This window comes from Pinus tabuliformis, chromosome X, assembly GCF_031772625.1.
Source record: "Pinus tabuliformis cultivar Carrire ecotype Pingquan chromosome X, CPIR1, whole genome shotgun sequence".
Taxonomy (NCBI): domain Eukaryota; kingdom Viridiplantae; phylum Streptophyta; class Pinopsida; order Pinales; family Pinaceae; genus Pinus; species Pinus tabuliformis.
In genome coordinates, this window is record NC_142308.1 from 104,914,859 (window position 1) to 105,059,037 (window position 144,179).

General features: G+C 38.6%; 1 protein-coding gene across 1 annotated transcript; it reads right to left on the minus strand.

Annotated features, from left to right (window-relative positions):
• Window positions 1-12,498: 12,498 nt before the first annotated feature.
• LOC149138623 (uncharacterized) lies at window positions 12,499-101,725 on the minus strand. The gene is made up of 4 exons (XM_089447188.1): window positions 101,380-101,725; window positions 95,018-95,104; window positions 94,680-94,838; window positions 12,499-12,744 (listed from the first exon to the last, which is right to left on the minus strand). Exons 1-4 carry the CDS (start codon window positions 101,614-101,616, stop codon window positions 12,637-12,639), a joined length of 591 nt encoding a protein of 196 aa, XP_089303314.1. The 5' UTR covers window positions 101,617-101,725; the 3' UTR covers window positions 12,499-12,636.
• Window positions 101,726-144,179: the final 42,454 nt, after the last annotated feature.

Sequence of the window (144,179 nt, forward strand, 5' to 3'; positions counted from 1 at the left end):
ATCCCTGTCACCTCTGACTCACATCGTTTGGTGCCCCATAATAAGCAGACCTCTGGTGCTATAGACTAGATGTGTCAACTGACATGGTCCTCAATGGACTTCCTACAACTTGATACAAATTGCCAATCCTGAACCCATGAGTAAAAGCATCTTTGAAAATTCCATTTTCAAACATGTACCTTTCCATTGATGAATACCACCCTGAAACCTTTGATTTCCATCGCCGAAATGGACACCAAGTTCTTCTTGAGATCATGTACAAAAAGAACTTTGTAAATGAATTGTGTTACCCTTATTCAATTGAGGGGTAACATTCCCTACAACCTTTCTGGGATAGGTGGCATTGACTCCAAGTATAATCCCACGATTGTTTCCATCTCTACCAAATTAGAGAGGGCACCCTTCTATTTGATGAAGTGCCTTGAAGCACTACAATCAATAAGCCAAATTCCCAAAGAGTCTGGAGGAGAGGGCCAATATAAGATAATACTTCTTTATATAACCAAAAACAACATTTGATTCTTCATACCTGGGGTTCCTTGCTATCTTTGAAGAGTCAGCCATTTCCTTGATTACCTGTCATTCCTTCGATCATTGAAGATGACCTTGGAGTGATTGTTATCATCATCGAGTGATGTGTCCTTACCATTCGGACACTCCTTCGCATAATGGCCAACCTTATTGCAAGCAAGGCATCTACCTTTCCTTCCACCCTTAGATCCAGACTTCCCATTGAAGTGATCTTTAGGTAGGCCATCAGAAGCTTTTGCTGCGCCACTCGAATAATATTCTCTGCTTTGACTTAACCCTTGGTGAATTTGACGAGGGATGGGGAACCCATTGAGCCTTTTTTCCTTTCCAACTGTCTTCTGTGATTTCTCTTTCACTCTTGCTTGGACTTTGTCCTCAACTCAGCTCTGACACCATGTTAAATTTTAGGTATGTTCTATGCTTAGAGCAATTTATTTCAATTTTCACAGTTAGCTCAATATATTTTCCAGATTAGCAATCACATCAGCATAATAGTAAATTGCAAATAGAACATAAACATAAATCGCAGAAGACAAGCAAAGATAAGAGGACACAAGATGTGGCGCTAAGCAGGGACAAACTCCAATGTGGGGAAACCCTTGATCAATTCTTCTTATATGTTCTTCAATAGTTCAGCAGAGAGAGAGATAGTACATATACAACTGAAGTCAACACTTTGACTTATCTAAATAAGAGCATATATAATCTCTAAGAAAATGATACATGAGGTAACTGAACTCAACTGAAAACATGTTGCTTCAATTGATTCCCCAAGGTGACTTCATCACCATGCTACACCTATCATTGTGTTGCACCTCATCATCATGTTGCACCTCATCACCATGTTGCACCTCACTGTGTTGCACCATGCTACACCCATCATCACTATGTTGTATCTCATCATACTTCACTAATCATGATTGTACCCATCAGTGTACTGCATCTCCTCATGCTGCACTATGTTGCACCCAAATGCATGCTACAATACCTCATCATCCTGCTGTTGCAATACATTCTTGTTGCGGCTATATGTCCATTATCACCATGTTGTACCATTGTTGCACCATATTGTACCATGTTGCCTTCATCATGCTGCCACTTATCACATCATTATGTTGTTGTACTTACTGTGCAATGTGTTGCACCATTATTATGTTGCATATACCAACCTTAGCTGCTTGTTATGGCTTGCAACCTAGTAGAGCAACTAGGCTATAGTTCAAGTTTAAACATACAGCTTCTCCCTCAATATAGAGACGACTTCTACCATACATAATCCAACAGCGTTTTGACATTGTTGCTAGGTTTCCATTACAGTGACTTAGGGCAGCATACAAGTAGCATATAGAACGCAGCATATGCATCTTCCTTGACTGCGGCCATAGTGCTAAGGACAGCGATTGGGTGACTGAGTATTTCCTATCATTAGGCCAGCGTATAGATCTCACTGCAGTGGATATTATGACAACGGAGGAGGAACCTAGAAGATTGTGGATTAGGCTGCTCTCTTCATGACCTGTGGCCAGCGTAATGGGGACAGCGTATTTGCTATGTTGAGGAGCTTTAAGGACATAGAAAGAATCTATATCTACGGTGAAAGACCTGCGGCTAAGGCATGAGGGACCTGCGGCTAGGGCAGGATAGGACTGTGCATTAGGGAAGCGTGTATAGGTCTTAGATCTCCCTGCTTGGACTGCGGCTAGGCATCCTTTAGACAGCCATGTTAGGGCAGCGTATGGGAGCCTCTTTACTGCGGTTAGGGTATCCCTTTTGCTGCGTCTAAGGGTTGTCTCAAACCCTTCCAAAACAACGTATAGATTAGGGCATCTAGGGTATGATAAGATTGTGTTTAAGGTCAGTTGTTAGGCCTCCTTCACCATGCTATATCTCCCTTTGAACTGCGGCCAAACCTTCACAAGACCTGCAGTTAGGCTTCATTATGACAGCGGCTAGGGCATCCTTCTTTTGCTGCATATAGGGTCTCCTTCTAGACCTGCGTTTTTCCCTTAGAGATTCTTCTTTCCACTAAAACCCAAAACAAGTGGAGAAGAAGAAATCTCAAGAGAGTTGTGTGTGCTAATGACTTGCAAGGCACTTGTATTTACACTAAAACGTGGAGCACAAGTGGGAGCAGTTTAGTTGCTGGCCGACCTTGACGAATTGTCCCATAACACAAATAAATTCATATCTCCATGAATACTTATCAGAATCAGATGATCTTTAGATCAATCCTACGCCTCTCGATGAGAGGAATCCAAGAAAAATATCAACTTCCATAAATAGGATGACCCACATGGAGTTTGGCCCTAGGTTCCAATTTTAACACTCCCAAACACCTTGAGGTGTTTAACTGATGCAGGTCTTCCCTTCCACAACTCATGGGGAATTTTATTACTATTAAGACTGAGTTGAGTTTTGTTTGATAGATAGAATGTTTCCTATTTTGCTTCTCCCTAGAAGATGTGAAACACATCTGCTTCATCCAAAATTGCTCTGGTCATTTCCTAGATTGTTCTGTTCTTTCTCTCCACTACATTTTGTGTTGGAGTTCTAACCACTAGATACTGCCTCTTGATGTCGTGTTCTTCACAAAATTCTTAAAACTCTTTTGAAGTGTATTATCCTCCTATGTCTGATATTAAGCATTTGATCTTTAGATCTTTCTCATTTTCAAATTATGCTTTAAATTTTTTAAAATGTTTAAATGCTTCTAATTTTTCTCTTAAGAGTGCAATCCATGTGGCCCTCGTAAAATCATCAATGAGCAACATAAAGTACATTTGTCCTATTAGGATTTTTGCTCTAGTTGGGCCACATATATCTATGTGAATTAGCTTTAGTGGTCTAGACAAAGAGAACTCTTTTGACTTGAAGTGAGTCCTAGTCTACTTACCAAATTGACATGACTTGCAAATTGAGTTCTCGAGTCTTGGCAGTCTCGGCAAACCTCTCACAACTCCAAATTTGTTGACTGTTATCAAACTATCAAAATTCATATGGCCAAGCCTCTTGTGCCATAACCAGGCTTCATTTGTCTTGCTTAAATGGCAGCTTAATTTGGAGTCATCAAATACATATACATTATTGTGAGTTCTGATTTCTTTTCCTACTAGCTTTCCATCCTTCATATTGTGGATCTCACATTCCTTGAATCGAAAGGTCACATCTTAGCCATTATCACACATCTGGCTCACACTAAGCAAGTTGTGCTTGAGAGCTTCCACATACAGCACAGTTTGTGCCTTTGCGTTTTGATCAAGACTGACTATGTCTTTACCATTAATTCTTGTTGGAGCATTGTTTCCGAAGGTGACATTATTTCCTTTGTCCTTTTCTTTTAGCAACATAAATTTGCTTTTATCCCCAGTGATATGCTTGGAACAACCATTATCCACACACCATATGTTCTCTTGATGATGGGTTTAGAGAGTGATTCCACACTGCATGTTATTTTCAGTCTTTCATTTCCAACTCCCCTTATCCTTTTGGACAGTTGACTGTCTAATATTTTGGAACTTAGATAGGTATTCAAACCTGCTTCTGCACTCGCTTTGTGCCCAAAATTATTACATTTGAAGCATTCTACTTCGCTTAACAAGGGAGAGAAGACATTTTGATCTTTGAGAGGAGAGTTTTGAGATCTAAAATTCTGATACTTATTATATCTAGGATTTTCATCTCTTTCAACTTTGATCCTTCTACAATCAACAGCTTTATGTCCAAAGATATGACATTTATAACAATGACCATAAAATAAATAGGCATGCCTATTGTTGGAAGTCTTATGAGTTTGTGCATGAAGGTACCTTGGTTGTATGGATGATTGATTTGTTCTCCATTAATGATCTCTTCTTTTGCCCTGTTGATCTTTTGTCTTCATTGATTCTTTCATGATGCTTCTTTGCATAGATTTGTGGTTCTTCAAATCCAGCGGACTTGAAGTTTATCTTCCCCATAGAAGATTCTTATGTCTTTGAGTATCTCAGACCTGTTTCAATTCCTTAGGGCCTTTGGCTATTTAAAATCTGATCTAATTTCCTTGTGCCTTTCTGCAAATGTTTCATTTAAACCTTTCTTGGTCTTTATTCCCTCAAGCTCCATTCTTAGAGAGACAACCTCTGCCTCAAGACTCTAACAATTATTTTCCCATTCATGGATCAAATCTTGAAGAACCTCTTCCTTTCATTTAGCTTCTTCTAGTTTAACTTTCAAGGATGGAATTTCATCTTTGCATGTTTTTTAGATCGTTTCCTTTCTTATCTTGAGCAACTCGTGTTTTAATTGTTTGTTCTCTTCTGCTAGTTTCTCACATGTTCCTTGTTTTTTTTCTAGTAGAAGCACTAAACTATCTTTGCTCTTAATAGCTTCTTCAATTTTTTATTTTTTATAAACAAACTCCTCATTATCAGAGTTATACATACCTTCTTCAGCACGTTGTATTTGTTCCTTCAGCTGCTTATTATTTTTTCCTTGCTTTCTTTAACTCATCAAGAGCACTAATGAGTTCCTCTTCAAGCTCCACTACTCATCCTTCTTCTTCCTCTTTAGAGTCAATAATACTTTGTTTCTTGGAGTCTGTTCCAAAAGCCACAAGTAAATACTTATCTGAATCGTCCTCCGAAGAGTTTTGTTGTCTGACTTTGGCATTGAGCTATCCTCTTTGGAGTAGAACCCATTTTTCTTATAGAACTTTTTCTTCCGATGTTTCTGAGATTTGTTTCCAATTTTCTGATCATCTTATTTTTCATCCCTTTCTTTGTAAGGGACTTTGGACGAAAATTGTCCAACTCTTCCACAAGCAAAACATTTAAAGGGAAACTTCCCTTCATATTTTCTTGAGCCACGCTTCAGTTTCCTGGCCAATTGAGCCAACTCCTGATCAGACTCACAGTTGGAGCAGTCTTGATGATCTTTGTGCTCCTTGGCCTTTTTGGATACTTTGAACGTTGCTTCCTTAGGTTCAGACTTATCTCTTCCTACTCTAATCTCATAGGTTGTGAGGGTACCAAGCCATTGGTCCATCTTGAGATCCTTTAAATTAGCCATTGCTTCAATAACTGATACTTTCGCATTAAATCTCATGGGCAGAGATCTTAAGATTTTCTAAACAATCATCTCTTCCTTGACTTCATCACCAAGTCCTCTAATCATATTCGTTACTTCATCAACTTTGAGGAAGTATTATGCTATGCTTTCATCTTCACTCATTCTTAAGCTCTCAAACCTCATTCTGAAGGTTGGAAGTTCCGTCTGCTTAACTTTTCCATCTCCTTCATGACTCTGATTAAGCTTTACCCACACATCCTTAGCAGACTTACAGTGCATAACCTTTATAAGTTCTAATTGACTAAGACCAAAGAGAATGGAATTCTTGGCTTTAACATTATTTCCATACAAATTTTTACCATCTACATTAGTGGGAGGAATATCAGGGACATTGTAGTCTACTAGCACTGAAGTCCAAACATCTACTCCCAGGGACATAGAATAAGATTCCATCCTTACTTTCCAAAAGGCATAGTTTGTCGCATTAAAGACTGGTATTCTGCTTGAGTAAGCCTCTTGACTTTCTTGCCTATACATAATTCCTTATATATTTATCTTCCAATGGTTAGATTGTTCCTGAAGGTACTTGGCTCTGATACCAATTGTTGGAATAAGGAATTATTGAGAGGGGGTGAATCAGTAATTGTGAGATTCTTAAAACTTTTTCCTGAATATGTTTTTAGATCTTTCCCCTATTGTCTGATACGTATGAACGCATTCATTCATAAATAAAGTGAGCAGCAAGATTAAGCATTCATATGTTCATACAATCTATCATATGAGAAGCACACACACATATTGACACCGATGTTTTCACGTGGAAACCCAAAGGGAAGAAACCACCAATTTGTTGTTGTCTATGATGTAAATTAAGCACCTACTTAATCACATCAATTTGTTTGTGAGCACCCACTCACAAGAGGCACCAACCCCCTTAGGCTAGCAACCACCTACTTGCCAAGAGGCACCAACCTCTTATGAATGCAGGGTACAATCCGCTCTTGCCATTGTTCTACTTTTGATACAATTTTCAAACTAAAAATACAGGCACATACAAATACGGAAAAATATCAATCTGCTTGGTTGCAGAACCAACTTCTGCTCTTTTTCCTCTATTGCTCCACAGACTCCCTTGGTCTCATACAGTAGCACTCTATCCTCTACTCAAAACCGCATATCCTCGGCTTTCCGCCTTCTCTCACACAGTATCTCTGCTACACTCCTTTCAATTCTGCTCTTGCGCTCTTTTCCCAACACTCCCTGCTTTCGCTACTCATCGCTTCAACAATCCACTCTTCCCTTCTTTTCTCAATGGAAATCAATGGTTTTGATCCTCTGCTGCACATTATTGTCTCTGCTACCTATTTCTACATTGCCCGAGTGTATCTTTGTATGGCTCCTCTTGTTGTTGTTGCGTCTGATGGACGAACTCTGTCATGGCATTAAACATAAGAATGGGCTTTCAAGTTCTTCACTGAGTCCCTGTGTAATCCTCCATACTAAGAATTTAATCTCAGTCAGCCCACACACTCTACCGTGACTTCCCATGCTTATCATTACTTCGCAGAGCTTGACAGTGCTCAAGAATAGCCACTTTGTTCCTTATTTAAATCTACAAGAAGTGCACGGGAAGTAAAAGATGGCTTTCTTCATCTCATGAATTCTTCTTTGTGGATCATTGTCCTTGTTTCCTTCTCTTAGTGTTTTATGCAAATCCCACTGACTCCATAAACCATCTCCGTTGATTTGCATCTAATCTCTAGTTGTCGACCCATTCATCCTTTTAATTCTTGTACTGTTACATCGGAGCCACAACAGTAACTTATATAAAAGGAACATTACAAAATCACACAATTCTGATACCGTTAGCCCCTTTGCGCTTAGCCCTTAGTTCCTTTGATCTCCAAACGACCATGTGCCAGTTAATATCAGAGCCATTTTTTATCGGAACATGTTTCAAATGCCATTTGCATAGGAGTTAAGGTCCTCAACCTCCGATATGCTGACCTTCGAGATGACGTCATGGTTTTGTCATCTCTCCACGTGGTGCCTCCTGAGTGGTGACACGTGCCACCTTGATTCGTCCTGTTAGGCCACTGAAAATGCCAAAACAAGCTACCACATGTCCACCGTACTGCCACACCATGCTGACGTCATTTTCCACTTCATCTCTTAAGGACCAATCGGTTGAGATCATGTGTTTATTAGGAGGAGAGAGAAAGAGCCTCCTCAGTCCTTGGTCCTGCACTGAATTCCTTTGTATTTCTTTTCCTTTGCAAACCTCGTCACTTCCAAAAAGATTACAATCTGTAAGGACTTATGAGGTTCCGAGATTCCGATGGCCTCGTCCTCCAATATATCCTACTCCAAGGTTCTTATCTGACCTTTGCTTCAAGCTTTCGATCAATCATTTGCTTCGAGCTTCCGATCAATCATTTTCTCTACGGTTTCGATCAGTCTCCTCCTCCGAGATTCCAATCCAACCTTTGCTCTGAGGTTCTGATGTGTGTCGACCTCTGACATACCCTACTCCGGTGCTTTGATCAGTCCTCTACCCCGAGGTTCCGATATTTGGTCTCCTCTTAAGGACTTCAAGCTCCTTTCTTCGGTGATCAAGAACTTTTGATTCCGATGGCCATTTCTGAATTTCCATATACTGTTGGAAAGCTTATTCATAGCACTTTATGTTGGAGACACTCTGATGCAACCTGAAAGATGATGCCAAGAACTTGGACCCCCAATTCACCATAGTCACCATTTTATGGCTTTTCCAATAAGTCTGCTATTGTGGTGATTCTCTACCAGAAGTCTGCAGCTACCATAGGATTCCTCTTGAGTCTGGACTACCAATCACTATAGCCATCATTTTATGGCTTTTTAATAAGCCTATTACTATGGTGATTCTCTACCAGAAGCCTACGGCTACCATAGGAATCCTCTTGGACTCTCAATCACCATGTTAATCTGGTTGACATCAATGTGAACACACTCACAGCCACTAGCCATCCAGATAATGCCAACTATCCAACAGGCACACAGTTCTCCTCATCCTCGCCCTTGGATGAAATCTCGTCTCTGGTATTCCGCCTTATTTCCTCCTGTACCAAATCGGACCATAGGCATTCCCAATTTGGTAGTTTCTCCCTCCCATTCATCGACTCTTAGTAGTTGTGCCAACTCTTGGGAATCCCTGGAAGGGCTAGGCTCACCAAATCATCCTCTGCTACAGTAACACCAACTTGACCAAGTTCATCAGGACATTGTGTGAACTTGCTCAAGTATTGTGGAATAATATCGTTCCTCTGCATCTTGATATTTCGAAACTTGTCCTTGAGTTCCAGCGTCCTGTCGTCACTACTATTCTGGAACAAATATGTCAATGCCTGCCACATTGCATACGGAGTCTCTTTCTCATGGAGATTTGAGACAATATTGTCTCGTACTCCCTCCAATATGATCCTCCTCGCCTTGGCTACACACTTCTTCCATTTTGCTAGATCCTTGGCATCAGACCCTGCTGGTTTCGAAATATCATTATCAATGAATTCCTTCAACCCATTATCCTTCAGTGTTGCCTGCACGCGGTCCTTCCATGCAACATAATTCGAGCTTCCCTCAAGGGCATACTCGAGCCTTAGTCCATCGAAAGCCATCTTCTTAGTCCTGAAGAAAACCTGCAACATTGATCTACAAATTCGAACCTCCTACAATCACAACTTCGAAATCTCTGCTCTACAGTGATTCTAGCTCTGATACTATGTAGAAATTAATGTGTAGATTCAATACTGCTCATGAAATTTGCTAAATCACAAGACTTGAAGCTACTCCACTGATCTCTAGAAGTTAATTCATCATCTAGAACACAAATCATAGATATGCAAAAGGAAACGTCACACATGCACAAAGACTAACCTAGGGGAAAGAAGTTGCTCAAAACCCCTTACTATCTATATTACATTAATCAAAGAATAGAGAAAAAACACATGTTTGCTCAAGTCTGAGCACACCCTGCAAGTATATAGTTTATCCCTCTGCTTGACTAACTAACTCTAGCCAACACTTAGCCAATTTCAAGCCTTCCAAGCTCCTATTTCCTTGCATTGTTCTTCTGAGAAATTGGCCCCTATTATTTAGGAATTTCCCACTCTGGAATTGCACAATTGCCTTAGGTCCCTTCCTCTGACTGCATGCGCCACCTATACCACTGGAATATGCTACCACTGATAGTATGTTGCCTTGGAATCTCCATCTCAACTGAGTAACTCAAATTCTCTGCGTGCAACAATTATTTTGGGTTGATTGATCAGTTAACTGGTTGATCGCTAAGTGTTGTTGGAGTTCCACTTCCACAACTTGACCTCCACTAGTTCTTCTGACAGTTAAAACTAGTTAAACTAACAATAACTAAAATTAACTAAAATATATTGATACAAATTAGCAATCAAACATATTGAACTGAATTCAAGCTTCCCCAACTCGAATTAACTTAGTTAACTGAGTGACAAGTGTCATGTCACCTCAGTTAACTACCTCCAAGATTTTTGCTGAAATAGAAATTCAAATTTTCTCTAGTTTGACCAAGGCAAATTCAAACTGAGATTTTCTTGTTGCATTTTCAACAATGGTTGCTCTATGATTACCAAAATAAAACATTGTTTATCCATGGGATTTTACTAATTAAACTTACCCGGTTTATTATTGAAATAAGAAGTTTACATGAATGTTTTATACTACTTAGCCTTCAATGAAAAGTATTTGCCCAAACAAAATTGTTTGAATTAAGGATAGCTTTACTCAAACAAAAGCAACATGTCATTTATATTCATCTTTTTGTAACCCAATAATCCTACACAAGCTAATATATGTGAAATTGCACTATTTATCAAAAATAGATATTTTACAAATATAACAGCTGGGCATATAGAAAGTTGTAATGGGAACACGATTAGTAATAATTTCAAATATATAGAAATAACAATATCACATTACTGCAAAGCAATATATAGGTTAGATAATATCAACACTTTATTTGCCTGAGTGAGCTAACAAGCATAGCGAAGGTAGGACAAGACCTTGCCTACGTGACCAAAGCTAAGGACTATAAGTATCAGGAGAAGTTAATGGACCATCTAATGAAGGTAAACCAATATAGATCAATCTTAAACACAGATCTAGGAAGAGCCGAGAGGTATAAAATCTCTAGAGGTGCAAATACTTTTTATATTGCAAAGCTTAAAAAATTGCACCTCCAAAGATTGCATCCCTCTAGGGACCTAATAGATAATAGTATGGATCTATCTCTATTTTTCTTTATATATATATATATATATATATATATATTCATTTTTTAAATTGTATTTTTGAATACATAAATGGAAACCTCTTGAAAATTCCTTGAATACATGAAATAAAATAGCTTGGACAAGCAATTCCAACAAATATTTGCTCCATTCAAAATTAACTGGGTCAAAATGTAAAATAATGATACTTGAAAGGGACACAACACTCTTATTAGCACCAGTTTTTCCTGGACTTTGGATGATATGTGTATTTCATGTCTTTTCACTGATGTTTTTTGGAATTTTGGACATATCCTATCACGGTGTAGTGTATATATATATAGTTTGCATAGTAGCAGGTACTACTCGGGTCATATGTTTAGACTAGGCATTTTGTTTTCTTCCATAACTACTTGACATACTTATCTCTCTGTGATTGTTTTGGGTTGGAGATTTAATTTCTTTAAAGCCCAGTTTTGATTTATGTTCTATGTGTTGCCAAATGGTGGAATGCTTCACACATGTACTCATTTAATTTTTTATAAATCTTAATAAAAAGTTATGATTTTCCTGCGGTAAAAATATATATATATATATATATATGTTCACATTGAAATAATTTAGTTGACATGAACATTGAGATATTTTATTTATGGATTACGTTGTCCAGACTCCACACTAAATATTTGCTTTTCTATTAATACATTTTTAAACACATTTCAGTATTACTTTCAATTACTTTTTCTCTTTGCACATTGAAATATTTTATTGCAAATTGATACAAAAATATTGTATTTATAATTAAGAGTGAGTGAAATATTTTTACAATCTCCTTTGTATTGGGTTGTAATACCAACAACCAATAAATAAAGCACAGTGAGACTAGGTTTTATTATACTTTTAAATAAAACTAACCAAATATGAATATTTGTTTTTATTTTGATTATAGCCTACATTATTTTCTAATTTAAAGAATATTTTATTTTTATTTTAAACACGTGGCAACTCCACATTGAGCACAGACAAAATTACATATCGCTCTCATTCTGGGCTATAGAATAAACCTCTCAACTCAATGATCACACAAAAGCTCATACCAGACTCAAGCCTTGCCCGTGTCAAACCATGAAATAACAAATTTCTACTATTAACATTCCCACTACAACAATATCAATGCATCAAAGTTGCCATTTACACCTTGAACCCAATGAAGAGATCAATGTGCACTAGGTGGTAATCCATTACATTATGCCATCATTCACATTGGCAATGCAATGTTTTTTACCGCTGTAATTTGAAGCTTTTGATGTTAACCTGACCTTTACATCAATATTCAATTCTTTCAACTGCCGCTGTAATTTGAAGCTTTTGATGTTAACCTGACCTTTACATCAATATTCAATTCTTTCAACTGCCGGGGCGGTGACAACATTACTTTTATTAGTTCTTATCTATCTTCTTTTTTAATTTATAATTCTTTCATGGATGTTATGGCTTCTAATAATAAGTTTTTTAACTTTGTTACTGACCTGCCAAATATCACGCACACTATCAAAGCACAATGCAACTTACAAGATCGCAAGAATGGTAAATTCAGCAGCCATCCTGATCCTCCTAATCTCCTTTTCAAGAGCACATGTTACCCTTAAAGTGTTCTGTAGTAGATAATTTTTTTAATAAAAAAAGTGAGAAAATACAATAAATTGAGAATACTATGGACATCTTATTAACAAAAGTATTACAAGTAATTGACTGGTAATATTACATTTTCAAAGACTTTCTAGAAATTATAATCATTGCGCTTTGTGTTCTGCAACCGTTGTTTTTCCTCCTCGACTTGAGCTAGCAATACTTCAAGTTCAGCCTCTGGCAATTCCTCTAATCGCTTCTGCAGTAAATGCGGAATACATGAGATGACGGATTGAAACAACTGTCGTTAATAAGAATCGCAAAACTCACAAAACGACATGTTACAAATCATACTGCATAGTCTCTGAAGCAATAGTCTAAAGTACAAACTGAACAATAAGTAGACTGTACAAGTGTGTACGACACACACGAAAAACTTACCCTATATCCAGTCCTATTTGACCACCATACAAAACGAATATGAATTGCAGAGTCAAAACTTGAGTGACGTAAAACAGAAATGAAAGGCATATGGTTATTACAAAACCAATAAAGACGGATCATTATATGTTTGTTCCCATCTGCATATAATCAGGTATAATCTTTTTAAGTTTTCTCTATTTTTTCATCCTTTAAAAACTGTTCCTAGACTCCAGCAGATCTCAAGTCTAAATATCAGATGAATCAATTTGTTCATCGTTGAGGCTCCACTAACTCAAACTAAGAAATTGAACCAGTGAGCTCTGCAAATCCATTCATCTTGGGCTAGCCACAGAATATAGTGCAGGAAGAGCTCTCTCAGACATATCATGTAAGCCTCTATAAAACCATGGCTTGCTGAGAACAAAAATCTTAATCTACTCAGCTTGTAAGAAAAATTCAGCAATCAAATAAGCACACCACCTTATTGTTGGATCAGATATCAAATGCTTGGCGTTGGAAAAAAAAGAAGCAAATTGTGGTAGGTAACAAAATCCCAAAAGTAGAGAAGAAGATTTACTCAAATGATTTCAGAAATTTGAAGTCTTTGAATACCCTAGAGCAATCCCAATTCCTTAGGACTGGCCCTATTACAGAACCCAGGAGAAGGCAACAGGATTTCCTCTACTGCACTTTCACTTTTAACAGACATGTTTGATGTAAATGATAGAAAGCAGGTTAAAGCTGCAATTAAGAGGTTGTTTCATGGTTGTGGCAGGCCCCGTAATATTGCCAAGCACCCCTATGTAAAAGAAAGGTTGTTTCATATTTGTGGCAGGCCCTGAAATATTGCCAAGCACCCCTATGTAAAAGAGGCAATTAGGATGGTGAATAACAAACTCCAATGGTACCTGCACCCAACTTTTAGAAAATCTAGTGTCTTTTGAGTGAGGAGAAAACTCACATTGAAATGAGGCTACAGAATATCCAAAATGGTCAGAAAGGCTTTGGGTGCCACGATCCTTTCTATTGCTTTTAGTGGTTGGGCTGACATCACCCAAAGACCTCTTATTAACTAACATTCATGTCTCCCCCAAAGGGCTGGTTGTGATTCATAAATTGCATAATACTTTAGAGAGTATTACACATATTGCATATTTGACAAAGCCTGTTTAAAGAGGCAACTCGGCATCTTAATAGTAAGAAAATAGTGCAAATCGTCACTGAATGCAGCTGATTTCACGATCCCTCTTGCTCAGACTATCCATACTCAGACAGTTCTCTCATTTTTCTCCTTCATATAGATCATCAAGCTAGCTCAGCTGTGGCATAAGAGATACCCCACCCTCATTTCTCAGATTTACAGATGCACTTATGGATGTTATTCTTGCTTGGAGGTGGTGCTATAAATTCTTGGTCTTGCTGTGAAAGTGGTAAACTCTAATGAAATTTGATAACATTATAGTGTTATTCTTTGACTCATCATACCATGGGGGGCATGGTTTTCTTTTAGAAGTACTGCCATTCCTTGGGTCAGCTTGTACTACTGGGAAACTAGGTAAGAGAGCGTCTTACACATCCCCCATAATACTCTACATTTATACTCTACATTTTTTGCTGTACTCATTGTCTCCATCCCATCCATAAAAATACTCTCCTTTTCATGTTTGACTTGTCAAAGATGACAAAAAAGTCTACATGAAGAAAATCTTAAGCTATTAAATGCCCAAAAGACTAAGAAGTGGAGAGCAAATAAAATAAAATCCAGAAATGTAAAGCTTGGGTGAATGCCACCTCACTATGAGGCCATTGCCCCTAGTCCCATGTGTTGATTTTTTTGTGTAGCATCGGGAGGTATTCCTGCATGCCAAGAGGTCTCCTAAGTCGGCCTAGGAGAATTGTAAAAATTAAAATTAATTAATTTTTTGGGGCACCAAGTCGGCCCAGCCATGAAGGGACATGTCCCTTGGGGAAATTTGCCCCATTCGACTACTATATATTGATGATGTGACATCTCATTTTACACCAAGCAAGTAAGCTTCATTTTTCTGAGGCCTCTTGGACAGCCAAATGAAGAGCAATAAGGACAATTTTTCATGTGGAAGAGGGCTGCAAGGAGCTGAGCATGAAGAACGCTGCAGGGCCTGATTTCTGACAGAGTTGACCAAGGTTGACTAGTATGAATTTGACCAGGTTTGACTGATATTCGGACTTGGATTTTGGCACTGATTTCTAGACAATTTGGAATTGTAAACCTTGCTGAAGAATAATTTCTCCTAGAAGAAAAGTTGCTGTGTTTTCTCCCAAGTTATGGTTTCCCAGGGTAAATTTGTCGTCTCTATTGTGCATGGCTCTCTCTCTATGATCTTTACTATTTCTGTTGTATTTACTATTGAAATCTTCTGTGTCTAATTGCTCAATGATATCAGTGGCAAAAGATAAATTGTTTAAAGTTCATTAGGTAGTAATTATCAGATCAGAGGATTGGTTTCTACTATGCATCTTGTAGAAAACTCAACATTGTATCAGAGTTTTTTGAAAAGCAGCCATTGAAGACAGTCAAGAGAATGAGGAGGAGCAGCTTTCCTGTTCTAATAGGCTGAGTTAGCTGTCCTAGAGAAGGCAGAATAGGAATTCTACGCATGATATATGTTCTAGTGTTGCCAGTCTGTGAGAAGGTCTGGTCAGGAGAAAAGGGGGAAGCTGAGGTGGAGAAGGCTGACCGCAGGTCCAGGAAGGTCTATTAGTAAGGCCACAGCCAGTCTAGGGTTGGCCGAAGAGATTTAGAAGGTTGTCTCAACTCTAGTTGCTAGACCACAGGCTAGACAGTTAGGGCCTCAAGCAGGCCAAAGTTGTGAAGTGTTGAACAAAGGGCTGGGAGCCGGAGGAAGGCCGAGGGTCTCAGAAATCCTTGAAATGGCAAATTGACTAAGGACAGGAGTGACTGCAAGCATGGAGGACAGGTCCTAGCCCTAGTTGTGGGCTGAACTATAGCAGAAAGGTAGGCCAAAGCCTACAGTAGAGGGCAACAGGAGAAGAAAGGTTGAGTAAAGGCTTTCAGTAGGACATCCAAGGCTGGAAGAGGCCTAGAACAGCTAGCTGAGGTCCGCCAAACCTAGAAGAGGAGGGTTGTGAGACTGTAAGTCAAGACCTAGGGCAGATAAAAGGCTAGACAAAGGTCTGTGTGGTGGCCAAGGGTTGGACAGCAGGGAAAGGACTCTGACAACAGATAGCAAGGCCACGGAAACAGTTCTTGCTGAGAATGGCCTTGATTGGAATGTTCTTAGACCATCAAGTCTTGTGATAGCCAATGGATCCCTTTCGACAGATCTGAGTTCACAATCTTTAAAACCTGGAAACGAAAGTAGGTTGTCAGTGGATAAGGGGAATGCTGATGTGTTTAAAGATAAAGAAGCACCTGGAAGATCGGCAGCAATCGAGACAGGGAGCTGAGTAGTCTTCATTAATGTATTCATCTTGGAGTCTTTATGCCTATTGAAAGTCCTAGGGTTTGTGTGATGAAACCCTAGAGCAAGACTTGGAATGATAGATGCAACTCGATAAATCAACAAGATGAAAAAACCCCAGTCCTTATAGTTCACGCAAGAAAAAGGAAAGAAAGTAGCATGCATCAGCAGTTGATGTTGAGGACGAGGATGAGCATCCACCTCAGAAAAAGACAAAGGAATCCAAGATTGATCAGATTGCAGATGGACTTCATTAATTTCTGCAATGATGCAAGGATCAAGAGGGAGTTGACAATTCTATACAACCCTTGGCAGTTTCTTTCTTAATCAAAAGACAAGTACTTCATATTTTTTTTTCCCTTGATTACTATTATTTTTATTCCTTGGTCAGCCTCTTGTCTTTTTGTATATTTTGCTCGGTTATAATTGTTTCTTCCATGGCCTCCTGAATGAGGTTTGCAGGTACATTGTGAAAGCTGCCACGGCAATGATTCCTGCAGCAAATGGCAGCATTGAGAAGAACAAAGCAAAGTTTGTGGCAAGAGGGTTCTCCCAATCAGAGGGAGTGGACTACAAGGATATTTTTGCTCTAGAATCCAATGGACAGGTTCTTGTATGGCCTAAGGGCTCGGGCATAGACTCAACAAGAATGATTAGTGTTCGAGAGGGAGAAATTGTACAAACATCCAAGACCGTGCCTAATGACAGGAAGAGCTTCCAGTTTTGAAGCAGCAGACCGTCGGGAAGAGTAGAAGGACCAACTATCCTAGAGGATTTCATGGGTTGACATTTTCAAGATGCTCAGAGGCAAAAGGTCTCTAGGAGCAGTATGCCTTTCTTTGAGGAGACCATGTCAGATAGCAGAAGGGCTTGCTTACATGATAGTGGGAGCAGCAATAACAAAAGGAATTACTTACGTGATAGTGGAAGCAGCAATAACAAAAGGACTTGCTTATCTGACAAAAGGAGCAACAGTGGCAAAAGGATTTGCTTTTGTGACAAAGGGAGCAGCCAGGACTACCACAAGAAGACCCGCTTCAATGTCAAAGGGAGTTGGCCTCAGAGTTTGAAATAAAGGATATTGGCCCAATACACTATTTCTTGGGATTGGAGGTGTGCATAGAGCTGATGAGATCTTCTTTGGACAAGGGAAGTTCATTGTTCAGATTTTGAGGAGATTCAATATGATGGGCTACAAGTCCATGGCTACACCTATGGTGACCAATTTGAAGAAGCTAAGTGATTTTGCTTCATATTCAAATTTGGTGGATCCCATGATGTACAAGAAGTTGATTGGATCCTTCATATACCTAGTTAACACCATGCCGAATATTTGCTTTATAGTGAGCACCCTAAGTCAATCTATGGTTGAGTCGAGACATGTACATTGGGTTGCAGCAAAGCATGTGTTGAGATACATGTGTGGTACACTTTGATATGGTTTGAGATATGTCTCAGGTGGTGAAGTAAGTTGCATTGATATACATATTCGGATTGGGTTGGGAATGCAGAGGACAAAAAGAGCACATCAGGGTCTTGCTTCAGCTTGGGATAAGCTATGATATCCTAATTTAGCAAGAAGCATACTTTTGTCGCATTCAATTTAGCAAAGGCAGAGTATATAGCAGCTTGTGTAACAAGTTCTGAATCAATATGACTTCGGAAGCTTCTTACAGGACTCTTTGATCACGTCACTTCATCCGAGACATGGTGCAGAAAGGAATAGTGGAGCTTCAATACATATCCACAGATGAGCAGATTGCAAACATTCTCACCAAGCCTCTATCTAGAGTGAAGTTTGTCTACTTCAGAGACAAGCTTGCCGTGATACAGAATGTCTCCCTCATTTAGAGGGAGGGTTGACTGTTGATGTCTTTGCAGGATCAAGTTAGACCATCTCCTAAAGCCATAAAGGACTTTGGTTGGGCCATAAAGGACTTTGACATATTGAAAAATCTAAAGGGCAGTGCTCGGATGATTTATGTTTCTATTATAACTGCTTGTGATGTCTTTTTACTTTTTCTTCTTTATTAGCTTCTTCTCTTATTATTATGTTCGTTCTTATCATCAAACAGCTACCAAAACAAGAAGAACAATAGTACACAAGCACACAGGATATAGGTTGCAAGCCAGGGCTAAAACCTCTCCACTTGAGAGGAAAACTCGTAAATCTCCTCTTCTTATAGATTCTTCATTTGACGAACTCCAAGACCTTTAGACCAAGACTAACACCCTTCCAAGACCAAGTCCAGCCTTCTTGATGATGTGCTTTCCTTGTCGAAGTCAAACCCAGTCAAATCTCTTCCAACAACACAACTTCGAGCCCCAGCAACAGAATTTCGGCCTCTACTGCAACTCTGAAATTTTTGGCCCTCCCAGTAGTAATTGCTTCCACACGTGTGAGCTTATTTCAGCGTTCCAAGACTTCTTCAGACCTTTGCTTGACTTTCTTTCTCTTCTAGGGCTTGAGGATGACCTAATGAGCCCTCCTTCGATCTTCTTTTTGCACTTCTTCCAAGTTCAATCCTACAGCAACAAAACCCTAACCCAACAGTAGAAACCCTAGCTTCCTTCCTTCGCACATGTGAGGAGAGAGAGAGAAAATAGCCCAAACACTTGATCTTCGTCCTCCTTCTTCCTTCGCTAGCCTTTTTCTTCTTCTTCTTCGTTCACTTGATGAGAGAATGAATTGTGCCTCTAGGAGGTCGAGTTTCCTCGTATATATAGGCTTCCAAGGCAGACGAAGTTCCTCAAATTAGGCTAACTTCTTTGATGGCAGTCCGACTTGGCCTTGGAGGGTTTCTTGACACTTTAAAATACAAAAATAATTCTTCTTACAGGTTACAATGTGCCCGAAGGGGTCTTCAACATATGACAATGAATCTTTTGGCTTCTTGACCTAGGACAAACCCTAGAAGCACTCAATGGGTGTTTGGCCTCTAAAAAAAAGACCTTGGGAATGAAACCCATGCTCCAAAATAAGAATAATAATTTTTCTTTCATTTTACAATATACAAGAATCAAAAGTACATTTCATATTTATGACGATCGAACCTAGTTACACATTTTTCAACATAACCAAGGGATATAGACACATTCACCTAAGAGGCCAGAAGGACTTGGTTGGGTCACAAAGGACTTTGTCCAGAGGTGAATCGCCCAGGGCAAATTACAAGATTGGACAAATCTTATCCTGAGAAGCCAAAAGGACTTGTTGGGTCATAAAGTACTTTGACCAGAGGAGATAGATGTAATTCACCTGAGAAGACATAAAGGACTTTGGTTGGCCCAGTTGGCCAAGGATGAATGGTTCCAGGATTAACTCTCTCCTAAGAAGCTAGAAGGACTTAGTTGGGTCAACCTTTCTCCAGTAGTTTCTTCTGCAATTTCGACCAAGCAATTTCTTCTGCAACTTCAACCCAGCAATTTCTTCTGCAACTTCGACCTCGCAGTTTCTTCTGCAACTTCATCCTAGTAATTTCTTCTGCAAATTTGATGCCAACAACTATTCAGCACTTCGACTTGCCCAGCAACTTTCCAGCACTTCGACTTGCCCAACAATTTTCTAGCACTTCGACTTGCCCAGCAACTTTCCAACACTTTGACTTGCCCAACAACTTCCAACACTTCGACTTGCCCAGTAACTTTAGAAACCCTAACACAAGAAAGAGAAAGAGAAACCTAAAACTTCGATCTTGCTTTTCTTCTTCTTTTTCGTCCTTTTCCAACTTCTTCCTTGAGGAGATCGAGCTTGATTGTTGTGTATACAAATGAGGTCGAGTTCCTTCTTATTTATAGACTTTCTAGGGGTACGAATTGCTTCCTTCAGGTCGACTTGATCTTTCATGTAGGTCGACTTGCTTGAGGCACCATGACAATGTCTTGGAGGGCCTTTGACTCTAATTTGACTCAAATCAATTTTTCTTTACAATATGTAACATGCCCAAAAGTGTCTTTCATACATGAAAATGACTCTTATGACTTGTTGACTCAAAGAAAAGCCCTAGAAGCACTCAATGGGTGCTTGACCTGAAAATAAATTTCCCTTGAGCATGAAACGAATGCCTCAAAATGACAATAATAAATTTATTTGTCTTTACAATAAATAAATAAAATCATGATTACATATGTCATTATGAAGACCAAACTTAGTTACATATTTCCACACTCCCTCTTAACTAGGGAGGTATTCATAATCCATACAAGGTACTTGGACATTCTCAAACTGAAGATTTCTCATAAGAAGAGTCAGATTGGTAAGCCATCTCATAAGCTATCTTATCAGCTTATACCAGAGCATCTTATCATACAAACCAGTATTGTCACATAGCAAGGCCTTGACTAACAGCTCTATCTCTCCACAAGATCAGAGCACAATGCTGGCGAGAGACCAACGACTGACAGACACCATCATCTTTGTCTCTTACAGCACATACCCACTAGGGCGTTCACAGGGTATGTCCTTTTAGGACAATTCCTATCTTGGAATAACACATACTCAAGGAATTTCCTCTTCGACTACTCTTACATCTTGGATGCCCTACCACATCCTCAAAGAGTATCAGAATCAATCTCAAATGCTTACCCAATCCTACATTCTTTCTTCACAATATGAGGACAAGAATGGTGTGTCTATCTCTCCTCGTGGCCTTCACTAAGACTTATGGTTGTTAGTCTTGGTCTAATGCATGACACATGAAGTAGAGAACCATATTTGTCACTCCCTCTTGACCAAGGAGAACCAACTCATTCCTATTAAAAGAATATACCCAACCACCCTCTTAACAAGGGACTTGTTCAACAACAACTCTTTGGAGGAGATCATGGTACTCTCAGTTGCTAGTAGAGTTCCTCCTTTCGATGCCACGAACTCCATCTTCTTCATTAGGCAACCTTCATCTTCTAGTTCTTCTTCATAAGGCATCAACCATCCATCACTTTCCTTCAACAAACTATAGGATTGAACCAATAGTCATGTCATCCTTCCTTTCATCAGAAATTGATCTTTCAGTCCACATCTGGCTTTTCTTCATATAGCTACCTCTTCCAAGTCATGCTTCCTTCAGGATCTTCCATCCAACCACATGAGTGCTAGTTGTAGGTGACATCTCCAACTCTCTTTCAGTAGCCTTATATCAACCCATCCAAATGTTGTTCAAAAATCAATAATGAACATCAAATCAAAGTTACTTTTTATGATGGCCTTTTATCATGACATTTGCTTGCTTGCAACATCAACATCTTGCACATTCATAAACATATCTCCAAGACTTTCAATGTCAAGGGTCTCTTTTCTTTATAGACTTTATCAAAGTCTTCATATCCTTTCTTTGAAGATATTATAGCCAATCCTTTTATTCATTGGATGTTGATCAGTTATCTTATCTTACGTGACCATAGTTGCATCTTTCACGGACTCTCCTTCCTTTCTTCACATATTGTTCCTGAGGAACTTCCATACATAGTTCCTTCATCTTATCAACTACCTCATATTCCATATGAGGACATATAGTTCCTTCATCTTGTTAGAAAATCAACAAGGCAGAAAGATTTTCTTATTCTTGATAATTACTTGTGATGTTTCTTGTTATTATGATTCTTTATATCTTCTTTCTTTTAATTCATCAAGCAATTGCCAAAGCAGCAACACATAAAACAATAAACACCAAATGTAGGCACTATGCCAGAGCAAAAACCCCTAAAGGGGAAAACCCAGTGAATAAATTCTTCCTTTCAATAGTATTCTTTGAGACTCTTCACCCTAGACAAAGACCAAACCTTCCCTCCACACCAAGTCAGCTTCCAAAAATTTTGACCCCTTTCCAGCAACTTGAACTAGGCAACAGCGTCCGACAACAATGAAACTTGGAAGGCTTCGAAACAGAGTGAGAGAAAGAGGCACCAAAATTTCAATTTTCCTTTTCTCCTTAGACTCCACGCAACACGCACTTCTTTTGGCTTCCCGGCTTCAGACTTTGCACTTCCCAACTTCTTTAGAGATATTGAACTTGCTTGAGTTGATGTGTTTCAAATGAATTTGACTTGCTTCTATTTATAGGCTTCAAGGGAGGTCAAATTGATGTCCTTAGGCCGTCTTGATGTGGAGGATACATAAATTACATTTGACTCAATACTTAACCTTTTTACATGATTCAAAAGCCCAAGAAGGGTCTTTTTAAAAGTACAATGACTCTATTGACTCAGAATAAATCCTAGAAGTCCTCAATGGGTACTTCGACCTAAAACATGGTGACCCAAGCATTAAACCCATGCTTTAATAAGTCACAATAATAATAATAATAATTCTTTTCTTTATTGTTTTGACAAGTACATTTCATGATGACTCAAATACATTAAATGAAGACCGAACCTAGTTACATTTTCCAACACTCCCTCTTAACTAGGGAGATATTCATCATATACAAGTACAAGGAAAATCTCAAACTATATGAACAATGAAGAACTTTAGGCACCGCAATGCCATGGACTAGATTCCTGACCAGGGCAATCTATCCATTGGTCTCTCAACAATTTAGGCACCGCAATGCCATGGACTAGATTCCTGACCAGGGCAATCTATCCAAGTGGGAATAAGATGGACTCAAGCTTTCAGCCCCTCTAGGTACCATCAGGCTTACTTGCTAACCACCAACCCAAAGATCCAGGTGTGTATCCAAAACAGAGCTCTATGATCAACACCACCTTTCCAACTTTGGGACCTAGACATCAACACAAAGTGTCGGCCAGATGTCCTCCCATGCAATGCTTCACTCACAAAGCCTCAACACTCCTTGATCCAGCAGATCAAAGATGATCAATCTCTCCCAATCAAACTGATTGGTAACTAGCATGTTATCAAATCCTTCGAGAGATTCACCTATATAAACACAACCCCAATAAAATAATATACTTTCACATGTACATAAACAAATACAAACATTCGGGGTCTTTCAAACAACTTGATGTTGCTTCTCAACTTTTTATAGTAGGACTATCAACGAATCTCTTGACAAAAGATTCCTCAATCATACACTTTCCTTTCCTACTTCCCATGTAGCAACATATCCTCCGAAATTCATTCTTCAATTAAAACCAAGTTATGCCCTCCCTCTCAACCAAGGAGCATCTTTATCCAGACTCCCTCTTAATCTTAGGCAAATCTCTTCTATTCAAGCTTCCTCAGGGAGATCAGCTTCTTCTTTTCGGCGTCAGAGAATCTTTCGTGGCTTTCAACCATTTCATCAGAATCATTATCATCCTCATCATGCTTATCACATCAACAAGCATCTTCCCCATATTGAAGATTGTGTACCTGCACAACTTAGATAGCAAGTGAAACCAAATCTATAGAAGCATGAAGTTAGCCATATCAAAATCACTGAAGCATTTCAACTTTATACATATCAGATACCAAAACTTATTTACAAAGAAGAGACATATACTCTTCAACATCTTTCTAGGGATTTTGTCATAAACCATAGACTACTTCATAACAACTTTCATTCCATCTAGGGTTTCAATGTTTCTATTAAAGGTGTAACGTACCCTACTACAACATATAGTAAACCCTAGAAACAATTCAAACAAATATAGATCTACAAGGTATCTAACAACTTTCAAAGTTCATATGTTAGATTTTCCACTAGGATTTCGTACAAATCCTAGATTTCATACAAAGGAGTCAATCGAAACCAATCATGGCTTAGTCATTAACATGACCAGCTTCCACTAGGGTTAGTTGCAAACCCTAGATTTTTCAATCAAAAATCAATCCCAACTAAAACTCAGATTTCAACAATCTTACACAACTCTCAAATTATCATATTATCATCATACATCATAGATTTTTTTACTTCTACTAAGGTTTAACTTCAGAACCCTAGAATTTCATTTTCATAGTCTCAATAATCATTATATAAATAGCTCTCAAATTGTTATATCACACATACTAGAGATTTTAACTGTTACTAGGGTTTGGTTGCAAAACCCTAGATTTCCAAAGATCATCCTAGAATCTCAGACAAGGACTTAATATCAAATCCTAAGACTTATGACCATCAATAACTAGGTCAACACACATATCTAGGAATTATTAATCATACATAAGCATAACATATGTCCGACAACATTAATATATTAGACATACACTGACCTAGACCAAGCTAGGGTTTCAACCAAATTGTTAAAATTGGCAACCAGGGCAAAACTTCATGTGGGTCATCTTATTCATGGCTGATAATACTTTTATTAGATTCCTCTCGTCGAGAGGTGTAGGATTGATATAAAGATCATCCGATTCCGATAAATATTCATGGAGATATGAATTTATTTTGATTATGGAATTATTATCAAGCCGACCTACAACTCATGTAGGCTCAGAAGCCCAACAGTCGCATCTATTCACCCACCAACGTTGTGTATAAATATAAGAGGACTTTTCCTCATTTAGACTCGCTCATCTCATCACATCTCTCTCTCTCTACTGCGCAGATATGAGTCTCTTCTCTACTGCGCTGAAATGGGTCTCTCTCTCTCACACATGTGAAGCCGGAAGCTGTTGAATTTGAAGCTGCAACTGCAAAAGTAAAGATTGACTTGCGTGGCCTAGAAGATCTCCTCATCTGAACTGCGCTGTAGGTTCATCTGAACCTCCTCTGAAAGCCGCAACTTTTGGTGGTGGAATGAAGTCAATCCGACGAACTGTTTGCAAGATATCGATTGCCCTAGTTTGAAGCCGGAAACTGCTGAAACTGAAGCTGCAACTGCAGAAGTAAAGATTGACTTGCGTGGCCTGGAAGATCTCCTCATCTGAACTGCGCTGTAGGTTCATCTGAACCTCCTCTGGAAGCCGAAACTTTTGGTGGTGGAATGAAGTCAATCCGACGGTCGGTTTGTGAGATATCGTCTGCCCTAGTTTGATAATGAAGCCGCTAATACTGATGCTGCTGATCTAGGGTTTGCTACTGCTGATATGAATCAGATTTATTGTACTATTTCTCTCTGCTGAATTATTGAAGATAAAAGAAGATTTGATCAAAGGGTTTCCCCACACATTGTGGGGTTTGTCCCTGGCTAGCCGCCACATCTTGTGTCTCTTGTCTTGGCTTGTTTTCTGTCGATCGTTTAATGTTCTATCTGCACTTTACTTTATGTACATGTGATTGCTAATCGGTGGAATATAATAAGAAAAAGAAGTAAACTGTTATAAGCATAGAACATACCATAACTTAACATGGTATCAGAGTTGAGGTGAAGACAAAGCCCGAGCAAGAGCAAGAGCAAGAGCAATCATTGAAGAGAAGATTGGCAAGGCTATCCTAAAAGAACTATGGGGTCCTCAACACTCTTTCCTGCCGAAGACAAGCTCCATGAGAAAGCTGACTATCACGGATGGAAGATGTCTATCGATCTAACCCTTGAAGATCAAGGAGTGTTGGACCATGTAAGAGGCAATATTGTTGAGCCTTCATCAAATGCATCTGCTGCTGCCTGGAACAAATGGAAAAATGGAGAAGTCAAAACAAAGAAGATCATCCGGGACTCTATCGACAAGTGCTTGGTGGCCTACATCTCTGATCTAGACACCTCCAAGGAAATCTACGACAGACTGTGAGTTTATTTAAAGTTAATGATGCAAATCAAGTTTTGTTTCTTAGACATAAGTTGAGGGAAATCAAGAAGGGTAAAGATGAAAGTATGCAAGCATACTTCTTAAGAATCACCGAGATCAAGAACGATCTCCTATCTATTGGGAAAACCATTACTGACAGAGAAATGGCACTCACAACTCTCGGAGGATTACCATCTGAATGGTATGTGTTCAGGACTACTCTTCTGAACTATAATGTAATTCCTGGTTTCGAGGAATTTATGGCTAGATGCATTCAAGAAGAAACAAGGGAAGAAGTGTAAGAAATGCCCATGCCTAAAGGTCCTCCTGCTGCCTTTTCTTTTCATGCAAAGAAAAGAAATAATTCCGGGACTAAATCAAAAGGAAAGGCTGGACCTAAGGCTAGAAGAAAATGACGATGTTACATTTGCGATAAAGCAAGTCACTATGCAAGGGAGTGCCCTGATAGAAAGGACTCACTCTAGGACGATGATCAAAATCCCTCTGATGGCAATCAAAGGAATGACAAATTCAACAGCAAAGGTAAGAGGAGAGCTGGGAATCAAGGTAGAGGACAAGCATTCAAGAAGGCCAGAAATTCCAGGATGTATTAAATGCACCTGACCTCAAAAAGAACCTAGTGTCCATCTCGGGAACGGAAGACAAAGGCTACAAGGTAACCTTCAACGATGGCAAGGTATGTATATGGAAAAATAATGTTAAAGATGCCTTTACTTTTGGGTTTAGTGATTCATTATATCAGGTCGATGGAAGTCTGCTAGGTGTCATGTCTTATGACACATCTCTTCAGTCCGAACTTTGGCATTAGAAGTTTTCCCCCCTTCATTATAAAGCTATACTCGGTGTAAGACAAATGGTGATAGGGATGCCCGAATTCTGAATAGAGAATGAAGGTGTATGTCCAGGATGTGCTGAAGGAAAGCTCAAAAGGGGACCATTCCCCTCAAGCCAAAGCAAGACCTCTGATATATTACAATTGGTTCACTCAGGCATACCTGAGGTTGGCATTAAGAGGGAGACTACTACACCACATACTCCTGAGCAGAATGGTGTGGTGGGAAGGAAGAACCGCACGATGATGGAAGCTGTCTGGGCCATGCTACATGATCAAAGACTTCTGATGTTTCTATGGGCTGAAACTACAATCACTGCCGTATATGTACAAAATCGATGCCCTCATCAAGCATTGGGTTCCAAGACTCCTAAAGAAAAATTCACCGGTAAGAAACCTGATGTTTCTCATTTTAAAATTTTTGGAAGCCTTGTATACTTTCATGTGCCGAAAGAGAAAAGAAATAAATTGGGAGCATCTGGAAGTCATAATTAGTCATGATGTCACCTTTGACGAAGATATGGCTCTCAGCAAGGTGATCAATCTTCCGATTTTGAGGAGCTCTCAAGAAGCCGACACCAGGGAACCGAAAGAAAAGGATGATGAATCAATGCCTGATGTAGAAGAACCCATGGATCCGATTGATCGTCCTCCATATGAGTCTTCCTCTTCTAGGAAGAGGCCTTCATGGCTTAAGGGGTTACTTGATGATGCTGAAGGACATGCTGCACCCCGAGGAACCTTTCGTGAAAGTAAGAAACCTAATAGGTATCAAGGATACCTGACCATCATGAGCACGATCATACAAAATGAGCCTTCGTCATTCTCAGATGCCGTCAAGCATCAAGTATGGAAGGATGCTATGACCGAAGAATATGAGTCTATCATAAAGAATGATGTTTGGGAAGTAGTTCCCAGACCCCAGGACAACACTGTTGTTACTTCCAAATGGCTTTACAAGATAAAGCATGCAGCAGATGGAAGCACGGAAAAGTATAAGGCTCGTTTTGTTGCTCGAGGTTTCTCCCAAAAGGAAGGTATAGACTATGATGAGATATTTGCACCTGTTGCCAGATATATGACCATCCGCTCGATCATAGCCCTTGCCGCTTCACAAAGATGGAACCTACATCAGATGGATGTCAAGACTGCGTTCTTGCATGGCTCGATCAAAGAAGAGGTCTACGTGGAGCAACCCGAAGGATTTGAGATTTATGATCGAAAATCTCATGTATGCAGGTTGAAGAAAGCTCTCTATGGGCTGAAGCAAGCACCCCGAGCATGGTATGAGAGGATCGATAGCTACTTGATGAAGCTGGGATTCACTAGGAGTGAAGCCGATCCTAACCTTTACTTTAAGGTTGAAGATGACAAGCCTCTCATACTAGTGTTGTATGTGGATGACCTCTTTCTAACAGGTGCAGACCCTTTCATTCACAAATGTAAGAGGGAGCTGGCCTCTGAATTTGAAGTGAAAGATCTAGGACTGATGCACTACTTCTTAGGACTTGAAGTGTGGCAAAAGCCAGGAGAAATTTTCCTATCTCAAGGAAAATATGTGGTGAAGATATTGGAAAGATTCAGAATAGTGGACTGCAAGCCTGTAACTACTCCGATGGAGCTTGACTTCAAGAAGTTAAGCGGTAGTGCTGCTGGACCTGTTTTACGAAATGCTACCGAGTATCAGCAACTCGTCGGAGCATTAATGTTCTTAGTGAACTCCCGTCCAGATATATGCTTTGCAGTCAACACGTTGAGCCAGCATATGGTTGAACCCCACCACATACACTGGATTGGTGCCAAGAATCTGCTGAGATATCTTCGTGGCACTATCACTTATAGGTTAAGATACATTGCCAGAGATGTGAGACTATTTGGATACACAGATGCTGACTGGGCAGGCAATGTGGAGGACCGTAAGAGCACTTCCGAGTGTTGTTTCTCCTTGGGATCTGCTTCAATATCCTGGATGAGCAGGAAGCAGAAGTCGGTGGCTTTGAGCACCGCCGAAGCAGGATATATTGTTGCTAGCATAACCTCGTGTGAGGTAGTCTGGTTGCGAAAGCTCTTCAGTGAGCTGTTTGGATTTACATTGGATACCACTGTGATTCTCTATAACAACCAGAGGTGGGATTCGATTATTGAGGAATCCCGTATTCGTCGATTGCTCCAACAGATAGACATCATCTTGGATATGGTAAGTTGATGAGCAAGGAGGCTCCATCGCATTAAGATGATGTACAGGTTGATACACCTTGTCAAAGCCCCGAGGAAAGATCTAATCTGTGATTTTCCCAAACGACTTGGAGTCGGTAAGAAACCCTTGTACAAGGGTCCTGCATGTTGCATACATTGAGCTCTGGGAGCTCTGAGGGCTTGCGGTTATTACTGGAGCAACATACGACCACAGGGTGACTCACCCTCCCCTGGTGGTGCACACTGGAACAAGATGATTCGCTCTCTTGTGGAACAGGATGATTCGCTCTCCTGTGTAGCAGGATGATTAGTTCTCCTGTGAGGCCTGCATTGATGTGTTCTCCATGGCGATTGTAACAGGATTGATGTGTTCTCCTGTGAGGCCTGGATTGATGTGTTCTCCATGGCGATTGTAGCAGGATTGATGTGTTCTCCTGTGAGGCCTGGATTGATGTGTTCTCCATGGCGATTGTAGCAGGATTGATGTGTTCTCCTGTGAGGCCTGGATTTATGTGTTCTCCATGGCGGCCTGGATTTATGTGTTCTCCATGGCAATTGTAGCAGGATTGATGTGTTCTCCTGTGAGGACAGGATTGATTAGTTCTCCTGTCGAGGCATCCTACCCATGCAGTCTGGGACTCATGGGAAGTACCTCTCATCTGATCAATGAGCAAGGAAATGAAGTTAGGGACCATAGTAGTACCGATGGACGCATCGTTGTAACTACCGTACTCCCTACGCTAGGATGACCTCCATTGATCTGGGATCAATGATACTGGTGTGGGACCAGTGGTAGGAGTTGTACCATACTATGACGCTGACTTCGGGTCGGTTGAGACTGGTCTGGGATCAGTGGTACATACTCTGAGACTGACTTTGAGTCAGTGGAGGATGGTATTGGTCTGGGACCATTGGAGTTGTACTCACTATGACGCTGATTTTGGGTTGGTTGAGACTGGTCTGGGACCAGTGGTACATACTCTGAGACTGACTTTGAGTCAGTATGATACATCCTCGATCATTTCTTCTTCATAATTCGGACAAAAGCAGAGTAGAACAGAACAATGCAAGAGCAGAGCAAAACAGAACAAAACAGTACAGATCAGTGCAGGGCAGAACAAGACAAAGCAGAAAAGGCAAAATAGAGCAGAGCAGGGCAAGGGTCAGGCTGTACAAGGCAGTGCATTTAATGGATGAATAGTAACGACCGATAGACAGATTGCAGATGAAGTTCTCCATGGTTGAGAGGGAGTGTTAAAATTGGCAACCAGGGCAAAACTTCATGTGGGTCATCTTATTCATGGCTGATAATATTTTTATTAGATTCCTCTCGTCGAGAGGTGTAGGATTGATATAAAGATCATCCGACTCCAATAAGTATTCATGGAGATATGAATTTATTTTGATTATGGAATTATTATCAAGCCGACCTACAACTCATGTAGACTCAGAAGCCCAACAGTCGCATCTATTCACCCACCAACGTTGTGTATAAATATAAGAGGACTTTTCCTCATTTAGACTCACTCATCTCATCACATCTCTCTCTCTCTACTGCGCAGATATGAGTCTCTTCTCTACTGCGTTGAAATGGGTCTCTCTCTCTCACACATGTGAAGCCGGAAGCTATTGAATTTGAAGCTACAACTGCAGAAGTAAAGATTGACTTGCGTGGCCTAGAAGATCTCCTCATCTAAACTGCGTTGTAGGTTCATCTAAACCTCCTCTGAAAGCCGCAACTTTTGGTGGTGGAATGAAGTCAATCCGACGAACGGTTTGCAAGATATCAACTGCCCTAGTTTGAAGCTGGAAACTGTTGAAACTGAAGCTGCAACTGCAGAAGTAAAGATTGACTTGCGTGGCCTAGAAGATCTCCTCATCTGAACTGCATTGTAGGTTCATCTGAACCTCCTCTGGAAGCCGAAACTTTTGGTGGTGGAATGAAGTCAATCCGACAGTCGGTTTGTGAGATATCGTCTGCCCTAGTTTGATAATGAAACCGCTAATACTGATGCTGCTGATCTAGGGTTTGCTACTGCTGATATGAATCAGATTTATTGTACTATTTCTCTCTGCTGAATTATTGAAGATAAAAGAAGATTTGATCAAAGGGTTTCCCCACACATTGTGGGGTTTGTCCCTGGCTAGCTGCCACATCTTGTGTCTCTTGTCTTGGCTTGTTTTCTGTCGATCATTTAATGTTCTATCTGCACTTTACTTTATGTACATGTGATTGCTAATCGGTGGAATATAATAAGAAAAAGAAGTAAACTGTTATAAGCATAGAACATACCTAGGGTTTAATCATCATGCAAAGACATTTCATCTATTTATACCTAGGGTTTAATCATCATGCAAAGGCATTTCATATCATGTGTTAGTCAAATCCAACTTCACAAATATCAATAGAAGTTAGACATATAACAAACTTGATTAGACTAGGGTTTGATCACACACATACCAAGGAAATCATTTCTAAGACATTATAAGGGTCTCTCTTACACATTCCACCAAACCCTAATGAGTTAGGGTTTCAACATAGGAACATAACAAACCCAAAAATTACCAAAACTTCAAAGGTTCGAGATTTTAGACCTTATCATTCAACCCTAACAAGTTAGGTTTTCCTTATCATACCAAAATCCCAAACACAAAATGATCAATAAAACTTCAAATAGCATTTCACAATATCCCTAAGCAGTTTAGGGTTTCAGACATTCACATTAGCATACCCTTAGGTTAGGGTTTTCCGAGAAATTGTCTATGGTTCTATAAAATCAATTAAGAGCAAGAGTGGGGTAGATTTATCAAGTGATGAATCACCCAAAATAAGGATCAATATGATTCAATATGGCTAGACACAACAATGTTAGTAATAGATTTTTCAAATGAATAAACATTTATTATAAAGAAATCAATGTTTTAATAGTTTAAGGCATACCTTTATTTCTTGACAAACCTTTTCTTGTGTGGCTTTCTTCAATACTCCTTGAGGGTATAACAGATGTCTTCTTTAGTCATCTTTGTGGTCCTTAGCTCATTCTTCAAACTTGCTACTTGACCAATGTTCTTAATAGTAAATAACTTTGATAAGGCTTCATACATTTCCTGAGCATGATCGATGTTAGCTATGAATGGGACAAGGTTGTCCTTTATTCCTTCTACCATTAGAGTCATGGCCACCAATTCTAGTTCCTTGAATTTCACTTTGTCAGCATCACTGGAATCCTTTGTAGGCTTCTTTACTTTTCCTTTGACCAAGTCTAGTACCTTGTTCTTTTCAAGGATGAGGTCAATCCTCTTCTTCCAGGACCTGTAGTTTGAGGCCCCTTCAAGTTTGTTCTCTCCCTTGATTGTGTTAGACATCTTCCTTGAATATAGTAGATTTCTTCCCTGAGATAATCCTTTGAATGGTTCCTTGATCAGTTGCTTGAGACTACCTTTTTCTTCTTCCTTCACCAAAGCTTCGATACCATGTTAGAAAATCAAAAAGGCAGAAAGATTTTCTTATTCTTGATAATTACTTGTGATGTTTCTTGTTATTATGATTCTTTATATCTTCTTTCTTTTAGTTCATCAAGCAATTGCCAAAGCAATAGCACATAAAACAATAGACACCATATGTAGACACTATGCTAGGGCAAAACCCCCCTCGAGGGGAAAACCCAGTCAATAAATTCTTCCTTTCAATAGTATTCTTTGAGACTCTTCACCCTAGACAAAGACTAGACTTTCCCTCCACCCCAAGTCAGTGTCCCAGAATTTCGACCCCTTTCCAGCAACTTCGACTAGGAAGTAGCTTCTAACAACAGGGAGCTTCCGGCAACAGTGAAACTTGTAAGACTTCGATCTCCCAATCTAGGACACGAAACAAAGAGAGAGAGAGACATCAAAATTTTGATTTTCCTTTTCTCCTTAGACTCCATCCAACTCGCACTTCTTTTGGCTTCCCGGCTTCAGACTTCGCACTTCCCAGCTTCCTTAGAGATATCGAACTTACTTGAGTTGATGTGTTTCAAATGAATTAGACTTGCTTCTATTTATAGGCTTCAAGGGAGGTTGAATTGATGTCCATAGGCCGACTTGATCTCTTCTAGGCCGACTTGATGTGGAGGATACATAAATTACATTTGACACAATACTTAACATTTTTACATGATTCAAAAGCCCAAGAAAGGTCTCTTTAAAAGTACAATGACTCTATTGACTTAGAATAAATCCTAGAATTCCTCAACGGGGACTTTGACCTAAAACATGTTGACCCAAGCATGAAACCCATGCTTTAATAAGTCACAATAATAATAATAATAATAATAATTTTCTTTATTGTTTTGACAAGTACATTTCATGATGACTCAAATACATTAAATGAAAACCGAACTTAGTTACATTTTCCAACACATCTTGTCAACTACCTCATATTCCATATGAGGACATATTATGTTGACTTCATTTTATCAATTTGTGAACTAGTTCAAGGTATATGCCTTCATGCATTCGTTTAAAGGAAGAGATCCTTCTTTTTCGATCATGCTCATGAGATAGAGTATTTACCCATCCTATCTGCAACTATATGATGATATGACTTAATCTATCAAATATATGCATACATACCTCTTTTCTCTTTTTGGTCATATAGACTTCCTTCAACAGCTTCCTTTCCTCACTTGAAAGTTCTTCAACCATTTTGATAAGCTGCATTCCTTGGTCATCATACCATCATCTTTCTAAACCATAGAGCCCACACAAGGTGGAATGATCAATGAGACACTTTCTTCTTCCAGGTCGAGGTGAACCTTCTAATGAAGATTTCAACAAAGGATCTTGATTATCCTCATCTTGCAAATGCTCCTTTCTAATGATGATGATGTATGATGAATTATTTTTATCTTCTATCATGCAAGATGACTTTCTTTCAACCATATATACTACTCATGCTTTCAACGAGGTTACCAAGAGCTACTTCCTTCTTATGATGATTGCTACATTCATGTAGACTTCTACTGCAGCTATCCTTCCATGCCTTCTAGGAGGAAGTCATCTCAATTTCAATTCTAATGCATCCTATTATTCCTGTGATGCTTCCTACCATGATAGCTATATTTTTCAAAATTGAAAAGAACTAAGTGAAGGAGATTATCTCAGTCATACTAGAGATCTTTCACTTCCTCCTCCTTTGATTTGCTCTTTTCAGGTTCTTCCACTTCTTCGGTGATATGGGCTTCATTCTTTTATTTTATTTTCTCTTAGTCATGGCAGCAAATGCTTGAACTAGCTCGTTTGATCCTACATCATTTTTTGCCTTCAACCTGGTTTCTTCAATCTTACACAATGACCAAAGTTCACTGAATGAGGTAGCTTCCTTCTTTCCATAGATGTTTGACTCAAAGTTGCCCCATTCCCCTAGTAGTGCATTGAGCACAACTGTGGTCATCTCTCTATTGGAGATTATTTCCCCCAACTCTTGCAGTTGATCCCTTATTTCTGACACCCTCATAAGATATGAGGCTATTCCTTCTTCTTTTGATAACGTCATCTTATATAGCTCAGCTATCAAAGATATTACTTCTCCTACAGTGCTTACGAAGAATAATTCTACCAGTTTGTCATAGATGTATTTTGACTTCTCTAATTTTGCCACATAAGGGTTGAGGGAATCCCTAATTGATTCTATAAGGATTCTTTGAGCCCTTATTTCCCCTTTCATATATTTTGCTAGAGCTTCAGCTTCTTCTTTTGGTGGTTCAACAATTGAACCCTTAACATGTCCAATAACTTCATTTTCTATGAGCATCAAATCTGTCCACTTCTTCCATGTAAGGAAATTTGATGACCCAACCAAATCATTGCTTTCCTTGCAAAATGAAGTCATTTTGGTAGTAGATTCAGTGATAGATATAAGAATACTTACTTGTCAAGTGAAGATAATCCTTTGATGGTGATATCTTCAACTTGATGCCTTCTTGATTTTGATGATGATATTTGCTTCCTTGAAGATGACAATGCTTCTTCTAGAGATGACCTTCTTCAAATATGCTTGTGATGAGATTCTTGATTCAAATAGAGGGAGCACACCTTGATTCCTTTGATGATGATGACAATGCTTCCTTGAAATGGAGATTTCAAGACGCTTCAAATGTGTAGTCCTTCTTTGAGTGTAGGTAGGGTCCTTGAGGTCTTTCTCTTCCTTGTGATGATGATTGAACTATGTGTGAGCTTCCCAAAAATGTTTCAATTGTGGAACCCTTCTTTGGATGAGCTAGGTTTTTAGGTCTTCTATGATATTCCTTAGTTTGTTCGGCCCTTATGAATCCCTTCTTGATGGTTCGATGTTCTCTTTGATGTCTTGACCTTTCTTGATACTCCATTTGATGGTCCTTCTTCAAGTTGCCCTTCCTTATCTTGTCACCTTAGCTCTGATACTATGTTGAGAAATCTAGGGCAACTAGATTAGGTGATTTCTCTTACTTTGATAACTGCTTGTGATGTATTTTTACTTAGCTTAATTAGCTTTTTCTTTCTCTTAATTATATTTAGTGTTTTTATCATCAAACAACTACCAAATCATAAAGAACATTGAGACAAGAGGACACAAGATGTAGGCGATTAGCCAGGACCAAAACCTCTCCTCTTGAGAGGAAAGCCCACAAGAATTCTTCTCTTCTTATAGAATCTTCAAATGACGAATTCCAAGACCTGGGACCCTTGACAAAGGCCCCTCTAAGACCAAGTCAACCTTTCTCATTGATGAGCTTTCTCTCAGACAATTTCGAGCCCAGCGATTTCTCCAGTAGTTTCTTCTGCAATTTCGACCCCAACAGTTTCTTCTGCAACTTTGACCCAACAGTTTCTTTTCCAAATTCGACCCAATAGTTTCTTCTACAACTTCGACCCAGTAATTTCTTCTGCAACTTCGATCCCAACAACTTTCCAGCACTTCGCCTTACGCAGCAACTTTCCAACAGTTTGACTTGCCCAGCAACTTCCAGCACTTCGACTTGCCAAGCAACTTTAGAAACCCCAACACAAGTAAGAGAGAGAGAAACCCAAAACTTTGATCTTGCTTTTCTTCTTCTTTTTCGTCCTTTTCCAGCTTCTTCCTTGAGGGGATCGAGCTTGATTGTTGTGTGTCCAACTGAGGTTGAGTTTCTTCTTATTTATAGGTTTTCTAGGGGTATGAATTGCTTCCTTTGTTGATTTGGGGTAGCATCGGGTGTGCTCTAGCCACAAATTTTGGTGGAGGGGTTGGGGCACATGAGATCTCCAATACCCAGAAAAGGTTTGAGCAAATTCGAAACAGTTCAGGAGATATTAAAATAATTAATATTTTTAATGGAGTCCCTAAGTCTAAACTTAGGGAAAATAAAATATTAATGTGTATTAATATGAAACTGTGTTAGAATAGTCCAAAAGACATGGATCAAGCCAGATCTAATCTTAGCCGTTGATTAGGGATTTAATCTCGGTCGTTGATTTGTCAACGAGAAAAGTATAAGAGGAGGCTTGAGGGTCACTTGGAGAATACACTGAGGGAGACCAGCCAGTTCAATTTATGGAGCGGGGTTTGCTGAGAAATTGAACCAGTGGTCTGGAGCAATCAAGAGGCAGCAAGTACGGAACAGAGAGACGAAAGATCAGCGCAGGGGCAGAAAAGGCAGGCGTAGGGCCAGAGGCAGCAGAGACTACGCAGAGCCAGCAAAGGTCTGCGTCATCCACGCAGAGGCTGCAGGAGTGACGCAGAAGGCCAGAGAGGTTGCGCAGAGCCTCAGTAGGTTGACGCAGAGGGTTTCAGGCCGACACAGAGGTCAGTGGGGCCTATGCCGGGTTCAGAAGAAGTGCTGGAAAATTTGTCTATCTGCGGGTAAGCCGGTTTGGCACCCTGTTGTACTAGCAAATTGTTGAATAATAAAATCCTCCTTTGCTGCATCGGTTTTCCCACATTGGGTTTTTTCGGGAACATTAGTCCAAAATAACTGTGTCAATGTGTGCATATGTTTGTTTCTGTATTACGGCATGATATCTGCAACAGTATTTATTTTAATGTTTGTTGAAGTAATTTCATGAATAACTTCTGATGAAATAAGTAGGAAAAGTAAATCAGTTGTTGCAGTGATAGAATTTTCACATGGTATCAGAGAAAGTAATCAGAGACAGAAAGGGAAAATCAATTATGGGTCAAGACCATGATGCAGAGGCATCCACCTCAGGGGACTCACGCAGATTTTCAGAAGATTGCACAAGAGAAGGAGATTTCGATTTCTCTATGTTGGCTTCCAGGTTGGAAGAAGAAGTGGCGTGCATGACTAGTGTTGCATCATCAAAAGTATGGTATATAAACAGTGGAGCCTCATGGCATATGATGGGAATCAGGGAGTGTTTCTGTGTTTCTCAGAATATCGAGAAGAGAAGATGAACATTCAGATCACCATGGGGAACAAGGCAAAGTGTGCTCCAGTAGGAAAGGGTACCATAGTTTTTCAGACAGAATCGGGAGAGCAGTTTTGTGCCACAAATGTGTTGCATGTACCAGGATTGGGGATGAACTTACTTTCCGTGTCACAACTACAAGGCAAGGGCTATGACGTCTACTTCATCAAGGAAAAGGTATGCGTCAAACACCAGAGCTGGAAAAAGAAAGTGCAGATCGGGATCAAAGGTAATCGGTCATATAGATTACAACTAGAATCTCCAATGGCACTAATAGGCAGTCATGGGGACAAGGACTTGAACAAACTATGGCACAGAAGGATGGGTCACTTGCACCATGGAGCTCTGAGAATTCTCAGGAGCACTGTAACAGGAGTTCCGGATCTGAGTATGGAACGTGATGATGTATGCAAGGGATGCGCTCTAGGAAAGTATGTCAAGGCGGCATTTCCTAGGAGCAAACACAAGGCCAAGAGTGTACTAGGATTGATACACTCAGATATCTACGGACCTATGTCCGTCAAAGCTCTCGGTTGTGCCAAGTATTTCCTTACCTTCATTGATGACCACTCGAGGAAAACTTGGATTTATTTTCTGAAAACCAAGGATGAGGTTTTTGTCGATTCAAGGAGTTCAAGGCTCTAGTGGAGAATCTGACTGATAAGAAAATAAAAGTGTTGTGCTCAGATAATGGTGGAGAGTATGTCGATAAGGACTTTACTGATTATTGTGCTAAGGAGGGCATCAAAAGAGAGTGGATAGCTCCCTACAATCTGGAGCAGAATGGGGTGGCAGAAAGGAAAAACAGGACGATTGTAGAAGCAGCTAGGGCCATGTTGTATGATCAGGATATGCCAAAATTCCTGTGGGCAGAAGCATGCAACAAAGTTGTCTACGTTCAGAACAAGACTCCTCATCGGGCATTGGGCAAGATTACTCCAGAGAAATTCTTCACTGGGAAGACGCCTGAAGTCAGTCATTTCAGGATATTTGGGAGTTTAGCATATTGCCGCATACCCGAAGAAAAGAGGAAGAAGTTGGATCAAACTGCAGAAAAGGGGTATCTGGTGGGATATAGCGAGAACGCTAAGGCATACAGAATCTATCTTCCAGGAAGCAGGAAGGTAGTAGTACGACGAGATGTAAAGTTCATGGAGGACAAAGCTTTCAGAAGATCTCGCGAAATGCCTTCCGAAGAGCAGTCGAAAGAGGATCTGTTGGTCATGCTTCTTCAACCAACGGAAGTGAAGAATTCTTCCTCAGGTTAGGAAGATTCTCAGGATGAGGAGGAGGAGTGAACAGAAGCACCTGCTGGCAGAGGAAGAACCAGCAAGGAACTTCGTCAAATTCTGCGTGATGCAGAGAACTTCATCGGAGAGCCAAGGAACAGTAAAAGGGAGCGAAAACAGCCAGACAGGTATCAGGCGTTAGTAGCTTAGGATGGGGAGCCTGCCAGTTTCAAGGAGGCAGCTCAGCATCAGGTCTGGCTAGATGCGATGGTGGAGGAGTATAACTCCATAATGGTGAACGATGTCTGGGAGGTGGTGTCAAGGCCTCAAGACAGATTTGTGGTAGGTTCAAGATGGATCTACAAGATCAAATATGCTACAGACGGCAGTGTTGAAAAATACAAGGTCAGGTTTGTGGCTAAGGGGTATGCTCAAAAGGAAGGGATTGACTATGAGGAAACCTTCGACCCGGTAGCCAGGTATACATCTATTAGAACCGTGATATCTCTTGCAGCCCAAATGGGATGGGAGATTCATCAGATGGATGTCAAGACGGCATTTCTGGACGGGGTAATAGAAGAAGAGGTATACATTGAACAACCAGAGGGCTTTGAAACTCATGAGAATAAGTCTCATGTATGCAGACTGAAGAAAGCCTTGTATGGGTTGAAGCAGGCATTGAGAGCGTGGTATGGTCGAATAGATGGCTACTTGCAGAAGATGGGGTTTGTCAAGAGTGACGCGGATCCGAATCTCTACTATTTGGTCGTAGAGAATGAGCCACTTATCTTAGTATTATATGTGGATGATCTCTTCCTGACAAGATCACCCAGACTCATTGAGGACTGCAAGAACAATCTAGCCATAGAGTTTGATATGAAGGATCTGGGACAAATGCACTACTTCCTAGGGTTGGAAGTTTGGCAGCATAAAGGAGAAATCTTCCTTGGGCAAGAGAGGTATGCTACAGAAATCCTGAAAAGGTTCGGGATGGGAGACTGTAGACCTATGGCTACGCCAATCATCACCAACTGGAAGAAGATTGATGCATCAGAAGACAAGGATGTTGATCCCACCCTATATCGACAATTCATAGGGTCCCTGATGTATCTGGTCAATACCAGGCCAGATATTTGCTACGTTGTCAACACTCTCAGTCAGTTCATGGTGGAACCAAAGAGCGCACACTTGGCAGCAGCCAAACACGTTCTCGGCTATTTACAGGGAACAGTTGATTATGGGATCCTATACACCAAGGGGAAGGATATCAGTTTGAGTAGATTTACTGATGCAGATTGGGCAGGAAGTTCAGTGGATTGGAAAAGTACCACTGGGTACTGTTTCAACATTGGATCAGAAATGACCCCTTGGTGCAGTAGGAAATAGAAGTCCATGGCTTTGAGCTCGTCTGAGGCAGAATATATGGCAGCAAGCACAACTTCGTGTGAGGCCATATGGCTTAGAAAACTACTAGTAAACCTATTCAGAAGAAATATGGAGGCGACCAAGATCATGTGTGATAATCAGAGTTGCATCAAACTCTCTGAGAATCCAATATTCCATGATAGGTCGAAGCATATTGATATCCGGTGTCACTTTGTCAGAGACTGTGTCCAACAAGGAGCTGTACAATTGAGCTACACTCCTACGGGAGAACAAGTGGCAAATATACTCACCAAGGCCCTTGGAAAATCAAAATTTGACTACTTCAGGGACAAGATGGGGATGGTAAAGAACCCCTTTCAAAAGTAGTATGTTAGCAACACGAATGAAGAGGGAGTTGCAGTGCAGATGCAGTGTTGGGAGAAAGGACCAGCAGCAGCATAGATGCAAAGGGAGTTGCAGTGCGGATGCAGTGTTGGGAGAAAGGACCATCAGCAGCACGGATGCAGAGGGAATTGTCATACAAATGCAGCATTGGCAGTAGCATAGTCATGGGTAGCAGTACAGGATGCAGCAGTGCAGAGGATGTTGGGCAAGGAGGCTTAACATCAACACAGGGACTGATGTCGGATGATCAGGGTGATACTCAATGAGGAGTATTACTAGAGCACAATCATCACTAAGAGGGAGTGTCGATTTAGGGTAGCATCGGACATGCTCTAGCCACGAAATTTGGTGGAGAGGTTGGGGCACATGAGATCTTCAATACCCAGAAAGGGTTTGGGCAGATTCTAAACAGTTCAGGAGATATTAAAATAATTAATATTTTTAATACAGTCCCAAAATTAATGTGTATTAATATGAAACTGTGTTAGAATAGTCCAAAAGACGTGGATCAAGCCAGATCTAATCTTAGCCGTTGATTAGGGATTTAATCTCGGTCGTTGATTTGTCAACGAGAAAAGTATAAGAAGAGGCTTGAGGATCACTTGGAGAATATACTGAGGGAGACTAGTCAGTTCAATTTATGGAGCGAAGTTTGCTAAGAAATTGAACCAGTGGTCTGGAGAGCAGTCAAGAGGCAGCAAGTATGGAACAGATAGACGGAGATCAGCGCAAGGGCAAAAGAGGCAAACGTAGGGCCAGAGGAAGCCACGCAGATGCAGCAGACACTGCGCAGAGCCAGCAAGGCCTGCGTCATCTACGCAAAGGCTGCAAGAGTGATCCAAAAGGACAGAGAGGTTGCGCAGAGCCTCAGTAGGTTGATGCAAAGGGTTTCAAGCTGACGCAGAGGTCAGTAGGGCCTACGTCGAGTTCAGAAGAAGTGCTGGAAAATTTTTCAATCTGTGGGTAAGCCAATTTGACACCCTGTTGTACTAGAAAATTGTTGAATAATAAAATCCTCCCTTGCTGCACCGATTTTCCCACAATGGATTTTTCGGGGGACATTCGTCCAAAATAACTGTGTCAATGTGTGCATATGTTTGTCTCTATATTACGGTGTGATATCTACAGCAGTATTTAATTTAATGTTTGTTGAAGTAATTTCATGAATAACTTATGATGAAATAAGTAGGAAAAGTAAATCAGTTGCTGCAATGATAGAATTTTCACATCCTTGAGGCCGACTTGATCTTCCATGTAGGCCGACTTGCTTGAGGCACCATGACAAGGTCTTGGAGGGTCTTTGACTCTAATTTGACTCAAAAAAAAAATTATAAAATATGTAACATCCCCAAAAGGGTCTTTCATAAATGGCAATGACTCTTATGACTTGTTGACTCAAAGACAAGGCCTAAAAGCACTCAATGGGTGTTTGACCTAAAAATAAATTTCCCTTGAGCATGAAACCCATGCCTCAAGAATGACAATAATAAATTTATTTTTTTACAATAAATACATAAAATCATGATTACATGTGTCATTATGAAGACCGAACCTAGTTACATATTTCAACATGAGTTGCAAGGTCGCGGGGGCCGCAAGCCTAATTTCTGACAAAGTTGACCTGTAGAAATTATGGTGTAGATTTACAACTGCTCGTGAAATTTTAATCAAAAGCACAAGACACAAACTTACTCTATTGCTCTGTGGAACTCAATTCAAAATTTAGAACATCAATCACAAACATGCAACGAGAAATAACGCACATGCACACTGTATTTTTCTAGGGGGAAGCAATCTGCTAAAAACCCCTTTCCCTGCTTGTGTTAATCTGATGAATAGAGATGTATTACAATTGCTTTGCTCAACCGAGCACAACCTACAAGTGAATAACCTATCTCTCTGCTCACTGAGAAGCTCTGACACAGACTTAGTCAATTTCTACCTATGCTTCAACCCTTATTTCCTTGCACAATTCCTAAGGAAATTAGGCGCTTATTAGTTAGGAATTTCCTCCAAAATGATTGCGCAATTCCCAAGGTTGATCATCTGACTGCATGCAACGTCTGTACGCTCAAGACTAGTCTACTACTTATGTTACATTGCCTTGGAAGCTTCACCACAGTTGGGGAACTCAAATTCTCAACATGCACTAGCTATTTTGGGTTGATTGATCAGTTAACTGGATGATCACTAAGTTAGACTGAAGTCCCACTGCACAACTGACCTTCCACTAGTTCCTCCTGTTGGCCGCTACCGGTCAACTACCTATGCAGTACCCCTCCCTTTTCTTTGCAAAAAGGGGCAGCACTTGATCGACGTGTCCATGCCAGCCTGCAGTCATCAGCAGCTTCATCATTTTAATTGTAAACCCAGTCTGCATGTATGAATTGTAAATAATCTTAGCAGATATGAGTCGTTTATGTAAAATTGCCTAGGTGGACCTAACTTTCTAATGATAATCTACGTCCCGGAAGGTTTTTCGTCTCACCGATCTACGATCGGCAGAGTTTTCCTTCAGCCTGACCCCAAAGCCGGGATGCATTTTGTTATTAGAACTTTAGGAGAATCCTAGTGTGTTAATCTGCTAGATTATAGTTGTGTCGCAGAACTGGGTGGTTTATGAGGGTCTATGATAAAGGGGTTTTCCCCCTTAAGATGTAAATTGTAAAAGTCATGATGTAATGTGTCTTGAGGGTTGGAAAATGTTTTAATTCCCCTCATGAGTCCTAAGTCCTAGGTCCTAGGTGATGTTTCCAAAGGCTTAGTTCGATGATCCATTTAATAAAATAATTAAAAAATTAAAAAATGAAATAAAAAAAAAAAAAAAAATAATAACAATAATAAATTATAAAATAAAGCAAAAACCCTAAATAATAAAATAATAATATTTTGAGTGAATGCATGCAAAATATTATTTTTAATAATAAGTTAACAAATTTCGACGGATGAGATTAAGAGATGTCTTGATCCTCATCGACGGTCGAGATCATTTTGACATGGATCACTCGAACTAGCCGTTGGGATCATTTCCTTTAAATAGGGTGCTAGGGGTCATTTCAGATCATTGGATCTGTGAGTCTTGTACTGAAGAAGCTCTCTTGTAATCTGTTTCTGGTTAATAAAAGAAGACTTTGGGGTCCAAATCTTGCTGGTGTTACTCTCTGGAAGTGCTGTGAGCTAATTTAGTTTCTGCATATTTTATGTTTCAGCCATTAATAATAGCTTATTGTAGAGTATTGTGAGCACAGGTATCTTGTTCACTTGCTAGGGTTTGAGTGGTGTTACGGTTTCTGAAGTAATGGCAGGTATCTCCATTACTTTTTGAGATCTAGTAGCATTTTTGCCCTCTTTACTGATGGTTGAAGTGAGTTGTGCAGGAAAATTCTTACTGAAGAAGATTGTCGGGCGTTAGGAGAAGTTCTCGGCTGAACCAGCCAACTCCCGCAAGCATTTTTTGCTGAGCCCAGTTTCGATTTGATCCTGGGTCTATCATTCAGTTTATTTTTTTTAATTTGCATGAGAGATTTTCTGAAGTTCTTCACAGTGAAATCTGAAGTTGTTTTCGATAACATTCCTGTGCTTATTGCTGAATCTGGCTGTTAAAGGGGCCAAAATCTGTAAATTAATCAGCTTTTGGGGTTTCAAATTTTGTTGTATGCATGTTAGGGTTTTTCTTTTCTTCTTGCAGATAACAGGTACATGTGATTGAGAAATTTTTCGAAGTTTCATCAGCCGCTTTCATTTCTCCTTGCACATACGCGTACTCACCACGAAAAATTTGATCTACTTTAATACGCTAAAGGGAAAGCATTCTAAATCGTTCCATCTGGCTACACTGCGTAACACCTCCGCTCTTCACACAGACAGCATAGTTTACTTCCTTACGCGCTGCACATCTTTGCATAAAGTCGATTCCCCTCTTCTGTTGACCCGCAGTTCCATCTCCACTTGCCGACAGGTTAACCAGTACATTAAAAGCTGCACGCGTGGGTGATATATTTGGCGTATGAAGCATCTAAAACTCTGTTACGCCTTTCACTACCTGCAAACCCTCAGGAACTTTCTATGTTTGTTGTCTAAGTATTCAAAGGAGGGAAAGTGTTTATTTTACCTACGCAGGCCAGGCATATCATTGTGTCCAGCGTAGAGAGTTCCTGTGCTGCATGTGGGCGTCAGTACTCTGCGAGATCACTCAGACCAACCCGCAAGCATTTGGATAGCAAGCAACTTAAAAAAAAAAAAAAAAAAAACTGAAAAATTTCCCAAGCATTCAGTTAATCATCATCTCTTGGTCGCTGAACGCTGCACGCCTCAAGCATTCATGTAAGGTGAATTTTAAATGAGCACGCAGATATAAGGCGTGAAAGCGCCAGAGGGCAGACGATTTGGATGAAACCGCATTTTCTCAACACACCGGCCATCAAACTGAAGACGCCCACGCAATTTTCTTGAATCACTGCTGCCTGATTAGTTGGAAGTTGCAGGCTCTTAAGTAATCTTCATCCGCCATCGAAGCGCCAGGCTGCTTGAAAACTTCAGGCGTGAAACTATTCTGCTCCAGGTAAGAGAACCAGTTTCAAACGACTCATTCCAACATCTGACCGCCATCTTCACCCTCGGGCCAGGTAACATCTCTCATAAGCCTGTGTTTTTTTGTTTTCAGCTGTATTCTCCCATTACGATCGTATTTCCATAGTCTATTTCATGATTTTGGTTGTTTCTCATCAAGTCGTTTAGAAGCAATATGCGTGTAGCGTAAGGGATTTTGATATGCGTTTGATTTACATTAGGTTTGATTTCTTTCCTTTTAGCTAGCTTTTGTTATTTAAATTTTTAGGAATCAATTTTGTTTTGATTTTAGAATAAATTTTAACTTAGATTCAATCTTACTTTAGTCTTGTTCGGTTTTATTTTTACTTAGAATTTAATTTAGTTTTGCTTTAGTTTAGGAATTAAATTTTCTTTAGTTTAATAATTTTAATTTTAATTTTTTTTTTAATTTGGTTTTATTTTAATTAGTTTTAGCTTTTAGGATTTTATTAATTGAAAATCATAAATAAAATCAATCAAAAAAAATAATAATAATAATTTTGAAAAAGTATAAAAACATCGTGGAAATTTTTGCCAGATTCAGTTGTTTTCCTCAGGGAATTATCATCTTTTATGCTGAGATTCAAATTTTCAAGTCTAAATACGAATATGATATCTGGTTAATGATTCATGATTTTCATGGTGGTTTAAAGCATTCATCTCTTTAAAATTCTCAGTTGCTGGATATCGTTTTGGTCATTCTAAGAGCATTGTGAGTTTAACTGATATCTTGCGATGACAAATGATTGATGTTCACGGTTTATGTTTCTATCATCTAACAAGTAATCGTTTTAACAACAATCTCTTAAGGCACTGGTCTGCTAAATTAATCAAATCCTTTTAGTGCTTTTCATATCGTGTCTCCCAACCAACTGGTCGACAGTTGGTCTTCGTCATATCATAGGGTCTACCCCCCTTAGCCGCGGGAGACAGGCTTAAACGGAGAGATCGGGGATCAGAGTGACAGCCCCCGGTCTAAGCGTTGTCGTGTCAATCTGCGCGACAACATTTTTTGGCGCCGTTGTCGGGGACATTTTATTCTCGGCGTTTCAACGACAATCATCCTTCTCATTTCTTATCTTTTCATCTGGCCCGGCAACGCCAACATTTTTTGGCGCCGTTGCCAGGGACACTTTGTTCTCGGTGTTTCAACGACAATCATCCTCTCATCTTTCTCATCTCTCATTTGAGCTGGCAGATTCGACCTTTGGGGTTATCATTTGGATCTTTTATTGCCTTATTTTTCGTCATATCATCAGCATCTCTTCGGTGTGTTTCTTGTTTGGGTGGCGACTCCATTTTCTCATTTTTCCCAGACAAGAAGCCTTCCTCATATCTGCTTGTGATTCCTTTTTGGATCTTAGAATCAGATTCATTGTTCAAGTGTCGACTCCACTGCTTTCATCTATTGATTTTCTTGAGCAGATATCTAGTCCTATCATCCTTTTAATCCCTTATCATTCATCATGGATTATTCATTTAAGCCATGTCGTTTTACTGAACGTCTCCATGATTTTCCGGAAGAGGCCATTTCTAAATTACCTATTTTCTCGGGTGGTGATTCAATCGTTGTTAGAAGGCATCTAGGCTTGTTTACTCGCATAATGATCATATATTGTAGACCCCCTCAGTTTAATCATGAAGATATCAAAATGCGTCTATTTCTCCTTTCTTTAGAGGATGATGCTTTGAATTGGTTTAACAATTTTCCCAATGATTCTTTCACTTCTTTACAAGACATTGTCAATGCTTTTAAAGATAGATATGGTTATCCAAACAGCGTGCCTTCTGCCCCTAAAATTGTGCAACAGAAAGAAAGTAATCTTATAAAAGGTCTAGCTGTTGAAGAAAGTTTTCAAGATCAGAATGTGTCATCCACCGGAACTATCGCAGACCAAGTTCATGATAGTGGAAAATCAGGGACAAATGACAATGAAAAGGAAGAGCAAAAGCAAATTATACAAGATCTAACGACGCTGGTGAAAAATATGGAGAGCAATCAAAATAATTACGTCAATGATGTCAAAACTTTATGCACCCACCTGGAAAAACGTAATAAGGAGATGGAGATTGTGCAAAATCAGCATGCTAAAGAAATTGAGGCCATGAAGACTAATCATGACACAGAAATTAGTTTCATGCAAAGCAAAATGTCAAACTTAGAGGAAAATATGGCAACCATGAAAGCGGATCATGATAGGGAAATTGATTCTATGCAAAACAAGTTATTAACTATGGATGAAGAAATGACTATCATGACGTTCGATCATAATAATCAGTTGGCCACCATGCAAGCAGATCATAAGGAAGAAATAAACTCCATGCAGCATTGCTTGATGGACATAAAGGAAAAGAACGATAAAGTAATAAAAGATATGGAAGAACACCATGCCAGGCAAATCAGTGCTATAAAGGTTGAACATGCTAGTCAGATGGATGCCATTAAAATACAAGCTCAAAAGTTTCAACAATGGTCAAAGGATAAGAGAAACCAGGGGACATCAACAGAGCATTTGTTGCAACAAGTTCCATCTTATTATGAGGAGGTCATTGGTTCGATTGAAAGATGGTTAATTGAAGGTGATCCAGATAGACTTAAAAATGATAAAGATCAGATGCAGGATAAAGAAAGACATGTCACGCATATCACGCATACTTTATCTGATAGTTTTGAAACAGAAAGTTACATGTCATCAGTGATACAGCCTGCCACAAAGAAAAAACGCAAGAGAAAGAAAATGAGAAAAAGATTTGATGCATCAGACGGCCGCGAGCAGCTTGATTTTCGGATAGGAAAAAGTCCTACCATATGCAGAATTGGACATGGCACATCCGACAAGCAGCCGACAGATTTGCCTGAAAGCAGGCAAATGCTCAATATACACTATATTGAACACATCTGATGCCATGGGGCATCCTTTGTATTGTATTTCTAACCCTACTTCTTGTTTTTTCGCATTTTTCATTTCTGTTTTAGGATTAGATTTGCTTTTCTAGATTAGTTAATAAATGAAGAGCTTATATCTTTCCTGTGTTTAATGTTATATGATGATTTTTGGACGGACGCTACTTATATTTTGTTGTGTGTTGCATGGATGCAGATTCTGGATTCTCACATTCCTACAGAGCAGCAACGTGTCCCCAAGTAGAGCCAGATGTTGGCCGCTACCAGTCAACTACCTATGCAGTACCCCTCCCTTTTCTTTGCAAAAAGGGGCAGCACTTGATCGACGTGTCCGTGCCAGCCTGCAGTCATCAGCAGCTTCATCATTTTAATTGTAAACCCAGTCTACATGTATGAATTGTAAATAATCTTAGCAAATATGAGTCGTTTATGTAAAATTGCCTAGGTGGACCTAACTTTCTAATGATAATCTACGTCCCGGAAGGTTTTTCGTCTCACCAATCTACGATCGGCAGAGTTTTCCTTCAGCCTGACCCCAAAGCCGGGATGCATTTTGTTATTAGAACTTTAGGAGAATCCTAGTGTGTTAATCTGCTAGATTATAGTTGTGTCGCAGAACTGGGTGGTTTATGAGGGTCTATGATAAAGGGGTTTTCCCCCTTAAGATGTAAATTGTAAAAAAGTCATGATGTAATGTGTCTTGAGGGTTGGAAAATGTTTTAATTCCCCTCATGAGTCCTAAGTCCTAGGTCCTAGTTGATGTTTCCAAAGGCTTAGTTCGATGATCCATTTAATAAAATAAATAAAATAATTAAATAATTAAAAAATTAAAAAATGAAATAAAAAAAATAAAAATAAAAAAATAATAATAATAAATTATAAAATAAAGCAAAAACCCTAAATAATAAAATAATAATATTTTGAGTGAATGCATGCAAAATATTATTTTTAATAATAAGTTAACAAATTTCGACGGATGAGATTAAGGATGTCTTGATCCTCATCGACGGTCGAGATCATTTTGACATGGATCACTCGAATTAGCCGTTGGGATCATTTCCTTTAAATAGGGTGCTAGGGGTCATTTCAGATCATTGGATCTGTGAGTCTTGTACTGAAAAAGCTCTCTTGTAATCTGTTTCTGGTTAATAAAAGAAGACTTTGGGATCCAAATCTTGCTGGTGTTACTCTCTGGAAGTGCTGTGAGCTAATTTAGTTTCTGCATATTTTATGTTTTAGCCATTAATAATAGCTTATTGTAGAGTATTGTGAGCACAGGTATCTTGTTCACTTGCTAGGGTTTGAGTGGTGTTACGGTTTCTAAAGTAATGGCAAGTATCTCCATTACTTTTTGAGATCTAGCAGCATTTTTGCCCTCTTTACTGATGGTTGAAGTGAGTTGTGCAGGAAAACTCGTACTGAAGAAGATTGTCGGGCGTTAGGGGAAGTTCTCAGCTGAACCAGCCAACTCCCGCAAGCATTTTTTGCTGAGCCCAGTTTCGATTTGATCCTGGGTCTATCATTCAGTTTATTTTTTTTATTTTGCATGAGAGATTTTCTGAAGTTCTTCACAGTGAAATCTGAAGTTGTTTTCGATAACATTCCTGTGCTTATTGCTGAATCTGGCTGTTAAAGGGGCCAAAATCTGTAAATTAATCAGCTTTTGGGGTTTCAAATTTTGTTGTATGCATGTTAGGGTTTTTCTTTTCTTCTTGCCGATAACAGGTACATGTGATTGAGAAATTTTTCGAAGTTTCATCAGCCGCTTTCATTTCTCCCTGCACATACGCGTACTCACCACGAAAAATTTGATCTGCTTTAATACGCTAAAGGGAAAGCATTCTAAATCGTTCCATCTGGCTACACTGCGTAACACCTCCGCTCTTCACACAGACAGCATAGTTTACTTCCTTACGCGCTGCACATCTTTGCATAAAGTCGATTCCCCTCTTCTGTTGACCCGCAGTTCCATCTCCACCTGCCGACAGGTTAATCAGTACATTAAAAGCTGCACGCGTGGGTGATATATCTGGCGTATGAAGCATCTAAAACTCTGTTACGCCTTTCACTACCTGCAAACCCTCAGGAACTTTCTCTGTTTGCTGTCTAAGTATTCAAAGGAGGGAAAGTGTTTATTTTACCTACGCAGGCCAGGCATATCATTGTGTCCAGCGTAGAGAGTTCCTGCGCTGCATGTGGGCGTCAGTACTCTGCGAGATCACTCAGACCAACCCGCAAGCATTTGGATAGCAAGCAACTTTAAAAAAAAAAAAAAAAAAACTGAAAAATTTCCCAAGCATTCAGTTAATCATCATCTCTTGGTCGCTGAACGCTGCACGCCTCAAGCATTCATGTAAGGTGAATTTTAAATGAGCACGCAGATATAAGGCGTGAAAGCGCCAGAGGGCAGACGATTTGGATGAAACCGCATTTTCTCAACACACCGGCCATCAAACTGAAGACGCCCACGCAATTTTCTTGAATCACTGCTGCCTGATTGGCTGGAAGTTGCAGGCTCTTAAGTAATCTTCATCCGCCATCGAAGCGCCAGGCTGCTTGAAAACTTCAGGCGTGAAACTATTCTGCTCCAGGTAAGAGAACCGGTTTCAAACGACTCATTCCAACATCTGACCGCCATCTTCACCCTCGAGCCAGGTAACATCTCTCATAAGCTTGTGTTTTTTTGTTTTCAGTTGTATTCTCCCATTACGATCGTATTTCCATAGTCTATTTCATGATTTTGGTCGTTTCTCATCAAGTCGTTTAGAAGCAATATGCGTGTAGCGTAAGGGAATTTGATATGCGTTTGATTTACATTAGGTTTGATTTCTTTCCTTCTAGCTAGCTTTTGTTATTTAAATTTTTAGGAATCAATTTTGTTTTGATTTTAGAATAAATTTTAACTTAGATTCAATCTTAGTTTAGTCTTGTTAGGTTTTATTTTTACTTAGAATTTAATTTAGTTTTGCTTTAGTTTAGGAATTAAATTTTCTTTAGTTTAATAATTTTAATTTTAATTTTTTTTTAATTTGGTTTTATTTTAATTAGTTTTAGCTTTTAGGATTTTATTAATTGAAAATCATAAATAAAATCAATCAAAAAAAAATAATAGTAATAATAATAATAATTTTGAAAAATTATAAAAAACATCGTGGAAATTTTTGCCAGATTCAGTTGTTTTCCTCAGGGAATTATCATCTTTTATGCTGAGATTCAAATTTTCAAGTCTAAATACGAATATGATATCTGGTTAATTATTCATGATTTTCATGGTGGTTTAAAGCATTCATCTCTTTAAAATTCTCAGTTGCTGGATATCGTTTTGGTCATTCTAAGAGCATTGTGAGTTTAACTGATATCTTGCGATGACAAATGATTGATGTTCACGGTTTATGTTTCTATCATCTAACAAGTAATCGTTTTAACAACAATCTCTTAAGGCACTGGTCTGCTAAATTAATCAAATCCTTTTAGTGCTTTTCATATCGTGTCTCCCAACCAACTGGTCGACAGTTGGTCTTCATCATAACATAGGGTCTACCCCCCTTAGCCGCGGGAGACAGGCTTAAACGGAGAGATCGGGGATCAGAGTGACAGCCCCCGGTCTGAGCGTTGTCGTGTCAATCTGCGCGACAACACCTCCAATAGTTAGAACTAGTTTAACTGAAAACAACTTGAAATAACTAACCTTGATTGCTATAAATTAGCAATCACACATACTTAACTGAACTCCAACTCCTTTAACTCGAATTTACTAAGTAAAGTGAGTGACACAAGCCATGTCACACAAGTTAATTGCACCCAAGTTGTCTACTGATGTGCAAATTCGAATTTTCTCAATTTGACCAAGACAATATCAAATTGAGACTTTCTTGCTGCATTTTTCAACATGACCAAGGCTGATTACTATGAATTTGACCAGGTTTGCCTGATATTTGGACTTGGATTTTGGCACTAATTTCTAGACAATTTGGAATTGTAAACCTAGTTGAAGAATACTTTCTCCTAGAAGAAAAGTTGTTGGGTTTTCTACTAAGTTTGGGTTTCCCAAGGTAAAATTGTTGTCCCTATTGTGCATGGTTGTCTCTATATGATCTTTACTATTTTCGTTGCATTTACTGTTGAAATCTTCTATGTATAATTTCTCAATGATATATCAGTGGCAAAATATAAATCGTTTGAAGTTCATTAGGTGGTAATTATCAAATCAGAAGATTGGTTTCTATTATGCATCTTGTAGAAAACTCAACACAATGGTTGCCTATGAATATCTAAAGAAAAATGGACTTGTTCAATGAAACAAACACTTAAAGAAAAAGCAAAAGGAGTAGTAAGAATCAATGCCAAGGAAAGGAAGCTCAATGTTAAGCTCCCTTTTTAAGGGCTTCTATACACACAATGTTTGGCTCTTGAAAACTAGATGATCAAAAATATATGAGTTTTGCATCATTGTTGGACTTCGAGGGTCATCGCATCAAGTTTTTCCCTTCCCCTTTCATGATTTTCCATTCTCTTTTACTTAGGGAACTAGAAAACACACTTTGTCCTAGGGCTTGACACATGTATAAGGGTTAATTGATGTTCTCCCCTGGTAAAACTTAGACAAATTATAAAACTAACCTTTGTTATGTTGTGTTTGAAGAAATCACTAAGGGTAAGCCATGTTGAAATTGTAACTAGGTTCAGTCTTCCTAATTACAATCTTGTAAAAAGTCAAAAAGAATGTGTTTTGAGTCAAAATAAAAATTATTTTTATCATGTCCCATTTGGACATTCAAAAGAAAGAAAATTGAATTTTTGAAAGTACGTGTTGTGTCTCAAAGTTTGCCCTCCAGAAGTCAAGTCAACTCAGCCAGTATGCACACCTATTCGACCTCATGAAGTGACTATGAATAAAAGTCATTCATCCTCCTCCAAGAACATATTGTCTAAGCATACAAAAACGAAGGTTCTAAGGCTCTTGATGTCTATGATATAAAAAGGATCTAAGGCTCTTTGTCTCTCTAATCTATGCAAGATATGAAGATTACTCATCTCATTAATATATGTGAAGTTTATGGTTTCTTTATGTGAAGTTTATGGCTCCTATAATGTGAATTTTATGACTCCTATAATACGAGGTATATAGCTCCTCTAATGCAAAATCTAAGGCTCTTTGTCTAAGCGAAATTTAAGGCTAACAATATCTTTGTTGATGCGCAGTCTGAAGCTCATACATCAAGCATATTCTTTGTGGGTGAGAGAAGTTTCTAAAGCACTTTATTTCAGATGTATATGGCATCCTAAGTATAGATTTGTGGATAGTCTTGTGAACAGTATTATGGCCAAATGGAGGGTTGCCTTGCCACTTGGGTTACTGGTTAGCTTGACTTGGATTTCTCTGTTATTGACAAAGATTCTATAAGGAAAGGATTGTTGGGCTTTTCCCTGACCGCTGGCCTAATTTTTGGTGTCTCTTGTCTCTTGTGCACCATGATCTCTATTTTCTTGCATAATTGAATGTATAATTGCTTGAAGACCTAACTAAATGAAGTGAATACTAAAAAGTATATATATATATATATATATATATATCAGTCACAACTAATTATCATGATCAAAAATCCTAGATTGCACTCGAATTTCAACATGGTATTAGAGCTAAGGAAAAGAGCAACCCTCATTAGGGGAATTTTGAAGTCTAAAATGGGCCTCCTAAGGAAATTATACAATAATAGTGAAAATAATAAAATAAATTATATTACATCATCAAATTTTAGAGGGGAAAAAGAAAAACTATTTTTTAACTTGTATTTTCAACTTATCTCCCTATGGGTTTACTCAAATTTCGAGCGGGAACACTCGTTGGATGCGGAATTTGATTCCTCATCCAAAGAGTACCCATGTTGCATACTTTTGATGGACCCTGCTACACGAAAAATGAGAAATATATGAATAAACATGATTGCAATCACGTTTATTCATATATTTCTCATTTTTCGTGTAGCAGGGTCCATCGAAAGTATGCAACATGGGTACTCTTCGGATGAGGAATTAAATTTTGCATCCAACGAGTACTCCCGCTTAAAATTTGAGTAAAACATTAGGGAGATAAGTTAAAAATACGAGTTGAAAAAGTAGTTTTATTATTTTATATTTTTTAACCTTTTTACTTTTTCACTCCAAAAATGGTAAATCGTCCCCCATGGTTGACATCATCTTTTTGAATCCTATTGGTTCTTATAAAGTTTATTTTGGTTGTACATTTCTCTTAGGAGGCCCATTTTAGACCTCAAAATTCCTCTAATGAAAAGAAAGGTCGAAAGGATTACCTGGTTCTTGCTAAGGTCGAAGAAACCTCAAAAACTTCAGTGAGAAGGAAGCAGATCCAGAGATTTCTTTGTTCTAGACAGAGAAATCCTACAAAGTCTACAAAGACTAGAGGAACTTGTCCTTATAATTGTATGTACTGTACAAAATATCTATGACTAAGGGTGTAATAGATATTTTGTACAGTACATACAATTATAAGGACGAGTTCCTCTAAAAAACGTCAACATACAATAATTTCTTAAGTTAATTCGCAGAAATTACATAAGGCCAATCTCAAATCCTCAGGCAAGAGTTTTCTCAGAAATTCAAAGGTTCGAGAGCATCAATAAATTGACAAGGCAGTCGCATCCATTATTTCAAAGGCCTAGGTCACCCAGTTCTTATTGCAAGTAGATCAAAAAGTTCAAGCTTAAAATGGTTTGGTGCTATAGGTCAAAAATATATTAATGTCATGGATCTCTCATAAGGTTGATTATATCAACAGACCTAAGATTGTGTAAAGTCAAGAGCCATCTCAAGCAAGATTTCAAACACATTATATTGAAATTGTCATAGCAAAGATCGAAACATTAGTGATAAGAACCTCAGGAAGGCTAGAAAAATTTCGGAAGCCTAACCTCTGTTGTGCAAGCTACCAAATCATATTCAGAAGTAAAGAAGTTGAATCCTTAAATCACTTGAGAAATTTATCTGATGTTACCTTGAAAGGATCTTTGAAGGCACTAAGATCTGTGGTACATTGCAAGGACCTGGTCTGGGATGTTGAGAAATCTAGATGCTTGTAGACTAGGTTAGATTTCTCTTGATAATTACTATGAATGTTGTTGGCTTATTATTAAATTTTATATTCTCTTCTTCAACAAGCAATTACCAAAAATACAAAACATGAAAATCACAAGAGATAAAGAACACAAAGATATAGGTTCCAAGCCAGGGCAAAAATCCCACAAGAAGGGAAACCTAAGAAAAACCTCTTCTTATAGAATCAGATCAAAGTGAGATATCCAAGGCCCAAGACCAAGACCAATACTGCCACAAAGACCCAAGTCAACTCTCTTTCAATCCATCTCCAACAAATCATAGTCAACAAAATTCAATGCTAGTCAAATCGCAAAAATTCGGTCATCTCCTAAAATTTCAGCCTCTAAAATTTTGGGCTAGCAATACCACAGAAATTGCCTCAGAAAACTCGCATGTGTGAAGAGAACTAGGGCATAAAATAGCTTGTCTTCTCTCTCCTTTGATTGTCCTCTCTCTCCTTTGACTTCCACTAGTTATCTTCTTCTTCTTGGCACAGAAATTGATATGATGATTGAGTGTCTAAATGAAGTCGAACTGCCTTCTATTTATACATGTCCAGGAGGTTGAATAGTTGCCGCTTCTAAGCTGACTTGTCCAGGCAAGGCCGACTTGGTCTTATGGATGAAAATTTGACTTTTTGGCTCAATACAGAAATATATTTCATTTTCTTACAAGAAGTCCAAATTGGACTGACTCAATTACATTTCTTTGACTCATACTAAATTTTATTTTGACTCAATAAACCCTATAAGCATGAAGAACATGTTTTAACTATGAAAATAAACATAATAATAATTTCTTTTTCTTCTTTTGTTTTTACATGAAATACATATTCATATAAGTACAGCGATAATTATGAAGACCGAACCTAGTTACATTTCCAACACTCCCTCTTAACTAGGGAGGTATTCATAATGACACAACATAATACTCTCAAATTGAAATATTCTCATAAGGGATTTGGATTGATAAGCATCATCATAACCAGCATTGTTAAACATAGCAAGGCCTTGACTAATAAGCTCTATCTCTCCACTAGATCATAGCACAATGTTGGGAGGCATAAATTTGGACACCACCACCGCCACTCAAGGCATATACCCCATCCGAATGTTCACCAAGTATGTCCTTACAGGACTATTCTTATCTTGGATATCACCCATCCTCAAAGAATATCGGTCCATGGGACTATTCTTATCTTGGAAACAGACCCTCAGAAATTCAATCCCAGATGTTTATCCAATCCACCATTCTTCCTATCAATGTCCTCACTAGGCTTAAAATTGTTAGTCATGGCCATAGTGCATGACACATGGAGAATACGATGTCCATTCTCACTCTCGCTTAACCAGGGAGGAAATCCGCACTCCCTCTCAAACAGGGAGGAACAACCACAAGCTTAAGCTTGTCTAAAAAAATACTCATCAAAGCATCAACTACATGTTCTTTCGTGGAGATTTGTTGTAGTTGCTTGGCTCCTATCTGCATCACATCATGACGACCTTCAACCTTGCTAGTTCTTTGTCAATTCTCAGGTAGCTTCAACATGTCATCAAGTAGTTCTTCAAACACCTTATGGAGCCAAACTTCTTCACAGTTGATTGCACAAGCCTTCACGTCTTCTACCTTCGTAATAGAATTTTTCTCACATTTTTCCAAGAAATTATATCAGCTTCCAATCATCATTAGTACTCTCAATCAATGTGTTCCTGGATCAAACCGATCAGTTGTTGGTACAATGATATCAGAACTCTTCAACTTCTTGCCAAAGGGTCTTGTCATTGATTTCTCATCTTCTCTTTTGATCATAAACTTCTTTGGATTTTCTTCCAAACTTCAAGTAGTATTGTATCTATTCAGGATCTAACAACTTCCTCTTTCTAGCTGAGACAAGTAAACTTCTTCCCTTTTAAATCTTGCTTTCATGCTGCCATCTAATTGACTTCCTTTTGATGCATACTCTCTTCTTGTCTTCATGCTTTGCTATGTTCTTCCAAATCTTCCATCTGTTAGTCAAGCTTAGATAGATCTTGTCTTGATCTTGTCTTGGAGGTGACAGAAAATGGTTTTGGGGGCTGCATTTTGTTGTTGTTTGGCGCTGCTTTTACTGCTGTTTGGAGTTGCTATTGTTTTCAATTTTTGGAAGGCTTATCCACGTATGTTAAGGCACTTAATCTTCTTCTCTTTTTCGATTAAAAATTGTTGTTTATTTCATTATAAATTAAAAAAATCTAGGGCTTATCATGCAAATCTTTTTTTTTACCCTAGAAAGTAAGAATTGATAGGGCTTTATATGCAGAGTTCTATTCATTGCTTGTAGAGGTTACCATGGGTCCTAGAACCAAGAATGATCCAGCATGGTTACATTGGTATTTGAATGAAGCTGGAAAAAAAGTTTGCAACTATTGTGGGAAGGTTGTTAAAGGTGGGGGGATTCATAGGATTAAGGAACACTTAGCTCATTGAATAGGCCAAGTAGAACCTTGTGAAAAAGTTTCTGATGACCTAAACATGATGGGTTTAATTGAAGCCTTCTATGAAGAAAAAATAAATAATAGTAAAATTAAAAAGGACATAGGCAAAAGTTCAAAAGATGATCCCCCTTTCATGGACCCTGATCTTGAAGCCCATATCCCAAGTTTTGAAGATGCCTCTAGTTTCCCTATTAGACTTGGAGATGAGCATGCTTCTGGCCCTAGTTCATCCAATTTGAAAAGGGCACGTGTAAGGAATCTTGACTCTTTCTTTGTGCCTCGCACCACCCCTAGTGCTCAACCCACTATTGATGCCAAATGGAAGAAGATTGAGAGGGAAGTTGCTTGGGAATGCATTGCTAGATCATGGTGTGATGTGGACATATCTTTCAATGCTGCTAATTCTCCATAGTATCAGTTTATGATTGATGTTATAGATGCATGTGCTTCAGGCTTCAAAGGCCCTAGTTTTCATGACATTAGGGGGGCACTTTTACAAAATGAGATCCAAAGAATAGAAGAGTACCTTACAGAGTTCAAGCACTCAAGGACCAAAACAAGGTGGACAATTATGTTGGATGGATGGACTGATGGGGAATCCCGCACCATATTAAATTTCTTAATTGCTCGCCAAAAAGGCACCATGTTTTTGAAATCTGTCGATGCATCTGATCAGGTAAAGGATGCACAATTTCTATTTTGCCTTTTGCATAGAGTGGTTATGCAAATAGGGGTTGAGAACGTTGTGCAAATGATCACAGATAATGCCTCCAACTATCTTGCAACTGGAAGGTTGTTGGAGGAAAAACACCCCACCATTTGGTAGACTCCATGTGCAGCCAAATTGTTTGGACCTCATGCTTGAGGACATTGGTAAAATTGAGTGGGTGAAGAAGTGTGTGGAAGAAGCAAAATCCATCACTAGATACATCTACAAACACTCATGGGTTTTGAGCCTTATGAGGAAACATACTGAGGGTATAGAGCTTGTTCGGTCAACCATCACACAATTTGCAACAAACTTTCTTTCATTGCAATCCCTTGTTCAGCAACAAGGAAACTCGAAAAAGATGTTTGTTTTTTATGAATGAAATGTCTCTCAGTGGAGCAAAAAGGCAGAAGGGAAAGAGGTGGCTAGCAAAGTGTTTGAAAAATCTTTTTGGAGAAAGGCAGAAGAGATATTGCTATTTAGCGAGCCTCTTGTGAAAGTGTTGCGAATGGTGGATGGTGATAAACCCGCCATGGGTTTTGTTTATGAGGCCATGGATCAGGCCAAAGAGGCAATAAAGGAAGCATATGGGAGTAAAAGACAAAAATATCTTCCTCTATGGAGAATCATCAATGAAAGATGGAACAAACAACTCCATAGACCATTAAATGCAGCTGGCCATTACCTAAACCCAAGCTACGGAATTTAAAATTTTCAAAGTTTATAAGTTCTATTATTCAATGGTTCATTAGAATTTACAAAAGCTTGCCAAACATTCAAAATCAGTTAATAAACGTTTTTTGTCTTTTAAACTTTGAAGGTAACATTACAATAAAGACTTTCAAGCAGATGGGGATTGTACAAATCCATTATGTGCATGATCCAAGATCCAGAGACTCAAGACTAGATACATAGCCATCTCTTCCATTTCCATGAGAGTATTGGTACCTTTGGGATGTCTATGGTTGTAAGAAGAAGAGAAAAGGATCCACTAGGTAAGAATTTAGAAATTTCGAAGTTTTGAAATTATCTTACTCATTAAAAGGCTTTGGAAAATTAGAGTTAGAAGTTCAATGCAAGTTTCAAACTTTCAAAATCATTTGCTAATACTTATTTTCTTTCAACTCTTATTGCAGCCTATTGGTGGCAACAGTTTGGTAGTCAATGCCCTAAATTGCAAAAATTTGCAATTCGGATATTGAGCCAAACATGTAGTGCTTCGGGGTGTGAATGGACTTGGAGTGTTTTTGAGAAAATACACACCAAGAAGAGGAACCGTTTGGAGCAAAAACGGTTGAATGACATGGTTTATGTTTACTACAACCTTAGGTTGAGGCGAAACCAGTTGTTGAACAAGAAACTTGAATCAAGCAACATAACTTAGGATGACTTTGACCCATCATCAAAGTGGGTTGTGGACCCAAGAACCATGACAATGAAGATCTTTCTTGGATGGACTTGGACCCACTTCCAGCTCCACCTTCAGGGCCAAGGGAATCAAGTCAAAATTCCAATATAGATCCTGAGTCTACTACTGCTAATTCTAAGGATGAAGATGAGGGGGAGGTTGAGATTTTGTTTCAGACATGTATTGCACTAAGCGTTATTTTGGTATTATCATATTATGCACTCTTGCTTGCTTTATAAATGAGAACTTTTTTCATATTTTTGTATAAATGGTTTGACTTTATATGGATGCACATGAATATATATGTTTTTCTTTTTGAATATTTTATGTATTCTTGCTCAACCGGTTTTTTGGTCCAATTTTGTCACTGATTTCCGCCCGTTTTAGACTGGTTCCCAATCCAAAGGGTCTACCAATTCAATGATTGGTCTAGTGCTAATAACTATGTTCTAGTTTGTGTTAGAATTCCTTAAAACCTAGTAATTGATTCGCAATTTTCTAAGTGTAAAACTAGAAATACAAATAACTACTACACTGAAAACTTAAATTGCAAAAACACTAAGCTTTCTAACTTAGAATGCACAACGGAAAATAAATAATCATTCAAAAGACAAACACAATCAACACATAGAACACAAGATATACCCATGAAACCCCAACTCCAGGGAAAACCTGCAACTGAGTGTGTTTTCTATTAGCTCAATAAATAATAAATTTTCCAGAGATTTATACAGCAAGGGAATGCTTCCCTTCTACAACAAACTCCACTCAATAATTGATTTGAATCAAAATCAAGACAACCCCTACGCAATGCTTGCATATATCTGCTCCTTTGTGCACCAATGTGCATTGTACGACCGCACAGATCGATTTCTCCTTGTGCACTGCAACTTGTTGTACAATCGTGTTGGTTCTGAGTTGGGTTAAGGCTATTTGGCCTCTTCCTTCCTACCTCCTGATCCCTGATTTGCTCTCTAATTGTTGAAAACCATTCTCTTGTTGAGCCAATTACACACTCTTTGTGCTCATCGATCTGGCCACTTACTCACTCTATCTCCTCTTATAATTTCGACCTCAACCCTAACATCACTCTCAACGACTGAGATTAAATCGTGATGAAGGGCTAAGATTAAATCATAAGTTAACTTAGGATTTTTAAATTTTTCCTAAGTCCAACTTTAGGAAATAGTTAAATAAATTAATATTCTACTAAAGTGGTTGTCTTGTGGGTCCCTCTGCTAGCCTTAGCACCTAGGCAAGCAGAACCCTTACTGCTCTACTCCAATCAACACTCCCTCTTAGAGAGGAAGGTGTTCTACACTACACCCAACTTCTCTTTGAGGTAAACAAATTTGGTCCTTGGCAAAGCCTTGGTCAAAATGTTTGTTGTCTACTCCTCTATTGGTACGTACTAGAGTGTAACTATACCTCTTTGAACAATATCCCTGATGTGATGATAATGTATGTCGATGTGCTTTGAGCGATCGTGAAACATTGGATTCTCAGAGAGCTTGATGCAGCTCTGGTTGTCACAGTGGATCACAGTGGGCTCCAACTCTATCCCAAACAAGCCCAAGAGAGGCCACCTCAACCAAATAGCTCCGCACCCTGCCAAACTAGCAACCATGTACTTGGCCTCGACTAAGCTCAATGTAATGATATCTGCTTCTAGTCGAACCAAGAAACAGTTGTTGATTCAACACTGAATGTGCTCTTCTTGTCTATAGAGCTCCCTACCCAATTTGCATCAGTGAAGCCCTCAAGCCCCATCTCATAAACCTATCTATACCACAATCTGAACTCTATTGTTCCCCTAAGATATCTCAATGCGTGCTTAGCAGCAACCCAATGCGCTTTAGTAGGCTCGACCATAAACTGGCTCAAGGAGTTAACTACAAAACATATGTCTAGCCATGTGATTACCAAATACATCAACGACCCAATCAACTGTCGATAAAGTGAGGGATCCACTCGCTACGATCTGGATGTATCCACCTTCCTCCAGTTTATGACTAGAGTCGTGGTCATGGGACTGCAATCCTACATGTGAAATCTCCTCAGAATCTTTAAGGCGTACTTGCCCTGCCCCAAGAAGATCTCTCTATCACCCTACCAAACCTCCAACCCAAGGAAATAGTGTATCAACCCCATATCCTTCATTTAAAACTCGCATGCAAGATCTCTCTTGCACTCCCGGATGAGCTTATCTACGCCTGTCAAAATAAATTTGTCTACATATAACACCAGAATAAGTGGCTCACCTCCAACAACAATGTAGTATAGGTTGGGGTCCACTTCACTCTTGGTGAAGCCCAATCCCTGAAGGTAATTGTCTATCTAAGCATAACATGCCCGTGGATTTTGTTTTTGTCCATACAAGGCTCTCTTGAGTTTGCAAACGTGAGTATCCCTGCTACATGTCTCAAATCCCTTCAACTGCTCAATACAAATCTTCTCCTCAACAACACCATTGAGGAACGTTGTTTTAACGTCCATCTAGTGGATCCTCCGCCCCATCTGTGTTGCAATAACCCTAATAGACAAATATCAAGCCACTGGGGTAAAGGTCTCATCATAATCGATCCCCTCTACCTGTGAGAACCTCTTTGCCACGAATCTTGCCTTATATTTCTCGATGCTCCCATTAGCCCTATGCTTGATCTTGAAGACCCAGTGAGAGCACACCACAAATTTTCCCTTAGGCCTTAGCACCACTTCCCAGACATCATTCTTCATGATGGAGGCATATTCCTCCACCATGGCATCTCTCCACACCTGCTGAGTGGCTACCCCTTGGTAACTGGAAGGCTCGACATCCAACAACTCGGTCATAAGTTCCATATATCCCGTGCACCTATTGTGAAAAATCGGTTACCTGATTGTTACTGCAGCAAACTAATTATATTTCACCTACTTGTTAAATTAATTGAACAAGTTACTTGCAGTTTTCTACGGCAAATACTGAAATACATACACAGCAGCCTACACCAAAATAAAACTGCGGAAACTAAATACAGCACAGGAGAGAAATAAACATCACACACATCTACACAATTATTTTTGGCCTCCATTAAAAATAATTAATTATTTTAATAAAACTGATACTAGGTGGAATTTTCCAAAACGATTTCTGGGTATTGTGGAATTTTGAGGCTTAGAGCACATCCGATGCTACCAAAAATCAACACTCCCTTTTGGCAAGGAATGTGCTCTAGTAATGCAACCTGTTGAAGCATCACCCTTCTTTGTAACATCTCCCTCTGCGTTGCTGATGTCTGACATTGTTGCCCATCAACTATTGCACAAATGTTGCATTTGTACTGTTGTTGACCCTGCCACTGCCAACACTGCAACTCCCTCTCAAATTATGCATCCATGTTGTTGCTGGCACTGCCACTGCCAACACTGCATCTGCACTACAACCTTCTCCAACTACTGCTGATACTACATCAGCAACGAAAAAGCATCCAAAGTTACTGAATAGGTGTTCAGCATGATGCATCTGTTGTTGGAGTTCTGATTGTTGCTAGTCTCTGCGCTGACCCTATGAAGCCTTTGCGTTGCTGCTGACTCTGCTCAGTGCCAACTGCACCGCTACCAATTCTAGCTCTGTGTTGCTCACTCTCTGGCGCTCCTAACTACTACAATTGTCACTCCAACACTCCTCTGTATCAACTGAAACTGGTTCATCTTGCTACTTCTGAGTTGGGCTCCCGTAGCAAGGTATTGATCCAAGAGGTGGACTCCTCAAGGATCCTGCCCATTTGCAGTTCTTTCAAACTACAATTCTATATCAACCCATCTCTGGGCAATCATGGCAAACTCCTCCTCCTCGATCTGTGCGGATGCAGCCTCTGGATCATGCTTCTCATCTTTGTCCTTCTTGAGAGGACATTGTGTAGCGTAGTGACCAATTTCACCACACGGGAAGCCCTTGATCTTCGAAACATCTTTCTTTTTCTTTTGTTGCTCCTGTTGCCCCTTAGATGCGAGGGATGCATTCTCATCCTCCTCCTCGGGCTTCAACCCACTGTTGCTGTTGCTGCTACTGTCAAGCTTACACTTGACTAAGTCTCTCCTCATCTCTTCCTACTGAAGAGCGGCCCACATTCTTCCCAGTCTGGCAATTTCTCCTTGCCCAGGATGCTCTGGACAAATACTTGCAACTCTTCTGAAATTGAATTTAGAGCCAGCGTCACCATCTCGATATGCTGAGGTGTTGACCCCACAGCTGATAACCCGTCACGGGTCTCTTGAAGCTTTGCAAGGAACAGATCAATGTGTTCCCCCTTCTACATCTGCGTGGATCTCATCTTCTGCTCCAAGTACATCTTTCGTTGCTCGGAAGATCCCTAATATAGCGTGGACAAGGCATCCCACATCTCCTTGGCAGTCCCTTTGCCTGAGATGTGACATACTACATGATCCTTTACTCCGTCGAGGATCATTCGCTTGGCCTTCGCCATCTCTCCCTTGTACTTTTTGAGCGGATCTGGATCCACAGGCTCAGCTACCACACTGTCGACGTAGATCTTGAGAAAATGTTCATCCAGAAGGCATGACATCCTCGCCTTCCAGATCACATAGTTGGATGCACCATCCAACCGATCCTGATCTCTCAACCCACTGGCTGCCATCTCTGCCAATCGAAAAATTCGAATGACCTCCTCTCTCCTTTGCGTTGTTATTGGGCTATCCTACGCACTCCCTGCTGGAGTATATCTGATGCCCCTTGTTGTTGCTTAGCAAATGAGAATCTAAATTCCCTGGCTAGGAATTCTCTTAGGAAGAAATTCCCTCAAGTGTCTCTCTCTCTCCCACTGACGCTATTCTACTAGCAACTGCTGCAAAATATTTGCGTCCAAGCTGAAGATTTGCTATGCAAGGAAAATAAGTTGCTCCCTTCTTGCTTTGAAAATTTTCGAACTGGAGATCGAATTTCTCTGTCGACTCACTCAGAGAAATTAAATTCTCCTCGGAACCTCATCCTCCTAGGCCTTTGAACTGCGCTACCTCAGGGGTTTCGAATTGTTGTCTTTGCAGTGAATTTGAACTCCTCTTCCTTTCTACTTTTGAGCTCTTCTGCTCACAATCTCTGCTCTAATACCATGTGAAAGGTCGATTACCCGATTCCTATTGCAGCAAACTAATTATATTTCACCTACTTGTTAAATTAATTGAACAAGTTATTTGCAGTTTTCTACGGCAAATACTGAAATGCATACAATGCAGCCTACAACAAAATAAAATTGCGGAAACTAAATACAACACAGGAGAGAAATAAACATCACACACATCTACACAGATAAATTTGGACAAATGTCCCCGGTGTTGACCCTACCGCCTACACCTACCTACAAGTCAGTGAGAAAAGCCTTCAACCCCACAAGGCGTGGTTGGTGGCAGGGAACTCAGAGAAGGGGTTGTCACACTAATCCCGACTCTCTGTTTGAGCTATCTCCTAGGTTAGCTAAGGGGGGTGGTCCCTAATGAAAAGTTCGGTTAGCTAAGGGGGGTGGTCCCTAATGAAAAGTTAAGTTTAAAAGATGTGAGTTTCTAGGAGAGTGTTATAGTGAAAATGGATTACTTTTAAGGATTTATGAGCAAATATGAAGTGAACAACTTGAAATAACAATGTCAATCATTAATTGATTAAAAAACCATAAAACCAGTGTCTTATAAGGAATTTGCTCAACAATTTAAAGATATATTTGCTCAAAATAAAATAAAATGCTCTCAAAAGAGAAAACAAAGTCACCCTGAAATGTAAATAATAATTGTTGGCACAAGATATATAAGATACAAAATGCTTTTGAGATAATCAACTTTACAAATCAAAACATGTGAAACATATCTTGCCAAAACCCAAAAATTAGTAATTAACTTGGAAATGTAAAAGAAAGGAAATGCTAAACCAAGACATCAATATGCAATTAGACTTGAAACATGAAAAGAAAACACTTGTTTGAAATGATTACAATACTTGTTTTTGGAATAGACTTTGCATATGAAAACTCAAACCATCAAGAGATAAGTATAGTAAATGTAATGGAAAGTGCTCTTGGTTAATTTTATTAATTAGCTCTACAACAAAATTACAATTTAACTCTTCAATCCTTAGGCCTCATCCTCGCCCAATGATATGGATCTCACAGTGAGGAGTCAATAGAGGAGTAGAGGATCCCTAAGATGTCTACTTCAACCAACTTATGTTGGAGGTAAAATTTTAATGAGGCTTGAAGCCTTCTTACATTAAAATGCCTAAATGAAATGCAAATTGTGTTAATTCCCCAAATTAAAATAATGATACATGCAAATGTTTCAAAGAGATTGATTTGCAATGCTTGAAAATGAAATAGTGTTCAACATAAGTTGCAATTATAACTTCAATTGGAGGAATAAAATTAGCTTACAAGTGTTGCATGTGTTTCATCAATGAATTAAAATGATACAAGTAATTTGCTTGAAAGTAAAATTTGTTTGAAATAGACAATGACAATAAATTGCTCCAATGTTAAAGATAACAATGTAGCATAAAATTGAAACAATTTACTAAGGTAAATGGAAACGAATCAAAGTTTGTTAAGAATATAAAATGCTTGCATGTAAAATTGTAAATGATGAATTGCCCAAAGTGTAAGCTTGTAGCTCCAAGCAACAATGAGAAAGAAAATGCAAAGCTCAAATGAAATTGTAACAAACTTTAACTTAATGAAATGTGATAGTGACGTTGTGTTAATTCCCAATTAAAGCATGCATGTAAGTGAATGAAGTATGAAAGCTTGAACCATGCAAATGTCAATCCACCCAAGAGAAGCCTTCCCCTAAATGGGGAGATAGGATACCATGGGAGAAATCCCAAACTCCCACAAGCAAGTTAAATCTTTTATTAATATTACAATGAGAAGAGGGCCCTTCAAAGTTCTCAACTATACTTCAAGGAGAGTCCTCACAATAATTGCTTGAAACTTGGACACTAGACCTCCGTTCCTAAAAAAGTAGTGACAAGATTTCACAAAACTTATGCAAGGGAAAAAAAGGTGTGAGTTTCCTCCAAATGCCCAGGCTTAGAGAGGAAAATGGACAGCCCTCTAGTGAACTCGACTTGGCCAAAATAAGCCTCAAAAGGGCTCACGACATCCTTGGAAATCGAACCCACAACACTTGCCAAAGGTCTTGCAAACACCTGTTAGATGTTGCGGGAAGTTGCTCTTCAAAATCTGCCACACAAGAGTTAGCAAACAATCCAAACAATGGTTGTAAAATAAGTTAAGTATTAATGGAAAAGTCAGCAAGATAAAATGTATATGTACAATTATAATTTACAAAAGGCTAAGCTAAAGAGTGAGAGTAAACTCTCGTCTTTGCTTAGCCATCTTTAAGCTCTTAGATAGCAAATGATAGAAATGAAGTACAATGTTTTTTTTTTTTAAGAGATTTAAATTTAGAAGTTCTCAGCTTGTGTACAAGCTACGTGCCGAAATCCCTACAAAACCACTTTGTAAGATAAGACTATGAAGGTTCAAAGAACAAATGAGAGCTCCTTTAAGAATGTATCAAGAGTGGGTTGGTTTCTCCAAAGACTTCCCCTCACGCTTGATTCTGTAATCCCAACAAGATGTTCCCTCTACAAAACTTCAATCAAGAATTAGTTCCATATAGATTTAGCAATAAACAATGATAAGAAACTCTAGAGGTTTATTTAAAACCAACTAGAGCATTCTATACCTAGAGCATACTTCTAAATCAAATGTCAATGCAAGATAGCTCTACATTAACAAATCTACAAGAGCATATGGAAGCAAATTAGATCAAAGCATGAGTAAAAGGAATTATACCAATGCTCCACAATTCATCACTCTAAAAGGAGGAACACCTCATGAATGAAACCCTAGAGTCTTTATTGATATTTCTGAAAGTGTACAAGGCAGCAGCGCTTCCGCAAACACAATAGCTAATAACAAATATTATCAATGTGAGAGCCCATGCCTCTATTATATAGAGAGTTGGGAGCAAATCCCAATGAAAAATGACAATGACAAATGGCATTGGGTGACAATCTCAAAGAAAAATTCGAATTTGTTAAATGAAGCTCCAATGCCAAGTGTAAAAATCGAATTCTGGCAAGTGGACATCATTTTCTTCTTCTCTTTTGTGCCAAATTCGAATTTTATGGTGGAATGACAAGTGTATATGGGTGGTAACCCATGTGGGGACAATTTCCCACAAAAATCTCCACCAAATATTCTCCCAAATCCTCCCAAATGTGTATTAACTTCACAAATTCGAATTTCCAAGCAGCTTTTTCATTTAATGCCAGAGATTTGATTTTATTTGAGCACATGTCCTTTCCTTGATTTTAGGAGTCCACATCACCTTAAGACTTCACTTTAATTCCCCCATAATTTTCCACCTCATTTCCACAACATTTAGCATGTGTGGATATTTATTTTTCTCCATTTATTTAATTTCTGACTTAATTAATTGCCAGATTTCCCACTAAACTTAAGAATATTTATTTATTTCCATTTATTTAATTTCTGGCTTAATTAATTGCCAGATTTCCCACTAAACTTAAGAAAAGTGGGTTTTGAGGGTCCAAAACACATTATTAACCCCTCAAAGTGTGTCATAGGAAAAAGTTGAAGGTGAGAAGTGTAATTTTGATTACTCATACCCCATACAACTTTTCTAGACTACAGTTATTACAATTTAAATACAATTTTATTTGCAATTTTTGACTTGTGGAAAATCTAAAAAATTAAAAAATGACTATCTAGACTTAATCAAATTCCACGAAATTTTTTGTGTGATCTAGTATGGTAATATACATCGACTCTAGACACTAGAATGTGTCAGGGGCTCGACCTTCAAACTGTCAACCTGGCTTTGGGGTAAAACGTGAGTGAAAAAACCTAAAAAATTATCCGCCTCTGAAAAAAAAGGGATAATTAAACAGATAAAAAACACTCCAAGGTGTACTCGTTTGTTGATCGAGTCCCAACATCCTAGGCCTGTTACAGACTCAAAATTCATCATTACTAGTATCATTTATTACAATTCCTCGTAGGGTGTGGAATCTGGGTACAAGAAAGATGATGAGAAGATAGAAGTAGAGTTAAAAAAACTATGTTGACTGACAATATCTGATGGTACAAGTGTCCTCTAGATCATCCTTGGGCATGGAGTCTTCATATAATCATCAGGTGCCACTCCAGTGGTCAACACCCGAAAAAACCCAATGCGGGAAAACCGGTGTAGCAATTGAAGGTTTTATTATTATGCAGTAGTAAATCTGAGTACAATCCGTTGGATGCCTAACTGGCTATCTGATACAGAGAGAAACTGGACAAAACGAAATAGTCAAATGATCTCACCCTGTCACTGGAAGATCCAGCTCTAATTTGCTGGAAGTGAGCCTCTGCGTCCCTTCTGTGTCAGCGTCTGCACAGAACTGCGTCAACCCCATGCAGTCTCTGCGTCACCTATGTTGGGGACTACGCTACTCTTCCTTCTGACCCTCTATTGGCTGGAAACTTCAGCTCTCAACCTCCTGGTCTCACACCCCGGCTCCCGGCTTTTGAAACTCGATTTCCTCAGCAGGAATTCGATCTCCTTTCAGGGTTTGCGCTGCCACTGCGTCAGCTCTCTGTGGCCCAGCGTCAACCTCTCTGGACGTCGTTTTGCCCTCTCTACCTTGTACTCTCCGGCCCAGGAAAAACTTCCCTCCGGATACTATCTCTGCCCCTCACTGCAAAAAATCACTTCGAATTCCTTTTCCGGCAACTGTTGTGCTTCAGAAATTCGATCTTCTGATCTCTACTCGATGTGTTTTCCAAAATCCCCTCAAGCCTCCTCTTATAATCTTTTTGTTAAGAACCAACGGCCCAGATTAGATCCTAATCAATACCCTTCTTCTAGAAGTTTCACCCACAGTTAGATTAATACCCTTTTATTATTTTAATTTCCCAAGTTTAGACTTAGGCCTCCATTAAAAATAATTAATTATTTTAATAAAACTGATTATGGGTGGAATTTCCCAAAACGATTTCTGGGTATTGTGGAATACATGTGTCCAAGCCTCCTTGCAAATTTTGAGGCTTGGAGCACATCCGATGCTACCAAAAATCAACACCTATGTGGTTCTCTGCTTTGTCTAATTGATGTACTAGGAGAACCAACTTGCTCTTGTGCCTTCTGGATCAATTGATTTTCCCATCTCACTCTCCTTTTCCAAGTGTTGGGAGTCATTGCCTGAGTGGGCTCTTCTCTCTCCTCCAACTGCGTGTCCCCCTTCTTATGGTTCTCGGCTTATCCATCACCATGTACAACTATAGTCTGAGGTGTTTCCTAAGCCTCCTACTTGAGAGCCTGTTATTACTTCTACACTTTAGTCAGCTCACGATCTAAGGACTTGCTCAAAGCCCTTCCCTCCTCAAACATTACATCTCTCCTGATGACTGACTTCCTAAGTGCTAGTATATATATCCTATACACTTTGGATGTTCCGTTGTAGCCCACGAAGATGCCCTTCTTTATTGTGGGATCCAACTTTTTCCTTTTCTTTGTTGGTACATGGCAGTACACCAATCTACCATATATCTGGAAATGCAATACATCTGGTTTCTTCCTTGTAAACGCTCCTCTAGTGTAACTCACCCCAACACTCTATGTGGGCTCTAGTTCTACAAGAAAATCGTTGTGTTGCACGCCTTAGCTCAAAGAAACTTGGGCAACCCCTTGTCATGCAACATGGCTTTGGCCGATCCAACTATGGTTATGTTCTTGCACTCTGCCACCCCGTTTTGCTGAGGATTATATGGTGTACTCAGCTCCCTCCTAATGCCCTCCTTGGCACACAACTCCTTGAATGCATTTGAGGTGTACTTCCCACCATTATTAGACCTCAGCACCTTGATTTTCTTGCCAGTCTCGTTCTCAACCAAGGAATTATACTCCAAAAACTTCGAGAAGACCTCATCCTTCTTTTTCATGAAAAATATCCAGGTCTTCCTTGAGTGATCATTTATGAAGGTGACATAATACTTGTACCCACTAAGGGATATTATAGAGAAAGGACCACAAACATCTGAATGAATAAGGTCCAAGATACCCTTGGCCCTATTATCTTTGCTAGGAAAAGAGGTTTTTGCATACTTGCCAAGTGTGCAGCGTTTGCACATCTCATGTTGATCCACGTTGCACTGTGGCGGCCCTATCACTATCTCCTTGAGAATCTTCAGCGCACTATGGTGCAGATGCCCCATGCACCTATGCCACAATTCCCCAAGCTCATTGCCTGAGTCACAGCCCCCTTTGTTGGTCATGTTGCAGGTGTCTCAAACTACAATCCATACAAGCTCTTATGCCTAACCCCAATCTACTTAGCCATCTTAGAGTCTAAAGGTTTTGTAGAAACCCTACCCTATCTGAAGGTCACCTCGTACCCCTTATCCTCCAATAATGAAACTGAAATGAGGTTCTTCTTGAGCCCAAGTACGTAAAAAACATCTATGAGATACAGAGGGTTTACAGATTCCCTCTCAAATCAAACTGTACCAGTACCCTCGACCCAATATTTCCCATCATCTCCCATCTCAATATCAAATTGTGTGTCCCTTTCTGATAGTTTTGTTGAAATACTTCTTGTTTCCACATACCATAAATTGGTAGCCACTGAGCTTGACATGTAAGTGATGAGTGAAAACTCAAAATGAGAGGAGAACTCATCTATCTCTACAAAGGCTACTACTTGGTCCTTCTTGGACCCTTTCTTCCTTCCTTTTAGGGCATTTAGTAGCATAACGCCAAAACTGATGGCACGAAAAGCACTTGATCTTATTGAGATCCTTTTTCTTCTTCTCGCCCTTGGAGCTCGCCTCTCCACCACCACTGCTTATTTTTCCCTTTGAATTGCCCCCTTTGCTGGCTAGCGCAAAAAAAAATTCATCTTCTTCAATCTTAACACGAGACCCCGTCTATGAATCTCCTCTTGGACGCAGTGACCCCATAGTCGCTCCCAATCTGGAAGCTTTTCTCTGGCACAAATCCCATCTGTGAAGGCTTGTCAAGATTTGGTGAAACCCAACAAGACAAAATTCACAAGATCTCTATCTGGAACTGTCTCTCCCACACCAGCCAACTCTTCCCTCACTTGGGTAAACTTGGTGAGATAGGACACCACTGAATCAAACTAAGACATTTTAATATTCTTGAGCTTGTCCTTCAAAACTAGCCTTTTTGGCCTCGCTCAAACCCAGATAGAGACCAATGACAGTTGTCCACATGGCTTTGGTTGTCTTCTTCCTAGTCATGTGAGGAATAATGTGGTCTTTGACTCCCTCCAAGACAATTCTTCTTGCCTTCGCATCCTTCTTGTTATGCTGAGTCAACTGCTGAGGGTTTGTGGGTACAGATGGGACATTATCAACAATCTCCCACACCCCTTGCTCCTCCAGCACCACTTCTATCCTCTCACGCCATGAACAGAAGATGGACACTGTCTAATCTGTCTTCAAAATTGAGACCCTGATACGCCATATTGCCAAATCGCATTGCATAGAAACAATGTGCAATGCGAAAAAACCCTAGCGACCAAATCGATCTGATAAACTCGCTCCCTCTGAATCACAGAACCTGCTCCTGAAGATAAAATTGTGTTTAGTCTTCAATCAGAGGCTAAGCACTGATACCATGTTAGAATTCCTTAAAACCCAGTCACTGGTTCGTAATTTTCTAAATGTAAATACAAATAATTGTTGCACTGAAACCTTAAATTGCAAATACACTGAGCTTTCTAACTTAGCATGCACAAAGGAAAATAAATCATAAATCATAAGACAAACACATTCAACACATTAAAACGCAAGATATACCAGAAAACCCCAACTATGAGAAAAACCTGCAACTATGTGTGTTTTCTATTAGCTCAACAAATAATAAATTTTTCATAGATTTATACAACAAGGGGATGCTTCCTTCTCCAGCAAACTCCACTCAATAACTAATCTGAATCAAAATCAAGACAACCCCTACGCAATGCTTGCGCAGATCTACTCTTCTACGCATAGATGCGCATTGTATGCTTACACAGGATGATTTCTCCTTGCACACTACAACTCGTTATATGGTTGTGTTGGTTCTAGGTTGGGCTAAGGCTATTCGGCCTCTTCCTTCCTGCCTCTCGATCCCTAATATGCTCGCTAATTGTTGAAAACAATTCTCTTATTGAGCCAATCACACACTCTTTGTGCTCAACAATCTGACCACTCACTCACTCTATCTCTTCTTATAATTTCAACCTCAACCCAAACATCATTCTCAACAGCTGAGATTAAAGCGTGATGAAGGACTAAGGTTAAATCGTAAGTTAACCTAGGATTTTTAAATTTTTCCTAAGTCCAACTTTAGGAGATAGTGAAATAAATTAATATTTTGCTAAAGTGGTTGTCTTGTGGGTCCCTCTAGTAGCCTTAGCAACTAGGCAAGCAAAAACCTTACTACTCTACTCCAATCAACAGAGCCCTGTCCTTAAGTTGAGTATTTCTCCTAAACCTATCATTGTCACCTCCAATCCTTAGCCTTGTATATCCATTTAGTGACGTACATAGGAAAGCCTCCCTTGTGGTGAAAATCCATAAAGAGCAGGAGGTGGTCGCTGTGGTGACATCGGGCCCCACCTGATAGTGTTTTCATCTGGTCTAGTCCTCGTCTTGTGAGGCCTCTCACAAGACTTGCTAGATTATGAGGCAACAATATCCACCATTCCAGAAGCAATTTTATTGTCAAGAATTATATAATTCTTAATCAAGATGCTTCAACAAATCCATGGATTGGAAGAATGTAAGATGAATTATGAGCGGATAGATACACAAGCACACAAATATTCAAATAACCCTAATTGTTGCAAATTGGTATGTGGACAAGTGATTTTCCAAGTATCAAATTTGTCTTGTATTGCCAAAATTGGTTTATAGACAATGTTATAATGGACATTTACAAAATTAAAGAACAGCGATGACACGATTAACATATGAGATCATTGTTCCTTAGTGCACTTAGGACAATGATATCAATAACATGAGAAGGGTTGTTACAAACCCTACAAGTACAAGGTTGTTAATGATGACATGTAGAGATTGCCCATTAATCCAACACTAGGTATGGAACAACATTTATATTTCATAATATATGTCAACAAGATTGTTATTTGGTTTATTATTAGCATTCCAATAAGTCAAAGGTTCTATATTAATTGTCAAGCCAAAAAGTTCAATAAATCAAACTCTTCAAAACATGACATTCAATAGTTAAATGTGTATTCAACTTGTAAATTGTAATTTTCTAGTGTTGTTGATGTTATCTTTGAGATTGAATCAATTCAGGAGTTTGTTGAATAGTACCCTATGGTCAATTTTATTGAATCATGCACTATGGTCAGTTTTTTTGAGTGCTTTGTTGAATCGTAGGTTATGGTCAATTTTGTTGAGTGCTTTGTTGTGATTCTCAATACCAAAGTTGGCATACCTAACACAACTTAAAGATTTAAATCAACATTATTATAGAAAATTGAGGTGATAATAAATAAGCATGCAATATAAAGATTTATTATATAACTCTAAATTGAAAAATGATAGTTTCCAATAAAGCTACAACAATTGTTAAGCCCCCAAGTCTTGGGTGATCCAAAATGGATCCTAAGAACCCTCTAAGTCTTCAATACTTAAAAACTATTGTAAAGGAAAAACCTTTAATAAAGGCGGAAAACACTATCGCAAAGGAAAAACAAGAAGAAATGGCCAAAAACAAAGTTATCAAAGGCTTGAACAACGATGCACAGGCGACGTCGAATCTGGTCGATCAACGGTCCAGATCCAATCGGCATATCGCAATCGGAGATGGCAAGCGGAGGCTATCAGAGGCTACCATGTGAAAGTTGCGATAGCGATCAGCGCGAGTCAACGAGGATCATCGATCAAGAGCGCAGATCGACGGCCCAAGTTAACTCGCAATATCGCGTCGGAAAAATACAAAGGAGCGCTTAACAAAGGCCCAAGAACTATGTGATGTGTGATTGTGATATTGCAATATCGCATCGGAGCAATGCAAAGGAGCGAGGTCGATAACAAATGCAACTGCGATAGCTAGACCCGATAGGATTATGGATGAAATTTCATATGTTTTGAGTTCCGAAAAACGGGTTTTTCTATGTATTTCGCATTTTTGTTAAATAAACGAAATACAAAGAAAATGCGCCTGAAGCAGTAGAACGGACCCGAAAGGATTATATATGCATTTTTATCTCATTTGAGTTCCGTAATGAGCAGGATTTCGAGCGGGCCTTAGGCAGTAAGTGGTATTGGACGGGCTGCACCCAATCCCATCCACTAGCCGACACGTGGCTTGAGAAAACCGTCTTTTCAGGTGGGTAATCTCTGTAGACCTCATCCGCCCGAAATGAATCTCAATCATTGGATTAATATCACTCAGATCAACGGTGGACATGCGATAGCGATATAAGGGCGGACCCGATGGAGTTCTAGGGCAGAATTGATAATATTTCAGGTTTGATAAACGGCAGTTTGGCGGATTTTCCCGTGTTTTTGTGTATTTCTTTGTGTAAGCAGAGAACGACTATTTTGGGGATTTCAAAGGCACCGATGGTCCCTTGCGTTGCAAAACAGGTGGCCACCATCCCCGAAACTGTTTAGCAATGATTGCTTAACACTCAGAGCGGATTTGAGCGGACAAAGGCCAAAAGCTAAAGAGCCCAAAAGAGGAAATGAATAGACAGCGTTGATTGGCTTAAAAGCCACTGAATGACAGAGACAGAGGCAAGTAGTGCTGAGACAGAGGGAAGACAGAGAGCGAGAGACAGAGTCTGTGTACTCAGAGAGACTTGAGGGATTCAAGTAAACTCCTGCTGTTTTGTATTTGTTGTGTTGAGAGTCAAATTGAGCTCACTTTTGTAAAATTCTGCTCTTGAAGACATAATAGAGAGGTCACCACTGAAGGCTGGACCAGGAGAAGTAGCCCAGGAGTTTTGGGTGAACTCCTTGATTATTTGTTGTGTTATGTGTGTGTCTGTTATGTTTCTTTAATTGCTTCATTGTCTATATTATTCGCAATCTTTTTTATCTGTTGCACTAAGTAATATAGGCAAATCCTGCACATGAATCCATAGTTTTAAAATTCGGCCGATTCGAAACAGAAACGGCCGAGTTGATCCGTTTCATTGCCCAGAAATGTGACTCGGTGGAGGAAACGGTTCAGTAGGCCGAGTCAGCCATGACTCGGCTGAGTCATTCAATGACTCGGCAAAGTCATGGCTGACTCGGCCAACTCGGCCGTTTCTGTATTGACTTGGCCGAGTCATAACCAATGGCCTATAACCCCATCAAAACAGCAATTTGACATTTTTTTAATGAAATTTTGAAGTGTTTGCTGATTGGTTTGAACTCCAATGTGTTTTATGAATTAGTTAAATGTTATTTGGGGTCCATTTCCCCCTCCCAAACCCTATTTAACACACTCAAATGCTCTCTACTATTGATATGCTATTCAAATTTCATGGTAATGTTAAATTCTTAAAGTAAAAGTGACATTCTCCTTAATCTTCATTTTCATCATTTTACTTAAATTTTTAACATTACCATGAAATGACTCAGGATGTTTGAGAGTGGTTTCGGCCTCATTGGATTTCATATGGAGAAAGTAGAATTTTAGATTTCATTCAAAATCCAGCAGACTTATCAGTTTTTCAAGATTTCAGGATTGGAGGATTGCAATGTTTCCATTGAATTTTGTCATGTATTAGGGTATGGAACTCGTATTTAATCAAGAGCACCAATCCCTCTATGTACCTTGATGTTAGTGACATTGGTTGTCAAACTCCTCTGGGATTCGCTCCCAAACCAGGAGCTTCTGAAAATGTTGCTCCCGCTCCCGTTTTCGCGCTCGCTCCCCACTTTCGCTCCTGCTCCCAACTTCCAAGTAACACTTAGCCAGATGATGTTGGCAACTCTAGCAGTAGCCAGTAGCACTGGTCACAGCGTTCTGTTGTAGAGGCCATTTATAGCCTCCTTGGTTATGTGTTTTTGTTTTGATCTCTATATCATCATCGTGTATGTATTGGACAATGCATTGGGTGCCATTTTGATATAATGGATATATTCATGAGCCTACTTTGATCATATGTTGTCTTCTATCTATATTCTAATGCTGTGTGTTTGGAAACATGAATGAAAATCTTTAAAATTATGTGTTTTTATAAAAAATAAATATTTAATGTATTTTTTACAATGACCGAGTCATTGAAAGCGAGCCGGCCGAGTCGATACCGAGTCGGAGTCGGAGTCGGAGTTTTAAAACATTGCATGAATCTGTAATACCTTAATATTAGTCTAAGATCTCATTTTCAGATCAAGTGGGATCAGAGCTTTAGGTTTGCTAAGGTTAGACAAGGTTGTGTTGGATTCTTGAATGCTAACTAAGTCAAAGTTCAAACTAGGAGAAGGAGAGCTTGTTGAGGTTAATCCAGAGATTGGAAGAGTCTACTCTCAGAGGAGAATGGTCGGGGAAGTCCCATTGGAATCAAAATCTCAGTTCATGGACAGCTTTATGGCCATGCGAGCCATGGTGGAAGAGATTTACCAAGAATTCAAGAAGGGTTGGGTTGAAAGCACTTCAACACCCAGACAAGACAAAGGAGCAGAGGAACCTTCTCTAGATGCCCATCCAGAGGGAAAGGGGAAGAGCCTCCTCCATCATCTCCTCCACCATCACCTCCTTCTAGCCCTGAAAAATAAAAGAAGAAAACATCTTTGATTAGATTAGATGTAAAGTTTGATTTGCCAATCTATGATGGAGAATTGAATGCAGAAAAGCTAGATAACTGGATTAGACAGATTGATGTATATTGCAGGGTGCAGAACATTGATTCAGAAAGGAGAAAGATTCAGCTGGCTAGCCTTAACCTTGGAGGAACTGCACTAGTGTGGTGGGAAGGCAATACACAAGCTGATTTGAAGAAGCATGGTAAAATTCTTTCTACTTGGAATGAATTTGTATCTGCCATTAAAAAACAATTCTATCCTCTAGCTTATATGCAGCGAGCAATGATGAGTTGGCAAACTCTTCGCCAATTAAAGGGCCAAAATGTACAAAGCTATACCCAGGAATTTAGAAAAAAAGCTTTAACTCTAGGCATTTCTCTAAACTCACCTAAAACTTTGTTGAAGTATCTAGGTGGTCTACATAGCTATTTGAAGCACACCATTCTCATGTTTAATCCCACTAGCCTAGATGATGTATCAGTTCAGGCTACACATCTAGAAGCTAGAGGCAAGAATGTGAGCCCAGAGATTGGGGGATCATCAAAACTCTCTACAAGCAAGAACAAGGAAAAGAAGAAGCAGAAATGGAAGGAGAGGAAGACAAACACTGTACAGAAGGACAAACCTTCATGCACTCACTGCAAGAAGGATGGACACGATGATGAACACTGCTGGTCTTTGCATCTGGAGCTGAAACCCAAAAAGTTCGGTGGTAAGAAGAAGAACACTGTTGCTGCTATTCAGAAAGATTTGGGGTCAGACTTAGGTGATGAAACAACAGTCACAGCCACAGGTATAAAAGGTAAAAATTCTGAAGCATCTACAAGTAATTCTGCACAATCTATTGATAATGAAGATAATGAGAGGAAAAGACATGAGCTTTTTCATATTAGAGTTATTTCCAAGCACCAAAAGATTGATACTTTATTTGATAGTGGATCACAAGTAAACTTGATTTCTGAAACAATTGTAAAGAAGTTGGGCTTACTAACAACACCTCACAAGAAGCCATATCCATTAGGTTGGGTATGTGATAAAGCAAAGCTACAAGTGACTAGACAATGTAAACTTAGGTTTGTTATTGGGTCAACATTTGTAGATGAGGTTGAGTTAGATATAGTTCCCTTGGATATATGTGGTATTGTTTTAGGAAGTCCTTACTTGTATGATAGAAAAGCCATATTCTATAGAGCTGAACATAAGTATCAACTCACTAGAGAAGGAATAGAATATATTGTAAGAGCTCATAAATTCAAAAATAACTATTCTCTCATAAACTCAGAGCAGATGAAAAGAATTGTAAATTCATGCAAGCAATTTTTACTAATGGTTGTAAAGGAAAAGAACCCTGATAAAACCAATGTATTTGAAGGCTGTGATGCTAAACAAAAAGCTGATTTAGTTAAAGTTGTTTCAGAATATGATATACTATTTCAAGAACCTAAAGGTCTGCCACCCAAAAGGGAAATAGTACATGATATTCATTTGCAGCAAGATGCTCCATTGCCTAACATCGGAATGTACAGGTTATCCGCTTTAGAGAATGCAGAGATCAAGAAGCGAGTACAGGAGCTGCTTGATAAAAGATTCATAAGACCAAGCACATCACCATGCGGATCTCCAATCGTGTTGGTGAGAATGAAAGATGGTTCGTGGAGGATGTGCATTGATTAGAGAGCACTGAATAAAATAACGATCAAGAATCATTATCCTCTTCCTCGCATTGATGATCTATTAAGTTAGCTAAAAGAAGCAGTTTACTTTTCCAAGTTGGACTTGCGTAGTGGCTATCATCAGGTCAGAGTAGTAGAACAAGATGCATGGAAGACTGCTTTCAAAACAAAGCAAGGGCTGTATGAATGGCTGGTTATGCCTTTTGGCTTAACTAATGCTCCTGCCACTTTCATGAGAGTTATGAATGATGTACTCAGGCCTTTTATTGATGATTTTGTAATTGTATATTTAGATGACATTCTTGTTTTCACTAAAACATGGGAAGAACATGTGAAGCATGTAAAGTAGACTTTAGATGTTTTGAAAAGATAAAATCTCTATGTGAAGTTATCAAAATGTGAATTTGGCAAAACATCTTTAAATTATTTGGGTCATATTGTAGGGGGTGGTGAATTGAAGATAGATCCATCTAAGGTTGAAGTCATTGTGAACTGGACTAAACCCAAATCTGCTACAGAAGTTAGGAGTTCCCTAGGAGCAGCACAATATTGGAGAAAGTTTATTGCTAACTTTTCCTTGATTGCAGCTCCCTTACATGCTTTAACAGGAATGAACAAGGTGTTTCAATGGGGAGGCAAACAGCAGAAAGCCTTCGATACCTTGAAAGAAAAAAATTAGTACAGCACCAGTACTAGCACTGCCAGATCTTCAACGACCATTTGCGATTGAAACAGATGCTAGTGAATATGCCATGGGCGCTGTGTTGATGCAACACAGTAAACCCATATGTTATCATTCTGAGACATTTATTTCTGCAATAGTTAATTATCCCACATATGATAAAGAATTGTATGCATTAGTACAGAGTGTGAAAAAGTGGAAACATTACCTAATGGGCAAAGAAACAATTATACATACAGATCATCAACTACTTCAATATTTGCACTCACAAACTAAATTGCAGCAATCAAGACACTATATGTGGATGGGTTTTCTACAGCGGTTTCATCTTGCCATCAAATATAAGACGGGCATACACAATAAGGTTGCAGATATGTTATCTAGACCAATCATAAATGCATCTACTATACTTAAGCATAACTCAATAATGCATGAAAGCTACATTGAACAATATGCTCAAGATGTAGATTTTAAAGATGTATATGCTTACTTTAAGTCATGGCAAACAAGTAGAAGAATTGGATTATTATGTTAAGGACCAACTCTTGTATCATTTGGAAAAGTTATGCATTCCACAAACTGAAAGAGTTAACATAATCCGAGAAGCACATACTTCTCTCGTATCAAGTCATTTTGGTGTAAGTAAAACAGTTACACAACTGCAAAAGCTCTGTTATTGGCCAAGAATGCATGAAACAGTTTCTAGATATATTAAAGGGTGTACCATGTGTGCTAGAAGCAAGCCCAGTAATAGAAAATTAGGCTTGTACACCCCACTTCCAGTTCATTCTCGTCCTTGGGAAAGTGTTTCCATGGACTTTGTTGGGGGATTGTCAAAATCTAGAAAAGATGATGATTATTTATATGTTACTGTGGATAGGTTCAGCAAAATGTGTATTTTAATACCTTGTAACAAGCAAATTACAGTTGAACAAACAGCGAAGTTGTTCTTTTAGCATGTATGGGTTCATTTTGGGTTACCCATTTCCATTGTATCTAATCGAGATTCCCGATTTGTTGGGAAGTTTTGGTCAAGTTTATGGGAATTGATGGATACCAGATTGAAGAAGAGCACAGCATTTCATCCACAAACAGATGGCCAAACAGAGGTGGTCAACAGGACAGTGATCTAGTTGCTCAGAGCCTATTGCAGCAAGCATCCCAAGCTTTGGGATGAACATTTGTGTTATGTGCAACATGCTTACAACCGTGCCAAGCACTCTTCTACTCAAAGATCTCCTTTTGAGACTTGTTTTGGTTTTACACCAAAGTCTCCCTTGGATTTTGTCTTTGATAAAGACATAGCAGTTGATGGACACAGTGATGTGGACAAAGCAACCAAGTTCATTGAACAGATCCAAGAAATTCACCAGGCAATACAGGAACAACTAGAAAGAAGCCAGGCCAAGTACAAGCCAAGGCATGAAAAGCATCGAATTGAGCATAGCTTCTAAGTTGGTGATCAAATCTGGCTGTACATCAGCAAAGACAGAATGCAAGGTGAAGGTAAGAAGCTGAAGCCAATAAGGTATGGGTCTTTCAAGATATTTGAGAAAATGGGTGAAAATGCTTTTCGCCTTGATTTGCCAGCTTATATACATATCTATTCAGTCATTAATGCAGAGAACTTGAGACTATATGAACCTTCATTGATTGAAGATCCCGAAGAGCAAAGTCAGTTGCCTTCTATTGATGATCTGTTGCCTGAATATCTTAATGAGTTGCAGGAAGACACAGTTCTGGACAGGAAGGTGAGAACTACGCGCAGAGGGGATGTTGAGTACCTCAGAATCGTACTCAAAGGTTCAAAGCCAAGCAGTGCACGATAGATAGAGATTGGACAAATGAGGAAGTGGTATCCTCACTTGATCGATGCTTAAAAACCAACTTTTGGTGGTCCAAAAGATTTTTCAGTGAGAAGGCGTGATCCAAAATGGATCCTAAGAACCCTCTAAATCTTCAATACTTAAAAACTATCGCAAAGGAAAAACCTTTAATAAAGGCAGAAAAACAAAAAGAAATGGCCAAAAACAGAGTTATCGGAGGCTTGAACAACGATGCACAGGAGCCGTCGAATCTGGTCGATCAATGGTCCAAATTCGATCGGCATATCACAATCGAAGATGGCAAGCGGAGGCTATCGGAGGCTACCATGTGAAAGTTGCGATAGCGATCAGCGCGAGTCAACGAGGACCGTCGATCAAGTGCGCAGATCGACGGCCCAGGTTAACTCGCAATATCGCGTCGGCAAAATACAAAGGAGCGCTTACCAAAGGCCCAGGGACTATGTGATGTGCGATTGTGATATCGCAATATCGCATCAGAGCAATGCAAAGGAGCGGGGCCGATGACAAATGCGACTCCAATAGCCAGACCCGATAGGATTATGGATGAAATTTCATATGTTTTGAGTTCCGAAAAACAAGTTTTTCTATGTATTTCGCATTTTTGTTAAATAAACGAAATACAAAGAAAATGCGCCCGGAGCGGTAAAATGGACCCGAAAGGATTATATATGCAGTTTTATCTCATTTGAGTTCCGTAATGAGCGGGATTTCGGGTGGGCCTTAGGCGGTAAGTGGTATTGGACGGGCTCCGCCCAATCCCATCCACTGGCCGACACATAGCTTGAGAAAACCGCCTTTTCGGGCGGATAATCTCCATACGCCTAATCCGCTCAAATGAATCTCAACCGTTGGATCAAGATTACTCAGATCAACGGTGGACATGCGATAGCGATATAAAGGCAGACCCGATGGAGTTCTAAGGCAGAATTGATAATATTTCAGGTCCGATAAACAGCAGTTTGGCGGATTTTCCCGTGTTTTTGTGTATTTCTCTGTGTAAGCAGAGAACAACTATTTTGGGGATTTCAAAGGCGCCAATGGTCCCTTCCGTTGCAAAACAGGTGGCCACCATCCCTGAACCGTTTAGCAATGATTGCTTAACGCTCAAAGGGGATTTGAGCGGACAGAGGCCTGAAGCCAGAGAGCCCAGAAGAGGAAACAAATAGACACCGCCAATTGGCTTAAAAGCCATTGAATGATAGAGACAGAGGGAAGACAGAGACAGAGAGCGAGAGAGAGAGTCTGTGTACTCAGAGAGACTTGAGAGATTCAAGTAAACTCCTGTTGTTTTGTATCTGTTGTGTTGAGACTCAAATTGAGCTCACTTTTGTAAAACTCTGCTCTTGAAGACATAATAGAGAGGTCACCACTGAAGGCTAGACCAGGAGACGTAGCCCAGGAGTTTTGGGTGAACTCCTTGATTATTTGTTGTGTTATGTGTGTGTCTGTTATGTTTCTTTAAGTGCTTCATTATCTATATTATTCGCAATCTTTTCAATCTGTTGCACTAAGTAATATAGGCAAATCCTGCACATGAGTCTGTAATACCTTAATATTAGTCTAAGATCTCATTTTCAGATCACTAGGCCTGTTGCCTCAAAATCTAGCAGGTTTTGTAGAGGGGTACCCTACAAGACAAACGCTAGACCAAGTGATAACAATGAGGTGTGGTCCACTATCGCCACAGCCACTACCCCCTACTCTCTATGGATTTTCACCAATGGGAGGCTTCCTAATATGTAGGTCACCTATGGGAGATATTCTAGGTTTAAGGAACAAGGTGACAAAATGGCTTATAGAGGATGACTCTACTTGGGGACAAGGCTCAATCAAGCTAAGAGAGGTAGTTCGCATCCTCTAGTAAGACCAAGGAAAGGCACAACTGACCTACGGCCTGAGGTATAGCAAGCCTAAAGGGATATCCTAGGATCAATAACCCAAGAAAAAGTTTCCAGCAACAAATAGTAGCAAGCCAATGGCATATGAAACCTTCAAAAATTCCTCAAGTTGAAGCTTAGAAAAAATAGGGTTTACCTAGGGCAAACTCACCTAGGGCAAGAGAATTAGTGCTTGAAATGGATAAATTAGCCACTAAGGAATGTTGATTTTGGGGCAACCAAACCTTCTCCTAATGTTGAATCCCTCCAACCAAAATTCCTCTTCTAGGCCAATTCACACTATGCCCTAGTTTCATCGTTTATCCTTAAGACTCAAGAGGGTCGAAATTAGATATAAAGAGAAAGTGAAAGTCAAGTTTACGGAAAAACAAGGTTTGATCACCAAATTGACAAGGCCAATGCTTAGTCCTTGGGATTGTTACCCACCATTTTGTGGGTGATATCCCTAGGAGACATTTTTCCTCCAAGATGGTCCTCCGCTGGTAGCTAGCAGCCCCTCGCAACCACCAACTAGCTCGTTGCGCCATTTCTCTGCCACCTGAGCTAGTCGTGTGGTCCCTCACCCATCTGTCATGATTGTATGTTTGAAGGTGGGCCTCCCGAACCTAAAGGTATACCTTCTCATTTGGTAATTGAGTATTGTAGTTTGCTTATCATGCACACTTTTGGGCATGGGTTAATGGGGGGATTTGGCGGAAAGAGTGGGTTAGGTCTGTGCTCTTGTCCCCTAAACCTCTTTTGGATGTTAACCTTGGACCCTAGTCCCGTGGTATCTCTTTTACTAACCCTTGCGCTTTAGGGATGGTACTACATGGGAAATCACGATTTTGGTTGCATGGTCCCACTTCCTCATCCATATATATTACTCCCCTTCCACTCATTATAACCTCATTCATCATTTCTCCCACCTGGGTCCACATTCCTCCACTGGGTCCACATAGGGTTAGCCTTCCCCTTGCCCACACCTTGGGTCGGGCTTGGAATGACGCCCCGTAGGTTAATGCCGCTGAAAATAAAAGTAAAAGCATAATTGGCCACATTCAACTGTAAAATGTACCACAAAATGCAAAAGATGGTCGGGATAAACACATTTAGCATGTGGGCAAAAGCTAATACATGAGCTCTACCCCATCATCAGGGCCATCACCCTGGTTCCTACAAGCCCTAGATCAGCCTCCTTTATCATTCAGGATGTTGATTTGGGATAGCATCGGATGTGCTCTAGCCATGAAAATTGGTGGAGAGGCTAAAGCGCATGAGATCTCCAAGACCCAAAAATGGTTTGGACAGATTGTACCCGGTTTGGGAGATATTAAAATAATTAATATTTTTAATGGAGTTCCTAAGTCTAAACTTAGGAAAAATAAAATATTAACAGGTATTAATATAAAACTAGATTAGAAGGTTCCAAAAGTCATGGATCAAGCCAAATCTAATCTTAGTCGTTGATTAGAGATTTAATCTCAGTCGTTGATGGATCAACAAGAAAAGTATAAGAGGAGGCTTGAGGGTCAGTTGGAGAACACACCAGAGTGATCAGTCATTCATTTTGCTAGAGCGGGGTTGCTAAGCAAAGTTGAATCAATGATCAGCAGCGAGGGGCAATGAGTACGAGGCAGAGAGGCAGAGACAATACTGAGAGACCAACGCCAAAGCAGAGAGAGCGAGAGCAGCAGCTAGTCCAGGCTACGCAAAGCCCAGCAGAGACAGTGTAGAGGCCAGAGGGACTACGTCATCCACGCAAAGGCTGTTGGAGTGAGGTAGAGGGTCCCAGAGGCTGCGCAATGCCTCAGAGGGCTGGCGCAAAGGGTCTTGGGGCTGACGCAAAGGCCAAAAGGGCCAGCGCTGAGCTTCAATTATGTCGAAGAGGGTTTCGTGGGACAAGTTTTCTGAATACCTATTTCCGAATATAGAGGTATTGCTGCCATGTATTTTTCTCTGTCAGGTGAGCCAGTTAGGCACCCTGTTGTACTCAGAAAGACTACATAATAATATAAACCCTCATAATAGCTGCACCGGTTTTCCCGCATTGGGCTTTTCCGAGGACATTTGTCCAAAAAAACGGTATCACTTGTGTGCTTGTTTTCTTTCAGTTGATGATCTGTAGATGTTGAGATTCTACTTGTGTGTATTTCGGTATTTAAATGTATTAAATAACTTGTTCGAATTTAAACAAGTAGAAGAAATAAACGAGCAGAATACAGATTAATTTTCTAACGGATAGACTTAGAAAATTCAACACAAGAACCCATGATTGTCCCAACCCCTGGTGAGCAATGAACCACCCTACCTTAAAGGGGGTATCCACTGCTATTTCACACATCATGCTTGTTGATTTGCAGTAGCATCGGATGTGCTCTAGCCATGAAAATTGGTGGAGAGGCTAAAGCACATGAGATCTCTAAGGCCCAGAAATGGTTTGGGCAGATTCTAACCGGTTTGGAAGATATTAAAATAATTAATATTTTAAATGGAGTTCCTAAGTCTAAACTTAGGAAAAATAAAATACTAATGGATATTAATATAAAATTGGGTTAGAAGGTTCCAAAATTCATGGATGAGGCCAAATCTAATCTTAGTCGTTGATTAGAGATTTAATCTCGGTCGTTGATGGACCAACGAGAAAAGTATAAGAGGAGGCTTGAGAGTCAGTTGGAAAACACACCAAAGTGATCAATCATTCATTTTGCTAAAGCGGGGTTGCTAAGCAAATTTGAATCAGTGATCAGCAGCGAGGGGCGGTGAGTATGAGGCAGAGAGGCAGGGACAATACTGGGAGACCAGCACAGAAGCGGAGAAAGCGATAGCAGCAGTCAGTCCAAGCTACGCAGAGCCCAACAGAGGCAGCGCAGAGCTCAGAGAGACTGCGTGATCCACAAAGAGGGCAGAGGGAGTGATATAGAGGCTGCGCAGTGCCTCAGAGGGCTGACGTAGAGAGTCCTGGGGCTGACGCAGAGGGTCCTGGGGCTGACGCAGTGGCCAAAAGGGCCAGCGCTGAGCTTCAGTTGTGCCGGAGAGGGTTTCATGGGACAGGTTTTCTGAATACCTGTTTTCGAATATAGAGGTATTGCTGCCGTATATTTTTCTTTGTCAGGTGAGCCGGTTTAGGCACCCAGTTGTACTCAGATAAACTGCATAATAATATAACCCTCTGAATAGCTGCACCGGTTTTCCCGCATTGGGTTTTTCTGGGGACATTGGTCCAAAAATAACGGTGTCACTTGTGTGCTTGTTTTCTTTCAGTTGATGATCTGTAGATGTTGATACTATACTTGTGTTTATTTTCAGTATTTACATGGTAAATAACTTGTTAAGTAATTAAACAAGTAGGAAGAAATAAACCAGATAGTACAAGAAGAATTTCTAACGGGTAAACTTAGAAATTCCAACAATGCTCTTATCCCTTGAGCCCCAAGCAGTCAATTAAAGAAAAATCATAAAAGGCAAGAGGCATATAAACAAGGGTAGAAAAATCAAGGTCGGGGTACCTCATGTACCGTGATTTCTCCCTCCTATACATTATATACCCAAGTGTGGGCTTCCATTTTATTAGCTACCCTTGTACCCCAGCATGTGGCCCCGAGTTGCCCCTTTTCATCCCTTACTCCATTCATCTCTTTATCACATGCCACCACCCTTTAAAGGATGTACTTTGGACATACTATCCCCTTTAGAAGTAAAAACCACCTAATAGGATACTTGGTTAACCACATTTGGAGCTTGGAGACATTAGCCAATGCAAAAGCCCACTATGGAAGGGCATGCCATTATGAAGTCCCCACCTGTTGTCCATGGTTTCTAAGCTCTTTTACTCAATTTTCTTGATGACTTGTTGTACTGGAAGGCTAGGGGACGCATTGGATCTTATGCAGGATTACAGGTGGTCTCCATTTTGGGTTTGGTCTACCTATACGGGGTCCTGACTCCTAACCCTCCAGAGGGCTACATTGGGACATGTAGGGTGTGTGTTGAAACTTGAGAGCCATGGATCCCCAAAGATGTTCAGAGATTGTTCGAGATTCACCAATTGGACGAGGAAGATGCACTTGGTTCACCTTTGCCCAGCGAGCTCCACAATTGTACCATGCACTTGGCAAATGACCCGGGACTTGTATGTTGATATGTCATCACTTACACCATCATCTGAGCCCTTAAACATGGTCTACAAGCATCTTCGACTTACTTGGAGACCCATGAGGTCACTTGTGTGCCCTCACACCATTGTGAGCACCAGAGTTTTATTATGTGGAGAGCAAGGAGCCAACCCCTTGTCCGTTACTTTTGGAAGTCCTATTCATAATTATGGCACTTATGGACTTCATCAGGCCTCTTAGAGGGCCCAACGACATGTATTATTAATCATTCGACCACTTGAGAGGCTTGTTATTTTAATTATGAGCTAGTTTGGTGGGCTTGTCACAAAGAATTAGTTACATGCACATTATTTTTATTGTAGGGGCTAATGTAGGCTTAGGTAGCTAAATCGAACTCATTAGGAGTGTACCAATACAAATGATGAGAGTTCATTACTCATCATCACTTGGATTTGGAACTAGTATCTCTTTAGAGATTTTCACTATCCTTCTTGGAGGACGAATTTTTGGAGCATGAAATGAATTTTGATGTTTGGATAATTTTCATATGTCTTGGAGCTTCTTGATGAAAAGTTTTTGGATGGTTGGATATATTCTTATACATGTAAGTACACTTTAATGCTATTCTTTTTTCTTTTCTTTTTTTGTCACATACATTGTTGTTGGGATTTCGCTATACTAGGGCTTATTTGTTGCATCTCTTATGCGAACTTGTGGAAATTTTGCTTCTGGATAGTGAATGCTTCATGCATAAGCCATGTATAATGAATGAATGTTCCTAGGGATGTTTCATTACTGAAATTCATCTTGACAAGCCATTTATCTTGCAAAACAAAGTATAAAGTCTTTGAAGTTGCTTTTGTTGCTGCCCTAGTGCCAAGCGAAGTTGTCTTTGAGGCCTCCTTGACCTAGAAAATTCAAAGGTCCATAGTCATAATTCTACCTAACTCCAATCTCCCCAAAGGATTAGGCACTGGTCCACCCAAAGGTGATCACCTTAAACCTATTTTTTCTTCTCCCATTTCCTCTTTACTAGGTCTAGTCCTCTAGGTCACCTAGGACATCAATTATCTCACGATCTAGCCATCCAAATACTTCGAGTTTTGGTCCACAACTATGCTGGTGTGTCCTCAAGAAGCCCTTCAAATTTCATGAGATTCCGACTGCAGGATCTTGAGATATCACAAGCCCTAGCTCGAAGACCAATTCTTGCCCTTTGTTTCCCTTAGGCTAGAAACCTCACTGGGATCCTTGCATTGCCTTTCATTGAAAATTCATTCCTTGATCCCTTTCCCCTCCCTAATTAGGTCAAGCATATCATTGGTTGCTAAATCCTATCTCCTTGACCGAACGTCGAGTCCACTTGGTCACATGTGGTCTCCATGCACTATCAAGGTTAATTCTTCAAAGATCACCTGGAACCCAAGTTTCCGCAAGAATTCTAGGCCTTAGGGATCTCCTTCATAAGACACATACTCAAAACCTAACCTTAGAAATTATCCCAAGCCCTTCCTAGAGAGCCTTCCATTTTGTCTTCCAAGATAAGCAAGCCACATATTTGAGCCTCTTGTGAAAATACTTCCAAGATCACCCATCGCCCTATCATTGGTCCATCTATTTCATGATCCTTATCATAATGGGTCTCCTCCCGTCGGTGAAAGTTCGTAAAGAATAGGGAGCCTTAGCCGAGGTAACAGTGCGTTACCGCTCCATTGTTGCCCTTAACCTAGTAGTAACCCTTCAAGGATCCCCTTTTAAGACCCCTGCTAGTTTGAGCAATAACGGGGATGATAGAGTCTATGGGTGTGATAAATTGGCTAAATCTTGAAAAGCAATAAGGATATTTTGATGCCCTAGCACAAAACCCTAACTATTATCTTTGTGAGGGATAAAGATCACTTCGGAGAGCTATTACAAAAGTTCACCAAGGGGATTTCCATTCACATTTCATACATGAATAATGCATACAATGATGATATCTAGATTCTATACAATTGATCTTCAAGAATAATGGCACAATAGAAAAACCCTAGATTATCAATTCATTCCATACATTAGACAATAAGATCAAAAATTTATCAAATACAAGGCTCACTTACAAGATAAAATGCATGTACAATCCTTTATTGATCCAAGATAATTTCTCCAATGCCAAGAAAATAGCTCCAATAGACAAAAGTTCTCCATAAAGTCACATCTCTCCAAGATACAAGAGAGCCAAAATTCTCAAGGAGGTCGAATTACATCACAAGTGATGATGAATAGAAATGAATTATCCTCTCCTCTATTTATATGAGGAGGAAAAGAGCTAATTAGCCTAAAAGCCCCTGGAAAACAAGCTTGATTGCAACACAACCTTTGGTTACAAGCCATCCCACTAGCTTCAACAATAAATGCCCTAATTAGCCCACATGTGTGAGTTGCTAGCCATGTCCAAGGGATATGACGTGTCCAAGATGATGTAAAAGCATGTAAAAATCAAGATTTGAGGGTTGGCCTTCAAACTCACCTCAATGGATCTTGTGTCGTCCCAAGATCCAGTTGGAGCACCATAAAGTGGTCTCCATGGGTCTCCAACTACTCAAAGTGGCCTTCTTTGCTCCAGCATTGAGGCCTTCTCAGGTGCAACTAGCCCTCCCTAGTCTCTGAAGGTGAGACCATCCTTATCTGGGCCCTGAATCAGCTGTCATCCATCAATTGGTGCTACAGCCAGCTTCCGGGCATGCAGGGTCCAAGTGTGTCATCCTAAAGAATCATGAAATCCGGTGCAAAGGCATCCAACGCCATGGGTGCAGGAGGTGCTCTGGAACATGTGTCATATGTTGCTATTGCTAGGAGGCACAAGAGTCTCAATGTTTCACCTATTTGTGCCCGTATACTTCTCTAATGGACTAGGTACCTGTGGAGAATGTGCTCAAGACCTAGGCTATTGAACCACCTGACAAAAACAACATGAATTCTAGTGAAAGAAACCAGTCATCAAGGACAAAGATAATTAGTGCATCTAAGTGAACCAATCTTAAATGTCGTGGTCTATTTAATACTTCAAACAAAGATTCCTTTCTAAAATCAGGACCCTGATCTCGCAATGGTTTTTTCTCCATAAGCAGGGGTGGCTAAAGGTCAACCCTATTAGGTGTTTCTAGCCCCTAAGGGGAAGTAGCATTTCCTTGGTCCACCTTTCTATTGACAGTTGTTAGTGAATAATAATGTGGCAACAAAAGGGATGAAACTTCATGGCTAAGTGCCATGGTCAAAGGGAGAAACAAATGGGGGCGTCTACATCCTGAGTGTATAAATGTGAGGAGGAAGCATTCGTGGATGCATGAGTCACAAACTTGGCCCTTGTTTTTCCACTCCTCTTGCGCGCCTTTTACTTCTTGAGTTTTCTTTGTATTACTGCTCATAGCTCAAGGGTTAGAGTTTGCTTTGAATAATGTGGCAATTGTATTACCCCTTAATGATGAGTCAGTTCATTGTTCATCAAGGTTGGAACATGCAAGGATTCCTTCCTCCAATGCAATGGAGCAACATGTGCTCAGGAACTAGGTGATGGCCATAATGAGTGACGTAGAGCCCATGCAAAGCCTTTGCCCACGTGGTAATTTGAATGTCCCTAGCCATATTTTGCACTTTTATTTTTCGTTCTTTAATTTTGTTGTGGCCATGATATGCTCTTTCCATTTCATTCAACTACATCAACCTCCTAAGGTAAAGTTTCCAAGCCCTACCCAGGTATGAGGACATATGGGTGCCAAATCCCAAAGAACTCATGACAGGTTGAACCCAAAGAATGGAGGTGAACTAAGGGTTTATAATGTAAGATGGAAAGTGTTAAGTATGACATAGGGAAAATGGAACTACGCTATCTCAATCAGGGCTTCCCAAGTAGTACCCCTCCTGTACCCATTACGTCGTTAAGGGAGGTCCCACTAGATGAGGTTCAAAGATTAACCCCCCATTTAAGGTGAGAAAACAAGATCACGATCAAAGTCCATCATTCTTCCAACTCACCTCATAATCCATATCAAATGCCTAAAAACAAACAAGTATAATCACCCTATTGCAAAATGACCAAAATATCTTTGAGTGGAAGCCCACCTTCATCCATGTGCTCATGTCAAATGGGTGAGAAGCAAATGGCTTATGCAAGTGCCAGAGATATATGGCATATCATCAACTAGTGGTGGTTGTCAAGGGTTGTTGGCTATGTCGTTGACCGGTTGGTTGTCAAAATGGGAGAAAAGTTCTCCTATAAGTTTACCCATTTTGGTGGGTAACAAGGCCATTATATTGGTATTGTTATATTATTGTTGCCATTAGTGGTAGAAGCATTATTTATAATTGTACCCCTTGTCACACACACACACATATATCATTTTAGGAATCGCCAATAAATATTTGTAAACATAAGGTGTCAAGGAGGTTGACCCCTCAACACAACATTCTTATTCTTTCACTTGATTTAGGTATTACCAAATTGAGTATTTTTTATGCTTATTTAGCTATTTGGTCCATAACATTTGGTATTAGAGTAAACAATCCTTAGTTTGGTTCTTTCAAATAAGTCATATTACCATTTTCACTTTGTTTTGGATGATTGGGATTACAAAGAACTTTCAAGGTTGACCAAAAGAGAGGAATACATAGAGTAAAAATTTCAGAATTTGGTTCGACATTACAAGTTGTACAATTTAGGGTTTTTGTTTAGTCCTCAAACGAGACTTAAAGAGGCAGTTTCTATAAAACAATGATATCTATAGATTGTGAGATCCAACTAGAGTGTTGCTTGCGTGATTGGAAATAAGCCACATCAAAGAATCTCTAGTCAATAGTTGGTTATAATCGCGGACATACAAATTGTAGAAGTTTAGGGTGTCTCTCAATCCCACAACCTTGCTTAAAGCATAGTTTCTACAGAAAATCTCAAGTTTGGAGATTGAGAGGTACAAGTGAAGCAAAACAAGTGCATTGGAAAGAGGATGAACTTATGCATTACTAAAAATTTCACAATTTGAAGTGCTAAAGGTGCAGTGTGACAAGTTGTACAAGTTTGTTATTCTTGAATAGGGCAAAACTAGGAAGTTCTAGTAATTCCACCATAGTTTTCTCTTTGAAGATCCAATTGCATGGGATCAATCAAAACATGGAGAGGACGTATCATAATACATTCTATAAAAATTTCATCAACAAAATGCTATAATTGCAGAAGTTAGAAAAAGGAATTAGAGGACAATATAGAAGAGAATATATAGGTATTTATTTTGATACATATTGAGAATAAGTTTTTAAAAAGGGACCATTGTCATGGGAAGAAACAAGACTATATTTTGTAGAAGCAACAAAAGTGGGAGAACATGGCGAGAAAAATTATGGAATTTTTCATCAACTGGAAGAATAGCCAACATAAAATGCAATTTGGAATAATGAGTTCTTCATACAGAAGCATCTGAAGTTAATCAAGCATTGAGATCAAGACTTGTTTGAAGGAGAGGGCCATGTTAAGCCCCTATGTCTTTAGCCATTACATTGCTATTATTGTCATTGGTGATCAGCTCATTATTTGCAATTGTACCCTCTCTCTCTCTCTCTCTCTCTACACACACACCAAGAAGATCCAGTTTTGGGGATCATTAAGAGTTATTTGTAAGCATAATATGTACAGGAGGTTTCCCCCTTGAAGTGGCATTCTTATTCATTGGCTCTTTCACTTGATTTGAGTGTGGTATTACTGGACTGCATCTTTTTTATGCTTATTTGGTTATTTGGTCCATAACAACAAAGTGTATAAAATTCCTTTTGTAGGACAATTTAAAGAATCCTTAATGAGGTATAAAAGTGATCATTGGCTCACTAAGGCTAATAACAGATAGAATCCTTGCTAGGGACATGGAGGAGCACATCTATGAACCCAACATGAACGAATGTAGGCAAATCTGACAAAGGTTCTAAGCCCACAAAACCCAATAGTATTCCCACGTCAAATAAAGAAATCCATTCTAGTCAGGGAAAGAGAGAGGGTTGCTCAAGGATGCTGCTTGTCCTCCTCCAAGACAAACTAATATGATGATCATTGCTATGAGGTTGAATTAAAAGTGATTAAAAGATAATCTTGGTTTCCAATGCCATGATTGATAGATTAAGGGAACAAGTGCCATAAATCACTCCTGCATACTTGCCATAAGTGTCACTAGCTCAATTTGGAAGAAATAAACTTTTATTTCGTTTGTTGTACATCCAAGGAAAAAGACTGCTTGGAAAAAAAGCTTCACTTCTTTGTTCACAAAGGTAGAATATACCACCACTTCTCAAAGACCTTTAAGACAGATGGCTAAAGAAATACAAAAAGAATAGATTGTTTCCATTTAATGGCAGATGGAAATGGATTCCATATTATATTCTGAGCTTTGTGCTCCAGTTTTTTAAAATCGATTTAGGGTTTAAACGCAAGCCCAAAAATTATTACTCTCCCATTTTCTAACTTCTAGTATAGATTGAATGTTATGTGCATACACTACCCCAAGCAAGTAGTGGGATGAGCATCCCAATGACTCGAAGAATAGTCCTGATCATTCAAATGATCATTTCTTCAACGAGCTTATTAGCTGCACAGCTCTATAAGCAGCCATGTGAAGGGTAAAGTGCACCGGTCATTACCAGACTGCCCAAACCAATGTGGAATGTAGACATTTACAAAGATAAAATTTGGTACTTTAACTAACCCAGTAACATACACGTTAATCATGAAAATTGTTTCCATTGTAAGAAAACTAAAATAGAGAAGAAAACTTAGAAACAACTAGTGAAACAAGGTTGGACATTTGGAAGTTACCAGAATATCTAGCACTGAACATATCTCCTTATAAATGGTTGGAGAACTGAAGATGAATTAACATTGAGTATTGAACAAAGAAACTCGAAAATGCATATTGCTCATCAAAGTGCCCAAATCTTACATATGCTTGGGCAGCATAATGAATTACAGATCAACACACCTGCATGACTTTATTTTCATAGTCACGGAGTTGTTGAGCATATGTCATGTCTTTTGATGAAACCCTGAATATGTATGACGAAATCCATCCAATAGTGAGGCCAAGCACCATTACCAGCTGCACAGCATTCCCTGCCTTGATAGAGTCTAGTCCAATCAACTATACCACATCATGAATTCAAATATGTCAGCAAAAGATAGACAGCGATGAAACTTTGAATCTGATAGAAAACACTTAGAATGTTAGCAAGTGAAATTTCATACACTGCAATTGAAAAGGGCAAAAAAATGAAGAGACTAAACCCTCAAGCAATGAGGTATGAATAGCTCTGAGTATACCTCCAGTCCAGATTTCAGTCCAAAACCAAAAGCTGTCAAACCAAGGCCAATGAGCAAAACGTCCTTTCTTGTATACCCAAATGGTGTCTGCCAAGATACAGAAACTACACTAAGTAAAATAAATTGCAAATAACTTGCCATTAGAGAAAAACTCAGACAAAGGCATGCTATTATGTATACATGCAATATCCCAAGCATATGCAGAATATTGTTTCATGTAAAGAAAATTTATGGTATTTCTATGCAGCACTAACTGTTTCCTATGTTCTGAAATGAAACTTACCTCCACTAATTCCTTACAAAATTGGCCACAAAATCTGCAAATACCATCTCAGAGATGTTTCTATACTTTTAAGAGACATTTCAATATTTTATCAAGCTTAGCCCCAATCAATATTGACAGCTTTGGGATGATGGATTATTCATAAGACCCATTAATATGGTTTTGATTAACTACAAAATTTAGCATTATCAAATGTGAACTGATTTGATCTTCTTGTTATTGGTTACATTGATGTAGTGCACCCATCAATTTTCATGATCAAAAGTTATACTTCAAAGACTTCTGATTTTCAGTTTTTTTATTTTTTCAATGATGTATGTGTTGCCTCAAAATCTAGCAGGTCTTGTGAGAGGCATCACAAGACAAAAGGCTAGACCAAGGGACAACACTATAAGGTGGGGGGCCCACTGTCACCACAGCCACCACCTCCTGCTCTTTAGTGGATTTTCACCACAAGGGAGGTTTCCCTGTGTAGGTCACCTAATGGATATTCAAGTCTAAGGCTTGGAGGTGACAAGGATAGGCTAAGGAGAGACACTCAGCTTAAGGACAAGGCTAAAATTAGCAAGGATAAGGCAAAGCATGCCTTCCAAAGACCTATATAAGGCACAAGTGATCTAGGTTTTAGTGAATAAGGAATGATAACAGGCTTACCAAAATACAAAAAGGCAAAGAAAAGGCTTGACAAGATAAATATGATCAATATTTGAGACAACAAGCCTTCAAAAATCCCCAAGTTGAAGCCTAGGACCATATTAGGGTTTATCCTAGGGCAAAATTTCCTAGGGCTTGTGACATCAGCCCTAAAATGGAAGAATTCACCTTTAAAAAGGGGTGATTTTGAGGCAATGAGATACAAACCACATATGGAAACCTCTCAAAAGCAAATGCACTTGCCCTAGTTGAATTTGGCCCTAGCCCTAGCCTAGCTTCTTGCCTTAAAGGGCCGAAAATTTAAGGAGAGGGAAAATATTTAGGTTTAAGGGAGTTTTTATGTTATGATCACTTATGTGGAAAGGCCAATGTTTGATCTTGGGTGATGGGGTCTAGAGAGGGATCTACTTATGGAAGAACCAAACCCTGGAATGGAGTAAGGGGTATTGAAAACAAAACCCTAGTTTTTCAAACCCTAGCTATAATTTTATGAGGGGATAGAATTATTAAGGAGAGCTTAACATGAAGATTCACTCAAGGGATTGTCACACATTCTTAAGGGGTAATGCATACAATACTTTGCCAAGATTTCATAGAAAAATATTCAACAAATATAGCACATAGAAACCCCAACAATAACCATTCCATGCAATATCCATAAAAGATATTGATAGAAAAATTACAAGAAATGCATGAATTAATCTTCTCGTATCCCAAAATGATGTCTCCAAAGCAAGAGAATGTCTCCAAAAGCAAATACTCCACAAAGATACAAGTCTATTTCAACTAGGCCAAAATCCTCAAAGACGCTGAATTGATCCACAAGTGTTGGATAAAAATGTGAGGTGACCTCTATTTATATATGTTCTACCTCAACAAATTTCTAACTAATGAAGCCCCTAAAATGAGTTTGACTTAAAAAATTTATAGACATGCGTTACAAGCCAACCCACTAGCTAAGTGACAAAATAGACCATAATTGCCACACGTCTGAGCCGTAGCCTCTAGAAAAGTTGATGCCATTCCCTTTTAGGGCTCAAAATGTCATGCCATGGTGAAGTGAGGTCTGAAAAAGTGCCATGATCCTAGGATCATCGAAATTTTAAGGAAGTTTTGTCAAATCCTCCTTTCGGGTCCCAAATCCAGCTAGGATGTCTCCATGCCATCTCCATGGGTCTCCAACTGTAAAAACAGGGCAACCTGTCTCCAACGTTAGGGCTTCTCCAAGTGCAACAAGCCCTCACTACTCTCTCAATGGAAGACCATCATCATCCGGGCTCTGAATCAATTCCTACCCATCAGGTTGTGCCAATGCCAGCCTGGAAGCATGCTCGATATTGAAATTTTCCGGGGCCATGAAAAATCACTATTTTTCGATAAAATCGTGATGTTTGCAACAATAGTATTATCACAATAATGACGATGACGATGTTATTGTGATAGTAACATTGATCTAAACTCATTGGTGATGGGAAGGCAGAAAGGTTTGGCAATAATTTTTATTTCAAATTTGCATTGAAATAGATCCATAAACTATCTCAAATATCCCAATGAACAGTTTCTCATAACATATTTTAATGCTTTTAATTTCTTTCCATAACTTACAACAAGTTTTTTTTCACTTCATTGTGTTGAGTCTAAATTCATCTTTGATGTCTTTATGTCCACAAATATCCTTGTGATAATTTAACCAATATGATGTTCTTAGCAACTACTATAAAAGAGAGATAAATAAAAACATAATAGCAACACATAAAGGAAACAACACATGGGCACCATAAATTATCCTGGAAACCCTTGTGGAAAACCGACTTCTAATAATAGATCTATTATTGTTTGGCCCAAAATGACTCGGTCATAGAGTCAAACAGGTTTAGTCTACAATGTGTGGTTTTCCAGCAAATGGTATTAGTGACCCATGGTATGGCAATACCATGTGCCCGAAAAACATGTACTATAGACTAAGCTCATTTGACTCTATGACTAAGTCAAGTTTACCAAATAGCAATTTTATATGTTTTCCAAACAACATGCTACACTAAAGTTCATAAATAAAAGAATGTAATTCCATTGATAGACATCTCATCCACCAACAAAATAGCATAAACATCAACAATCATCAAACACATGATGAAACATATGAAATTACCCTAGAGAAACCATATGAAAACCCCAACAAGAAGAGATGTTTCATTCGAAGAGGCTTGGTTACAATGTTATTGCTTCTCACAGAGCTTGAAAGAACAAAATACAAATAAACTATTTTCTCTCTTCAGCAATGGCCTTATGTACTCAAAGAATGATGAACAACACAAGGAATGACTCTATTATTTGTTTGGAAGATTAAATTCCTTCAACTTCAAGAGTTGTACACAAACCCCACTTGCAACAAGACTCCCTATTCGATTCTTATCTTCTTTTTCTTCTCAATCTCAAGCTCTTCTCTTCATTATCAAAATGTAGAAAACTTACTTCAAGTTGCAAAGGATGCTCTTCAAAAGCTTGTGAGACTATGAAGTGGATTCCAATGTTGTTAAAACTCCTCTTGCCTTTGTCCTAAATTGTCATTGTTATCGACTCTAACTAGCAAGGTATTAAATTTCGTTTTTTGTTGGGATTCTCCTCTCATGATGTGGGTTCTTCACTTGACCCAGGACGATCTCCTCTCCAAACCATGAACACTAGTCTCTGCAATGAGTTCTCTCGTGTTGTTCCAAAACAATAAGAGGCATGAACACAATCTAACTATAAATTTTCTGCTCTTGCCAATACAATAGAAGGTATTCCTCTAAAGCTCAATGGTGATTCAGAATTCAAATCATTCCTCTCGTAAAACATATGTTGCTAAGCAAACAACTCTTCTCTAACTAGCATACGTTTTCTTTGCTCAAAACACTAGGATGTCCTCCAAAGCCATTTTCCTCCAACCACAATTTTGTGTTGCCTTAGCAATCAAATGGAGCCATCTTTTTCTTTCTAGCTACGACCAAAAACATTTTTCCACGAGCATGGCAATGAATTCTTTCCCCCTTTAGGCTAAGGAGGTGTTACCTCACTGGCAGCAATTCATTCTCCCTCTATCAATCTTTAGGAGACAATCGAAGCACTTGAGAGGCCAAACCATTTTTCCTCTTGTTTTCATTTTGTTCTCCTACCAAAATAATGGGAAGCCATACATTTTCCATTTAGCAAAGAATCCACTCTCTACCAAAACCATTCTGATGCTTTACGTTATTTTTCCCCAGTTGACAGTGCTTCCCTTTCTCTCCTTTGGAATGTATTTTATTCTTTATCTAGCAAAAGGTTGGGAGATCATGTGTTTCCTTCAACTACAACATACAAGTGATTTATTTAGCTCCTCCTTTATCTAGCTAGAGGAAGTTACCTTTGTCAGTGATCTTCTCACCCAGCAACAATTCCCTATTCCTGTGGTCCCATGATTTGTGCTTCTCCACGACCTTAATTGTCACTTGCCACAACCTAGGTGATTTGACTAGTTGGAGATTCCTCCCACCAATTAAAGAAAAACATGACACTTAGAGTGTTGCTTAGCTCGATGTGGAACCACCTTGGAGTAGATCCTCTAGACTTCCAATGTGTCAGCCTTCAGGCCTCTTCTACCAACAGCATATAGCAGTAATGGTTATGGCTGCAAGGTTCTTCCATTGCTCCAAGTAATCTGACACCAACAGGGACAATCAATGGGAACATAGCCTTCAGCCTGTTCTCTCTAAAACATATATGACGCCTCTCGGAGGTTCATAAGAAGTCTTCACAAATGCTAAAGTAGGATTTCACCCAAGTGAAGCGAGGAAAAAGATTTTAAAAAGAACACTTCTAAATGCTAAGAATGGCATAAATAGACTGTTGGTTTACATAAACTTCCTGTCTCTTCCTCCTTTGTCCACATATTCGAACTTTGTTCATCCTTCGTTTTGTATCCTTGAATCCACTTCATGGATACCTTTTGTATCAGAAAGTTGATATTTCAGCTAAGGGCTATTGATTACACACTCCTTTATATCCTTTTTTAATCTAGAATTGCCTTCCCTCCTTGGCACTTATATAATTCATTTCAGTTGCCATTAAAATGCCCTTCAACTTTCTAGGGAATACAATAAAGACTTTATATGCTCAAGACTAGTCCTTAGCCAATTATTCACACTTGCCGGGCCACCGTCTATCAGCAAGTTGGAGCACTTCTCAGATAAAGGTCTATCGGCAAGTTGGAGCACCTGTCACAATAATGACCCAATTTTCAAACGCAAAGGGCTTGCCCTTGTGATAATGCAGTTAACCCAGTCTTTTTTACGGTGGGTCATGTTAATACAGCCAGGTCAGTCCTGTAATAATTTGGAGGCAGTGTGGTGCCCCCTCTGCTAATGCAATTTTTACAATTGAGGCCACTAGCAAGTCCTGAGTGACTTTCAAAATAGATATTCTTCGGTCACCAACTTTGTAGCCAAAAGTTTTCTGATTGTCACGCTGATTTTGTAGGTAATCTGTACACTCTCCAATCAAAAGGCTTTTGCCGAGAAAGAAAAAAAGGTCCTGGCCAATTTACACACCATGAATTAAGACCTCAATTCATATAAACAAAATCGATTATCATAGTTTCACCTTGCCGTCTGCAAATAACAGAGACCTAAGTCTTATAAACAAAAACAGTTACCATAGTTTCACCTTGCTGTCTGCAAATAACAGACACCTGCTCCTAATCAAGATAGCTACTTAAAGAAGATTTCTTTTGTTTTGAATTGGAAAAGCTCAGGGCTCAAACCTAAACCTAACAACATGTTTATTAGGCACCCACGTTCTCGCTGTAACTTAAACAAGTAAGCCTTCCAACAATCATGTTGCATTCTTTGATGATCGCTAATTGAGATTAATCAGCACATTATTATTTAGAAACCAAAACGGAATTCCAGAGGACCTCTCTTTAAGCTTCCATATTTTAAATTGTTAGAGCTCAATCTCCTCCCTTCTTGTCTTTGAATAAATGTTTAAATCCATTTTGTTGTGAACGCGTTTGTTCAGTGGTAGTGACGCCATCCACCAGGATTCACCGATCAACAGTATAACATGAGTTTTGAAGATTTGAGGGTCCCCATCTACCACTATATCATGATTTTTAAAGATTTGGGCGCCCCATCCACCAGTATACCATGAGTTTTAAAGCTACGAAGCCCGCTGGATGTCCCGGGCGATCTGGCGGAATAATTATCCTGCCACCACTTACCATACATAATTTTTAAAAGCACTTCCAAAATTTAAAAATAAAATAGATAAAGTTCAAAACAAAGTACAACAGGGATATGTCTCGAAGAACTTCCAGAAAACTAAATTTTAATATACAGGAGGAAAAAAAGAGAATTCAGAGTCGATTTTTTTTGGGGAAAAGAAACACCGAAGAAAAACGCGTTACCTTGCCTTGGGCGCTGCTGCTGCTGGTGTCTGCCTCCGTTCGAGATGAGAATAATCTCAATTTCTTCAGAGATTTAGAACTGGGAAGTCTTGAGTTCGAAGCTCTTCCGAGAGAATTGATAGCAGGTACAGAAAAGTGCTTAAACCTTGGTGTTTTGAGGCCAGAAGCAATCATATAATCCGAACAGTGGGCTATATTAAAAGCAAACGAACCAATTGCTGCTACTGTCATTGCCATTTTTCCCACACTTCACGCGTATCCTCCTCTTTTAAGCTGTACAGGCTGGCTCTCGAAATTGGAACTCAACACCACCTGCTTCACCACAATTTCAAAATTATCATATTTGCCTCATACTTAATTATCCTGTCAGATATTTTATATTATTTAACTATTTTTTTGAACGGACGAGTGATACAGGCCAGATATTTTACGGGAATGTGATGTGTTTGGAGTGATTATTTTATTTTTTATTTTTTATACATATATATTTTTCTAGGAAATGATCTTGACTAGGGACCAAATCTCCACACAAAGTTGTTGTCTAATTAATTATTTTATGGGTCAAATTAATTTTCTAGGTAGGAGAGGTTTATTACGTTAAAAAAGTTTTTTATTGGGACAATAGAGTGGTTGGTATAATGAGATTTTATCCTTATTTTCAAATTTTATTGGAGACATCTTTAAAATTTATAAAGTGTAGACCAATTGGTTTGTGTGGGGTTTGGTCCCCACGAGGTCACAAGTTCAATCTCATGGAGAAGGGTTGAGGATTGAAGCTACCTTTGGGGAATTAAACTAACTCATAATCTTTCAAAACAATTTAATCTTCCAATGATTAATAGCAATTGTAGATAGAACAATACTTGTAATGAACAATAAGAGACAAATAAGAGACACCAGGTTTAGTCAAAGGCCGCGTAAAAACCCCATAAGGGGGAAAACCCTTTCAAATTCTTCTTCTTATTAGATTGTCATAAAATGTTCAACAAAGAGAGAGTACAATGTTCCAATTCACCAATCACAAGATTATAAGCAAAAACAACCAAACAATATCTCAATAAATAGATATGCTTCAAATCAACCTATGGTCAACGGTTAGGATCTACGTTCAATTGTCATCAAAACCCTAGTTCACAGCTGCACGGAGCTAGCGACCATCTGTGCAGTTGCAGCTCTCCAGCCGCATGGAGAACCCTATATGCATGAGGCTATAATCGATATTTCCTTGTTCCAACCTAGCAACCCCATACCAAAAACCCTAATTCGCAAGTGTGAGCTCGGACCCTGCAATTTTGGACCTATACGAACTAATTCCGTGAACCAACCTCAAACCTATGCAAGCTAATCCAAAGAAGGGAGAAGAATAAGATGCTTGATAATGATATCCAAATGATGTTCACTTCACTTGTATTTATAGGCTTCCAAGGGTGTCCAAATTCTCTTTTGGGCTGACCTGTCCTTTTGTGCTTATGTAGGTTTCCATATTAAAATTACATTTTTCCTCAACCACATTAAATTCTTCCAAGGGCTACGAGGGGTCTTTCTTGATGAGGAAGGTTGTCCAAAGGAGGGAATTTGTCCTTACGCTGCCAAATTAACACTCCCTCTCAACTAGGGAGAAATTATCGACTACAACATGTGTCTCATCTCAAATATTGTCTCATCATGAAATCAAATGTTGTTACTGCCCATTTCTGCTTTGCTGAACACTCTCGAATCTAAAGGACAAGAGTTTGACATTATAGGGGAGCTCAATCTACGACCCTCTATCCATCGAAGAGCCACTACTGCCACCCAAGATCATTGCCAATGCGGATCTATTGCTACCACCCATGAATCATCTGTCAGCGGAGACCCAATGCTACTACCCGAGAATCTCTGCCAAGGGGGAGCCAATGCTACAACCCGAGAAACCACATACAATAGGAAGGATTCCACTTACCTTATGAGGTGAGGATCATGCCTATCCCACTGCTTGACGATAATAGGAGGGATACCACTTACTATAAATGGTAAGGATCTCGCCTATCCTATTATCTGCTAATCTTCCCAACTTGACCCTCAAGAGTAAGTGGTAGAACACCTGTATCTCTAGCTTAATTGGGATGCCACTTACCATAAATGGTAAGGATTGCGCCTAACTCAACACCCATTGGCTAGATGAGTGGGAAAGATAGATGCCAACTGGAGTATACTCTTTCAAATCCAGAGGTCCCTTAACCCTAGGAGCTCTAAGGCTCAATTCCTCACCCTAGGAGCTCAAATGGAGGGGAAGAGCATAGCTTAGTGTCCTTGATCAATTGATACCCTTACCCAGGAGGGTCACATCCATCAGTCCAAGTTGCTCTATGTCTACAATTTGCTCATCAGCTAAAGTATGACAAAGACTCATGACTCCTCTCTGCACCATGTTATGTATGTAATGATATCTAATCTCAATATGCTTGGAATTTTCATGAAACATAAGATTCTCTGCCAATCGGATCCCACCCTCATTGTCACAATATATCACTGTCATATCTAGGACTTGCTCAAGCAACTCTTCCAAGCTAACAATGTATTTTGCCTCAATCGTGCTTAAAGCAACGAACTTTTGTTCCATGTTCATCCATGATATCATCATAGATTCCAAGCTAAAGCAACACCCAGATGTACTCTTCCTATCAATAATGTTTCCAACCCAGTCATCAGCTGTGTATCCATGTAGTCTCATATCTCTATAAGCATATCTCAAACCAAGATCTTTCATCTTGAACTCAGGGGCCATCTCCTTCTTACGCTTGATCATCAGAGGCTTACTACTTGTCAAGAATAGGTCGTCAACATATAAAACCAAAATCAAAGGCATACCTTGGACCAGTTTGAAGTAGGGGTTCAGTTCGACACTGCTTCTTGTGAATCCAAGCTTTACCAGGTAACTATTAGTATGGCATACCAGGCACAGGGAGCCAACTTCAAACCACATAATACTATCTTGAATCTACAAAAGTGAGTCTTCGTGTCTTGTACATCAAATCCCTGAGGTTGCTCAACGCATACTTCATCCTGTAGTAGACCATGAAGAAATGTTGTACTTACACCCATCTGGTGAAGTGTCCATCCTTGACTAGCAGCAAGGGAAAAAACTGATCTAATATTAGTGTAGCATGCAACAGGATAAAATATGTCATCATAGGCTTCTCCCTCTTCCTTGGAGAAACCTTAGACCACAAACCTTGTTTTGTACTTCTCAATGCTTCCATTTGCTTCATGCTTTATCTTATATAGCCATTTTGGAGTTGTGATAGACTTTCCTTCAGATCTCGGAACAATATCTCATTCATCATTCTTCATAATCGATTCATATTCTTCGGCCATAACATCCTTCCAAACTTGTTCTTCCATAACTACTCCATTATGCTCGGGATTATCATCGGTCTTGATCCTGCTAGAGAGGAATGATCTCCTCGAATTCTTTTCACTTTGGTGCCATAACTCACTTTGATGATTAGTGTTGTGGACCATTTCCAGAATAGGTCTACCATTCACTCTATGGATTCCTTCAACTCTAGATCCCAATGTAAAAGCATCTCTCGTGTGAGATTTCTGAGGCCATGTGAGAACCTTTCCTTTGATGAAGGCTACTCTCATACCTTTGTCTTCCAAAGCAAAAATAGATACCAAGTTCTTCATTAGTTTTGGAACATACATCACATCATGAAGAATAATAGATTATCCATAGTCCAAATCAAAGTTGACAGTACCAAATCCCTTCACCCAATATGTAGTGTTGTCCCCAAGAATAATCTCCAAACTCGTCGACCTCTCAACCATATTTGAGAGGACTTCCTTATACCCGGAGAAATGTCTAGAAGTCACACTATCTACCATCCAACTATCATATGATTCTAGAGGAGAAGAACCAGAAAGGACTGAAATAAGAATATATTTAGATTGACTAGTAGCTACATTATTTTCATACCTTGAGTTCATTGACTTCTTTTGAGGAAAAGGACTTTCTTCACAGTCATCCATAGTATCTCTTCTTCTTCGATTATATCTTCCTCTTTTATTTTATGACCTTCTTCTATCATCTCCTCTTCTATCATTATTGTATCTTTGGTCGGATATTGGAGCATCTCTCTTTCTCGAAACATCTCAGGCATAGTGACCACACTTGTGCAAATTGTGGCATTTAATATCCCTTAATATTCTATTAGAGTCCTTTGATTTGGGAGAATGCCTTTTTGAGCTAGATGGTCTTCCTTTTCCCTTTTTCTTCTTGTCTTGAGTAATAAATGAAAAGGGCTCTTCTTGTTCATGCTTTTGAATTCTCCCTGTGTTAATCATCCTGGGCTACTCTTGAGTATACCAACAAGCTCATCAAATGTAGGGAATACATTATTATTTCTTAGAGTAATAATGAAGGTTTCCCAAATAGGAGGAAGACCTCAAAGAGTGACCAATACCAACTCCCTATCAGATACCTGCTCACTTGCAGCTTGTAATTGATCCTTTAAACGAGATACCCTCATGATATAGGATTGCACAGATTCTCCTTTGTTCATATTTATTTCTTTGAGTTGATATTTCAAAGAGAGGATGTGATTTAAGTTGTTGACCTCATACATCCCAACCAACTTGTGATACATATCCTTAGATGCCTTTAAGTTACCAACATTAAAAGGCAAATGATATTGCAAACCATCTATGATAATATTCTTAGCTTTGAGATCACCTTTCTTGTAACTCGATTTTATAGCAACAAAATCATTCGTTGGAGGCTTAGGTACCTTCCCTTGCACATATTCCAAAACGTAATTGTCATCCAATATGACTTCCACCCTGATCTTCCAAGCAACAAAGTTAGATGAGTCACCCAACTTCTCATTTTCCTTGAAGTAAGAGGTAGACATCTCAACCAAATCAAATAGGCCCCTTCAACTGCTTTCAAGAATGATTGCTCTTGTCTCTTGTCTCCTTGGGCTTTGCTCTTCACCTTAGCTCTAATGCCATGTGAATTTTATGTTGTTCTATGTTGTTACAATTACTTTAGCTCGATTCTTATATTTAATTATCAATCTTTCAAACACAATTTAATCTTCCAATGATCAATAGAAAGTGTAGATAGAACAGTAAATGCAATGAACAATAAGAGACAAATAAGGGACACCAGGTTTGATCAAAGACGAGGGAAAAACACCACAATGGGGAAAACCCTTTCAAATTCTTCTTCTTACTAAATTGTCACAAAATATTAAGCAAAAAGAGAGTACAATGTTCCAATTCACCAATCATAAGATTCTTAGAAAAACCAACCAAACAATATCTCAATAGATAAATCTGCTTCAAATCATCTTGCGGTCAACGATCAGGATTTGTGGCCAACTGTCATCAAAACCCTAGTTCACAACTACACGTAGCTAGCGACCATGCGTGCAACTGCAACTCTCCAACAACATAAAGAACCATGTATGTGTGTGGCTACAATCAAGATTTCATTGTTCCAACCCAGCAACCCCATACCAAAAACCATAATTCACACATGCGAGCTCAGACCCTGCAATTTCATACCTGTATGAACCAATTCTGTGAACCAACCTCAAACCTGTGTGAGTCAATCCAAAGAAGAGAGAATAAGTATATTCTTGATGATGATATTTAAATGAGGTTCACTTGACTTGTATTTATAGGCTTCCAAGGGTGTCCAATTTCTCTTTCGGGGCGACTTATCCTTTTGTGCTTATGTGGGTTTCCATATTAAAATTATATTTTTCCTCAACCAAATTAAATTCTTCCAAGGTCTAGGAGCGGTCTTTCTTGATGAGGAAGGTTGTCCAAAGGAGGGGATTTGTCCCTAAGCTACTAAATTAATAGAAGGGGATATGATGATGATGGTGGTGGTGGTTAACGTCTGCTGAGACCAAACAATGATCTATCGGACCTAAATAAACAAATTATTTATTTTGATTTAAGATTTTATTCCTATGCTCAAAAAGCTTGGAGAGAAGCCTCCCGAGCTCACTATAATTTTGACATTGTAAAAGGCTAGGAAGGTCAGTATTGTAACAAAGATTGTGAAATTGAGATCTAATGTGGTTTTACGCAGGGCACTCTAAGAGGAAGTGGTTTTCATCCTTGATGCTCCTATTCTCACAAATATGGCAGATCCTTTCCATCCATGGCGTTTTAGGAACTGCCCAACGACCTGTTTCACTATGGAGCTCATGAGAATTCGTTCTAATCTTTACTATATTAATTTTCTTCTTTGAGCTAGTTAAAATAGAGAGATACTTTTGATCTTCAAGGGTGGGTTTGATGACCTTCTTATAATAACTTAATTTTCTTTTAGACGCTAAATCTTTCTCACACCACAATTTTTCTTTGAACTTAGAAGTAATAATATCTTTAATGTTATTTATGTTTTGCAATGCATCATTCTCGTTGATCTCCCAATAGTTTAACCAGGTCGTTGTGTCTTTATGCCATCCTCGATTGAGCCTTAGGTGGTTTTGGCTGGAATTTAAAGCTAGCTTAGGAAGTATATGATCGTCTATGTTATTGAGCTTGTGCTTGTACAACAGAAACCTAAGCATAGCTAGGCTCTCAATATGGGAAAGACCTGCTTCTATTAGGAGAATAGGATAAGGTGTATTACTGTTAATTTTCAGGCTATAAGTTATAAAACGCTTCTGGATTTGCTCAATCTTTCTCCATGATTCTCTGGAGATGCTGCAACCCCAAACCTCACAGCCATATAAGATAACAGGAGTGACTAAAGTTTCAAAGAGGAACTTCTTTTTATCCCACATTACGAGGTTTGTTGTTTTACAATTATTTTCAAGACCAAAATAAGCTTTCCACCCCCCATTAATCCTTTTCTCAATGCTATGGTTCCAATTGAGCTTGTGATGGATATCAATTCCTAGGTACTTGTAAGAATACACTTCCTCCAAGTTATTATTGTCATACATAAAATTAGCGTAAGTGTCCTTCTTGGATTTGATAATCATAACTTTTGTTTTGTCAGTGTTAACAGTCATACCCATGGTAGAGTAGAAATCCTTAAGAAGCTTGAGTTGCTTATCAAGATCAGAAGGGCACCTTGCCAGAAGAACAATATTGTCAGCATAGAGAAGAAGGATAACGACTATCCCAGCTAAGATCGTGCCATCACATCCTGCTTCCTCTAAATAGCCTTCGAGCTTATCGATGTAAATGCCAAATAGGGTAGGGGAGAGGGGACAACCTTGTTTAACTCCGATGTTACACTTAATATCTTTCGACCACCCCTCATTGCTCTTTAGCTTGGCAATTACATTCTCGTATAACCTTATAGCAGCAGCTCTCAACTCAAGAGGAACCTTTAGCTCTTCTAACCTATTCCAAAGGTTGTATCTAGGAACCGTATCGAAAGCCTTTCTAAAGTCCACAAAGCAACAAAATAAATTGGATTTATCATTACGACATTCCTCCGCAATGATCCTAAGCGTAACAAGGTGGTCTGTTGTTGAGTGATGCCTTATGAAACCTGCTTGGCCTTTAGCCGGCTTACCTTCACTTTCAAGCCATATGCTTAGCTTCTTTTCCAAAATACTACCATACAACTTGGCTAAGAGAGGGCTGATCATAATTGTCCGATAATTAGAGGGGTTATTTGTATCCCCACTTTCAAAAATAGGGATAATGAGGCTCTCAGTCCAAGGTTTAGGGAACCCTTGCTTGACTGCTTGATTGAAAAGCTTGTGGATGTGGGGGATGAGGACAGGACCTCCAATTTTTAAGATTTCCGCCTAGTAACCTTCAATGTCCTTAGCTTTCCCATTAGCGAGGCGATTAACCCCAAACTTAATGTCTTCTAAAGAGAAAACTTCTTTCGTTGTGAGCAGGGTTTCCAAATTATCCATGACATTTGGAGATTCATAAAGCTTTTTAAGATAAGAATTTCAGTCGTGAAGAGCAATTTTATTATTATCCTTAGTCTTCCTAGTCAGAATCTGCCTCCAAAATTTCTCAGGAGCTACCTTAGAGAGGTGTAAGAGATTCTCCTGCCTTTGACGAATGTACTGCCTCTTTTTTCTTTTAGTTAGGGCTTTGTATATTTTTATCTTGTCCATTTTAAGAGAATCATCAACAGCTTCCTTAATTGCTCTCCTCGCACTTTTACAATCTTTGTCATACCGTGGATTGGTTTTGCTATTTCTTTTATTATTTGAGACTTCAATTGAGAACTTGTTAATAGAATATGAGAGGGTTGTAGTAAAATTATGATAGAGGTCTTCTATGTTGTCTATACTAGATAAAGGAAGCAAATTAGTTTTTAATTCATTTAGAAAGAGATCCTTTTTATTTCTATCAAATATTAAGTTCTTTTGGCTGTAAGTATTATTTTCTATGGGAACTCTATGCATGAGAAAATTGAGAGTTATAAGTAAAGGCCTATCATCAGAGTCAGGTTCGTGGTCGTTTAAGATGTCAAAAAAAAATAACAAATTTGGAAACATGGTCGACCACCACCATGGCCACTTATATGTTAACCACTCTTGGTAGTTCCACTATAAAATATAGAGAAGTTGGTCCAAATATGTGTTGGGATTGATAACAATTGGAATACCACTAACATCTTCACTATCTCACCCTTGTTTCTTTTCAAGTGTCACAAGTTGCTACAAAATATTAGATAGATGTTTCATGCCTTCTTAAAATATTAGGAACTTGGCTCTTTCATAGGTTTTATGAAATCTAGAGTGACTTATTGTAGGTGATGAATGCAATTCTTGCAAGAATCTTTCTTTCAAAGTATAATTCTTTATTGGAATAATGCAACCTTTATTCCTCGTATATTTTTGTCATGTATACCATTTAGGAGGGTTGGGATCTTACTGAAGCTATTGGATGAGTAGAACTATAGTGTCATTTTTGAACCACTATGGCCTTCCTCAAGCCAACCTTGAATGGGTAAAGATAAGGCAAAGAAGGATCCATCTTCCTCATTTCATGGATAAAGCATCAACCACCACATTTTATTTACCCTTCTCGTAGATAATGTCATAATCATACCTTAGTAGTTGAGTGACCCACTTGTGTTGCTTAGGTAATGATAACCTGTGTTCTAGAAAATAATTTATACTATAGTGATTAGTCTTGCTTTAGAAATGTCACCTTATGAGATGTGGGTATCAGGAATCCACTAAATGAAGGGTGCCTTGGTCAAATTGCAATCACACGCCCACTTGTTGGTGAATTCCAAGGGATTCCCTTCATGCTTCAAATTGCTCCAATACCTCTACTTAAGGCATCACATTCTATGACAAAATTATTAGTAAAATTTAGCACTAAAACCATAGTAGTGCACATGACATCTTTTAAAGTTGAGAAGGATTTCTCAATTGACTTGATCCGTACAAAGGAATTCTTTCTTAGTAGTGATGTTAGGGGAGAAATATTTTTTCCATAATTTTTACAAATGTATTGTACAAGTTGGTAAGTCTTAAGAGCCCATGCAAACTCCTAAATGTCATATGATAGGGATAATCTTGCATAGCCTCAAATTTCTTTGGATCTATGTGTAGTCCATCTGGACTAACAACGTGACCCAACTATTTAGCCTCTAAAAACCCAAACAAGTTTTGGAGCATTTCAGAAATAGTTGGCAGTCCCACATTAGTTGCAACGCTTTGACCTGCTCTATGTGGTATTCTTGGGCTTTGTTGTAGATCAATATATCATCAAGGAATACCAACAAAAAAATGTGTAGAAAGGGTTGAAAAGTTTTGTTGATGAGGCTATTGAAGGTAGATGAATTAATGCAAAGGCCAAAGGGTATCATTAAAAACTCATAATGATTGTCATGTGCGTTGAAGGTTGTCTTCAAGATGTGTCCTCTTTCATCCTTATTTAGTGATATCTCAAATCAAAGTAAAGCTTGGTTGAAAAACGTATCTCAATGCAGATACATCCAATAGATTGTTAATATTTGGGATGGGAAATTTGTCTTTTATGGTTAATCAATTGAGAACCTAAAAATTAGGACACATGTGCCAATTGCTTTCCTTATTTAATACTATGACTACTAATCCTTATTATGTGCAAACAAGTATTACAAGGACACACAATTTCAGGTAAACTACTAAGAACCAATGGAAGACCATGGTAATGGTCTCCTTGTGAAGGTGGTAAACACTATGGTGTGACAAATTCTTATTAGTGTTTAGAGAAGACCAACTACAAATTAGGCTGAACACCCTTTGCAAGGGTGTCCACTAATTTTATGACATTGAACTATACAATGATTCATTAGTGTCCTTCGTTATCCTCTCCATGCAATGAAAGGTAATACTTTCAAGGGAGCCAAATGTAAGATATTTGGGGGCATCTTTGTTCCCTTCCTTTGTGAAGGTTACTTATAAATTATTGAATTCCATTGTCATGGATCCTAATATGAATACGTATTCTATCCTTATAACTACATCACAAGCACGCATTTCAAAAGTAAACATGTGAGTTTTTAGACGATACTCACCCATTTTGAGTTGCATGTTTTCACATCATCCACCACATTTCACCATGCAACCATTAGCTAAAATAATTTGAAATTAGGTCTAGAGTAGACATAACAATGGGTTTATTTGACTGCTCTCCTATGAGTTAAATTATGGGTGCTACTACTATAAATCAATACAATCACTTTCTAGTGCTTGATACAACCAATCAGATTCAATATTTTGGGTGCTAAGAAACCAGATAAGGCTTGGATAGAAATTTGGTATTTTATGCAAGGATATTTCTAGGTGTTTTTGTCATTGAAGGGGGGGTGGCATCATCCTATTATAGGCAATTTTGTCACATATGGTCAATAGGCCTACAAACCGAATCAATCAACATTCGTGGACATGTTGTCATCATCCTCTCACAAAGCCCTAAGCATTACCTTTCCAAAAAGTTCAAGTTTATGGGATTAATTGATCAAAATCAATGTTTTTGTCCCTAGCGCACCTTGTCCCTTTAGCCACCTGCATTCAGCGTTGGTTTCTCCCTTATGCACCAGCGCTGGTTAGCACTAGTGGCTCCTTTATACAAGTGTGTTGATACTAAAAAAAAAAAAAAACCGAAGCTTCCTCTTCCAAAATCTTCCAAGGGTTATTTTAAATATTTACCATGGATAAGAAGCTATAATCCTATTTAATACTACCTTGGAAACTTCACCTATTATCCCTTGAGATCACCCTCCCATCATATGTGGATCTCAATCCCATAATGGTAAATCCTAAACTACCATTGTTCTCCTATAAATTTGCTGCCATCCATAGCATCAGGGTTGGCATTTGGAGATTGATTGTGCCCTCATGTTATTGCCTTAAACCTAAAGGATTCATCATCTACATGCATTAGGGTTGATATTGACGTGTGATTTGTGACAAGGAAGTACAAGTCAACTTGGGGAGACATCTACAAAATCATCTACTATTTATGGTTGTAAACTCTCTCCTATTTCTACTAATACAAAGAGTATCTTGTTTTCCTATATTTTTTGTGTTATGTTTGCACTGATATATTTCAATGCCTTACTAATTCATTGAATAGAGACGTTAGATTATGCTACTTGGTTGTTGTGGATCCTTTGCTTATTTTAGTCGTGTGTGTCGGTTCTAATTATAATTGGAGCTACAATTGTAGCTTACAAGTGAGGAGGAAAAGAAAGCTTGCTACAGATTCGAGGTAGGCCTCTTTCCCATTCTTTAACTTCTTTAAGGAAAACTCTATGATTTTTGTCTTTTGTTGTTCTAGACCAATCCACTAGGTCTAGGGAATTCATCCTTATCCGCAATCATAAATTTCACATAACAAATTGATGATCCATTGGGTAACGATTCTTACCTTAGTCATTTTCTTGACCTTAGCACCTTTTTCACCTCTTAACGCTACCTTAATAAACTCACTCAGACATTGATTGACCTTAGGAAAATACCTTCATTGAGCTTGCTTTGGTTTTTTCTGTCATGTTTTCATTGAATCTACCTCAGCGCACCACCTGATATGGAGACAAAGTGCTTCAACGCACTTCCTCCTTCTCTATACCTGTGCTGCAAAGCACAAGTGCTTGTTCTGCACCTGCACTGGTTCCTGTAAGATGCAAAAAATTGCATTTCCTTGCCTCGCTCTTTGATATGCTTTGGTATAGCAAGTTTTCCCAGAGTTTATAAGTTTATCTATGTCTCTGAAAAGCTGTGTGAAATTGTGCTTTTTTCTTGTATTTTTGCAAAAAAAATCCCCCTCAATCACCGGGGGGGGCTAAATTGTGTATGAGTGTTAATCACCTATGGGTGTCATCACCTTTTTTATAAGGTTTTGTTTCGTTCTTTCTTTATTCTTGTCAATTCGGGTTTGTAAGCATAGATTGATTGTTGGATTTGAAAATTCACTTTTACATTACAGTTAAAGTATGTATGGTTTTTTTCATCAGTGATCAAGTTGCATTCATACGTTTCTTTGCATTTGAAACATTAAAAGAAAAGAAAAGAAAACAATTATTTGCATTGCATTTAGGGCTTTGATTTTATTTGAATAGTGAAGTTGAGGAGATTGATTGTTGCATCACTTGTTTGTTGTGATTGATTTCTTCTTCCCCTACTTAGTTAGGCCTCTCATTGTTAAAAGGAAAATGAAAAAAGTTATTTTTGTCATATTAGTTGCATTTTAAGTGTGTTCAGGTGACATCGAGTTTTAAGCCTTGAAATCGAAACATAATTCAAGATAAACTCTAAAATTCACCTCAACTAGCCTAAGGAGCATTTGAAACTTAACGCAAACATCTAGAGGTCTAGGCTAGAGACGTGTTCCGACGTCTTTAAACACAAGAGCTATTGTTTCTTGTTAGTGTTACAATCAGGGGGCGATATCTCGTTCCACCTATGTAAATGTATCATATCCTTCTCCATGTACTTTTGGTTATATCAGATGGTTGTCCACACATGATAAGTATATGGGAACGCTCTCATCGAACAATTACACATTAGACAACACTACTACAGACTACACTTCCACGTACTTATGGGTATATTTTGGAGGTCCCCACTAGGTTGCTATCCCACCATAGGTAACCGAGCCGATCGCCTTTGTACACTATGATACACCGAACACAAAATTCGGGGAGATTTCCTACCTGTACATAAATCCTTCGTTCACCAAGGTGGTATATTGTAGTTCACAATTACATTATAATCCTTTTTTTCCTAGTTTACCCGTTTTATATTTTTATTTTGTGTCTTTAATTTCTAAAATAAATTAATTGACCATAGAACATCATCCTCACCATGGAACAACTCCTTTGTGGATATTAGGTTGAGACTAATGGCAATAGTTTTAGAGCCTATGAGTCAAGGAAACCTCTCTAACGGGAATCTAGTCCTTTTCCTTCTTTTGCAAATATTGGTGCTCCTTATATGGCAACATTACCCCTTCCTGGATTTACCAGTTTGGTTGTTTTTGGCCCCTATGGTTTTGAATGTCCAAATTGTTTCTCAACCAGGTTCACCTCCACCTGAACAACATCAACACCAACTTGATCCTAAAGTTGACTCTTTGCATTATTCACCTATTGTTTCTTGATCCCTTCCTTCCTCCTCTCCTGGTGAAAGTCTTGATTCTAGTAACCAGGAAGTTAAGAAGAAGAAGAAAAAGCCAAATAAGTAGGGGGGAACCGAGCAACCATTGCTACGGATGCAACTAGTATGGAGAAACCTTCCAATCAACCTGGCAAAGTTAAATTCCCTTGCAAGTTATGTAAGGGTGAAAACCTTCTTAGAGATTGTCCTTGTATTCCACAAGTATTAGAAGTGTGGTCTACAGGCTCACATCAACCTTTGTTGTAAGCTTCTGGAGATCATGTTGGTGACAAACCTTCAACTAGTGATCATAAGGTCCACGAGAAAAAAGAGTAAATCTAAGTTTTCTTGTAGGTTATGTGAAGGGAATTATCATATTCACCTTTGTTCTTATATGGATGACGCCTCAAAATTGTTGGGAAATTTTACAATTTCTAAACCACAACTTCCAAATAGCTACCGGAAGCTTTCCCGTAATCCTCCACTAGTTGATGAAGTGATTGATCATAATCTATCTCCAGTTAATCCAACCCTCTCTGGATGTGAATCCCGTGAGTCTATTCCTGACTAACCATTGGTTGAGGAAATGGTTGAATCGATTCCACCTTCAGTTGATCATACCTTTCTCGTAGATAGTGAAGTTCACTGCTCAAGTTCTTCCCATTTCTTCAGGTTCCAATGAACTGGGGGGAAATCCTCCTATTCTAACAACACATGGGGACAATTCTACCGTTACCATAGCATAGGGGAGAATTTCACCCATTCCCATAGCACAAGGGGGAAATTCTCTCATTCCCATAGCACAAGGGGGCAATTCTTTCGTTCCCATGACACCCCCTCTAAGTAGTATGGCCACTTCCTTTGATTGGAGTTGACGGGCAGGATATCGTCTTCCTCCTTACGTGACCTTCCAGATCATAATACAAGCTTATAATATGCCCATACTTGGCACAGTCATAGACGAAGGTGCATATGTTAGTATTTTGTCCTCAAATTCTTGGCAAGCTTTCAGTTCTCTATAGCTTTTGCTCGTTACCCAGAATATGTTGGCTTTTAACAGAGGAACCAATCAACCGTTAGGGATCCTTCCTTAGTTGCCTATTACTTTGGGAGGAAAGACTGTCTATATCAATGTGATAGTAGTCCAAGGCCCTTTGGATTTTAATTTACTCCTTGGGCGTGACTATGTTTATAACATGGGAGCTCTTGTCTCTTCACTCTTTCATGTGATATATTCCCTGCATGAAGTAAGAATCAGGGCCATTGACCAGATTTCATTCGTTCATCCTAATTTGACTCCCAATCAACCACCTTCCCTAAATGGTCATTATATGTAAGTGGTATCTCCCCTGCTACATATTAATTATGTGGCAACGTGTTCCATGCTCGTGTCTACTGATGATCTAGTAGGTGATGTAGTGCATCATGTACTGGGAGCACTAGCACCTGATATTTCCCTTGGATCTCCTGATATGTATCTCTTCTAGAGTATTTTTGTCCCATTTGATTAGAACCTATTGGAAGACATGGCCTCCTGGAGGTCATGATCAAGGTCCCGGAGCAGAGTTCCTTTTCTTGTGTCAAGCTCGTTAAAAAGTGAAACAAGGTGTTGAAGAAAAGCTCATTTTCTTGTGTCAAGCTCGTTAAAAAATGAAACAAGCTCTCAGAGCATAGTTCTTTTTCTTGTGTCAAGATCATTAAAAAATGAAGCAAGGTGTCATGAGCATAGTTCTTCTCTTGTGTCAAGCTTGTTAAAAAATGAAACAGATCCCCTTCCAATTCGAGTCTTTGATTAGATCTCGTAAATTCCTAGTCGAGTCCTTCATTTTTATCTCATAAATGAATGTTCATGCCATCCACATGTTAGTAACCAATAGTCTACTTAGGTTAATTAAATGAAGCTTGGGGGGAATGTCCTTAGAATTGTGTCATTATGCTGGGGGCATGCAAACTTATTTCAAGCATAGTATTTCTCTATTTCAAGCTTGTGTAAAAATGAAACGATTCTCATATTATTCTTGTGATTGCCATTTTTATTAGCTTATTTATGCCAGATGAGCCTTGGTTTTCTCTTTCCACCATCACCATCTACTTGGTTGATCATACACTTTCACTTGGTTGTTTTACCCTTTCTTGAGGAACCGCTGTGATGAGTGGTCTTATTAGCTAGCCTCTTGAAAATTACGTGTTTTGAGCAGTTACATCATCATTAGAACCAGTTGCTACCCTTTATACCACTCGTTCCTCCAGGTGGAGTCCTCTTTCAACTCTTTTAAGACTCCCTAAACATGAAAAGGTTGTCGAGCACTTGTACTTTCAAACTCGTTAAAGTAAATGAAAAGACGTCTACCTAGTATAAGTTTAACCCTTTTCCAGACTAGGATAGAATATTTACAAAAAAGGAATACCTTAGTCGAACATGGCTAATGGGTTCTCCTGAGTATTGTTTTCTGGCTTTTCAAACTCAAGAGAAAATTTTATGGAAATGAACCTTTGGAGTTTTCTTTTTCGCCTCTTTTTCAAACTCTCTAAACATGAAAAAGAAGTCGAGTTACACCTTCGCTGAACTCATAAAAACATCAAACAATGATGGACTCGTCGAACATGACAGGACTGAACCACTCCTCAGAGGGAAATTTGTTTGTCTTTTGGTTCATCACACCATATTAAAGCCTTCATATTCGATTTTGGGTCAATGTTGCCAACTCCATTCAATGTCGTTGATATGTTTAAGAGAAGTTCTTCAGTTGTTATCTGCTATGATACTCCTAAGCCTTCAATCATGTCTTTTGTTCCTGAACCAATTCCACATCAGCATCATTTTGTTTCAAATCTTGATACCCGTTTCGTGTCGTTGATGGAGGATACATCAAGGCCTTGTTGCGATGGGTCACCTCTTGTCAACATCAACTCATTATCTAGGAATTTGACTTAGAAACTCCCTTCAGTACCTTGGATCTTGCATACATCAATGGAAAGTTTCCTCGCTCTCAGAGACAGGTTTCCATCATTGGCCTTCGACCGAAATAAATTATGTGGTGTTCAACTTCAACTCATTCATTCACACCATACGGATTGTATTATGGTACCTTGAGAGCCATTAACATCATTGATGGTTTCTTTAGCGTCTGTTAACGAATTACATCATTAGTTGGTAATCAAATGGTGTCTACCATGTTCAACTCTAGCTCCTTTACTCACATGGTTTGACTCATACGAATGATCGAGTGAACAAGATAGAAGATCCCGGATCTAGTTCCATCCATCCGGACTATAATTTTAGGATTAATGCAAGATCACAAAGCATGATGGACATGATAATACAAACAACCATACAAGTATGGGTCCACTCTCTATCATCGATGGACATACTTCTTAATCATTGTACATGTAATTTTAGCTTATGTGTTGAGCATGGGTATGTCTGCCTCAACAAATATATCATGATGAAAATGTATTGTAACATATGATGACCTCGACCAATTGTTCTTGATCCGGACTTGTCACAAGGTAAAGCACTTCAGTCATTAGCTGTCGTTTCAAACTTTGTACTTTATGGGGCAATCTATTATAGGCCATTTTGTCACATCTAGTCAATCTTCCTATAAACATGATCAATCAACATCTGTGAACATGTTGTCATAATCCCCTCACAAATCCCTAAGCATGACCTTTCCAAAAAGTATGAGTTCCCGGGATTAATTGCTCAAAATCAATGTTTTTCGCCCCAATGCACCTTGTCCCTTTAGCCACCTGCATTCAACACTGGTTTCTCCCTTCTGCACTAACGTTGGTCAACACTAGTTGCTCCTTTCTGCAGGTGCATTGATTCCAGAAATTCGACAAAATTAAAAAATATTCTAAAGCTTCCTCTTCCAGAAGCTTTCAAGGGTTGTTTTAACTATTTACCATGGATAAGAATCTCGAATCCTATCTGATCCTACCTTGGAGACTTCACCTCTTATCGCTTGAGCTCATCCTCCCATCATATGTGGATCTCAAGCACATAATGGTAAATCCTAAACTACCATTCTTCTCCTATAAATTTACTTCCATCCATAACATCAGGGTTGGATTTTTGAGATGTCTTATGCCCTCATGTTGTTTCCTTGAACCTAAAGGAGTCATCATATTCATGCATTAGGGTGGATATTGAGGTGTGTTTTGTGACAAGGAAGACAAGTAAACTTGGTGAGACATCTACAAGATCAACTATTATTTATGGTTGTAAACTATTATTTCTATTAATACAAAGAGTATCTTGTTCGCCTATATTTGTTGTGTTATATTTGCACTCATATATTTCAATGCCTTGTTGATTCATTGTATAGAGATGTTAGATTATGCCACTTGGTTGTTGTGGATACTTTGCTTGTTTTAGTAGTGTGTGCAAGTTCTAATTATATCACTTGGAGCTACAATTGGAGCTTACAAGCGAGGAGGAAAAGAAAGCTTGCTATAGATTCGAGGTAGGCCTCTTTCCCATTCTCTAACTTCTTTAAGGAAAAATCTATGCCTTTTGTCTTTTGTTGTTCTAGACCAATCCACTAGGTCTAGGGAATTCACCTTTGTTCGCAATCGTAAATTTTGCATGACAATGGAATTTTGGTTCAAGATTGTTTATAATGATATTTCTTCTAATTGTTCTTGTGGGGATACATCCATTTGGAATATTTTTTGTTCTTTACAACTATGCCCATTTAAATATCACTCATCGCAATCATATAAAAGGAAGAGGCATTGACGTTCTACCATCTCTTCTTGAGATAACTTGTGGATTTTAATTGGGCAAGAGTTAGAGGGGCCAAGGATAATTTCCATTAGGGGACTAATGCTAGCAGTGAATAAAGGTCTCTTGGTTTGGGAATTGATCGCCTTTGTAGCTTCTTCATCTCTTTCACAAACTTCCAACCATGTTTTGGGTCCCACATCATGACATGTGCACTAATTGCCTCCTTTAGACCACCGATGAACATTGTTTAAATAAGGAATAAGATAATACCTATGTCTAGATTACCAATTTCTCAAAGGTGGCACTATAATCAATAATTATACATGTTTAGCATAATTTTTTCAATCATCCCAAGTGTGTGTCATGTTCAAACTGTGCATAATAACATGCACAAACTAGGTCCAAATAATGTAGCCTTCACAAGCTTTTATATACCATTGTCACCACTACTAGCATTATGAATCCAAATATAAGACCCTACCTTTAGTTTACGTAGTGTTCTATTTGGGTAACCCAAGTTGAGGGATTGGAACCACCAATTTTTTCTTATGAGCTTTAGAAAGCAATACGAAGAATTGTGATCATAAAATTGTGGGTGTGGGTTATTTAGAAAGAGCTTATGAGTGTCTTGCATTATTTTTACTAGGGAATCCTCCTTGATTGGATCAATTTGTGGATATGATATTCAGATAGCAAGAGGCTACCTAACATATCCAACGCCTAACCTTGTTTTTTGATCATGAAAAACAACTTTTTGAGTAAAGGTTTAATGTTTGAAACCTTGGTTGTTGGCATTTTGTGGGTAGGTCCTAGTTTTGGTTCTTCATGTTTTCCATGTTGTGAGTATGGACCATGGGACCACCTAAGAGTTTGTCAAAGTAATATTCCCAACTTATTTCACTACCATAAGTGTCTTGAAAGGAGTCTTTGTAGAAATGCCACGAACAATGGATTATCTAGACCACACAAACTGGGTTGTTGGAAAGTTAGACCCACACAATCAAAACAATGCAAGGAATATCTTGAGATAAGTATCCCACAATGGTGTCAATAGAAATGATAATATATATATATATATATATATATATATATATATATGTTAACTCTATTAGGAGTATTATTCCCTGTTGAATATTATTACACTAGCATAACTACTAAATTTTTTATGGATGCACAGATCTAGAAATTTCATTGGGCTACTATAGAGGCTAGGGTTTGTAGGATCCTAATGGGAAAATGTCAAATTCCATAGCTCTTTGATATGTCGATGGGTCTCCAAGAATATTACTTGGCCAAATGTCTCATTACACCAACTAGGAGGGTGGATCGTTCCCTTGGGTGTACTACTTGATATGTTGGTATGAGAGATTGATATCTGTAAGTGTTGTTCTTGATGTACTATAGCAATAAGAGAATTAAAAGTATATGTAAAGTTTGTTTTAGGTTTACATGGAGAAGAGTACCCCTTTGCAAAATATATTTTCAACTAAGGAAGCAACATGGAAATTGATCCAAATATTGGGGGTCTAAGATCTAGGAGCCAGGAATGCTGAGAGAGAAGGAGATAAAACATAGAGATCTGACATGAAACTAATCAAAAGAACATTGATAAAAATACAAAAACTGAAATGCAACACAAAAATACAAAGAGAGAGAGCCAGAAATGGAGAAGAAGAAGAATTTCATTAAGAATAACCATTACATACAATGAGGCCAATTTTAGGAACTGGTCCTTCTCCCCGTTCATTCTCTTCCTATTGCATTCTTTTAAGTTGTCTTTTTTATGAACCCAACTTTCGTTGGGTTTGAACCCATCAATTACATATTGATTAAGTTCCCTTTTATATAAAAATATAAACTTATGAATTATACATCCAAACTTAAGTTATAAGCCCCCCTAAGATTTAGAGAAATCCCCCCCCCCCCCCCTTAAAGAATGATGGTCCCCATCATTCAAAATGCTAAAAGAAGAGGGACCCCATTATGTTTAATGTGCCATCATGATTACAGTATGCCATGAGCCTATGAAGAGAAGTGTTTTGTGTGGTTAACTGATGATTGTGGGTTTGTGGATGACCCATAACCATCATGATTACAATGGTCAAGTTTCAATGAACAAAAGGGTTTTGTGTGGTTTACTCATAACCATTGTTTTTTTTTTTTAAGCAATAGAGCTCTTGCTGCAACTTTTGCTACGGGTGATTAAATCAAATTTCGTTAAAGTCTCATTTAAGGTATTGAAGATATATTTCCATTGATATAATATACTTGCACTTTGATGATATTTGAAGTGAGAAAATGGTTCTTGAAACTCAAGGTATGTGCGGCTATGAAACTTTACAAACAAGTGTGACTTCAATTGATCATATCTCTCAAACCAGGAAACAAAATCAAATTTCATAAAAACCCATTTGAGCTAACATAAAATACTTTCAAATGAGATATTATGCACCCTCTAAAAGACTATGTGGAATTCGTAGCACTTGCATGAATTTTGTTGAATATTGATACTCTACATTTCATCCATTATTGTGCTTCTATGAAATCCATACCACCATGGGCAAGCTCAGAAATCACTTAAATAAGGTCATTCAAGATTCTATGTGTTGCATAACTTTTTCTTTAAGCTATGACATGGTTGTATAAATCTATTGTATAAATGAATGCGAGAATACCAAGTGCAGGGAGCCACAAAGGATGCCAAAGGTTTGTAGAGCAACATGGCTTGTTGTAGAGGTCATGAAAACTTTGTTTTGTGTACTAATGGATCTAGTGAATCCATGTAAAAATGCTCCTACAATGGTGAATGAAGATCTGAGGGTGGAATACATTGTAATTCTTATGGACCAACTGTGATACTTTGAGTGTATGACCGAACAAATATACTTCAAATGTGCCAAAAGGAGGTTGGATATTGTTGTAAAACTTTGAAAGTAAAATATGATTCAAACCCTCATTGTAACAGCCCCGGTGAAATTCCATGTAAAAATATATAAACGAATGTTGGGACACGTATTCCAAGCTGAATGGTGGGCAATACATCTTAGTGGGTGTTCATTTGGTTGTTTGTGGCTAAAGGGAATTGGCAAAGGCAACGGCTAAGACATTAAAGAGGCAAAAAGGTATTTTGGTACATTTATTTATGAAAATAATGGAAATTAGGAGAAAAGGAAGGTGAAAGGTCATAGGTTGCATGTGAGGAGGGAATTGCAGGAAAACAATAGAAATGAATAAATTAGAGGCCTCATTGATAAAAAGGCTTCTGAGGATCAGTTGGCAAGCTTGGTCAGTGAAGACTTGGTCAATTTAGCTTGGGAGCTCTCTCATTATTCTCTCTCTCTCTCTCTCTCATACTCTTGGACACTTAGAGTTTTATTAGAGCACTTTGGCATTGGAGCAAGAAAGGCAAAGAAGGCAAGAGGAAGCAAAGATAAAGCAGGGAAAGGCAGGATCAAGTAGCTACAACAGGCTTCATTGCAGGTATCAACTTGCATGTGTATTTTCCTTGCTAGATTTGGCATGCATGGGATTGAATTTGTTTCTTTTCTACCATGACATGGGTTTTTATAGGTATGACAGTATTTTCAACCTAGCGTTTCCATTTCCCGATAGCTTTGATGAGATGGGTTATCTCCTGTGGTTTGTGTGGGATGGTCAGATTAGATTCGAAGCTAAGTGGGGTGGATCTCTAAATTGACAAACACATGGTGGTAGTGGTCCCTGAACCAGACTGAGGATGCACGAAGCCACTGGCCTAGTAGCCCCTAAACTGGACTGTTGGTTGCGGTAAAGTCAGATTGTGTGCCTCAATGGGCCTAGGAATCCTTGCCGCTGAATGGCGTGATATACAGTAAAGCCAAGAGGTGGATTTTATCTCTATTGGGCCTAGTGATTCTGGGATGGAATGCATGGTAAAGGCTAGAGAGTATGTCTCTGTGTAGGGCATAGTGATCCCTGGATCGGACTATGGATGCACGGTAAAGCCTGAGAGACTAGGAGGCACTCAAATTCCTCACAGTGTAGGTGGAGAAATCCGGTGGAATCCATATTGATTGGTGTTTTTGATGTGTTCTATGAGTCCCACATTCATGCTTGGAATATGGCACGGGGGTGATTGGCTGAAGAGAGACTGGGCTCAGCTAATCTATGGTCGGGTGGAACATGGTAGTCCCATCTTTGGTTGGTTCATTGCATTGATTAATGAAAAAATCATTCCATTGATGTTCATGTGTAAATGTACTAGAGTGTATATGGATTTTTATGGCTGATATGTTTATTGTAATTTTGTTCCTATTATGCTGGTTATATGTTCATTTTATGGTAGCAGTTATGTTTGGCTCTCAGCATGTTTTTACTTGTATTTGAATGGATATTATATCTATGACCTAATAAGTGATAAGGCAACAAATGACATGAGGAAACAATGGTTCATGGCGATTCTCAGATAAGTAAGAGATCTCTACACTTAACTCTATTGTTTACACCTGTAGGTTACATGTCGATTATATGTTTGATGAAATGCCTGTCATAGCTAGTAGGGGTTTGGTTAAGGCCTTGATCAACTATTTACTTTTGCATAATTGTTTCCTTGTATTTTACTTAATTCTGAGCTTTCATTCCATTCTAGGCACTGGCCTGGGCTCTGGGCATGAAAAAGTGGCTCAAATCCTGGAGTCACTGGGACAGAACTGGCAAGTTTGGACCATAGTCGCTGGCAGGTAGGCCTATGAGAGTGACTTTAGGTCTTTCGTCGCTCCCTTGCCCATAGAATGAGAGCGACTGAGCCTTGAATTGTCCAAAACAACAGTGGGACCCACGGACAGGCAGTCCGAGTGGCTTACTTGTCTCATGAGGGTTTTGTTGATGATGTTGGATGGTTGTGTGTGATTTTCCATCGATTCCACTTCCTTAAGGTCACATAGGAGGTCAAATCTGATCATAGTAGCCTCTTGTCTCATGTTTACCCCAGTTGGCATAGTTACTTGGGTGGATGTGGGAGGAGGGTGTTACAGAGTGGTATCAGAGCATGGTTCAACTCTCGAATTGAATGGGTTGAATGTGTGTTGGTCATACATGCATGTCAGTTGCATGTGTATCTCTTACACTTATATACTTGTTGCATTTGATCGATGATGGATTAGGGTTGTAGTATGGTTATCATGGAGAATTTGATGTTGATTTCATGAAGAGTAATTGACATGAGTATGTGATTGACTGTATATGGTTATTTGTCGCTTACATGTTGATTTTATGCCGCATACTTACATCCTTGTATGTTAGGTTACATTTTGGATATTTTGATTTCATGTATCAGTCTTGTAGGTTGATTATAAGAATTAATCGCTTATGTTCGACTACATGCATCTATGCATATGTGTGGTTGATTTGGCATTGCTTATGCACACCACTGGTTATGTGTGGCAATGTGTACAATGGAGTAGTTGTTGTTGTCATGCATGAGGTCATGGTTTATGTGGTTGATATGGTCATGCATTGATGACTGCACTCTAGCTAGAATGATGTGTATATGGTTTGGTACTCATGTGTTATATGTCTATATGCAGTTGTCATGCATGAGTGGTCTTGGTTATAGTTATGTGTGAATAATAGGTCAAACATGCCTTGTGAAGTCATTGTATGCAATTTAGGTCATCATGGTTCTATTGTATTGTTATGATGCTAATGTGTTGAATGAGGTAAAGCAAGAGATGCTGATCATCAAAGTGAAGTTACAACATTGGACCTCGAGGCAAGAGCATGTCGTCATACAGGTTTGGATGTTGGGCATGCAGATATGTAGGTTAAGGATTGTTATATGCATTAGGGTTATATACATTAGGTTTATGTACATGTCTTTTGATGTTATGGTTACATCCATGATGGATGTTAGTTGATTAGTGTAGTTATATGCACATGAGTCGAATAGTCAAGAATGATCGTAACATGTGGTTGTAAGCATTGCTATTGTTGGTTAGGTTAGATAACTTGATGATTATGTTATATGATATGTTGTTGATGAGTATGTTACAGGTTATCTTGTTGTTGCTATGTGACAATTAGCTTGACGATTAGGTTTTATGTTGTTGATGAGCATGATATATAGCTTATTGTTGTTATGTGTTATTAACTTGATAATTAGGGTTATTTCATTGAGGTCTTTATGTTGTAATTTGGATTGGTCATATGCATGATGGTTATGTTCATTGCATTGAAAATCTTGATGTTATATGTATTGTGTTAATCTGGTTTGACCTATGCAGATGGTTATAGTTGCGATATTCAGGTATGAGCCGACATATTTGTGGTATGGTGTCATACTAATTTAAATTGATCGCACATATGTGATTGTTATGCATGAATGGAAATTGCTTATGTGAAAATGTGAGTTAGTTAGTGTTGTGGATATCGTGATCTTATTTATGTTTGAGTTGACATGTTGTAAAGTTATATCTTGCTAACTAGATTGATTGTGTAGACAAGATAGCCTCCCTTGATATACATTAAAGTATGAGTTTTCTTATGTTGTATATTTGGTGCTTGGTTGTTTGATTATGACATTTATTTGGTATTTGAGTGTTTTGTGTCTTGTTGATTTATGTAACATGGAATGTTTGCAAGTTGGTTGAATGTTTGATGAATTGCATAATATGAGTATGTGTTCCAGTGATCTTGTTTTAAGATGATTGTACTAATACATATGTGTTGAGACAGTGGATATGTACTTGAATGTAGTAGGTGATAGTTGTAGCAATACGTCTAGTGACTATGGATTATGACATGATTGTTTGTAAAAGTTGATCTCAAATTGATAGATATGATTGTCTTGATATTTGGAACATGTGGTTGATATGTGTGAGCAGTTGCAAGAAACATGCTTGGTACTAGTGTGACGAGGTAATAATTGATGTGTTTATATAACTAATTGTTGGGTGACATGATAGTATATAGTAAGACTCAGTTCAGCAAGGTAAAAACGTAAAAGAAGGAATTGGGCAAGAATTCCTTTGGCTATGTTTGGAAACCCTAATTCCAAACAAATGAGTGCTTTGCATGCAGAAAGTCTTCTTAACCTTGACCTTGTCTGAGATTATGGAGATATATGTTATATTCATGAACATGTAATTGATAGGTATATTAGCTAGTCTTTAGTTACAGGTGGATTTGTCAAAGGATTGGAGTCCCTTGAGAGATGGCATGGATGTGTTCAGTTGCAAGCAACGTGCTTGGCACAACAAGATAAGGTAACTGATGTATTGTTATGTTTATTTATACACTGACAATTATGTGTTTATGGAAATATGATGCAGGGGATTGCATGGCAAAGAGAGGTTGCCATGAAATCTTGAAGAAGGCTCTGGTTGAGTTTCCCTGGGAACCATGGGGATTGAGTCATGGTGTTTGTTGTTAGTCTTGTGATTTTGGTCTTCTTCTTTTTTATTTTCTTGCACTTGATTTGCAAATTTATTTATGTCTAGAGTATGGCCATACCACTTCGTTTGCAGAGTCGTGTTGTTATTGGTTTTCATGGTTTTCTTCTTGTTGTTGTTTCCGTTCTTGCCTTTTATGTTTTGAGTTTGGGGAATTGGTTGGGAAAGAGGAAAAGTTGATGGAGCTCGGGGAGAGTTGTGTGGTACCCAACAGGTAATGTAAGACACAAATGAAGCTTGGTGTATGAGTAAGCACAATAGAAGGTAAGACTATGACAGTCAGTTGGACTGGTTGGGTCCATTGTGGTAAATGGATGATGACATAACAGTCATGGGAAATGTAATCAAGAAAAGTTAAAGTAAATGGATCTGAGGTGTCAGATTCCTTGGCTATGTTGGGACTATTGTTCTCAATATTGCACATGTGTTGCATGAATAATGAAAGTTATCTTAGCCTTGACCTTATAATATCTGGAAATTTTGTTGTGATCATGATTATGTCGATGTTTATATATGTATACATGTAGGCGTATATGTATGTCATGTTTGACACGGTGATCATGAGTCATGATTATTTTATGCTAATGTTTATATGTATGTATGTATGACGTTGACCGACGAGATCATTATTATTTTATGATGTATGTATGTGTACATGTATCTATGTCACTGTCTGACAGGGTCATCATGAATCATTCTTGTGGAGGAATGATTTATTACGCAGGCAAATGACATTAAGAGGTTCCAGGTCTATGAGGAATCAAGTGGGAAGAGTAGTCATGACAAACATATGAGGTCAGTATCATGTGAATATGAATTTCTATTGTATGCTTGTATTGTGACTATGATTATGTTATGGACATGTTACACTGAGGGATACATCGGTAAAGTGAAAGCAGCGTGGTCTGCAACATGTTGGGACAAGCATAGATAAGACATTGGGAGCAATGTTTCTTGGTAGAGACAGTATGCTTTTGGATGTTAGATACTATTGTTGTGCATATGTTGTATATGTTGTACATGTTGCATCTATGATGTTGTGCGCATGTTGTGTTTGTATACATAGCGTGTGTACATGTTGTTTATGCAATGCCGTGTACATGACGGTACAATAGTGTTGTATGAATGTTGCATATTCAGTGCTGGGTATAGATGGTGCTATGTACATGTTGGATATGCGGTATTGTGTACATATTGTACTGTGTGCATGATGGATATGCGGTGTTGTGTGCATATGGTGTTGTGCACATGTTGGATATGTAGTGTGCATATGATGCTATGTACATGTTGGAAATGTAGTGCTATGTACAAGTGGTATTGCATGCATGTTGTACATGTGGTGCTATGTACATATGGTGTGGTGTGCATGATTGTACAAGTGGTGTTGTGTGCATGTGGTGTTTTGTACATGTTGTACAAGTGTCGTTGTGTGTAGGTGGTGTTGTGTACATGACTTGCATGTGGTGTTGTGTACATGTCGTGCGTGTGGTACTGTGTACATGTGGCATTGTGTACACGTTGTACAGTGGTGCAGTGTACATATGGTGTTGTCTACACGTTGTGCAAGTGGTGCCATGTACATGTGATGTTATGCACACGTTGTGCATGTGGTGCTTGGTACATGTGGTACTAGTGTACATGTGGGATTGAGTGCATGTCGTACATGTTGTGTTGCGGGCATGCGGTACTATGTATGTGCATTGTGTAGTCATGGTATCATGACATATGCATTCATTGTGTTGCACTTTAGACATGTATTTTTGTTATGTTGTACATCAGGTGTAGATGCATGTATTATGTTGTACACAGGATGTAGGCGTATGTATTGTGTTGTGTTGTACACTGGGTGTAGGTGTATGTGTTGTATGTCAAGTATAGGTGCATGCGTTGCATGGTATTGTATGGCATGTGTGGTTGTATGTGTGTGATGCACACTATGCGTATGTGCACCTAGTGGAGGAGAAGGCACTGGGTGTTTGCTGGGTGTGGAAACCGATCCAGTGTGTCCACAAAAGAATAAAGGTAGAAGTAAGGATCGATGAAGGATAAGTATTGGTATTGTATTTTAATTTTATTATGCATATGATTTACGATTCTCTTCTATGATGATTACATGTGATCTATGATTCTGTTTATGTTGGTTACATGTGATTTATGATTTTGATCTATGATGGTTATGTTTTGAGCTAACCTAATGTGAGGTTTTTATACATGATGCTAGTTTGACTTGTCGTGATAGGAAGTAAATAGGATTGTAAGTGTGCCTTATTGACGAGCTAGAAATGAGGTATGATTTGAGTTTATTTCAATCTATTTTGAATCTAATGGAAGTTATGTGCTTGGTACAAGAATACATGAACATGCCCCGTTGGGTGTTTGAAATTGACTACAAGAATTGGCAACAATAGCAAAGAAATTGGAACATGTAGCAGTATGTTGGTAAAGCACTTCAAGAATGGGGCCATTGTGGGACACTGGTATCCATTGTGTCCATTGATTACCAGGAGCATGCTATGATCGGTATGATGGTTTTGAGGCAGGTATATGCCTTGTTTTTTGTATATTTCGATGCAAGGAAGCCTTGTCAAGGGATGGACTGCCTGGGATGGGGGTGCCAACAAAACTTGGAAGGTGAGTGACTGCACATTAGGGTTGACCAGATTGCCCGAGGGACTATGTAGCAGAGAAGGGAAGGGCATAGATGGATTTATTTTGGTCATTAGCATTGCCAGATGGACCAGATGCACATTGGGAGTGCGCCATGGAACAATGAGCTGATAATTGTTCACTGAGAGGACAAGCGGCGCAGGACTGTAGCACTGGACAGTGGATGCAACTTTGACTGTGGCAGTAGATTTTAGACTTCCTGGGATGGAGGTGAATCCTGGTACTACTTTGAGGGTGTAGGTAAGAGCCTCTAGATTCCCTTGTTGGTCGATATAGGCATCATATTCTCTTATTTGCTGGTTTAGTAGACATGTATATGTGTATATGTGATTATTGTAAATACCGTAATGAGTTGTGTTATAAAGCTCCACTATGCGGAATATTGTCATGTTGTCATGATGTTTTGTTTTAGCAGATGGTCATTGTAAATACTACAACGAGCTATGTTATAAATCTCCATGGGTAGTATGTTTTGTTTTCAACAGTCTTGTTGGTTATAGGTGTCATTGAACACCGAGGACGGTGTTCCCCTAAGGGGGAGGGTTCTGTAACAGCCCCAGTGAAAATTCCATGTAAAAATATATAAAAACCACAGATGATGGGACACATATTCCAAGTTGAATGGTGGGCAAGACATCCTAGTGGGTATTCATTTAGTTGTTTATGGCTAAAGGGAATTGGCAAAGGCAATGGCTAAGGCATTAAAGAGGCAAAAAGGTATTTTGGCACATTTATTTATGAAAATAATGGAAATTAGGAGAAAAGGAAGGTGAAAGGTAACAGGTTGCATGTGAGGAGGAAGTTGAAGGAAAATAATAGAAAATGAAGAAATTAGAGGCCTCATTGATAAAAAGGTTTATAAGGATCAGTTGGCAAGCTTGGTTAGTGAAGACTTGGTCAATTTAGCTTTGGAGTTCTCTCATTGTTCTCTCTCTCTCTCTCATACTCTTGGACACGTAGAGTCTTCTTGGAGCACTTTGGCATTGGAGAAAGAAAGGCAAGAGGAAGCAAAGATCAAGCAGGGAAAGGCAAAGTTAGGATCAAGCAGCTAGAACAAGCTTCATTGTAGGTATCACCTTACATGTGTATTTTCCTTGCTAGGTTTTGCATGCATGGGATTGCATGTGTTTCTTTTCTACCATGGCATGGTTTTTGCTAGGTGTGACTGTATTTTCAGCCTAACCTTGCCATTTATAGATAGCTTTAATGATATGGGTTCTCTCAGGTGGTTTGTGTGGGATAGGCAAATTGGATTCGAAGTTAAGTGGAGTGGATCTCAAAATTGACAAACACATGGTGGTAGTGGTCCCTAAACCAAACTGAGGATGTATGAAACCACTGGCCTAGTAACCCCGAAACCAAACTGTGGGTTGATGTAAAGCCAGATTGTGTGCCTCAGTGGACCTAAGAATCCTTGATGGTGAGTGTTGGGATATATGATAAAGCCAAGAGGTGGATTTTCTCTCCGTTGGGCCTAGTGATTCTAGGATGTAATGCAAGGTAAATCCTGGGGAGTATGTCTTGGTGTAGAGCCCTGGTGATCCCTGGATCGAACTGCGGATGCACGGTAAAGCCTGAGAGACTATGAGGCACTCAAATTCCTCACGGTTTAGGCGTAGAACTTCGGTGGCATTGACATTGATTGGTGTTTTTGATGTGTTCTATGAGTCACACATTCATGCTTGGAATATGGCACGGAGGTTATTAGCTGAAGAGGGACTGGGCTCAACCAATCTATGGTCGGGTGGAATGTGGTATTCCTATCTCCGATCGGTTCATTGCATTGATTAATGAGAAATTCATTCCATTGATTTTCATGTGTAAATGTACTGGTGTATATATGGATTTTGATGGTTGATATGTTTATTGTAATTCTATTCCTATTATGTTGGTTATATGTTCATTTTATGGTAGCAACTATGTTTGGCTCTCAACATGTTTTTACTTGTATTTGAATGGATATTATATTTATGACCTAATAAGTGATAAGGCAACAAATGACATGAGGAAACAATGGTTCATGGTGATTCTCAGATAAGTAAGAGATCCCTACACTTAACTCTGTTGTTTACACATGTAGGTTACATGTCGATGATATGTTTGATGAAATGCTTGTCATGGCTAGTAGGGGTTTGGTTAAGGCCTTGATAAACTATTTACTTTTGCATCATTGTTTCCCTGTACTTTACTTAATTCTGAGCTGTCATTCTAATCTGGGCAGTGACTTGGGCTCTGGGCCTAAAGAAGTGGCTCAAATCCCGGAGTCTCTGGCACAGAACTAGCAAGTTTGGACCACAGTCACTAGCAGGCAGGCCTATGAGAGCAGCTCTAGGTCTTTGTTCGCTCCCTTGCTCATAGCATGAGAGAGACTGAGCCTTGAATTGTCCAGAACAACAATGGGACTCAGGGACAGGATGTATGAGTGGATGACTTGTCTCATGAGGGTTTTTTGATGATGTTGGATAACTGTGAGTGATGTTCCATCCATTCCACTTCCTTAAGGTCACATAGGAAGTTGAATATGATCATAGTGGCCTCTTGTCTCATGTTTACCCTCGTTGGCATAGTTACTTGGGTGGATGTGGGAGGAGGGTGTTACACTCTTTCCCATGGAGTCGCAACCTGCTCTGATACCACTGATCCAGATCTTGGGGGATAAGTTCCAGGAGCCATGGATGACGAGGGAGAAAACATAGAGACCTGACATGAAACTAATCAAAAGAACATTGATAAAAATACAAAAACTGAAATACAACACAAAAATATGAAAAGAGAGAGCTAAAATTGGATGAAGAGTAGAATTCCATTAAAATTAACCATTACATGCAACAAGGCCAATTTTGGGAACTGATCATTCTCCCCCTTCACTCTCTTCCTATTGCCTTCTTATAATGTGTATTTTTGATGTACCTAACTTTGGTTGGGTTTCAACCCGTCAACTACATATTGATTAAGTTCCTTTTTACATAAAAATATGACTTTATGACATTTATCTAAAATTAGGCTATAAGCCCCCCTAATATTTGGATCATAAATTCAGAAATTATAACATTGTGGTCGAGCAATGGAGATGATAATACCAAATTTTTTCACAAAAAGTTCAAATCAACTAAACAATATCAACACTATATGGTAGATGCTAAGGATGGATAGAAGTATTGCACACAAATTTGAGGAGATTGCACCACTAGGTGTGGAGCATTTCCAAAACATTTATAAGGGGGCCAACCAAGTGACTATCACTAAAGTGATGAGATTGACAACTTATTTTCCAAGCGTTTTATGAAGAAGACAACAAAATGTTGATGGGTGAAGTTTCAAAGAGTTTGCTTTAGATGGTCATGCATAGCTTCTAGGGCAAGAGCCTAGGACAAAAGGGTTGGCTCATAAAATTATTATTGGATTCAAAGAAATAGTTGAAGAGGACTTGACAAGAATAATAAATGAGTCTATAACATATGTAAGATTTTTAGTTGCATTTAACACTAATTTCATGTCATAATCCCAAAGTCTAATAAACTAGATTCATTTGACTTGTGGAGGCCTATCCCTTTATGAAATTGTGTTTATAAAATAATTGTAGAGGTAATTACAATGAGAGTCAAGAGGTTTTTATTGGAAACTATCTTTACTAATCCATTTAGCTTTTTATTTGGTAGGACAATCCACAAGGAGTTGGGGGCATCCTAGGAGGAACTCCATTCAATAAAGAATAAGTAATTATCTTCCATGGTGATCAAATTGTATCCATAAAAAAACTTATCCTAGGGTAAGTTGGACGTATATTAATCTGATTGGGATTTGACCTACACTTTGCACGGTGGATTGTGTTGTGTGATCTCAATATATTTTGAAGTTTCAATAAATGGGTTCTCCCTAGAGTTCTTAGGCCAAACAGAAGGCTTAAACAAGGGTGTTTATCTCACCATTATTATTATTTCTCATTATTGTAAAAATACTAAGCATAGTAATTATTGATGCAAAAATAATAGGCCCCACTTTAAAGGCATCAAAATTTGGGGAAGTATATATTTTTTTCTTGCGTTTTGTTATAGATGTCATTCTTTTATTCAATTGTGGTTCAAGAAGCGTTGCTTTGAAATTAAGCTAAATGTTAACTCTATATCACACATGTATAGGTACAATGCTAAATGTTTAGAAATCCATAGTCTCTCTCTTTAGTTTAGATGACAATGAAGCTAGATTTCTAGCTTAGCTATTTCCTTATCAATATATAGACTTTTAGGAGGGGCTAGAGTACTTAGGATTTTATCTCAAGACAAATGCTCATAATGAGAGAGGTTGACATTAGGTTATAACTAATGTTGAAAATAAATTATTTCTTCAGTATGGTTGATGGATTTTTCAAGGAGGTAGATTTATTCTAGTCAAATATGTCTTGGAAGATATAACTATATATTATATGTCGTAAGTGTTTGTTCCTAAGGGGATTCTAGAAAAGATTATACAATTAAGTTATAGATTTTTATTTCTTGGTTATGGGGAGAAAAAAATTGCACTAGCAAAATGGAAACTTACTACATTGCCAAAAGACATGGGATGATGGGGATTAGAGAACATACATTCTTTTAGAAAAGTAGTAACAACTAAATGTGTTCAATGATTGATTGAAGGAAAGGGATCGTGTTTATATGGTTATCACACATTGCCTTTGATTTGCGCTTAGGGGATCAGGTCATCGTGCAACTCACATACTTGTGAAGGTAGAATGGTTCCTCGTATTCAATGTACAATATAAAGTATTTGAGGAATACATTTATAATAGAAGCACATAGGCTTGTTAAGAGTATCCTCATGTCTGTGAATTCGGTGGAGTCATGCATTTAGATAACCATCACGCTATATCATTTAAAGTTGGTTAGGGTAAAGGAAGAAAAAATAAGTGTGAGTTTAGGCCTTCAAATAATTGCTAATATTACGAGCTAAAAAAGGTACCCAAAAAATACAAATCTTTAATGATTCTCTTGTTGTGGTAAAGTGAATGAATGGGACAAATTAAATGGAAAATTTAAATATGCAACCTATTTATGAGGAGATTCAACTAACTCAAACAAGTTTTAACTCAATTTCTTTTCACTGTGTTTAGAAAGAAAAGAACATGGTAGGTTATTATCTTGAAAAAATTGGTTTGTTCATTGTAGGAGGAGCTTGGAGCTTCATGGTAGGAGCAACATGGCAATGCCTTGCTAATGTGGTAAAGTTTAATGGGATAAACTTCAAATGGGCATAACTTTCAATCTGGGAGTTAGAATGAGATAAAATTTATATCAACAAAAAGCTCTCGACTAACCGAATGTGATAGTGCTAATGGTTTTTAGTTTCACAAAGTTGGGAAGAAAAGGAATTTTGTAACCCCATACTCATAATAGAACTTGAGGGTAAGGTTTGTTACACACTTTCCATAGCCTAAGAATAACCCAAGGTGGTTGGAGGGATTGTTACAAAGTGATATCCAAACCAAGCTTCTATACTAGACCTTTGAGATAACATTTGGAGCCCTATTACAACATGACAAAGCTCTTAGGCTCAATGCTCAGATTAAATGGGCCTAAAACGATAATGATTATAAGTTCCATAGAGAATCACAAAGAATCATGTTTATTTTGACAAGTGGTTGTGTGTACATATGTGTCTTGATTTCATAATGTTAACTATTGTGAATGTTGGCATGATAAATTGTTGATATGCTATTTTGTTTTCTAACTGGCATACTAACCTGAGATTTGATGTTTCAGCTAGTTTCACTTCAACATGCTTGTTGCAAACATCCCAAGATGATGGGTAAATATGTGTATTTGTGTTTTGACTTGACTCCCAGTTATGTGTGTGTAACAACACATAAGAAGACACCAAGGAACAATAGGAAAATCTATAAATGAGCAGAAAAGTGGTGTGGTACAACATTGATAGATCCTAGCATTGTCAAGAAGAAGACTCGGTTTGGAAAAGGAGGGATTAAGACTCTCTTGATTGTATGGACACCCTTAAAAGTTTAAGAGCTAATTTGAGGAGTTGCAAATCAGACAATGAAGGTATTATTAGAGCACAAGAAAGGTGAGTGGAGGTGAATGTTGTAATATTGCAGAGCCTATCAAACATACAAAGGAAGAAACAACAGGATCTCAATGCCAACTATCTAGGTAGGCATAAGTCCAAACATAGCCCATGAGAGATCCAAAAGCAAAAATTTGACACTAATAAGGTAGAAAGCAACAAGTCAAGGAAAATACATAGACAAACAAATGAAGACATTGTGAGAGGATAAATTCCAGTGAGCACTACAAAAAGAGAGTCAAGCAACCCTGACCAATCATCAAATATTACAGTTAAGAGACACCACCATTAGAGGAGAAGTATGAAGAGATAAATGCCAGAAATTTTCAAGAAAGAAAAGCCTCCTACATTTGATGGATAGTTAAAGAATGATGAAGACGTTGTGGCTTGGTTGTTGGGGATGAAGAAATACTTTAGGTCGCATGACTACTTTGAGAACATGAGGGCCTTAGTAGCCATTTTCATCTTGAAAAGCTAAAGCCGATATTTAGTGGGAATACTTGAGGAATGTCAAAGACATTAGAGAGAAAGAGTTATCATAGAGAATATTTGAGAAATTTTTATGGGAGAAGTACTTGTCTGCGAGGTATTATGACAACAAGGTTAAATAATTTCATGAGCATAAGCCGGGGAAGCTTATTGCTGACAAATATACTAATAGATTTTTGGATTTTTTTAGGTACGTACCATATATCAAAGATGAGAAGGTAAAAATTCAAAGGTACTATTGAGCCTCCAAAATTGCTTTCTTTTTTACAATTTATATCTTATATTTCACTCATTTTTCCACTTACCATCACATCACCATACCTTTATTTTGAGTTAAAAGCCAACAAACCGATACAAAATATAGTAAAATTTAAAAGTCCATTATTGTCTTAAATATATATGTGTTGCTTCATAAAATTGGTTTGATTAAGCATAAGCTACCAAATCTAGCATATTTCGCAGTTCCCCTAACATTCAACAACTAATTTGAAGGTTTTATCAAATTCCATAAGCTATAAATCAGCTGGAGCATATCAAAAGTTGCCATATTTTTCTGAGATCATGATCCACCTATCAGCCACAGGTGGAAGTCCATAGATCAATTAGAGTCAAACTCTCGGTCAAAGCAATGGTTGGTGCATATTTAGAAGGCAGAATATCAAGTGAGCAAGATTTATGAACAAGATATGATTTGAAGAAGGCACTATGGATTAAAGTTGATGATATGTCCTTTCATGATGCACTTCTATGATAACAAATCATGAAAAGGATGATTTTGCTAGGACTAAATGATTGAGATGTCACTTCAAAATTTAGTTTCTAGCCAATATTCTCATATTTGTTATGTAAAAAACTCTATAAATTGCTTTGTCTGGAAGTGAGTAGATAGTCTTGAAGTTGATTTGAATTCAAAAACTATTGTATTTTGAAAAAAATTGTACAGGCACTTCAATAATACAATCTTAGTTATGGAGCTTATATAATCTATGATGGTTGATTTAATTACATGATATGAAGTTTCCAATTACTTGTGCATCTCAGGAGCCCCCGTGTAGAAGTATGAGCTAGCTTAGCTTAGTTTTTATTGCGATCTCATTCCATTTCTCAAGCTTTGTTTCATTTAGTTGCTTTAGATTTATGTTCTATTTTATTTAGTTAATACACTCTGCCTTTTTACTTGTTTGTTTTTGTCCTCTCTCACGGGTCAAGTGCTTGAGTAAAAACATAAAAACAGTAAAAACATTTGCTTTGTTTTTATTCTTGTATTCAATATTTCATAAGGTTACATTAGATGTTAAGCTTGCACATGAATGAGCTTTAAATGATGTACATGCCCATAGGATTTACACAGTTCTAATATTTTAATAATTAGTTGTCATTTTAAATCGCCCTTAGAATAAGAATTTGATTACCATTCTCATTAGAATAAAAGTTTGCTACTTTCCGAGAATAGAGTTTTACTACTTTATAGATTAGAAATGGTCAATTGGATTTTTTTTACAGAATAAGTGGTTTCCTTAGAATACATTTACTTTCATGTTTATTAGAAATAGAATTTAGAGTTAAGAACTTTTAAAAGCTTTCATAGCCTAGAGTTAGAATAGAACTATAATTGCAATTCAATAGATTAAGAATTTCATTGCTTTCTAGTTTAGAAATCATTGCATTCCCATAGATTAATATTTTATTTAAGTTTTGTCTTTCTTTCGAAAGTGTTGTGTGTATTGATTTTAGATATCATTTCATAGACAGACCTTCATTTAAAATTATGCAAATTCGTTAGATTTAGTTTTATAAAAAAAGTTAATTTTTTGTCATGTACAGTGTAAGTGTGCTTCACAAGAATACAAACCCTGGATCAGAAATTCTACCTACGGAAGAACCAACTTCATTTACAGAATCACTGGTAGAAGAACCTACAACCGAACGAGTCATATTCCTTTATTCAATAGGTGAAAAACTTATTGGACAAGAATTATAAGTACTTCGTGAAGAAGGAGAGGAAGAGGAAACATTTTCTAAAGACCCATTGGTAGAGGAACCAGAGGAAGACAATCTACTTGAGGAAATAAGCTTTGAAGAATCAACAATGGCAGAAGGAGAAGGAGAGTTACATAATGGAGGAGAAAAAATACCACTATTAGGTGGAGGTAAACGATGTGGAAGACTTCCTCTTGGAGGAGGCCGAGGTATTGGTAGAAGTGGAAGAGGAAGAGGAGGAAGAGGAAATGATGGAGATTATCATGAAGAGGAAGATCCTTTTGTATTTCCTATTCAAGATATTGATACTACTGTTACTATGAAAAATATTTCTCCATCTTTTCTTCCCAACTTTCATGGTATGAGGACTGAGGATTCAGAAACATTTTTCTTTGAATTTGAGGTATTATGTAGATCTTATGATTATTTGCTTGATGCTCAAAATTTGAAATTGTTTCCAGCCACATTGAAAGATGGGGCTCTCAAATGGTTTATGGGTTTAGGAACTAATTATATAAGGACATGGGATGACATGAAAATATTATTCTTAGAAAAATATAAGGATTATTGTATACATCATGACCTTAGAGAAGAAGTTTTTAAAATGACTAAAAAATAAGATGAAAGCCTTGAAGATTTAGTAGAGAGATTTACATATAATGTTAAAAGAGCTAAATTGCATGATTTAGGACTTGATACATTAAAAAATATTTTACTAAGATCTATAAGGGATGAATGGATTGATCTTCTTAACCTAATGGGTAAAAGAGATGTGTCTCAACTATAATTTCAAGAGATTTTTGAATTATTCGAACATATTTCAAGAGGAAAGACAAAATATGGCAGGAATCCAAGAGATCCATCTATGTCTAGAGTAAGTAAATCTGCATCGGGAACAATAAGTCGAGTAGAACTTGGTAATTTGTTTGATAGCTTTGAATAACCTTAGTGAGCAAATTGATTTTCTAAAAATGCAAAACAAGCAAAAACTTTAAAATGTTGCTTTGTCTATATTCTGTGTCGATGTAAAAAGAAACATGCATTACGAGAATGCACTCTTGATGGTATTGAAATTTGTGTTATTTGTGCAAAGACTCATACTACAAAGGTTTTCCCTTTAATACCAAGATTAAAGGTTGCTTACCAAGAAGAAGACGGGACAAGTCAAACTCCATGAAAACCTTGTTATGTTACTCCTAGAAGACTTTGGCAATCTCATCAAACGAGCATGGCACAAGATCCTAATGCACAATTTCAATCTTACACAAAACCTCAAAGTAATTGGAACACACCCCTACCTTGGAAAACTTGGCCACCTCAACCTAAAAATTCATCTTGGTCACAAGGATGGCAAGGTTCCTATGGTAGAAATCCCCAATACCCTCACTCTTTTCAACAATATCCTCCATACCAGCCTTAGTATTATTCTCCACCACAACTTCCATAACTTGACCAACCACAATTCCAACCTCAATTGACTAGAAGTCAACCCCTTCCATTACCATCTACCTCATTCCATTAAAAACCAAATCAATTTCCTGCACAACCACTCCCCAATCACATTAATAAAGCATCTCAGCAACATGTTTACAATGTTGAAGTCCAAAATTTTCAAGCTTAAATGATAGCTCCTTTAGATCTAAATGATATTCAACTTAAAATTGGGAAAATTTTAAAAATGAAAACACCTCCTGTTGTCATTCAAGAATATAAAGACGATAAAACACTTGAAGAGGAGGAAAATCCTAAAAGGAAAAGAATCCTTAAAAGTAAGATGTTCCTCCACAACAGGTGATAATGAAATAAGACCAACTCCTACAACTTCTCTAGTTGAACAACCCTCTATTTCCTTATAGAATCATCCTTTTCCAGAGAGATTACAAATTGATAAAGGTATAGATAAGAAAATAACATTACTAGACTCTGCTATGTTAGATGAGTTGAAAAATATTTATGTTAAAATCCCTTTCCTCCAAGCAATAAAATAAATTCCTATTTTTGCAAAAATAAATAAAAGAGTTGTGTATTAGAAAACTTAGAAAGAAAAGAAGAAAATAAACACAAAAAATGCAACTAATAGGAAAAATTACAGACATTCTAATGGGAAAAACAACAGTTGAAAATACTTAGATCCAAGGAGTCGCATTGTAAAGATACGCATCAATAATATTGAAATTCCAGATATATTGATTGATTTAGGTGCAACTATAAATGTCATGACTAGAAATACTATGGATAAATTAAAATTAACCAATCTTCAATATACTCATACTTGATTGCAATTAGCAGACATGTTTGTTATCAAACCTGAGGGTATATTAGAGGATGTGCCAGTATCACTAGATTCATGGGAGTATCCTATTGATTTCATGACATTAACTCCCAAAACTAATCTAGGAGGTCATCCATTTATTTCTTGGTAGGCCATGGTTAGCCACAACCAATGCATTTATTAGTTGTAGATTTGGAGATATGTTTATTTATGATGGAAATACCACTAAAAAGTTCACATTATACCCACCAACAAGCACAATAATTGAAATAGAAAATGAAGAATGGATTGAAGAAGATGATGAAGATTACGAAGATATTTAACCAATTCTAACTATCTCACAAAATGATGAGGAAGATCAATTAATGAATTTAGTGAATAATCATTATTTTTCTTCATATTGTGAACAAAATTATTGTGTGTGTTGTACTTTGGAAGACGACCTTTAGATGAGAAGAGGTCAGTTCCCAAGACATTTATCCAAGTTTGTGAAATTATAAATTTTTTGTTCCATTTTTCAAAACCCCAGAAATTTTTATTTTACAAATAATGCTTTTAAATCTTCCTTGGGAAAAACACTCTTTCAAAGTGGCCTTTTGATGGTGAATGTGATTTTAAGTTGTAGTACAGTGAGTGAAAGATTTTGAAGAAAGCTTTAAACAACAAGCTACTTGAAGCAAAATTTATTGTCTTAAACTTTAGCAGATATATGGAAGTAAGAAGAAATGGAATATAGAAAAGGGGAGCACATATTAAGGTTATTTAACTTTAACTTACATATATCAAAATTTCAGTGAAACTATAATGCTAAAGGCTAGCAGCTTCATTACTCTCTTCTATAGCAAAATAACATTAAATTGAAAGATAACATGAAACACATATCACACTCAACATATGTTTGGAATCACTTTGAAAGCCTTTTTTAAAATCACCAAGAAGATCAAAATTACAAAGGAAATTTTGCTTCTGAGGTCCAAAACTCGGAACCTTCCCTCCTCCTTCAAAATTGTCTTTTATAATATAATTACAATAAGGAAAGTTATGAAATTGTCAACTGTCAAAACTGCTAACTACTTGAACTGTATACAAACTACGTTGTCCTTCTGTTGAAGCCTCGAAAATCGTTGCTTCAACATGGGGGAAAACCACCTGCTCTGGACCTTGGTTGGCAGCTCTTTTTCTGTTTGGAGTAGTGGCTCCGACTGGGGATAATAGGACTAGTTTCCCAATCTATTTTATGATTGTGCTGATGGGGTGATATGTGATATTTTGGACTAATGTTTAAGCTAAAAGTAATCTAATCTAAACTAATAATCACGTGCATTTTATCCTAATTTAAACACTATCTAATTATAACTATACCGGGGGTAAATTGATGTATGGGATCTACAATAATGTCTAAAAGAAATTGATAATAAATTCATTCAATTGCAATGAGAAATGAATTCGTTTTAACAATAATCGTTTCGTATAAAAAGTTAGCTGAAACGATTGTGAGAGATATATCACATAAGAAATTATTCATGTATTTAGCATAAAATATAGATCATCATCATACAGAATTGCAATAATGGCAACCAAGATTCAAATTTTCATACATAAGCAACTTGAAGAGAAATTATTGCTTGATACATAAGTAAAAAGAATTACGAGATAAAAGTACCATTTATAATACGTCCTACTCATGTGCTTCAACAATATTGATCTACTTTCAGTCCATTCAACACCATCTAAGAGTACAAAAGTGCAATTTCAGTAGAAGATGATAGATCAGATAAAAATAAATCTTGTTCCATTAATTTCACCAGAACTTCCTCAAAGGGACAGAAGTGCATGTTTTGAAGATTGTTTCTGATAAAATTTCTGGACCCCTCTCTAAATGCATGAGAGGGGTTTAAATACTTAAACTATAAAACTAAAAATAGATTATTACAAAAATAGTTGAGGAGGTTTAAATGACCTTCCTCAAATTATGCAAAATAAAACCAAAATAGAAATGAGCATGGTGACTAACTATTCTGCATTTGATCCTTTAGATTGCAAATGTCTGTCATGGGCTTGAGCTGTGTCGGTTGGCCGATTTCAGCTTTCAACTGTCCAGTGAATACGACATTGGTCAGTGCTGGCACCATTTTCTCTGTAGAAGTGGTTAGGCATCGCAGGGTCATCCACTGGCTGTGAGGTTTCACCAAATGTCGCCAATATGCTTCCCAGTTTAACCTGGTCGTTTGCCTAATTGCTTCTGTTTTTTCTTTTGTTTCCTGTCTCCACTGTAGTTCAAGCTGTTTTACATTAGGAAGAAAACCTGGAATGGATTCTGCCACAAGGTTGGCGCTATGTAAATTTTCATTAATATTTTCGATGACATTGTTTGCTACTGTTGCCACGTCTGTTGTTGCCTTTTCTGCCTCTTTAAGCTGAGAATCCCAGTTTGCAAATAAGATTTCTTTATGCGACTCCTCTAGTTTAGGCAAGTCGACTTTTCTCCCATCTTTTGAATTCTGCCAGGTGATGAAGTCGGAGACCTTTTTCAAGATTTCATCATATTCAAGTCTCATTTCCACGACTTGACTTGTCAATTTGTCGCTTGTTTCGCAATAAGAATTCCATTGCAAAATCTTCTAGCATAATAGTTCTTTTTGGTGCATCAGCTAGGAGTTAAGGCCGAGCGCTTCAGTGATAAACTGATCAATTTTTGGATCATCTCTATGTAGATCAGTTATTCCTTGTATTTGTGCTTCCTTTTCTGCTAAGCTGGTTTGCTGTTTTGTTTGCATCTGCTTGAACTCTTATTGTAGCTTAGCTAGTTGTATCTCTGCTTGCTGGTTAGATTTTGCTTGTTGTAATTGTTGTTCAAGCGACAAAATTTTATCTTCTTTTTCTTTAAGCAAAATTTGCACCTCTGTTGCTTTGTCGATGGTCGTTGTAGCATAGGCACCTGCAAACTGTGAGAGTCTAGTAAGGTTGGCGGACAGGTCGATGGGTGAGTCTTTCCAGAGAACATCCATCGGTTCATTATCAAGGGTAGTAACAACTGTAGAATCCAACTTCCTTTTCTTCCTTTGTCTTTTAACAATGGCCTTGTGTTGTGGGCTATAAAACACATCTAGAGGGGGAATCTCCTCTATTCTCAAAACAATTTCAGAGGTGGGGGTAACAGGGATGTGTTCTACCTCTTAAGTATTTACAGTCTCCTCTGTTGTAATTTCCTAAGTTGTTTTCTGTTGTGGAGTTTGCAACTCTGGCGTTTGTTCCTTTGTATTGAGCCTTTTATTAAAGTTGTCCCATTCTTCCTCTAAATCAATCACCAGGGGTTTTATTGGCTGTGTGGAGGTGGCATGGATTTTAGCCTGTTTGCTAGCTGAAGTTTGCTCAGCTGTCTTCTCTATAGATTGGGCTGTATCCTTTTCTGACTCTCTGCTTTTGCTTTTCCCATTTTGTGATGACTTCTCTGATTCCCTAGTAGATTTCTCTTGGGATTCTACTCCAGAATTAGTTTTAGAATTTTCTTTGGAGTCACCTTCTATACTTACACTGGGAGTAGGCTCCCTTATTGGTTCAATCAATAATTGGTC

Excerpts from the sequence above, each read along its gene's own strand:
- LOC149138623 (XM_089447188.1), bottom strand. The coding sequence starts at position 101,616 with ATGGCAATGACAGTAGCAGCAATTGGTTCGTTTGCTTTTAATATAGCC. Across the intron at positions 94,839-95,017 it reads GACTGAAATCTGGACTGGAG|TTGATTGGACTAGACTCTAT; the intron begins GTATACTCAGAG and ends GATGTGGTATAG. Across the intron at positions 12,745-94,679 it reads ATGAAAATAAAGTCATGCAG|AAGCGATTAGAGGAATTGCC; the intron begins GTGTGTTGATCT and ends CATTTACTGCAG.